Genomic DNA, 144179 nt, shown 5'->3' on the forward strand with positions numbered 1-144179 from the left:
ATGGGAGGAAAGCGAGGGGAAAGGTGGAAGAGCGGCGGTGGGGTGAGGCGATGAGAAAAAGGCGGAAAACGAAGAAGAAAATGAAGGGGAACCCTTTTTAGGGTTTCCCTTATTTTCTTGAAAATGGGTCGGACCCATTCCATAAATGGACTGGGTCAATTTTTAGACCGGGTATTAAAGAATGAGCTAGCAAATTAAAATACGGACTGGTCTAAAAATTAAGGTAAAAATATAGGCTGGTTAAGAACTATTTATGAATCGATTGGACTTTGATTTGGGATCTGATACGTCACAAATACGGACTGAGTGCAAAAAATAGTTTGGCTTCTGAATTTGAATAAGAGACCTATTCAAATAACTTGTGTTAAAATATTGCTCGACATGAAATATGCAAACATTAATGCTCAGATAAAAAATGGCGTTGTAATAGCCGTGCAATAATATTTCAAAAATCCACAGTAAAATAAATACTATTATTTAATTATGCAAAGATAAATGCGATGCGTGTGCGTAAGCTGGTAAAATACTGAAATGATAAAAATTGTGAACTATAATAATAATAATAATAATAATAATAATAATAATAATAATAATAATAATAATAATAATAATAATAATAATAATAATAATAATAATAAAAATACGGTAAATAATAATAATTGATAGAATGATACAATGGCGGTATTGATAAGAGGCTAATAATTATAGTAAACATAATATATTTTTTTTTTATTTTTTCCAAAAATATTAGAAACTTAAAAATAGGTATTTTGGCAGAGAGACGGGACAAAATTGGGTGTCAACAACATTGTCCCATTATCAAACAACAGCCCACATAATCCCAACAGGTAATTCAATGGAATATGACAATATCACAATTTTCGGTTTAAACAAGTAGTACATAGAGAGATATACTCAACTGATCCCTATAATACTCTTAAGTGATATTAGTGGATAAAGATAGGATTATACATAACAGAAGAGGATCATTTCAACATACAATTATTATTTTCAGCAAGTCTCAAAATCTTCAAAGGGTTCAATCAGGATACCATACATATTATAGCCTCCCAGAATGAGAAAATTGGATACTGCCCAGTCATGGGGATTTAAAATAAAAAAAACAGTGATGCCAATACCCTTACTGAATAACTAAGGGCATCTGGTAATATACTATATATGATGACACAGAATGCTAGAACAACAGCAAAATTCAACTGGTTGACATTTTAAGACATCATTCCAAGGTATACAAAAGGCACAAAAAAAAGGATATGACATTCAGCGAATATCCGCCTGGTATACATACTAAATTCATATTCAATTTGGCACACGACAGATATCTGGGAACTGCAGAATATACTAAGAAAAAGGGGGTCGCGGTATAATACAAGTGAGGCAAACAGAATCAGCAGATTTCGAATAAGGTTGATATAGTGCAAGTAGACATGTATAAGACCAGTTCTTAACTTTTAAGCTTAATCCTAAGGGAAAGAGAGAAGGTATGAAAATGTCTTAGCCATATTTGCTTAAGGAGGAAATAAATTTCAGAATTCACACATTAACAGGGAAATCATCATACTTCAATCGCCTAACAGAACTTCAAACATTCGCTAACTAATCTCGACAAAGCGCAGAATAGTTTTGAAAGGGGCAGAATGAACTTTGAATACCTTTACCCATTTAAAAGAATGTATTCTGAGATATTTAGGCACTAAGGCCAATAGCAAATTAACAACACAGGTCACAGAGTCATTAAAAAGAGCATTCAAAAGCCTTGATCAGTTTAATAACTCAAGTCACATGTCTTTGACCTTCATGGGCACAGCCAGACAGACTTACACCAGCTGGTATGCAATTCATCATGGGTTTAACAAAACTTAATTTTCTAAATACCATTTTGGGATAATAACTCCATTAAATAGCAATCGGACATACACGCGACTTTGTACTACCAAATACCAAACAGCTACATACAAATCACATACGGAACAGGTAAACCAATCAAACAAGATACATAAACATTTTAGTAATTCTGACTAAACAAGATACCCAGACCAGCACAAACTAACACTTACATAAGTAAACAAATTCCTAATGGACAGATTCAGACTTATGTATGCATATTACCAAAGGGCCAAGGTATTTTCTTATTCCTAAATGAAAATATGTTCAAGCCATTATCAAATTCTTCGTTCATTTAAGACTTCCGACAAAATATTCAATCTCACAGCTACGTTATTTATCAAAGGGAAGGATAAGAGAACTGAAAACAGGAATGTATATTTCATTTATACAAAGGCTTGAACATTCAATGTACTCACATGAACTACATATGAACACAAACATGCTAATAAGACTAAAATTATCTGAATTGAGTTAAAGCATGAATAAACAGATTCTGCTAGCTAACAGCCCGGAAACTAAACCACATTAAACATGACTATTTAAGCATGTTAACTACTAAAACAAAACTAAACTAATTAAAATGGGAATATGCATAATGCTACTAAGTTAAGCTAAACAGAACATAAGCCAATTGAGACAACAATCTTGAATGAATACATAAACACCTACTGAGCTATCAGACCGAAATTAATTGACTAAATAAAAGTTGCTTACATACTTAAGCAAACTAAACCAAATTATCATACTTAATCATACAAACAGATCGACACAGAAAACCTGCAAACCGACTTGTATGTAAACAAAATTAGCTTATTTAAACTAAAATATTCTAATCCTAGAATAACAACCAAAATAACACAGGGCAACAGCGAGTGCGAAAAATAAATTAAAAAATAGAGAATTACCTTCTTCGAGTGCAGCGAAGTGGGTGTGAATCTTCGATCTACACTCAAACACTTCAAAACTCAATTCCCAGAAATAAAGAGATTGATAAAAATTGAAATTTTGCTTAGGGGATTTTTTAGCGACAAAACGAAGGCTTTCAGTTTCTATGGAGTTTTTCAGGCTAAAAGACTCAAATTCTCAAGGAGTTTTTGTGTGACTGAGAACTTAGTTCTTGGGGGTTTTCCCATCCAAAAAAATCCTTCCTAAACCATTCAAAACGCTCTTCTTTTATAGGGCTTTGTTTTTTTGCGTTGTGTTGAATGAAAAGAGAGACGCGTGGGGAACAAGGGTAGTGGAAACGTGGGAGTTGGCAGTGCGTGGGGTGGGCGACACGGTGAAGTGGGGCGGCAGTGACAGAGGAGTGGCAGAGGGGTGCGGGATAAGATGGGCGAAAAGGGGAACGATGAGGGAGTGGGGGTAACGTGGTGAAGTGGAGTGACAGAAGGTAACGTGGGGTGGGCGACAAGGTGAAGTGGGGCGGCAGAGGTGTAGTGGAGGCGGCAGAAGGGAATGGGGGTGTCAGAGAGCAGGTGGAGGAGAGAAGAGATGAAGGAAGAGAGCAAGGGGGGGGGGGGGGGGGGTGTGCGGCGGAGGAGAAGAGTGAAATGAAGGGAAACCGTTTTAGGGTTTCCCTTATTTTGAACGAAAATGGGCTGGACCCGGTCCATTTGTGGACTGGGTCGATTTTTGGACCGGGTATTAAAAGAATGGCTCGTGAATTAGAGCACGGACTGGTCTAAAAAATTGGGATCAAAATATGGGCTAGTCCAAAAAATATTTATGAGTTGATTGGACTTTGATTTGGGATCCGATAAATCAAAAATACGGACTGAGTGCAAGAAATAGTTTGACTTCTAAATTTGAATAGAAGACCCATTTTAATTAACGATATACTGAGTGTGACATAATATTACCTAATACAAAAAATGCGTAATTATTAGGACTCGGGTAATAAAATTATATGACGCTATAATCGCCGTGCAATAATATTTTGACAAGAAATAAACGCTGTCATTTAAATGTGCGAAATAAATGCGATGTGTATGCAGAAGTTGGTAAAAATGCCAAAATGGTGAAAATTGTGAATTATAATAATAATAATAATAATAATAATAATAATAATAATAATAATAATAATAATAATAATAGTAATAACAATAATAATAGTAATAATAATAATAATGATAATAATAATAATAATAATAATAATAATAATTGATAAATGATGATGAGGATAGCTAGTAACTGTAATGGAATAATGAAATGCCAGTATTGATAAGAGGCTAATAATTATAGTAAAATATAATATATATTTTTATTTTCCCAAAAATATTAGAAACGCAAATAGGTATTTCGTAGGAGAGGCGGGACAAAATTGGGTGTTAACAGGAGTTTGCTTACAGCAGTTGGGGAAATAGACCCAACTGCTGTAAGCAAACTCCAACAACTAGGAGAGTTGTTGCAACAAGACCAATACTTGTTGCAACAAGTGTTCCACTCGTTGCAATAAATATATAAATTGTTGCAACTAATACAACCAAAATAAGACTTGTTTCAACAAAAATAATTGTTATTTTCAAACTTACACTAGCCAGCCACCAATCTTCCATGCTTGTCATTATCCTGAAGTCATCGGCCTTAAATTCATGCAATGAATACATCGTACCCTTACTCTTCTTGGCACTGACGAATTTTTCAAGCTTTTTCGTTTTTTGAGCATCTGTATGCTTATACACATTTACCTTTTTAAGATCAGCTGTAGACACGTAATTTTGACCCTCCTCGTGTGTTTAAATATTTCTTTTAATTTAAATTTTTGACGTGTCGATTGTATTCTATTTTTATTTAGTAGGCTTATTTGCGGAAAAAAAAATATTTGCTATTTTTAGAATATAAGTTATGTTTTAATTTGCAACAAAAGAAAGAAAATTTCCCAAAAAATATGTTTTCTTAGTTTCTAAAGTTCTCACAACTTTTGAGTTCTATAAAATAGTTTTAAGCAACTGTAATAGTGTTATTTAGTTGGGAGAATTATTTTTTTGTCATTTTGATTTCGTTTCAATATTTTGGGTGATATTTTATTTCATTACATTAGTTAGTATATTTTATTTTAGTTTAAGTTTTCTTTTAGATAATTCAAGAAATATCTCATTACTTTGTCTTTTTCCCTAACCAACTCACACATGATACCACTCTCATTTTGACATCTCACCTAGAATAATTGTCCACTCTTTCACAAAAATATACCACCTCACCACAAAATGATAAATTTATAACAAACTTTATCACAAAAATGGGGAGGAACACGTGATAGGAGATATTATTGTTGCAGGTGGGGCCACGCAATTAAAAGAAAAAAGGAAAAAAGAGAAAGAAAGAGGAGAATAGAAACACGTGAACTGAAGGGGGTCATTTGGTTTCTTGGGGTGGGCACAGATATAAAAAGGTAAAAGGAAATAGGTAGGGGACACAAAACAAAGATATAGAATGGTAGATGGAGTAGAGAGAAAGAGAGAAAAAAAAACGGACAGAGAGCAAAATATATATATATATCATCTTCTTCATTTTTGAGCCAACATATAACCACACCACCACCGCATCACCTCCCCCCGTAAGCCACCACCCCACTTGACATTCCACCCGCCCACTTCTTTACCACCATTAAACCAGTCCACCATCAGTAAAGACCATATCACCGTCGATGTAACTTTGAGTTGGTAAGGTCCAGCGAGGTTTCGGTACTCCGTTCGAACTTCGGTCAGCAGTTTTAGTTTAAGTTTGCTGTTGGGTTTCATTGTTGGAACAGAAGTCGTATTTATTCGTTGTTAAACGAGACTTTGAAATTGCAATAGTGAAGGTCCATTCTTAACTTTCCTTTAATTTGAGTTTTCTTGGATATTTGTTTGATGCTTAAAATGTTGAATTTCCTGTACGTAAGGTCCATTTCTTACGTATGAATTTAATTTCTGCTTTGTTCGTGTTTGTGATATTAATGTTTGCTTAGTCCATATCGTGCTTTGGTGACATTGTAAATATATTTATGCCTCTCTCATTGTGAGAGAGTTCATACCTTTAATTTGATACAATCTAATTGCGTATTTAATGAATGCATGTGCTTTTCTTTTGGTTTTCATTTTTATTTGGATATTAACTGAAAGGAAATTCAATGGTATGCATGACTGTCCAAACGAACTGGTTATGGAGAATTCAATGTTATTATTAAAAGAAAAGTGGTGTTAACAGTGCTCTTTTCCTCTTCATTTTGTTTAATGGGATGGCTAAATATGCTTAGACCCGATCATTTAATTAGTTAAACTAGATCAGATGCGAATTATTTCAAATATCGTTATCACGTATAAAAGAAAAGAGCGGAAAAATCAATTGTAAGGGGAGCAAGATAGGTTGCGAAGTTACTCAAAACCCGTCGTCAAAAAGTGAAAAATGACTAAAAATGATAATAATAAGTCTCGGATTTTAGAGACAAATAATTACCTTTAACGCTAGATGAGCTTTAGGCACGTTTCAAGACGTTTGCCTCGATTAAGAATGCGGTTTCGCATCTTATTTCGAGACGTTTTTTTTTATAACTCAAGGATGTGGTTACGCACCTTGGCCGAACTCGTTTTTAATAATTAATTTTGTTTCAAATAAGAATGCAGTTATGCATCTTACTTTGAGACGCTTAAAAGATTCGGAATGCGGTTACGCATCCGGTTTAAGACCAATAAATGTTCAACAATAAAAGTACGAGCAAATCAAGGCTCAGATACATAACATATCCAAAATTAATTTAAGCTAAGTATAAGTCAATAAAGCGACCGTGCTAGAACCACGGGACTCGGGGAATGCCTAACACCTTCTCCCCGGTCAATAGAATTCCTTACCCGGTCTTCTGTTTTCGCGGACCATAATAAAAGAGTCATTTCCTTTTGATTAGGGATTCATTAGGTGACTTGGAACACCAAAACTCAATTCCAAGTGGCGACTCTGAGTAAATAAATAATCCCTTTTCAAAATCGTCACTTCAAATGGAAAAACCCTTTAAAAATAAAAACCTACGTGTTTATAGCGTTGGAGGCGCAAAAAGGGGTGTGACAAATAACATCAGCTGCCTTGTGGGGTGTAGAAGATTTCCTTGACCTAACATCGGCAATTGCCTTGGAAATTGTTTTTCCTTTCTTGCGAATGCGAATAGGAGTATAGGGTGAGGTCAGCTTCTTGGATGGATTGACACCCCTCTGGGATAACAAACTCTGTAAAGCAGAATTTGTGTCTTTTTGTACCTTCACCAACTCCTCAACATTATTTATCAAATCATCCATTTGCTGCTTGCAATAGGTGCATTCACAAGCACATTTCAATGTGTCGGCACCAACAAAGGAAAATCTACCACCAAATCTGCCACAACTAACATCTCCATCAATTGGAGTCTGTCCACCGACATCACCACCAATTGGAGTTTGTCCACCAACAACACCACCAATTAGAGTTTGTCTACCAAAATCAACATCATCATCTATTATTTTTTCACTGGCAATTTCTGCCGCAACGTCATCAATAGCAGGTTGACCACCAGTGTTACACCTCGGAAAAATCTTCCGTTGGTACGCAAGTGAATGAACTAGTGATGAGTACGAGCGTACGATGTTTCCGCGAATAAGAAATAACATTTGACGACCCTAAGTAAGATTCTGAAGGCAATCGCAATAAGAGAGAGGTTATGCTCCATAATGAACAATTACAGGTTTTGGAAATGTGAAAAGTTGCAAGTTTGCATTCTGGCCAGTTGGTCGTAAAGTGAAATACGGACCGTAAAGTGGTATACAGTCTGGATGGCTTCACGGGGAGCCAATGGACCTCCCCCGGTATAGCAAGAGTTTGTTGATGCTTTTCTCCGACATTACATGCCTCCAGAAGTTCGGCGAGCTAGAACCGATAAGTTCTTAAATTTGAGGCAAGGTAGCATGAGTGCTCTAGAGTACAGTCTCCGCTTCAATCCCTTGGCTAGGTATGCTTCGGCCATGGTAGCGGATATGGGCGACCGAGTGCACCGATTTGTAAAAGGCCTAGGGCCACACTTGATGGATAGATGTTTGACTGCGTCCCTTCAGGACGGTATGGATATTGCACGCATTCAGGCCTATGCTCAGAACTTAGAAGAAAGCCTGCAACAACAAATAAGGGAACGTGAGCAAGATAGAGGCCATAGCAAGAGGGCCAGATCTTCGGGTCCGATGAGTGAGATTAGAGCTGGGCACAGGCAGCAGTCTTCCGGGCATTCAGGCTACTCTATGACCAGTGCACCTCCACGGTTTTCAGGCCAGAGATTTGATAGATCTGCTCGTGCGGGGCCGAGTCTGAGTTCTTCAGGGTCCCAATTTAGAGGTGATTAGGGTCAGGCAAGACCGCCCGTGCCACGATGTTCCCAGTGTGGGAAGTTGCATTGGGGTCAATGCCGATCGGGTTCAGATGGTTGCTATTCATGTGGTCGGCCAGGCCATATCATGCGTGATTGCCCCTCGGTTCATGGTAGGGGTAGGACCCAGCCCTCAGGGTCAGTAGCCGGATCTTCATCTTCTATGCGCCCTATGGGGCCAGGTTCATATGCGCCAGTTGGCCATGGTAGAGGCAGAGGGAGATCTCCCACTTCTAGCGGTCCTCAACACCGTATTTATGCTTTGGCTGGACGCCAAGATCTTGAGTCTTCTCCTGACGTGGTCACAGGTATATTATCGGTATTCTCTCATGATGTATATGCTTTGATTGATCCGGGCTCCACATTGTCCTATGTTACTCCATATATTGCGGGTCGATTTAAAGTCGATCTGGAGTCGATCAAACCTTTTGAGGTGTCTACACCCGTGGGTGAATCGGTAATAGCTAGCCGAGTATATAGAGATTGTGTAGTTGTGATATGTGACCGCCGTACTATAGTTGACTTGCATGAACTAAAGATGGTGGATTTTGATGTCATTATGGGCATGGATTGGTTAGCTTCTTGTTATGCCAATGTTGATTGTAGAATGAAGATGGGTCGTTTCCAATTCCCGAGAGAACCAGTTTTAGAATGGAAAGGGAATACGGCTTCACCAAAAGGTAGGTTTATTTCCTATCTAAAGGCAAGGAAGATGGTCACAAAGGGATGTATTTATCACCTAGTGCGAGTTCAAGATATAGAAGCTGAATCGCCAACCCTTCAGTCAGTTCCCGTAGTAAATGAATTTATGGATGTGTTCCCGGAAGAGCTCTCAGGCCTTCCTCCCGAGCGGGAGATTGACTTTGCTATTGATGTGTTGCCAGACACTAAGCCTATATCTATTCCTCCTTATAGAATGACACCTGCAGAATTGAAAGAGTTGAAGGAGCAATTGAAAGATTTGCTTGATAAAGGATTTATTAGGCCTAGTTCATCCCTGTGGGGAACGCCCGTATTGTTCGTTCGAAAGAAAGACGGCTCCTTAAGAATGTGCATTGATTATCGGCAATTGAATAAGGGGACGATTAAGAATAAATATCCTCTTCCGAGGATTGATGATTTATTTGATCAATTGCAAGGCGCCAAATGGTTTTCAAAGATTGATTTGAGGTCCGGGTATCATCAAGTGAGAGTTAGGGATAAAGATATCCCTAAGACAGCCTTCGGAACCAGATATGGTCATTTCGAGTTCCGGGTGATGTCATTTGGGATAACTAATGCACCGGCAGTAGTTATGGACTTGATGAACAATGTGTTTAGGCCCTTCCTGGATTTATTCGTGATCGTATTTATTGATGATATCTTGGTGTATTCTAGATCCGAGGCAGAACATGCGGATCATTTGCGTACTGTCCTTGGAGTTCTTCGAACTCGAGAGCTGTTTGCAAAGTTTTCCAAATGCGAGTTTTGGTTGAACTCAGTTGCATTTCTGGGGCATATTGTTGCAGCCGATGGTATTCGAGTGGATAGTCAAAAGATTGAGGCCGTGAAGACTTAGCCAAGGCCCACAACTCCTACAGAGGTTCGTAGCTTTCTGGGCTTAGCAGGTTATTACAGGAGGTTTGTTGAAGGATTTTCTTCTATTTCTGCACCGCTCACAAAGTTGACCCAGAAATCAGCTAAGTTTCAATGAACAGATGCTTGCGAACGTAGTTTCCAAGAGTTGAAGGATAGATTGGCTTCTGCCCCAGTCTTGACACTCCTAGAGGGATTGGAAGGATATGTTGTTTATTGTGATGCTTCAGGTGTTGGGCTAGGTTGTGTATTGATGCAACATGGTAAAGTGGTTGCGTATGCTTTAAGGCAATTGCGGAAACATGAGAAGAGTTATCCGACCCATGATCTAGAATTGGCCGCAGTGGTTCATGCGTTAAAGATATGGAGACATTATTTATATGGTGTCCATGTGGATATCTACACAGATCATAAGAGTCTCCAGTACATCTTCAAGCAGAAAGAGTTGAATTTGCGGCAACGACGATGGTTGGAACTGCTAAAGGATTATGATGTCGATATTTTGTATCACCCTGAAAAGGCAAATGTTGTAGCTGATGCTCTTAGCCGCAGATCGATGGGAAGTTTATGTGATGTACGACCAGAGAAGAGGGGAATGGCCCGTGAGCTCCAGCAGTTAGCTAGCCTAGGAGTTCGAGTGGTGGACTCAGGTAGCAGGGGAGCTACTATTCAGAATTCAGCAGTCTCGTCATTAGTAGCAGAAGTGAAAGAGCGGCAATACGAAGATTCCATGCTAATGTTGTACAGAGATACACTCCCCCAGAAAGAGGAGTCATCATTTGATATTTCAGGAGACGGAGTTCTCCGCTATCGAGGCAGGTTATGTGTTCCCGATGTGGCAGGCTTACGCCACCAAATAATGAGGGAAGCCCATTGTTCCCGCTACTCTATCCACCCCGAAGCGACGAAAATGTATCATGACCTTAAGTCTATATATTGGTGGAATGGAATGAAGAAAGATATAGCGGAATTCGTAGCTCAATGTCCAAATTGCCAGCAAGTGAAAATCGAGCACCAAAAGCCGGGTGGATTGTTGCAAGCTATAGAAATCCCAACTTGGAAATGGAAAGTGATTAACATGGACTTCATTTCAGGCTTACCCCGTTCTCGACGTAAGTATGATTCCATATGGGTGATTGTGGATAGAATCACAAAGTCAGCTCATTTCTTACCCGTCAGAACGACGTATGTGGCAGAAGATTATGCAAAGTTATATGTTAAGGAGATAGTGAGACTCCATGGTGTTCCAGTATCTATTATCTCCGATAGAGGGACTTAGTTTACAGCTAATTTCTGGACGTCGTTCCAAGAGGGTTTAGGGACCCAAGTGAGCCTTAGCACGGCATTTCATCCACAGACCGATGGACAAGCTGAATGTACTATTCAGACTCTTGAAGATATGTTACGAGCATGTATGATAGATTTTGGAGGTAGTTGGGATGATCATTTGCCACTCATTGAATTTGCTTACAATAACAGTTATCATTCTAGTGTTCAAATGGCACCGTATGAAGCTTTATATGGGCGAAAGTGTAGATCCCCAATCGGGTGGTTCGAAACAGGAGAGGCTAAATTGATAGGACCAGACTTGGTCCAGCACGCCATAGAGAAAGTCAAGCTCATACAAGATCGGTTATTGGCAGCTCAAAGTCGCCAAAAGTCCTATGCGGATAATCGTCGAAGAGACTTAGAGTTCCAAGTGAAATATTGGGTGTTCTTGAAAGTGTCGCCAATGAAGGGCGTTATGAGATTTGGCAAGAAGGGGAAGCTTAAGCCCCGATACATTGGGCCATATGAGATTGTGCGACAAATAGGCAAAGTGGCCTATGAGCTAGATTTACCTCAGGAGTTAGAGTTCGTTCATCCAGTGTTCCATGTCTCGATGCTTCGAAAATGCGTTGGAGATCCTACGAGGATCGTCCCAGTAAATGATGTTCAAGTGACAAAAAAGTTGACTTATGAAGAAATACCCATTTCCATATTAGATAGGCAAGTACGGAGGCTTAGAAATAAAGAAGTGGCCTCAGTTAAAGTTTTATGGAGAAGCAGTAAACGAGAAGAAATGACATGGGAAGCAGAAGAAAGTATGCAATCCAAATACCCTCATTTATTTCAGCCCTTGGAAGAAGTCCAGGATGAGACGTCAAGATTTTAAGGTATGTACGTTTTCCTTTTTATGCTTTTTGGGTCGTGCGTGGCCAAACTTGTATGCTATTGTGTTGTGGCCCTGTGAGGCATCAATATTATGGGTAGTGCCATATTATAGAGGAAACTCTGGCGAAATTTTCATAGAATCCCCGGAGACTTTAACATTCGAGGACGAATGTTCTTAAGGGGGGAAGAATGTTACACCTCGGAAAAATCTTCCGTTGGTACGCAAGTGAATGAACTAGTGATGAGTACGAGCGTACGATGTTTCTGCGAGTAAGAAATAACATTTGACGACCCTAAGTAAGATTCCGAAGGCAATCGCAATAAGAGAGAGGTTATGCTCCGTAATGAACAATTATAGGTTTTGGAAATGTGAAAAGTTACAAGTTTGCATTCTGGCCAGTTGGTCGTAAAGTGAAATACGGACCGTAAAGTGGTATACGGTCCGTAAACTGCCATGTCGTATTGTGGCTTCCAAAACTTCAAACTTTCTGCCAAATGATCAAATGGTTAAATACGACCTGGAATACAGACCGTAAAGTGGTTTACGGCCCGTAAACCATGATCGTAAATCACCATGTCCCAGCCTGAGTTTCTGGTTCTGTTATGATTAAATACGACCACGAAGGACGGTCCGTAAACTGGAATACGGACCGTAAACGTAAACCAAGTTTACGACCACTGTGCACTTCAAATCAGATTTTTAGGTCATTAAATAAAGGGACCAAGGCTTATTTCATTTCACTTCTACATCACACCCCTTCTCTCTAGAACATCTCTCTACATATATTCCATAAGAATTCAAGGATATTTGGTGATCAACAACATAAATCAAGGGAATCAAGTGCAAGAAAACCATCAAGATCATCCAAGGTCAAGAAATCCAAATGGAGATAAACTAGGGTTTTGCTCAAAGTGGAGTATTATCAACTAAAGCTTGTTCCTACAACATTTAAGGTAAGATTCATGATATTTCTATGTTGTTCAAGGTAGTTAAGAGTTGAAATACTTGGATTGTAGAAGAGTATAGAAAAATGAGTCATGAATATGGAATAGTGTCATTTTGAGAAATAGTATGAATTGAGCTATGGGTCTTGATGTATTGTGATGTAGATACGATATAAATGATGTTGAGAACATGAGATGAACAATGTATGTAAATGGACGTCATGTGTGTTATGGACATGGTTATGGATGAATTGAATGTAAGTCTAGAAATATGGATAATGTGAATGAGTAATGGCTATTGTTATGGCATCGTGAATTTATTATTGATGTTTGGGAGTTGAGATACGTTATGGAGGAAAGGCTATCCGATTTTCTCTAGTTTTAGTCATAGATGCTAGCTATCGATTCTAATGATAGTATGACTTTAATGAAGGTAGAAACGCGATCGTTGAAGGGGAACGTACAAGCGATAAATAGTCGAACGGAAAGGTATGTAAGGCTAACCCTTCTTTCATAAGGCATGGTTCTTTGGCCAAACATCTAAATCCTCTATACGAGTATGTTGTCTTTCAAATGATTTGATCTTCCGAGCTTGTAAGCTCATGATTTTTGATACGCTACGATTGTACTAAGTCCCTCGCATGACGAGTAGGCCTATTAAGGTAGATGAAATGAATGATGATGATAGTGATAACGGTATTGATGATGGCTATAATGATAATAACGATGACGATTATGATAATGGGGTTAAAAGTAAAGATGCTTATGAGCTATTGTGTATACGTATGACTAGTATGGAACACCGAGCTTATATGGCCGGGTAGTATACGTATAGATATATGTATGTGTATTTACGTAATGCGCGCACACCACTGCAGTTGGGTATGGACAACACTGAGCCTTGGTAGGGCCAGGTACGTGTAACACTGAGCCTTGGTTAGCCAGGTATGTATGATCACCGAGCCTATATATGATCGGGTATGTGAAACACCGATCCTACGTGGTCGGGTATGTTATATAAGGATATGTATGAAACACCGATCCTACGTGGTCGGGTATGCTATGTAAATGCTATGTGTATGACATGATTATGTATATGATATGATTACGAATATGATATGACCATGTATATGAATGTGAATAAGGTCATGTATACGAATACGAGCACAAATATGGTATGGGTATTATGGTGGAGTATGGATAGTGATGTATGTACACAAATACGTATTAGCAAGGGAAAGTTCCTATGAAAGGCAGGTAAGTGCATATGACGATGATATTGCCATTTCCCATCCTATGTTATTTCTTATGTTGCTATCTATGCTTCTATATTGATATTGACTATGTTTTACATACTCAGTACATTCTTCGTACTAACGTCCTTTTGTTTGTGGACGCTGCGTCATGCCCGCAGGTGCACAGGGAGACAGGCTCGATCCATAGCTACATTCTCAGAGACTACACAGCAAAGCTCCATTTCCTTGGGTACTTATTCTTTTGTGTACATAATTATGGGCATAGCGCGGTCCTGTCCTGCTTATGTGATATGTTATACTCTTCTTAGAGGCTCGTAGACATGTGTATGTGGTTAGATGTGCTCGGCCTTGTCGGCCTATATTTTGTACACCATTTTGTTGGCCTCGTCGGCCCATGTACATTGATGTGGCATACATGCCTATGATGATATAAAGGGGTTGTTGTCCGAAAGGTCTAGTATGATCGATGGATAGAAATGTATGTTTTACTATGTGGCTCACCTAAGTGTTATGTGAAGATATGTCAAGGGGTGCCCGGGTGGGATAGCACCGGGTGCTCGTCGCGGCCCCCTAATCGGGTCGTGACAACCAGCAATAACACCACCACCACCAACATCTACCACAACTGATTCCCTTTTGATGGCTGTCACTCCAGCCAATTCTAATTTCATCCCCTCAATCATTTTATCAGGAACAGATTGTAATGGCACAAAGGATGCAAGGAATGGCATCTCCAACTCCCGTACTGTCGGGACAAGCCACGGGTGCACAACCTCCAACAAAAAAGTAGATATATTAAAATGGTCCTAACTCATGAAATGCAACAGATAACTAGGTTGTTGCAATAGGTGTCATACTTGTTGGACGTTGTCCAACAGATTAGTAACTTGTTGCAACAGGTGTCATACTTGTTGGACATTGTCCAACATATCAGTAACTTGTTGCAACAGGTGTCATACTTGTTGGACATTGTCCAACAGATTAGTAACTTGTTGCAACAGGTGTCATACTTGTTGGACATTATCCAATAGATGACCAAGTTTATTCTATATATATGTCTTAAGGCTTACCTCTTCCAAAGGAGGGTTAAAAAGATCAACACTCAATCTTGTGTTGCTCTTTGCAGTCAGCCATCTAAGCATTCTTGGAAAAAACACTTCTGAAGGGTAGTCCTTAACTTGTTGTCAGAGGTGAGGAATGGTTTCAAATGCCCAAGCCTAGAAAACAAGATACCATCAAAATCAGAATGATGATATAAATACAAAAAGTACAAGAAATTGACATTGAAAATGCTTTACCATGAAAGCCCAAGGGAAGCCATATAAATTGACTGTCTTCACTGTTGGCTTAAGCTCTTTCGATAAATAGTCAACAGTCAATTTGAAGCTTTCCCGGCCCCATCCATGGTTGTTGAATGCCTCATTGTCCTCCGCAAGTTTAAGCAAACCAAGTGGTATGTTCAGACTTGTATCTTTTGCCATAAGAACAAAGTGCACAAACCAAACTAAACACAAGGACTGCTTATGCTTTTTTGACATGGTTTTAGACTGCAAATCTACAAGCAGCTTATCTCTTTTGTAGCTTTTTCCACCTAACTCCACCAAACCAATTTCACTCTTATCTTTTCCACCCTTTCCTACTTTCTTGGCTTCTTTGGCTGTCTTGCTAGTCCGGGCTGGCTTATTCAATACAACAGTAGGAAGCTCACAAGGATGACATCTAAGGCCAGTAACTATGGCAAACTCTTTCAAGCCAAAGCGCACTGGCATGCCACAGTAATTAATCAAAAGCTCATCCTTTGCATCCGAAAGAATTCTACGCTTCATAAGCCCATATACCATTTTCATTTGAAACCATGCACCCGTCTCTTCAGGCAGATCCAAATACACCCCAAAACAGCTTTTCCTAAAGAAATCCTCCAACCCCTGCTTTTTAAGAATTAGCCTAAACATATCAAAGTTCTTGCCCATGCCTGATTTGACCATAAGATCAACGGTCAAATCATTATTTTCATTCAATGGCATCCTCACGGTATACTTGTCAATACTGAAAACCTTGACGACCTCAGCAATGGAAGGTCTGTTATGATCTATGTCCAATCTACTAGAAGATTCTACAATTAAATTGGCATTCACACTATTTCTCTTCTTTGTTCTTAATTCAGCTATGAACGTCGACAATTGAACTGTATTTTTGGAAGCACTTCCCTTTTCATCATCTTCATCCAATCCATCTACTCCATCAGCAGTTTCTTCAGCTTCTAATTCTTCTTCACTTTGTTCATTTGTATCTACTGCTTCTTGGCTCCGTACTTCCTCTCTTTCTGAGGATTGATTGTCAGTTTGGCTGTCTCTGTCCTCTATATTTGCTGATTCAACAATAGATTTTGCTAAATCAGCAAGATTCTCTAATGATAATTGCACTCTAGCTTTTTTATTATCTCTATGACCCTCAGTTGATTTCTCAATTTTTCTTTTGGCTGGAGACATTTTATCTACACACAGGAGAAAAAAAAAACTTCAACTGATTAGTGCATCATTCAAAGTAAACAGATAATAAGAAGTGCAGCATTTGATCAAACAAAATACAACAAGTAACAGAATTCCCCAACAACTGAAGAATTTGCTGCAACAAATGATGTAACTGTTACAACAAGTGAATAGGTTGTTGCAACAGATTCTTCAGTTGTTGAATAAGTGATTAAGGTGTTGTATATCTTCTACAAACACAACCAATTAACTGAAGCAATGTCCAACAGATTTATAGTTGTTGCAACAACTATAAATCTATTGGACATCTTCTACAAACAGAACCAAAAGATTGAAGCTAAGTCCAACAGATTTGTAGTTGTTGCAACATATGGTATACTTGTTGCAACAACTATAAATTTGTTGGACATCTTCTACAAACAGAACCAAAAGACTGAAGCTAAGTCTAACAGATTTGTAGTTGTTGCAACATATGGTATACTTGTTGCGACAAGTGTATAACTTGTTGCAATAACTATAAATCTGTTGGACATCTTCTACAAACAGAACCAAAAGACTGAAGTTAAGTCCAACAGATTTGTAGTTGTTGCAACATATTGTATACTTGTTGAAACAAGTGTATAACTTGTTGCAACAAATAAAAATCCGTTGGATATCTTCTACAAAACAGAACCAAAAAACTGAAGCTATGTCCAACACATTTGTAGTTGTTGCCACATATTGTATACATGTTGGCACAAATGTATAACTTGTTGCAACAATTAAAAATTTGTTGGACATAGCTTCTATAAACAGAACCAGATAAATACTAGGACAAGAACAAAAAAACCATCTATTGGATATCCACTCCTAAACCCTGAACCATACCAGGACAACAACAGAAAAAAACCATTTATTTCACTACAAACACACAACAACAACAACAACAACAACAACAACAACAACAACAACAACAAAAACAGTAATAACAACAATAACAACAACAAGATGGATTTTATCCAAGCTTTTCCTAAACACTTAACCAAACCAAAACAACAAGCATCTACTTCCAAGACAACAGCCAAATCGTCTACTACAGACACACAATCATACAAGTTAAACAAAATACACCAAATGTATGTGCAATAATTGTTTATCCTTTCTTTTCCTAAACCATACCATAACAGGACAACACCAACACCAACATCAACATCAACACCAACACCAACAACAGTATTTCACTACAAATACACTAAATAGAGGTTTTTAAAGCAAGCAACCTCAGCAACTGTCTGCAACTGTCAAACAAGTGTTGAAGTTGCTGCAGCAACTTACTCATCTGTTCGAAAAAGTCAACAAGATTGCAAGCCATTTTTTCGAAATCTTAAGGAGAACAAGAACAAAAACATCACAAAAAACCATAATTTGAGAACAATGTACGCTATTTACAAACGCAAAAACCCCCAACAAGTCAAACAAATACCCTAAATAAGGGTTTCTCGAACAAGGAACAACAAAATAAACAACATTTAAGACAAACCCATGTTCTTCTTCTTCTTCTTCTTTTTCTACAACCAAAATCATCAATTTCTACCAAATAACTTTTGGAACAAGTGAAACAAAAACTTTACCTTGATATTGAAGAAGCAGCAGCAGCGGCACCTATAGGCGAGGGTGAAGAAGAAGATGACGAGAAAAGATGAGAGATGAGAGACGTCCAAGTGAAGGAGATTAACTGTTTGCTTGGGAGTTTTGATTTTGAAATATGGAAGAAGTGCGAGGGAGTTGTGGGGAGGAACGGTTTGGGAAGTTTTGAATTTTGGATGGGTGTTTTAGTATAATGGGTGGGTGTTTTGGATTTTTTTGTAGTTTGTAAAAGATTAAAAAATTTTAAAAATTACATTTTAGACCCTAATTTTTTTAATCCCAAATTTAATTAAATTTTGATGTGGGTGGACCTACACGTCACCTTTAGTAATTTGAATGACTTTTTAGACGCCTAGAGTTAATTGTTCATACAGAGTGCGCGTATTAGGTTATCCCCCAGTAGAAATTGTTCCCACTTCCCCCCCACACACACTGGTCACTTCACTTTCCCCCCCACTCAACTTGTTTCATTTCAGATTTTCTTCATTATCCCTGTCACACTCTCTTCGGCGGCGCGTCGAACTCACGCATTCTCCCTCGTAGTTTTCCGGTAAGTCACAACAGATACTCACACCAAACATGATTTTTATTTTTATTTTCTCATTTCTAGGGTTTTGCGCATATGTTCTGTTTGTGTCTACTTTTTTTTTGTCATCTGTTCATTGCTAAAGTTCATTTTTTTTTTTTGTCATAGATCTGTGCTGGATTGTAGTAATTTTTTGTTTGCTTAATGTGCTTTTCGTTTGTGGTTTTATTCATGTTATTATTTGGGGTTTAGAGATGGATCGATGATTTTAAGTTAGTGGGTGCCAACATAATACCATTGTGACAATATGTGCAGACTTAGTAAAAGTATTTATAAAGTTTTTGTTTTTCTGGTGAGGTTGTTTGTTGGGGAAAAAGAAGGATTTTGTTTAGTAGTACAAGTTTCTAATGTTTTTTTGAGCAAGCTTTGTAAATTGTATATTTATTGCTCTGCTCGTGTAAGCATTTTTGTATCCAAGAAAGTTTTAATGTGTTATAGTGTGGTGAAATGGAATACACCTGGTGGTGAATATGACGTTTTTGGTTTTGAATGTTTTTACATTGTTGGATATGAATATGGTCCATTGCAGGGTGGTTTATCAAAAGATTAGAGAACTGAAATCTTTTTTTTTTTTTTTTTTTATTGTAGTGTCTGGAGTTTAACCTTTTCTCTGTAAAGCTAATTGCATCTTCTTGATGCTTTTCTATATAACAACTTACTTCATCAAAAAAAAAAAAAAACACTTAATGTTGTTTTCGTTGATGGATGACTGTGGAATACTCAGATTCAATCATATAAACAACTTCGTCATTCGTTTGACACTGGCTTGGTGTTCTGCAATAAAACTATTGACTTACCAAAAAATTATATGTCATTTCTCTATTAGAAAGAATTTGAACTCTTGAAGTTTGTGTTTCCGTATGATTTGCATTAGTCTGTTTTATGTGGAGTAGGTCTGCAAAAATTCGTTCTTGCCCTGCTACTTTTTTTTGGTTGTTTTGTCCGTAACTACCAGAGATGAGTCTTTTTAGTAGTTACCATTTATTGAAAGAGAATAACTACTTTATTTTTCTATAGAAATCGAAGCATGCTTCACTATATTAACTTATACAGTTCTTGATTTTAGGTTTTCTTGCAATGGATGCCACAACACCGAATTCTCAGCGCAGACCGTTTTCAATTAAACTGTGGCCTCCAAGTGAGAACACAAGAAAAATGCTGGTGGAAAGAATGACGAATAATCTTTCTAGTCCAACCATTTTCACCCGCAAGTACCGCAGTCTATCCAAGGAAGATGCTGCCAAAAATGCTGAACAAATTGAAGATGCAGCTTTTACCATTGCTAATCAACATTATGAGAAGACGCCAGATGGTGATGGGAGTTCGGCTGTGCAACTTTATGCCAAGGAATGCAGCAAGCTTATCCTGGAAATTCTAAAAACGATCCCCAGATCAGAGGACAAGGAGATTTCAATTTCTGAGGTGGTTCCTCCTACTGTTCAGGTGACCTTTTTCGATATCTCCAAAGGTAAAAGGGATTTTATTGGAGCGGAAGAGGCTGAAGAACTTTTAAAGCCGTTAAAAGAGCCTGGAAACTCTTACAGCAAAATTTGTTTAGGCAATAGAAGCTTTGGTGTAGATGCAGCACGTATTGCTGGTCCTATCTTGGCATCCTTGAAGGATCAATTGAAGGAAGTTGATTTGTCAGATTTTATTGCTGGAAGAATTGAGGCAGAAGCACTTGATGTCATGAATATATTCTCAGAAGCTCTGGAAGGTTCTAACTTGAAGTCTCTGAATCTCTCTGAGAATGCTCTGGGTGAGAAGGGAGTTAGAGCATTTGGAAAGCTCCTTCAATCTCAAACCAACTTGGAAGAACTTCTTTTGATGAATGATGGGATCTCACTGGAAGCTGCAAGGGCTGTTAGCGAGCTAGTTTCTTCCACCGAGAAGCTTAAGGTTCTTCATTTTCATAATAATATGACAGGTGATGAAGGGGCTGTTGCGATTGCGGAAATTGTGAAGCGCTCCCCTTTATTGGAAGATTTCAGGTGCTCTTCTACCAGAGTAGGCTGTCAAGGAGGGAGTGCCTTGTGTGAAGCACTTGGGATGTGCTCCCATTTGAAGAAGCTTGATTTGCGGGACAATATGTTTGGTCCAGAAGCTGGTCTTGTGTTGAGTAAGGCACTCAACAAACATGAAAATCTTGCAGAAGTTTACCTGAGCTACCTTAATTTAGAGGATGAAGGAGCAATTGCAATAGCTAATGCTCTTAAAGATTCGGCCCCTTCACTTGGTGTCTTGGAGATGGCAGGTAATGATATAACTGCTGAAGCTGCTCCAGCAATAGCTTCTTGTATAGCTGCAAAGCAGCTTCTTTCCAAGCTAAGCTTGGCTGAGAATGAACTGAAGGATGAAGGTGCAATTCAGATTGCTAAGGCTCTGCAAGGTCGCAACCATCTAATTCAAGTTGATATGAGCATCAATGCACTAAGGAGGGCTGGGGCTAAAGTACTGGCTCAAGCTGTGCTGCAAAAAGATGGGTTTAAATTACTAAATGTCGATGGAAATTTCATTTCAGAAGAAGGCATTGATGAGTTGAAAGACATGTTTAAGAAATCTCCTGAAATGCTTGCATCCTTGGAAGATAATGACCCGGAAGGAGAAGACAACGATGAGGAGGAAGAGAAGGAATCTGGAGATAAGGGCAAAGACGATGAGGATGAACTAGAATCAAAACTCAAAAACCTTGTTGTCAAGCAAGACGAGAGTCCTGACGCTTCAGATAGCAATAATTAGAATCCAGTACTTGTTGACTTCTGCATGCTGCAGTTTTGGTTTTGTCGTTTTCTTTATGCCAAGCTGGCCGTATTGTGTTCCTCCAGCAGGTGCTCTAACATATAGTTCCATCAGTCATTTAAATTTGGTGGAATGAACTGTTGTCCTTATTGGTCAAGTTAGGTCTAGCTAAATTATGTAGGCTTCCGGAGAGAACAATTATTTATGTTGAACTCTTTTGTGTTGTTTAGACTTGATAATCTTGCCCTTCTTATCCCTGTGATGCATTTGACTTGTTTTATTTTGTTGGGGAACGAAGTACGTGTGCCAGTTTTCGTCCCTTATTTATGAGTATGGTTTATTTAAATGACTGGCAAATCACCGGAAAAATAAGATAAGCAAGCTCGCTATTGCTGAACTCACTTTTGCCTGTGACATTTTTCAAATGCTACTTTTATTTGAAAATTGTTAGTACTATTTGAGAATGCTTATTTTCATTATTCATTTCTTATTGTGATTCTTACCTTTTGTGGATTAGGAATTAATTGAGTTGGAAGCACTTTTGTGGATTTCCGCTATGTACCTCGTCTCGCCGTGAATTATCTTGGTAGAAAGTTAGGTGAATCCACTCTCTCACTCAAGTTCTGCAAGCGTGATTCAAGGCCCCGAATTTTGCCCTAGGACCAATCAAAAGCTCATATTACGAACTTATTATGATTATGCTCCTTTTATTCAGTTGGTAGCAGTGCAATGCCACCATTCTGTGTCGGTTAAACACTCAACAGCAAGTACAGGGATTCGTTGCCCTTCGAAATAGTAAACGAGCTCATAACATCAAATTGAAAATATACTTTACATGGCTGCCAAGTTGCTGAAACTTGATCCAGCATTAACTCCAAATAAGAATAATTGGGAATTGTAGCAAAAAGGTTATGGTACACCAGTTGACATCTCCAATTTTCCCACTACTGCACAATCAACTAGTAGCAAATAAAAACCTAAAAACTATGAGATGCTAATATACATGTAAGACACTGAGCCGAACAGACGACTAAACCCATAGTTATTAGCTCTGAAATGCCTGTAGCCAAAGCTGTTTTCTTTCAAAGTGGTTCCCTACGTCCACTACCACTAATGGTTTAACTGGCCAAAATAATTCCTAGGTTCTAAAGGGGCAACCTTAGGATACTAAGCTTGATCTCTTTCTCTTATGGGCCTTCCACGATAATCCGTCCAAACAACTGCCAGTCAAGTCATGATAATCGTTTCTCATGGAACTTGCACTCTCGGATTTGAACCTTTGGGGAGTTATTCCAAAGGTATCTTCACTTGTTGCCTCGCTCACCACAGACACAGTTTCAGGCTTCAAGTCCTGTCCATTCCTCTCCGCTTCAGCAATGCCACTACGCAATTCACCATTTGAGACTGACTGATGGTCCCTGTTCCTACCTTTACCTGATTGCTTAAAGAAATCATCTCCATTCTCCACAGCCTTCATCCACTGTACGTCACTTAAAGTATCGGCATAAACCACTTCTTTTCTACGTCGCTTTCCAGTGAGATTAGCGCTCTCGTATAAAAACCCTTTTCCCTTTTCCTTAGAGTCAGGTGTAGCATAAGCCCAGTCTGGTACCTCGTGATCTTCCATGAGACGAGATCGGTAACACTCTTTTTGCCTTCTCTCGTGATCCATTTTCTCAAACAGCCAAAATTCCTCATCTGAGCGGGCTGCAAGACGATTAATCTCTCTTTCGCTTGGCACATCCGTTCCAAGGGTGCTTGTACCTTTACGCATGATTTCTTCCAACATCTCCCTTCTTTCTTGAGCTGCATAAAGAACAATGAAAGTCAAGTTGGAATTGATTATGAAGAGGGTCAAGAAGCAAGACCATGGATAGAAACGTCAGTCAGCATTCAAAATACTAACACGTTGAAACGTTCAACCTTTAAGGCAAATAAAGAACTGGTGCATAACTATTTGTTTCTTTCCCGTAAGAAAAGTACAGAAGGCTTGGGCCTGGAGGTGTGGAGGATTCTCTAAAACTAAATTAGTGTACACGACAAACCTGTAGAAGTTGTATTGAACAAGCCAGCCTGGATGACCTTAGCATCAATGCCCATCTTCTGTTTTGCACGCTCCAATATGACCTCTTCAATTGAGCCAACACTAACCAACACAAAAACCCTAACTTCTTTTTTTTGCCCAATCCGATGTGCCCGGTCTTCTGCTTGCTGGTCCATTTGAGGATTCCAGTCACTGTCAAAAATTATCACAGTATCTGCTGTTTGCAAATTCAGACCGAGTCCTCCCGCACGAGTACTCAAAAGAAACATAAAGTAAGGAGAGTCAGGAGCATTAAATTGCTTTAGCAAAGTCCCTCGTTCCTCTGTTTTGGTCGAGCCATCAAGTCTAAGATACTTGAAGTCATGAACCTGCAGATAGACTTCAAGAATGTCCATGAGGCGGGTCATTTGTGAGAAGAGAAGGACCCTGTGCCCAGCTCTGCGAAGTTTGGGTAGTAAACGATCAAGAAGCTCAAATTTTCCAGATGCTCTGACTATCTCCTCCTTTCGATATATATTGTACTCGCTCACAAATAGGTATGGATGATTACAACATTTCCTTAGCTGCATGGTGAGATTTTGCAGACTCTTAGACCTCCCAGTTCCTGCGAAGTCACATTGTCAGCAATTTTATTCTATTTGGCTAATATCAGTCCCTGATTGCTGATTTTGCAAAAAACCTTATCGGGGGGACCCAAAATAAAAGGCACAAGAGTTATATAAGGCATCGGTGAGGATGTAGATTTCAGAGCAGTGCATCTATAGAGGCCCAAAAGAGAGATAGAAGAGGGGGAGGGGGAGAGTACTATACAGTTTTAAAGCACAGTTGTTTATCCCCTCCCCTCTCCCCATGTATAAAGAGGAACAAATTAAAGGCAATAATTTCTGGAGGGCAGCTACTACTCACCAGAATCCAATCCAACCCTCCCAACATCCGTGACCTGCTGGTAGTATACTTTCTGCCATGCAGACATATCACATTTTAGAACAACTTGTGTTTTCCCAGGAAGAAATTTCTCCACTTCATCTTTCTTCCTCCTCAATATAAACGGCCTTATCACCTAATAGTCAAAAGCATTAGATGAGGCAAGTAGAAAAGTGCATTTGTAAAGGTGCAACAAACACTAAATAGGCATGACAGAAGTGTATAATAGCGAGTAATTAACCAAGACCTACATGGTGCAACCGGCGAATAACCAATAATTCCTCTTCATCAGTTAGAGAGACATCACACTTATCCGCAAAGGGGGCATTAAACCACTCCTCAAAATTCTCCACTGAATTAAAGATGGTTGGAAGAAGAAAATTGAGAAGAGACCACAACTCCTGTAAGCTGTTTTGGATTGGGGTACCTGTCAATAGGAGTCTCCGTCGAATCCGATAGCTGCAAATATTATTTATATTAGAGAATGCTTCCAGCATCCAATTTTTTATCCTTGAAAAATTGAACTGCCAAGAATAATGATTTCCAGATTTTGGCATATTCCAAACAAATTACTCATTTAATTATGTGTCAGTGTGTCAGATTATGCATTCATCAGCTAAGATGAGTGCTAAAAATAAGCTGAGAGGAGTAAATCTAAAACTCACAAAGAAAAAGATTATCATTAGCTATTATCCCTGCCCTTTTTGGTTAACAATCTTATACAGTAGCAACTTGACAAACAAAAAACTACATCTCACATACCCTGACACGAGAGTCCGTGCAAGAGCACATTCATGATTTTTCAATCGGTGCCCTTCGTCAATTATCAGATAGTTCCAATGAATTTTCTTCAGAAATGCTTTGTCTCTCATAATAAGATCATAATGTGTGATCAGCACACTGAACCTCCCCTCTCCTGTCAACTCCTCCCGCAGTGCCTTTCTTTCCTCCAGACGACCATCATAAAGAATAGCAACAATGCTGCAACAAGGAAAAAAGGTCCCATGAAATGTGATGCACAGTGCACCTATTAACAGACAAAATCCATGTGTGTGTTTCTGTGTTCCCTGCATGAGAGAGACAGAGACAGAGACTGGAACATACCTGGGAGCCCATGTTGAGAATTCAGTAATCCAATTAGGTAGTACAGCTTTTGGTGCCACAATCAAGTGGGGACCACTTACACCTTTGTTTTCCAAGAGGTAAGCAACTAAAGCAATTGTCTGGATGGTTTTCCCGAGTCCCATTTCATCCGCTAAAATTCCATTTAAATTATTATTAAACAACGACAACATCCATTGAAGCCCCTCCAGCTGGTATGATCTCAATTCTCCACCCTGAAGCATAGCCGGTTGCTCCGTGACCTACAAATACGAATACTACATTAGATTTGCTGCATCAATAACACAAAACAAGGGATGGAACTACTAATAAGATTTCAGTAGTAGGAAAGGGAAAACAGCTAGTATATTGCAATTGCCACGGGGTTAGTTGGTGGAGATCATATAAGATATAGATCCTTGTACATCAGCATTAAGCCATTCAGCTGAGACTAGAAACAAATAATCGACATGCGAACATTTTATTTTGGGACTGGAAAATAGAAATCAAAATTTAATGAACAGTGGTATGAAATTAGTACAGATTCTTAGCTTCTTAAAATTAAAGAAAAATATATTATAAAACCTGAATTGTGGTGCAGGGATGGAGGAAAAATAGGATGATGCCACTAACAAAAAGAGGTAAGGCATTCTTCGCTTTTGTTGGCTCAGTTCCACAACGTAAAGTGGCAGTGCGGGGATGGAGGAAAAACAGGATGATGCCACTAACAAAAAGATCTATGCTTTTGTTGGCTCAGCTCCACAACATGGAAGTGGTGAAACGTAAAAATAATCTCACAACAACATATCAGAATAGTCATTCAGATAATTTTGGCATCCTGCTAAGGTCTAATCTTTCCATCAATCAAAGGAAGTGAGATCAGAAACTTAAGGGGTGAATCAGTTTAACGATGTATTCTCATCACACGATAGAGCTGCAGAATCTAATTACATCCACTTAAATAACATTTGTAATTACATTAAAAATGGATTATCTTTTGTAATAACCAAACACAAATCTTGAGTAACAAAACACTGATGAGATCATCTGACATAATCAACACCAAGTCCCAAAATATGGAAAATCTGCTGTGAAATGAGAAGATACTCGGTCGCAATCAATAGGAAACTCAAGCACATTGACCAAAGACCTAGAAGAAAGGATGAGAATCTAAATCTAGAAAACCTCTGGAAGGTGCAACTTTTGCTACTAAACATCCATTTTATATCTGAAACTTAGGCACAACTCTTCAATAATACTCCCTGGAAAATTAAAAGAAAAAGATAACACAGAAGAGGCATGCCTCTTTACCTTCTCCTGGATTGAATGTACAGCTGAATTGTACTTCCTCTGACCTTCAAGTAAGTCACTAGTCTTCACATCATGAGTGGATCCATCATCAAATACATCCTCTTCTTCCTCAGGAAGCGATTGCCCAGGAGTACCAGTCTTAGAAGCGGTCATTTCAGCATCCGAGCCTTCCAAAGATTCAATGCTATAATGATCAGCATCTTTTTGCTGTTGAACAGCAGCTCCCAGACGACCCAGGAGCTCATTTGTTTTCTCTAGAAGCATTTTTAACCTTCCGTTCTTGCTTTCTTCCACCATCTTCATGTAAGCTTCTTGATCATCAGCTTTCAGTGCTTGTAACCTCAGTTTCTCAGTACGAGTAGCCCGTTGCCTTTTCCTTCCATGCCAAGCCTATGAAATAGAGATTGACTTCATTTCAGCCAAGTAAGATGAAATCCAGCGCATGTCTAAGAGTATAACAGGTGAAGACTGCATCAACTCTCTAGGTCACACTCATGGTATTTGTCAATTATGCACGGGGAGTTGAAACATGAACGGACAGTAGAATAAAAAAGAGAAACTAAATAATGCATGCCTGAATGAAATCATTTCTCTGTTTCCGCCGCTTCTGAACAGCCTGTACTTGTAATTGGAGTTCACGTGCTGCATTGAGTACATCCGCAAAGAACCTTCTTTTCGTAGTTTCCACGCGGTTTCTTTCCTCTTCTTCTAATCTTGACAACCTCTGCAAAATTTTGTTGTTATTACCAACAGTCTTCTGACATCAAATTCTGTAAATATGCATTTGAAAGCTTCCTATCAAGGAGTCACAAGAATGAAAGGCAGTGGACTGATTCTTAAAATCCTAAACTGCCAGCATAGCTCTCTTCTCAGCTTTACCAATAGATAGCAGACAATGACTAAAGACTGTTTGTACTTAACCATATCAAGATCAAACCTCCATCTCTGAAATTTGGAGGAAAAAGAAAGCATCTAGCCGGTTGTGCGTAAAAACATTAACTTGACGACTGTAGATATCATATATATGGCACAATTGACAAAGGCTCCGAGGCGGAGCCATCTATCACTTTACCTGGGCATCACGCTTCTTCCTTAACGGATCATCAGATTCGACAGCAAAGGCATCTCCTATACCATATAAAGGGCGTCGCAATCGTGTCATCCCCCAGTCAAACAATTGCTTGTCAGGATGAGCACAACGCAGGCGAAGCCAGTATTCAGAACTTACTTCAGACCGAACTTTGTGTTGTAAATCTGCTAACTGCAAAGGAGAAATAACGATGAGAAAACAATCCGTTGCTAAACACCTACACCACTTCTACAGCCAAATGTTAGAAGCTCAAATAGGTGGTGGTTAGACTGTCCACACACGCAGATGATGCAGAAAACAGAGAAATGCTCCCAGGGTATTTGATCCTCTCGGACCAGCTACTGATTATTTGATCCTCTTGGACCAGCATCATCGCCTTGGTAAGCTATTGCCTCACCAACTTGCTAATCAGACACGAGCCCTTCTTTCAAGCACTACCCGAAAGGCTTGCTTTCTTTGAAAAAAGCTTTTTTTTAATCAAGATTCCTTTCTTACCCCATGTTGTTGGATGGATCTAAGAAAGATATGAAAGATCTCATCGGTAGACATCAAAGCTTTCAGGAAATTCATTAAATCCCCCCCCCCCCCCCCCCCCCAACCCACAAATTTGTGTATAATATCCCCATAATTATCAAAATTTCTGTATTTTCATATTGTGCTCACAAGTCATATAGAGTATAACAGTTGGATCTGTACCATGCTACATAAGATAAGGGTTTCATATACTGCAGCAAATCTTAATGCTATTTTTCACCGCGGACATATTTCCAGTAAATCATAGTTAGAAACACACATTTATGCTTTTAAAATTCAACAAAGAAAAGTCAGAAATAGTCCTGTTTATTTCACTGGCAAGTATTCCCTTGAAGCGGCAAGGATATCCTGAAATTGATTTGCAAGATGACAAGGTGTGGTTGAATACAATTAGACGAAAATGTAAATCACAAAAGCAAAACCCTTATACATCTTTGCAATTGACAGATCATGAATAGCAGTCATATGTCTTATTAGACAACACCACTTCACATGTACATTTACCTTTAATTCATAAAGTTCAAGCAAGCACTTTGATTGCAAGTCCTCGCCTCTGCTGGTTGGCAAATCTGATAATAGATGAAAGAGTAAGTTATTTCCACATGTAAGAAGTGCTGGCATAAAGGGCATACAACATTACTGAATATAAATATATCATAACATGTTGAGTGATTACCCTTCATATTAGTAGTCGCATTATCGCGATATAAGTTCTTGTGCTTTGATTTCTGCTACTATCTGTTATTTCCTGTACTTTGATTATCTTATTTTATCTGTGATAGCTACTACTCTTTGCAAACTGCTTCATCATGGCTTAGTCGCTTTCGTTATTTTCATTTCCATATCGCTTTGAATTTCTTGGCTTTATCTGATCTCTTTTTATGCTTTCTATTAAGCCGAGGGTCTTTCGGAAACAGCCGTCCTACCTTGGTAGGAGTAAGGTCTGCGTACACTCTACCCTCCCTAGACCCCACGTTGTGGGATTTCACTGGGTTGTTGTTATTGATGTTGAGTGATTACCCTCTATAGTAAGCAAGAAATCCTAAATTCAATTTTTGTGCTACTAACACTTGGGGGGTTACTTATAACTAGAAATAAACAGTAGAGAAGTGCAATTGGGTAAATTTCAGCAAACACCTATACTCACAACAACCAAAACCTACATTAAGTCTAGTAAATGCATAACCTGCGTCAAAAGACTATGCTCAAACTCACGTTGCTATTGATGTTGAGTGATTACCCTCTATAGTAAGCAAGAAATCCTAAATTCAATTTTTGTGCTACTAACACTTGGGGGGTTACTTATAACTAGAAATAAACAGTAGAGAAGTGCAATTGGGTAAATTTCAGCAAACACCTATACTCACAACAACCAAAACCTACATTAAGTCTAGTAAATGCATACATAACCTGCGTCAAAAGACTATGCTCAAACTCATATACTCCATAGTTTTATATAAAAATTAACAACGAAGATAATGAGGGTTTTAGTATCAAGAGCTGTATGGTTGGCATGTTCAAACAGAGTATCGGTAAAAGCTAATGACGTGGTCATATATATATAGAATTTAGCTAACCTGCTACATGAAGGTAGTAGGTTAGAATTGTGCCCACTTTTGATTTTCCTTATATACCATTAATAGTAATTTAAGAATATATTAGTGTGAGGGGCTTGTGGTTTTTCCATCAGAAAAATAAACCCCTTTCCTATTCCTCCTTTCTCAATCTATCGTTTGTAATTTCTTTGATCTCTTCTATCCAAGAAGCTTTCAATTTAGCAATGCAGCTTAAAGATAGAAAATAAGCCTCGATCTTCCATATGAATTAGCAAGTAATCTCTATGTTTAGATAATTTCATGAAAGAGCGAATATAAATAATGAAATGGAGTATCTTTAACAAGAAATGATTAACTGAAGTCGCAGTATTTTCGACTAGATCGAAGTAATGTGTTCTGTACATATTTTTTTGAATCAAAAACTGTTCACCCTAACTTTTTGATTTATGATTAAACCTAATCTTTCCATTTCTGCAATTGATTTGGAGTCCTTGGAGATTATTTTAAAAAAACAAAAAGGTTAAGGGGCTTAATCCTCACAGAAAACGTGATGTGGAGTTAGGCACCTTTTTCCAATTTATTCTTCACAAATAACTTTTTGATTATGATAAACGGGTCTCCTTATCTTTCCATAATTAACTTCCAAATTTCAAAAGCTATCTTCATTCATGGTGTTTGAGAGTTAAGATGAAAAATCAAAAGATTTGAAATGTGTTGAAGTCATGAACGTGATTCTTGGAGCAGTAGTATGGGACTTGCTATGAACGAAAGAAATGGGGAGAGATTTCTGATGGTGGGTTTAAGTGAAAAAAAGGTCCAACAAAATAAAAAGGTAGCAAATATTGATAAGGGTAATTTGGGAAAATCAAAAGTGGGTACAATGCTAACCTACTACCTTCATGTAGTAGGTTAACAAATCCCCCCCCCCCCCCCCCCCCCCAAAACTCTCTCTCTCTATATATATATATATATGTTAAGGTCCTATTCTGGATCGAGTCACTGGACGACTAACTGGAAAGTCAGGCCCAACACGCAGGTCTAAGCCCTTGTTCTTGTTCCTTGACTTGCCTATGATTGCTGAATTTTGCAATTCATTCAGGGAATTGCAGACCTGGGAACTTGTTTGAGAAAGTTCCAACTCCTTGTAACTTGATAAAATCCAATCTATTTTATTAATAACGTCAACTCTCTTAAATAGAGGGTTACAGTAGCAAGAGTCCTAACCAACTTAGAATAGCAAAAGTCCTATAAAACTGAAATAACAAGAATCCTAATCCACGCAGGGAAGTTTTATTTGACTAACAAAATAATTCAGAAAACATTAATCATTATCTGTCCTATTAATTCTCTCGTCTGGAATATTGTTTCCCCACAAACGCATCAATAACAATATCCTTTTTCTCATAATCTAAGTATCTAACTAGATTGCCTCTGATGAATACTATGACAAAATCAAATCTATAGAATAATATATCTACTTTTTTTTTATAAGGATAGAATAATATATCTAATAAATGGAGTATACGTACTAAGCATTTGAATAAAGCTAATATTATATTACTACCAAGAGGATTCAGCACCTCAAGTTCTATAATCTCAAAACAGAAGGCAAAAACATTTCTAAAAGATATGAACGCAACACAAAAAACTAATGACGCTATGTAAAAATATCCGCATCTTTCTCAAAACAGCCTTGAGTATACACAGAACCATATCAAAGGAATCTAGGGGAGCCATCAGTCTAAGCTACAATTACCTTCAAGTTCAGTTAGGCGACGCTGGATATGGCTTCGGAAACGATCTTCCTTTAATTTTGTCAAACGAGAACCTGATGCACAACTTGACCGTTGCCTCAACAACGATTCCTCAAAATCTGCCATCAGGTCTCCATAACTTGCCATTGCTGCACCATTCTGCACAAAAAGAAAAAAATATTGGTAGCATTAAAAGCTAATTTAAAAAAGTGAAAACAATCTCTTTCTTGATGCAACTCAATCATGCTCCAGATCCCAAATCAAATAAATGAACAATATATAGCTTGAATACTGAGATATGCTTCATCAAAAGCTTCAATTGTGCAAAATTTAAAAACTCATCCTCCAGGAAAAAAAGGTTCCTCTTAAACAGCATACCTGGTTCATCATGCTTACACATATAAAAATCACATATCAATCAACACAACTGCATAATTTAGTACTTCACAACTCAATTTGTTAACTTTTACCCAAATGACCTGTATTGAGACCTTTACCAAAACAACAACAAAAGCAAAAATCTTGGAGAAAAAAAATTTAACTTTAATAAGAAAAGAAAAAAGGTAATTGAAAAGCAAATAATATATCAAGCCCTAGTATTGTTTTAACTTCTCTAAAACCTTGAGAATGCCTATATGCATCTGCATCTAAACGTATAGAGCACTGTGCAACTACATGTATATAGTCTAAAAGTATAGTTCACATGTACAAATGTGTGTATGTTGCGTGTATAATATATGTATGTATGGACAGGGGAAGATTATGTAGAAGGGTGAGGGTGCCACGGCACCCGGACACCTCGATTGAAACTCTGTGTAAAAGTATACATGTATAAGATATTGTGTAAATACTAACAGTGGCACCCGGAGTAACAAGAGGGGCACGGTGCCAATCGTAAGAGTCAAGTTTTACTAATTTGGGACGCGAGTTCGATTCGCTTCTGGTGTGCTTTTGAACTTTTAAAGTGTATGCACTTAGGAAAAAAAATTACTCTTTGTGGCCATTATACCTTCGACACCTGGATTTATGTGGACCCCTGTCTCACAGTCCTCCCTTCTCCTTACTCTCTCTAGCTTATTTATTTTGGGAAAGTAACTTCTTTTGGGACCCACCACGTTAGAACACTCTCACCTCCTCTAATCTTTTTCCTTTCTTTCAAATTTTCCCATTCTCCTATTTTCTATTGTGGATCCTATTATCTGTAAATTATTTTTCCAGAAAAAAACATCTCTCTCTAGTCTCTATCTATCCATGTACACAGAAATTTTACTTCCTTTTTTTTTTTTTTTTTTGGATTCTCCATAACACCTAAGAATATATAAATTTCTCTTGGTAGAAATAAATTGACAACAACTGAATATATAAAGCATTAGCCTAGTACTAAAGTTGATATAAATTGAAAAGTTAAGATTCAAGAGCTGGAAATTAATTATGTTAAGATAGAGTTGCGTAGAAGCTGATTTAAATCCTTTATTAGCAGTTACGATAGTATTAAAAACGTACAAGTCCTATTCGAATACATAGCACTTTATAAAAGGAAAATAAGAGAATTATAATACTAGAGGGTCTTTTGGGCATCACGTTGTGGAGCAAATGGTGACGACGAATGTTCAAATCAATCTATAATTTTGCAGATATCAAAAGCTAGTATTAGAAGGGAAACAAAAAAGCATTAAGGTTGTTTTGCTTAGTAAGAAGACTTTGGAAGGAAAAAGTGAAAAAGTGAGAAGAAAAAAGTGGAAATACCTCACGATCAGACTACAATTCTTTTTCTTTTATATATCTCTACCTAATTGTATGTGCATTGTATCTCTTTTGTATATTAATAATTAATAATGTTGAAAAAAGAACAATAAGAAAAAAAAAATGAGGTCTATGCCACTATATACACGGATAATATATTTTCATTTTGACATCAAGCGTTATTCATTGGAAGTTACTTCTTAACGCGATGTTTAAGTCCTATTTTTAACCAATTAAATATTACTAGATATTAACCCTTCATGTGAACCATCTGACCTTGTGGTGTTACACTTGAAAACTTCTATAAGCAAACAAATCAGGTGCCTCCTGAACTAATAAATAATTGTTTAGTTTGTTACATAGAATGTGAACTATTTATGAGTATAAGTAATTAAGCCATCATTGAGTGTTTCACAAAAAAAGGAAAACTCGTGATTGCGGTTATAAATGAATGATATGTATATTTGTGACATTAGTAATATTGTCAGAAGTACTTTGTTTTGCGCCATGTTGTCCATATAAATGGAAAAGACAAAGACTCCGAACAGAAGCTCAAAGTTGATCAAACCGACCAAACATTTACCATATTTGGACCGCGTAAATAACAACTTGTCTATGTTCAAAGCAGTGTGGCACTCGGAACCTTAAAATCTTGGATCCGCCTCAATGTATGGATATGAAAAGTAAATAATGTATCAAGCCCTAGTATTGCTTTTCTTCTCTGAAACTGAGAAGAACATACTCTATGCCCATGTATCTACATCTAGCATCTAAAAGCATGGGCTGATCTAGGGTACTGGGAGGGGGTCATCCGAACCACCTTCGTCGAAACATTACACTACATATACAAGGTCAAAATTACTTTTTAGGTTTATATAGTAGATGTGAATCCCCTTAACTCCTTTGTATATTTACTTCTTCATATTTTTTTGATCGCCTTAGTGAAAATCTTGGCTCAAAATTACTTTTTAGGTATATAAAATAGACGTGAATTCCCTTGACTTGTTGGTACATTTACTTCTTTATATTTTTTGAATCCCTTAGTAAAAACCATGGCTCCGCCACTGTGTACAAAGTATAGTGAACTTACACTATTCTTCCACAAGTAGAGCGTAGATGTACAAATGTGTGTCTGTATATAATAAATATATTACTATATGTATATAGATATGGATATGGAAAGTAAATAATGTATCAACCCCTAGTATTTTTATTTTTTGATAACCATGGCGTCCAAACCAGCTTGCGCGCAGCTCGACTAATCCCAAGGTATACCTACGACCTCCCATTCCCACCAGCAACAGGTACCAGGCTAAGGCTAAGAACAGATGCTGGAAATTGCCCTAGTATTGCTTTTCTTCTCTAAAACTGAGAAGACCATACTCTGTTACTCATGTATCTACATCTAGCATCTAAAAGTATAGACAACATTCTTCATCAATCACCATAATTCGAACGATTAATACAAAAAAAATAAAAAGGGAAAGAAACTCACGGTCATAGACAGGTTGTCCACGTCAGCATCAACATCGTGGCTGGTATGGTAGATTGAAGAGACGGCATCGAAGACATCAGGAGGTAACGGAAGGTTACGTGAGAGGAAATTGAGAGCGCAGATCAACGTTTTCGTCTTCTCTAACTGACATTCATCAACAGCGGCGGCGGGCGGAGAACTACCAACTCCTCCACCGCCGTCTACGGTAGCGTTCTCTATCTGAGCCACCATAAGTCCCTCACCGGTGCTGTGAGCGCGCGAAAGAGGACTCTTTTTGTATTTCTTTTTCCAGGATTTTGAAATTCTTTTTTGTTAATTAAAACTACTATTAAAACGATAAACTGCTTTATGTTTTCTCGCCTTGTTATCTCTCTCTCTCTCTTTTTCCTCTCAAACCCTTTCTATTCCACTCGCTTTCGGCTTCTCATTTTGTAAAATCTATATCAGATATGTGAATTTACCTTAAACTCCCTGCCTATTTCTCTAATGGCGCTGACCTCCTTTTATTACGTAATGACTACATTAACCCCCCACCCTACTTTACAATTTATACTCTACTCATATCTTTTTTTCTTGTTAATACTTCTTTTATTGATGGTTTATTTAACCTAAAAATTCTTGTAATCATCAATCACATATATTTGATTTAAATAATATGTACTTACAAGACATTTAATAAAATTGAACCTAAAACATACATGAGATAATGTTAATGTTAGCGCGGAAATGATAAAAACACAGTAATTAACGTGGTTCGGATCAATGTGATCAGCCCATCGAGAACAGCCGGCATTTTTATTAATATCAAGGGAGAAAGTAAGTTACAAAATTGAATCCTCTTAGGTTCTATGTTTTATCCTATGTTCTTTTCTACTTAATAAATCTTAACTAGCATGTATTTATACTACTGTGTCTAATCTTTTCCTAGAAAGGATCGAAATCTTAATAACACTCAAAAATCAACAAAGAAAAAAAATTCCTTTTATTTTTTTCCGCTTTTGAGTAGAAATTGGCTTGAATATCTTCTCGACTTCACATTTAACTTTTTGGGTGGATTTGACCTTCACATTTAACTTACAATTATCCTCCATAATGTAGATCTCTATTTTCACATTTTTCGTAACCTTGTTTACTTTTAAAACGGCATAGTATCATGTTCTAATTTCTATATTTTTAAAATTCAAATACTAATTCTTGTAATCATCAATTGCCAAAATCCGACTTAGATAATATATCCTAACGAGGCATTCGATAAAATTAAAACGGTACCTAGAACATATATGAAATAATGTTAACTTTTTGGGGGGGATTTGACCTTCACATTTAATTTACAATTGCCCATCATAAATGCAGATCTCTGCTTTTTCTATACTTTTAGAATCTATACTTCTAAATTCTAATCATCAATTGCCTACATCCGACTTAAATAATATACTCTTGCAAAGAATTCCATAAAATTGAAACGGTACCTAGAACATGCGTGAAATAATGTTAACTTTTAAAAAAAAAAAAAAAAAAAAATTGACATCACATTAATTTACAATTGCAGCACTCCATAATGCAAATTTCTGCTTTGCATTTTTTCATAACCCTATTATTTTTAAAATGACATATAATCTAGTACCATGTTCTTATTTCTATACTTTTAGAATCCAAATATTATAACATAAAACATTTATCAATTTTAACTGGTCAGAAAATAATGCTCGTGAAAAAGCTCTTTCATAATGAGTGAGTGACTTTGTCTAGTACGCAATTCTTTTGTTTTAAAAAAATATTTTATTCAAATTTTTACTTACAATAAATTCTTGTTTCTATTGCAATGACATTAAAAAATAAGAACAAATAATGGATATTTCTTTATAATGGTCCTAAGTTAAAAGTTGATGCAAATGAGAAAAAACTCTCTATTTTAATCTTCTTCTTTTTTTTTGGAATGATAATGTATCTTCTTCTCTCCCCTCCTTTTGTTGTCAACCACTACAGCGGAATGTTACAATTAATTTATATAATCGACTTCAATTAGTTTAAAATTAAAGTATAACATTGTTGATCTATTAAGTATTAATTCATAGGTTTTTTGGACTCTAAATGAGGAAATAGATAAGTAAAACAACATTAAATCTTAAAGTTCATGCCTACTAGCCTACTATTTTCCCATTTTTATTAAGATGATGCAGTAAATGTCTTATATAAAATCTACTAGTCTCTACGAACGCGCTTTGCACGTTATTTCCTGAAAATCATTACCAAGCAAAATTAAATTATAAGAATATCTTTCAATTTTAAGAATATTTAGTTATTTATTTTAAATAAATTTAAGTTGATTACAAAAGTAAATAATAATATATATGTTTTTTTATAAAAAAAAAAAAAAAATCAAGCTGGAGAAGCCCTCCGTCGTCGTAAATTTTCCTGACTTCATGGTAGTTTTCACGATGAAATATTTATACAAAGATACAGTTTCAACTATTTTGATTTTCTTTCAAACATAAAAATTATATCTTCTAACTTACAAGATAATCAATTAATTTTATGATAGTTATTCTTGTTTTTTCCCATATTCCTCATATTTGATTTAAGTATGTGTGTCTTGATTCTCATAAAGACACCCTAATCGATGGTGATTCAACTTTGAATTTGTCACTTTTGTATTTTTTTCTTACATAAAAGTCATACAACTTAAGTTTATCATACAAAAACACTTTTCTATTTTTTGTTACGTAAAAGTCTTCCAACTTAAAGTGTCATGTCATATTTTAAGCACACACTATAAAAGTTCAAGTGAGATTACTCTTTTGTTAGCTTGGCCCAAGTTGGATGATTTTTATGTAACAAAAAATAGAAAAATCATTTTGGGGTGATAATCTTTATGTTAGATAAATTCTATATAAGAAATAATAGAAAAATGACTTTTATGTGCTTCAAAAATTATAATTTTTTTATTATACTCATTATCTTAAAATAAACACGTTACTTAACTTTAATGAACTCTTATTCTACCTTTTAAGACCAAACATATGAGGTAATTAAAGATACCTAAACCTATTAAAATATGAACTAATAATAACCTAATCACTGTCTATAAAAATCACTTTCGTGTGATATAGAAAAATGACTTTTATGTGCTTCATTTTTTTTTTAATTATAGTCATTATCTTAAAATAAACATGTTACTTAACTTTAATGAACTCTTATTCTACCTTTTTTAAAGATACCTAAACCTATTAAAAATATGAACTAATAATAACCTAATCACTGTCTATGTTAAATTTTTTAGTTTTAAACGGATAAAGCAACATTTAACGAAATTACTCATAGGCAAAACTACCACTGGTTGGATATTTCCAAAATATTTGAACTTCGTAGGTAAAGACTCTTTAATTAATTAGATTCAGAATCGGAATACAGAAGCAGTATTTGTTTTAAATTCTATTTTTAATTATTAATTTTTTTATATTTACCAAAATAACCAATAGAAATATGGTAGAATTAACTGAGATGAGTAAAAAAGCCGTTCAATATTTGAAACATATTTTGGTCAACCAACATTGTTTACTCATGTTTGGATGGCATAAATCAACACTTCGAAGATGTTTTTGTCCATAGCAAAATGACTATCAATACAATTAATCTAATTCATAATGAAATAAAAAATACTTATAATCACACAATTGAATGACAAATCAAAGATGCACACCCACAATGGGTGCGTTAGCATTTCTACATAAGAAAAAAAAAAAAGGAGAAAAAAAAAAAAGACAAATCAAAGGAGTACATTAGTGGACGATACTTAAAGGGAAAGAAAAATGGAGATTTACAATTAGCTTGATAGACAAACAACTCCCAGGTAGAATTAACTTTGTTTGGTCGGTATCCAAGCAACGTGAATAAGAGGAATACATGAATCCTCATGGGAATCAATTTGACTTGCTAACTAAAAGCAATAAAAAATTGAATTTTAAAAATTACCAAAATTCTCAATGAACGAAATTCTAGTTGAATCCAACTCTACTATTAGACAAAGTCTAAGACATTATAATTTTATCCATCGTTCAATTATTTTTTAAGACATAATTTAGCTTTGAAAGGGTATAAAAATCGTTTAATATTTAAAGAATATTTTGGTCAACCAACATTTATATTTATGCTTTTATAATATATATATATATATATATATATATATATATATATATATATATATATATATATATATATATACACACACAAAATAAACAAACCTATTACTTTATTGCTATAAATATTTTGTCTGTGAATCTTCAATCTAGTTAGAAATCTACAAGTAGAAAATTTAGAGAGAAATTAATACTAGATTTCGAAAACTTAAATAGAGCAAAATGGACAAAATGGTCGTTCAGTTAGAATGCGAAGGGATTACAATACTGAAATAAAATGTGGGTTAAAAATCTCATGCTTGGTAGATATTTAAATTTTGGAATTTACTATATTGAGATTATTTATACCACAATTATGTCATGATTTTTATACCACATTGTATGTTGTTGTTGTATTGTATGTGATTAATAGTCCAAGGGTACTAATCTCGGAATTAAACAACAAATTGACCCATTTGCCATTCTCCAAAACTTTTCTCCCTAAGTCTTCTAAAAAAGCCAAGGTTAAAATTAAAAATTAATATTTATTCAAGTTTATCTAATTTAAACCAAATACATGTTTTATATTAAACACTATTAACCCGATAGACTATATATCCATATATCCTTGTGCCGAGAGTATCCCGAAAACAAACTCTTCCTCCCAAGATAGAAATAAGGTTTGCGTACACTCTACCCTCCCTAGACCCCACTATGTGAAATTCCACTAGATATGTTATTATAATCCAGTAAACCAAACATCTACCAATAAAAGTATATCCCTTATTTAATCCTCATATCATTATCCTCACCTTATGCTCACAATATAACTTGTTCACAAATTAAACGATACCACAAGAGTTCTTATAACCGACCCCGCCCCGGATTTTTTTTGGTTTGGAGGGGGAAGGGGGGGGGGGGTGTTAAGACGATAATGTGTTATTATACCACCAAAATATTATTTATGACACTTGCTAATTTCCATTTTTATAAATTACAAGAATTATAGAATGGAAGCTCCCAGCTACTCGTGACGTTTACAAAAAGAGGTTGTCAATCAGTTCAACTGAACCTGAATATCAACTGACACAAGGCCTACCGAACCCCAGAGCTCAAACTTCTAATCATGTTAAAGCCTACTGAACCCCAGAGCTCAAACTTCTAATCATGTTCCACCTACCATTTGTTAGTTTTATGTCAAAAAGAGGGTACAGAACTATGGTCCGAACAAGTAACAGAACTTGAGGACCGGACAACTTGATGTTCGCAAACAGGCTTTGAGGTTGGAAGTTTGGGTGGGCTGCCATTGTCAGAAACTAATAGCAGCATCGGCAGAATAGTACAGTCAGGTGAATTCTCCTTGACGCATTCAAAACCAACTCAGAGTGAATTCACCTTGAATTCCCCAAACCAGGAGGAGCCACCACCAACTGCAATAACCCATGATTTCCTCGCTTTGAATATCTTCAATATCTCAGCTCAGAAGAGGTCATACAGAAGACTCATCCTGTATCCTGGCTTCTTGAGATGGTTGGTAACCTCCAAGATACTAAATCTTCTGCAAAACACTGTTGACTGGCTCTTGTAAGTATTGCAGAGAAATGAAGATGGCTTCCTGTTTTGAGGGAAAGGTTGGAAGTACAATTAGTCAACACCTCACTGGTGGCAAAAGAGTTGCTCTGACGTAGAAACTTGAGACACGCACGCACACACATACTAAAAAGCCTGAAGAAGTACCTCTGTTCGAATTGTCCTGCTTCCTTGATGTGGACATGTATTCAAATATATATCAAATATCTCCTTCGCTTTTTTCCCCTAAACAGTAGAAGAGCAAGTTAGTAGCAGCTCATCTGCTTCTACCCCCCCCCCCCCCCCCCCCTCTACACGCTTATAGTTCTATTAGCACTCTAGCAGTTAAATGTCCTGGAATATCAGATTGATTAAATATGACCTCTTTTAACTCTATATACGTGCTCCAAGTTGATCCGAGAGTAAGTGTGACCTAGGAGATGGTCACAGAAACTACTACTTGCCACAGGAAAAAATACTTCTATGTTGATGAAGTTATTAGGATATCATTTGAAAAAATCTAAAACAAAGCGACACCTATATGCTTTGTTTCATGATAAAGATTCAAGCACTTGGAGACTTAGCATATCCACATTAAAGAAGTTTGCATAAATAGTACCTTTAAGTTATTGTCTTCTTCTATACACTCTTCCAACCCCGCAAGTCCACCAAAAGCAATTAGCAGGTGCCTATGGAATAAGGTAAAACGAGTCAAAATCCAACTACATTAACAGATGAAACACAAATATAATCCCAATGTTCACATCAAGTGATAAGCCAGTTACATGAAAAGCATTAAGGGAAGGAAGCAAGAAAGCATGGAGCACTTCCGCATTTCTATTTAATGTGTTTGATATGAAATAGAGCAATATGAACTAATAAGGAAATCAACATTTGACATAAAGATAGAGCAATATGAACTGTTAAATAAATGAATATTGCACATAACTCAATCTTAAAAGCTAGCCCATGAGGTGAGGATTGCCCAATGCACATAAACAGACAACAACCACCCTCAAGCAATACTGGATGCTCTTACGGCTGTACATCTGGAGTGTGTACCACGTAACATAAGATCCCAACATACATTGGGTAAACCGAGAATAGGAATGAATCTGGGTAAACTGAGAATAGGAATGAATCTGACTACGATACCATGTTAAAAATATAGACCTTGAACCTATCTCAACCCAAAAGCTAGCTCATGAGGTGAGGGGAGACAACAGCCTGTGACCTTCCCAGAGTGTTAAGACCTCTAACATGAACAACTAGCCAGGATTGAAGAAAAGAGTCCTGGTTGCAGAGCTCACTAGGTTTTAAGTTATGAATTGGTAGCCCAAAAAAAAAAAAAAAGGAAACATTACATAGAGAAATAGGATAATTGTTAATAGAAAAGATTTTGGTTATGACTTGATTTAAGAAACTCAAAGGGCGGACCTATTTCTATTTGAGTGACAAAAGAACCCAAAACCTACTGTAGTAGATGTCCTATAGTGAAAATTCAGCATAACACAAATGGCATTTAAGAAGGTCTCTGCTATCACGTCCCAAAAGTGGAGAAGTTATCTGTTCTCGCTTTTTTTCTCCTGTAAGTCGTTGCGGTAAAATGGTTTTCCATTCCACGTGGTTAAAATGCATTTAAAATAGCATTATTCGATAAAAGATGAGATGGAACTGCTTTCCAAGGAACATATTCTGATTATCCATTGCAGAACAACTACAGGTGACTACTTACACACAAAAGTTTCACCACCAACTATTGAAGCATACCTGAATGATGGGAGAGTCAGATCCGAGGACTTCATTACAACACCGTGCTCTGAGGTACCAATCAAGTGATCATACCCTTCCTAATCAAACAAGAGACGTTACACAGTTATTATTTATGCATTGCTTCTCAAAAAGTGGTTTAACACAAAACCACAAATACCTTGTATGGGCAATTCTTGAATACAGAACTGATATTTGGAGCATATCGTACTTTATAACCCCAATACATCCCTGCATCTTCCCTAGGTGTGGAAGAAGAGACGACCTGATGCTGTATGTCTGAGAATTGAAATGCAGAATTGTGAACTTAAACAGCTAACAGCCATGTTAAGTAAATAAAACAGTTCTGGTGGCAATATTCTAGGTTTGAGACAGTTTTCGGGAAATATTACTATTTGCATTCTTGGTTGGTTTACTAAAGCATCATGTAAGCGAGTTCAATAAATATGAGAAATCGAGATTTTTGTAACATTACAGCACATTATGTTGGGGTTAGCTACAGACTATATTGAAGTCCACAAACATCGAGAAGGCGCCCTTTCAAACACCACATATCCGTGTTGGGAAAAAAGATAAAGACAATGTCCAAATTAGAGAGTGAGGAGCAAATGTGTGTAGAAAAAATACCAACAATGCAAAAACAGATTTCATTCAATCAAATGACTTCATCAATACCTCCTAGGTAGTCACAACGGGGTTAGGAGTTGAAATTAAGGTGACAATTAAATAAAGCATAATTACTGTTGAAAGGAAAGCAAGATATACAGCTATAAAACTCGTATGATTCAGATACGAACCTGCATTGAAGTTTCTCTCTGTTCCCATGGATACTGTCACCCTTATTCCTGGCTCAATGACTTGATCAATTGCAACAGGCTGCACAGTACTAGCAATAAAAACTGATGGCCAACAAAAACTAAACTTATAATTTTGATAAGGATAAACAAACTTAGGCCCCGTTTGTCCATAGATACCAAAAAAAATTCACTTTTTTTTGGAATTTTGGAGTTGGAGTTGGAGCTGTGTTCGGCCATAGTTTTTGAAATTGTAGTTTTTGGTGAAATGTAGTTGTAAAAAAGTGAAATTTTTTTGAAAAACAAGTTTTTTGAGTTTTTGGTATTCCGGAATACAACTTCAAGTTGTATTCGGAATTTTCATGGCCAAACGCTGATTCCGGAAAAAAGTGAATAATTTTTATGGCCAAACGGCACCTTAGACTTATAATAAAACATACCAACAATATTTCAATTTCTTGTTCATCTTTTTTTTTTTTTTTAACAAGATCAAGTCTTGTTTATCAAGGCTACCGACATCAGCAAAATGCTTTTAATTGGCACACAGTATTTTACTTGAGGAGGAAACAAAATTTCAACATGTTATTAATGACAAATAGAACATTTTCTTTTCAAGTGACCACACCATCTTGTCAGTGAGTATGCAAATAGGAGAGGCAGCGACACCCATTGAAAAACAAAGGGCAAAGGAAACAGCAATGAAGCACTGCATGCCCCAATAATTCAGTCATACAGTGTTGCAACCTCATGATTGAACATCTAGTCAAGTATTCCTCAAAGGGTGATAAAGAATCTATACTAAGCTTCACATTCCTTAAAGAACGAGAGAGAATCTAGATGCGCAAACCATATAGGCGGTCCATGATCCTACTCTTTCTAGCAAACTTTATATTTTGAAAAGCAAAGAGCTTGGAGATGGTAGCGTTCTACCTTTTGAAAGCAAATATTGATCAATAAATGGAAAAAGAATAACAACACCTAATTTCATCACAGCTTCTATCTGGTTCTTTCTCATAACCTATATCTTAATACCGTGTTACCAAAATCTTCAAACTTCATTCCAGCTCAAGTTGTTCTCCTTCATATCTAAGCCTATCTTACCAATATTTCATTAGGGAGCATTCTAAAGTCCCCGAGAAACCAATCGCATTCCGCGAAAAAATCTACATACTACGTGGTACAAGGGATTCACAGCATCTCGTAGAAAGAGTATGTAATGCAGAATTTGAAGAGGAGTATTTGACTTTCATTATTTTTATTTTATATTTTTAATTGGAGTCATTACCAGTTACAGATCATATCTATCACAGCCAATCTCGAGAAATGAACAGAAAAATATGAGAGTGGCTCCATTTATATTACTGTTACAAAGTCTGCAAAAGAGAAGATTCTTCTTTCATTTGCATACATATGCTTCTTAATATGCAATGTGAATCAGGATAACTACAGAAGTAACTATATGAGTCATGATAACAACAGCTACGCTACAAGGAAAAAAGTAGCAACCACATGAGTGTTATACAAAATAAGACAGTATGTTGAAATTGGAAAATAAAATACCTTGCTAAGCCCAACGTCAACAAGTGTTCTCCCAGACGTTAAATTTCGATGCTTTAGTGTGACACCTACAAACAGAAAAAGATGTCTCAAGGCGTCACCTATCCATCAAGAATGTCAAGCTGATATTTAGATCACCACACAACATGATCAACAAAAGGGACATAACAAGATAACAAAAGTATTGAGCAATTTTGTCAAAAGAGGCTACAAGAACAAGAAGGATAATTTAATACACAGATATGAAAATCAAACATTTAAACATCTAATGTGAGATTGTAATGTCAAACAGGCCCTTAGTTTTTAATTTAGCCATCTGGAAAACTTTTGTGTAAATTTAACAGATAGGTGCAATTTTTTTAAAAAAAAAATCAGGTAAATAGGTGCAAAGTTATAGCATCAGTAAAATGAATTTTTCAACAGAACTTACCTGAAATTCAGCGATCAAGTGTAAGCCATCATATGCAGCAAACTTTGCACCATATTCCATTTATCATATATATTTGAAAACAAACCAGAAACATGTTTGGTTTGTTAGATTTTGATTTGTTCTTTTTGTATTTCAAATCTTATACTTAGGTAACTATATAAAACAACTAGTACAACTTTAATCCCAAACCAGATAAATATTTTCACATTAACTAAAGACAATATATAGGTGCAAAGTTATAGCATCAGAGAAGTATATTTTTCAACAGGACCTACCTGAAGTTCAGAGATCAAGTGTAAGCCATCATATGCAACAAACTTTGCGCCATCACACTATTATATAATGATATTGTATATTTGAAAACAAACCAAAAACATGCTTGGTTTTGTTAGATTGTGATAATAGTCTTCTAGAATTTTTGTATTTCAAATCTTATATTAAGGTAACTATACAAAACAGCTACTACAACCTCAATCCCAAACCAGATAACTATTTTTTGGCCAAAATACGTTAACTAAAGACAATCTATAGGTGCAAAGTTGTAGCATCAGTGAAGTAAGTTTCAACAGGACCTACCTGAAGTTCAGAGATCAAGTGTAAGCCATCATATGCAACAAACTTTGCACCATCACACCATTTATCATATATAACAAATATAGATATTTTCGAAATATAAACCAAAGCCATAGAGGATGCTAAAGTGGCAAGAATCCAAATCCCCCAATAATTCCATCAAATGTCATTGCAATAGACAGAGACAAGTACATGCACACAGCCATGCAAGCATCATTATTTGCGTATAGGCCAAAGAAAAGGCCATCACCTTCATGTATAATCATTTGAATATTCACCTTCCTGTATGATCACGCTCTAGCAAAGAGCAACTAAATCAAAAAAAAAAAACGAAAAAAGATTAAACTACTTATTATATCAGTACCATCTGAATCGGACCGTTGCTGATCCAATGGTCAAAATTATGTGTGCCAGACCTCCCCCAATGGAGGATGCTCGGAAATGGAAATCAAGATACTGATATTCTGGGCTTCTATAAGGAGAGCAACATGAACATAAAAGATTTATTTGCTCAGAAATCAAGATTCCGAATTTGTAGCAGGTCAAAGAAAGTTGAGGATGAGCTTAAGCTTTATATTGAAACACATTCATTGTAGGAGTGTTTAGTAAGAAATGAAAGCAAATAACAAGCGATTGAGAGCAAAGTCCTTTTAGTTCTTTTTCTGAGTGAGTTAAAGTGTGCTTGACATGCAAATGATAGAGGTATTCTGTAGTATGCTACCTTCTCGATAGGGTGCCCATTCATGCTTCCGCAAATGATGCGGGGCATCAAGTGGTGGCAACGAACCCTGAAGACAATAGTATATTTGAGATCAGAAATCACAACATTGATCCAATTTAAGCATGTTTGGTTTGGACAACTTCACTGAACTGAATTAGTAAACCTCATCAAAACAGTATAGTCTTTTTATCAGTAAAATAGTATCGTTAATCACAACTGCTGTTGGTTTACTGTACTAAAATAAATCAACTAACCAAGCACAAGGATAATTCTGAAATAAATAAATTCGACTACACAATAGCAACCTTTTTTTAAGAAAGGTAAATATGTTATATATGCAGCACTAAGAAAGTGCAGAATTTGTACAGGTGAGCAACACACCAGAAAAAATGGAACTAGTTTTCATATCCAAGCTAATCAAAGTGTTAACAATTAACATTTCATCATAATTTCGAGTGGTGATCCTCACCACATATCTTAAATTGTTGTGCATGGGGAAAAGACTCTTCCGAAGATATTGAGGTGTCTCCATATACTTCAAAATCCTTAGAAGAAATGCTGCGCCACTTTCATCGTCATGTGACCCGTCCTCCATCGTCGGATCTGAACTGTCCACTGAACTACTTAAGTTGTCAAATACAACAACCTGTTCAACAAAAAACCTTCCAACTCATTTCAGCACTCAAAATCACAATTCATTTCTCTCTTTTGAAAACACTTAATCCTGTTAGAGAGTTTGTATTGTATGCATGTGGTCAAACATATAAGTAATGATGGAAACATGAGCACCTCATCTATCCGAAAAATGGTGGAAGCACGAGCAATCTGGCCAGCCAACTGTCCAAATAAGATAAAGATAATAAGTAACAATAAGATGAGTAAAACAATAAAAAAGACCTGGATGATAAACACTCGTAACTTGCAAACAAAATTCGCACTCTATGCGTTAATCAGTTCCAACTTTTTGTTTCATCTCAAAGACATCGTTTCTTCTAACTCCATATGTGTGAGCATGGTATTACCAGTCCCAAACCCAGAGAAAGGAGGTGGGGTGCAGCACTAAAACTATGAAATTAGCTGATAAGCAATGTGTAGGGACGCGATCATCTAGGCACACACAATAACCTAGAAATAAAACAGGTCAATGGAGCGGAATAGCTACAAATTAAGGACCCGTTTGGCCATAAAAAAATATTCACTTTTCCCGGAATAACTTTTCACTTTATTCCTACTCACTTTTCACTTGTGAAGTTGTATTTAAGTACATTCAAACATGCACATAATTCCAAGTAAAAAGTATAACCAAATACAAGTCCATCTTCAAATCTATAAATTACAAATAAAGTGAAAAATATTAGGAATCTATGGGGAAAAGCCTAGTAAGATAAATAGGCATAAATGAAACAGGTCCAAATGAAGTGGAATGGATAAGGATGATTCATCTAAGGGACGACAACTCATAGTTATTAAAGATTGTGTAATGTGAAAGAGAGTGTAATGAAGTTACCCTAGTAGCGAGTTCGAGTGACTGAGTGTTGTCAATGATAGAGCCAGGTAGTGCTATCGAAACTGTGGGTTTTTCCTCCTCTTTCCATTTCTTCTTCTTCTTCTTCTGCGAATCCCCGTTCAGATCATTTTGCTCTTCTTTGATGTTGTCTATATTGAGGGGTTCCTGTTCGGCTCTCTTCTTCTTCTTTCCCATTTCTGCACTCAAGATTTGGGGAGGGTTTAGGGTTTTAGCCCAATGACTGCTATTTATGTCGCACTATATGCTTTCACTATCTTATTTTCCGACCCTTATTAATTAATTAATCAGGGGCGGAGTTAGCCTTCACGTGAGTTCGGCCGAACCACTATTAAATTTTTTGGTCAAATATGTATAAATTATTAATTTAGAATTCAGTAATTTTAAGGAATTAAAAATTCAAACTCACAAACTTCAAATCCTGGCTTCGCCTCTATTTATTATAGCATGTTTGGTCTGTAATACAAGACAAGAGCATATCTAGTAGAGTCTCGTGGATTGATACGATGAACTCTCTACTTATCTGCGAGAGGCTATAGGACATTTAGGAAACTTCGCATTCTTTCATTCTTTTGTGCTACCTTATTCGAATTGGTATCTGGAACAATCGAATTGGTATCTGATTCTTATCTCTTCTCTCACAGATGGTGAGGACTCGAGCCATGATAGCTAGAGATCAGGTGTTGGAGCCTTCAGCTGCGGCTGGCACCAGGGGACGAGCGACAGTTAGAGCCCTCAGCCTTTCACTACCCAATTGCAGGTCGTACAACATCCAGAGGTTGACCCTTATGAAGAGATGGAAAGGAAAGCCAGGGCGAGAGCAGACGAGAATGTAGCAAAAGAGCTTCGTAGTCTGAGAGAAGCAGTTAGAAACATCCAAACCAACAAAGGATGTGAAGGATTGGAGTACGAGGATCTGTGTATTCATCCTGACATCGAGTTGCCCGCTGGATATAAAGTACCAAAATTTGATATGTTCGATGGAAAAGGAAATCCTCGGGCTCACTTGAGGTCATATTGCGATAAGCTTGTTGGAGTGGGGAAAGATCAAGCTATCAGGATGAAGCTATTTATAAGAAGTTTGACGGGAGAAGCGCTAGACTGGTACACATGCTAAGACCCGCAGAAATAGCATAGTTGGGGAGAAATGGCACAAGAATTCATGGACAGGTTTAGGTTTAACACTGAAACTGTCCCAGATAGATTCTACTTGATGAAGCTGGAAAGGAAGTCGACAGAAACTTTCCGGGAGTACGCTATGCGCTGGAGAGCGGAAGTCGCAAAAGTCCAGCCCCCAATGGCGGAGAGTGAGATGACGACGCTCTTTGTACAGTCTTTAAAAGATGCAACATACTATGAAAGACTGTTAAGCGTCATCGGACAGAAGTTTTCTGAAGTCATTAGAATGGGAGATTTGAAGGGGAGCGGCGTAACTGGTAAAGTTGCTGCCGTGTGACCAGGAGGTCACGGGTTCGAGCCGTGGAAACAGCCTCTTGCAGAAATACAAGGTAAGGCTGCGTACAATAGACCCTTGTGGTCCGGCCCTTCCCCGGACCCCGCGCATAGCGGGAGCTTAATGCACCGGGCTGCCCTTTTTATTAGAATGGGAGATTTCATAGAAGAAGGAATAAAGACAGGAAGAGTCACGAATCTTGCAGCCTTGCAAGCAACAAGTAAGGCAATTCAATCAGATGCAGCCAAGAAGAAGAGGGACGGAGTGTCCGCAGTCATGACCATCCAGGAGCGAAGATCGAACCAAATGTTAACCTACCAATACCCTTCATCCCAGCCTTCATGCTACAGCCAATACACCCAAGCCCCTCAGCCTTATCACCAACCTCCACCCACTCTCCTTCCTGTTTACCATACTCAACCAGCATATCACTCACCTCGAGCGCCCGCCCATCAAAGCCCATCACAATACCAGCCAACTTACTCACCTCAACCCCAATACCAATCACCAAACCGTCCACAAAATGCACCCAAACCTCGCCTAAACTTTGAAAGAAAGCCAACCAAAACCTACACACCGTTAGCCGAACCCTTAGCCCAACTGTATGAAAGGTTGAGAACCACAGGGATACTCCAACCAATTCAGGGAAGAGTTCCTAATCCCCTTCCCGGGTGGTATGACGGGACTAAACATTGTGCGTATCACTTCGGAGTTGCCGGACATGATACGAAAAATTGCCTTACTCTCAAAGACAAAATCGAGGCGCTATTCAAAGAAGGGGTCATCCAGCTCAAAGGAGCTCCTCCAAACATAAACAGCAATCCGCTGCCCAATCATGGTGATGCCAATGTGAACATGATTACCGTTGATGAAGATTGTAATTTGGAAGGGACTATGGTGCCGGCCAAAAAAGAGAAAAAGGTTGATTCATCAGCCTGTTCCGGAGTGAATCTGGATGGCATCGTGGAACCGATTCAGTTACCCGGGCAGAAGGATACTTTCGGTCTCGGATACGAGCCCACTCCTGAAGAAATTTCGCTGGCTAATCTCAAAAGGAGAAGTGATATTCCCTTGCCAAAGCCTGTTCCTCTACTGAATCAGTCATTTCTCAAGGCATCCGCCATCCAAGCATTAGAGGAAGCAGCTGAAGACAACTTCGTGGAAGGACTCAAGAATTTATTCATCGCCGATGAGGGAGCTGAATGCAACGTGGTTCTGGATGAATGCTCTGAAACCCCAACTATCTGAGATGCTGAGCCTGGAGATATTTTGAACAACTGGACTTGTACCCTGCCCCCGGTTCTCCGGGAGTCTTGGTAGACAATTTGTATTTGATGAAACCACACGATTCAAAATTGAGGCCTGAATCGTGTTTATGCTTTTGTTGTTTTTGCCTCCAACTTTTGAAAGCTTAAATGCTAAAACCAAACTATGCTTATGTAATGAAAACTACGTTCCCTCGGCGGGACACGTAAGAAACCTATATCGGGTTTGGTCTTTTAAATTTCCAAGAATTTCCATTCTTACTTGTAACATGAACTACGCCTGACCTGATTCCCGCGGTGGGATACGTAGGCGGCCTACACGGACCTCGGTCACATTATTAGAAAACCTTAAATTTTATTTTTGTTTTGAACTACGCTTGACCTGATTCCCTTAATGGGATACGTAGGCAGCCTATAAGGCTCGGTCTCGTCATTTGTAAAAGCTCAGCATCCTCCTGTGCCAGAAACTGGGACAATTTTTAAGGGCATCATCGCAAGCAACATCGAGAGACATGAAGGAGTATATGGTCAACAAAGTCATCAGGCAAAGGAAGACCTTGGAGAAAGGACGTTCGCTTTGTTTCACAATGTGTCACAGTCCCAAATTTCAGTAGAAATTATTTATCACTATATACATATTTTTATGCATATTTCCTTTTTAAAATAATTTTTCGAATCAAATGGTTTTGCTAAATAGCCAAGGCTTAGAAATAGGCTGAGGTTACAAGTACAGACAAAGTTGGAAGCATGAAGTGTCAAGAGCCGGATCTTCAAAGTCAACGCGAATCAACCCCCCCCCCCCCCCCAAACTTACAAATTTTCTTTGGATGCAGATTTTCCAAATTGCGGAAGCTGAAATATGTAATGTCTACAGCCTTGCAAGGATTGCGCGTCGAACGGTTTGAACTTTCTTATGACAATTATGCCTCTCGAGAATCAATAATTTTCGAGATTTGCAATAAATTAACGCTTGAGTCTTGCAAACGATTTTTTCAAACGTATCGATGCATAAATATTTCCTATTGCTTTCAAATGCCTCATTATTGCTCGCAAACGCACCGCACATGCATTGCATTATTGCTTTCAAATGCCCTGCGAACGCTCACAAATGCACCGCACATACATTGCATTATTACTTTCAAATGCCCTGTAAATGCTCGCAAACGCACCGCACATGCATTACTTTCTAATGCCCTGCAAACGCACTGCGAATGCTCACAAACGCACCGCACATGCATTGCATTATTACTTTCAAATGCCTTGCGAACGCTCGCAAACGCACCGCACATGCATTGCATTATTACTTTCAAATGCCCTGCGAATGCTCGCAAACGCACCGCACATGCATTGCATTATTACTTTCAAGTTCCTTGCGAATGCTCGCAAACGCACCGCACATGCATTGCATTATTACTTTCAAGTGCCTTGCGAATGCTCGCAAACGCACCGCACATGCATTGTATTATTACTTTCAAGTTCCTTGCGAATGCTCGCAAACGCACCGCACATGCATTGCATTATTACTTTCAAGTGCCTTGCGAATGCTCGCAAACGCACCGCACATGCATTGCATTATTACTTTCAAGTGCCTTGCGAATGCTCGCAAACGCACCACACATGCATTGCATTATTACTTTCAAGTGCCTTGCGAATGCTCGCAAACGCACCGCACATGAATTGCATTATTACTTTCAAGTTCCTTGCGAATGCTCGCAAACGCACCGCACATGCATTGGAATGCACCGCACATACATTGCATTCAAATGCCCTGCAAAGGCACTGCATCAATGCTCGCAAACGCACCGCACCTGCATTGCATTATTACTTTCAGATGCCCTGCAAGGGCACTACATCAATGCTCGCAAACGCACTGCACATCCATTGCATTATTACTTTCAAATGCCCTGCAAGCGCACCGCATTATGCCGGCTTAGAAAGCCTCATTTCTCATAAATCATTCGGCTTAAATAGTCCATATTCATATCCGGTTTAAGGCCTCATTAATCATCGCCAAAGGCACCATCCTCATGAATCATCGACCTAGAACCTCATTTGCATTAGCCTCAGCAAAGGCTATCATTTATTTAAATCATTGCAGCTTTTTATGGGCTTATTTTACATCGCTTTACTCCCGATATTTATTTTTACTGATTAATTTATCTATTTTAAGTTTCGCAGGAGCTTTAGCGCAACGTGGAACTATTTCTTCGGCAACGAACTGGGGCAATTTGTTGGGAAGGATGATCAGACTTCCCGACAAAGGTTAAGGATCTACCTCGAACACTCGTCTCCAACCCCAGATATTCCGCTTGCATTCCGCATCTTCATATTTCAGAACTTTCAAGTTCGATCAGAACACCCAGTGTCATCATAATTCGACACTGGGACAATATTTTGCAAAGATTCGTGCCAATCGGGATTTGTTATTCATAGGTGTCGTAGTTATCCCAGAACTACACATGACCTGATTCTCGTGCGGCCCGAGATATGTAGGCAACTCGGAGACCGGAGTTCGGCCATAATCCTCTCAAATTCTCTTTACCCTTAGTCCTCCAAAATCCTTTAGCCGGGACAAAATAGGTTACTGAGTCAACGTCTTTGCCCGAAAATTCTTTCATCATTACCGGTCAAAGAGGGACAAGTTGTTGACACCCAATTTTGTCCCACCTTTCCTCCAAAATATCTATATACGCTTCTAATATTTTGGCAACTTAAGAAATAATTATTTATACTTTACTACAATTATTAGCTTTTATTAATACCAGCGTTCCATTATCCTGTTGTAGTCACTACTATTATTTTCTTTTATTACCGTTACTACTACCACTATTATCATTATCATTATTATTATTATTATTATTATTATTATTATTGTTATTATTACCAGTTTTATTATAATTCGCATTATAATTATTTCAGCATTTTTCACCATCCTATGCACACGCATCGCATTTATTTTCGCACAATTAAATAATAGCGTTTATTTACTGTTGACTTTCAAAATATTATTGCACGGCTATTACGACGTCATATAATTTTATTTTATTTTTAGCACTGATAATTACATATTTTTATATTAGATAATATTTTAGCACACGTTAGTATATAGTTATTTAAAATAGATCTTTTGTGCAAATTTAGAAGCCCATATTTTTAATTCATTAACTCGCTACCCGACTACCTAGCCCAAAAACCACCAGCCCATTACCTGCCTAAATCGACCCAGCCCTTGTTTTTTTTAATCCGCCCAGCCCAATACCCGTCATCTGACCCGACCCGAATCCTTAAACACAAAATGAACTGCTAGGTTTTCTTTTCTTCAGCACCGCACCCCCCCCCCCCCCCCCCTTTTCTCCTCTGCTCCCTTCCCTCTCTCTTCCTTGCCATTTTTAGCAAACCTTTCCCTTACCTTTAGCCATTGAACAGTCTGTCTAGCCTATTTTCGCACAAAACTCGTCCTTCCTTCTGCTCACCTGCGTTGTCCTGCCGCTGAAAGGGAAAGGGCTTTTCCCATTCTTGCTTCGAGACACATGTTAATCTTTAAAGACCAGAGTGGTCGAGCCATTTTCTTAAAGTTTAAGCACCATATTTAGCCTTAATTAATTAACCTAAGTTTGACCGGATAACTGTAGTAACGGATTCTAAAGGATGCCTAACCCCTTCCCTTTAGGATAATCTAGAACCCTTGCCTAGAATCACGCTGATTAAGGAGACCATTAATAGAGGTTTAGTTTGACTTTGCCTTAGTTAATGTTTAGGTGTCCTAATTCACCAATAAACTAATTAGGTGGCGACTCCTTAAAATAAATAAAAAATAGGAATCACCAATATGTTGTACCTACTTTAACCCGTTTAAATGGGGTATAACAATAACTACAATACACACCTAATTCACTTCCATATAATACTTCCTCAACATCATTAGTATCATTCACAGGAAGATTATACTCCTAGCATACTAAGAATCATGACTGAAGTTAACTTACTACTCAAAGTATCATTATTTCCATATTTGAGCTTCATATTCTACTTTCTTCCCTTATCCAAGTTATTCAACCACTCAAATACTCTTAATAACATGAAATGAATGTAGAACTCACCTTTGATCATGTAAAGATGATCCTTGGATGTATGTAATTCACTTGAAAGAAACCCCAACTTCAATACTAATGGAATTCTTGACTTCTATCAACCCTAGTGAGCCTCTTTTGCACTTGATTCTCTTGATTCTTTGTAATGAATCCTTGATTTCCCTTATGTTTGTGTTAATATGGTGGAGATAATATTCTGGAGCTTTCAAGACTTGTGGAGAAAGTGGGAAATGAAAATTATGAACAAGGGTCATCCATTTACAATTGGAACTAGAAAGTTCCGGCGAAGCAGTTCGACGAGCGGGTCGACGACTCGTCGATGTGTTGACGGTCCGTCGACCTGCGCCTGCAGATCTGAGGTTGCAGAAATATGTTGACGGTGCGTAATGATGGTCCGTCGACGGCCCGTCGACGTTGACTGATTTCTGCAGATCTCCCAGAATCAGTTCAGATTGCGTCGATTCGATTCGTTCAACTTCTAATCCTGTAAGTTACCAGGAATACCTGCTGGTACATTTGTACACGGGGTAAGATACTTTCTACCTTCAAAACTCGGGCACGAGTCTCCATTCTTAAGGCATACCCAACTAGGAACTATAAGTTCTACTATGACGAAAATAAGAGGCGTAACACTTGGCTAGAGTTAGTCAAGTAGAGGTGCTTGCAATCGGAGTATTACAAGTGTGGAGGGACTACATGAGTTACTTCTTAGGTTGCATAAGCGTTATTGTAAGAGTGAGGGATTATGGGAGTTAGTTCCTAACTTACGATAGAGTTGTAACCTGAAGTTGGTAGTGTAGTGGAGTTGAAATCCTACATGGGGTAAGTCGTGATTTTTAATCCCTTGAGCAAGGAGTTTTCCACCTAAAAATCTTGTGTTGATTCTCGTACTGCACTGCATAAGGGAACTGGTACACAACCAGGTCCCTCCATACTGTTTGGTGAACGCACAACCTCTATCAAATACCATTCCGACTTAGAGCTTTTTGGGAGTATTCAAGGCTGTTCTTCATAGAAAATCATTGTGGTAAGTTCTTTCACCTTCCTTTCCATTCCATGTTACATTAATCACCATTGGAATCCATTAAACATGCTAGTTTCCTAAAGAAATGGTGGATTGAAAGAGGGTTTTGTTGGCTCTTCATTCTAGGCTATTAAATCTCGAATTAATGGTTGGGTTAGCTCCTTTAAGCATGGGACTAATGATTAGAGTCTACTATTTCACGATCTTTTCATTATTAGTGTGTAATTTATGAAATTGGAATCCGAATTTAAGTGATTTGTTATTTCTTCTAGATTATAATTGATGGGAATTGATCACCTAGAACATTAATTTCATGTTGAGACCTATAGATTCCTAATTTCATCTGTTTAGTTCATAAACCTCATTCCATAGGTTAGGATTTGGGTCTTGGATAGAAGTAAGGGTTGAATGATGTTTCTTCTTGATTCTAATTTCATAATTCGGATATGATTAGACTTCCATTATCACGAGGCACAAAGGAAGGGCAAGACTAAGGTTTGACTGGTGGAGATTTGTTGTTCGGCTTTCCAGTTAGGTTACGGTTTACCTTATGGTGAGACTTCGATTAGCGAAGCGTATGTTTAGATGATATTATCGGAAAATGCATGTAAACCTTCGAGCATAAAGTTGGGTTGAATATTGCCTTAGGTTGGGCCTTGTTGAATAATTTGGGGGCTAGCCACCCCGTTGCGTTATCGACTTATCTTGTTAGCCTGTTTGGTCGAGCTTATTGTTTTCGCAAAAGTGTTTTTTTTTTTAATAAGCTTTTATTTTAAAAGAGTAAGGCGTTTGATCAAGTTTTGGGGAAAAAGAGAAGTGTTTTTTGGGAGTAACCAAAGCTAAAAAGGTTAGCTTCCGTCCAAAAAACACTTTTTTGGAACACTATTGAGAAAATTACAATTACAATTACTTTTTGAAAACTTGACCAAATACTAATTTCTCTTCAAAAATATTTTTTAATTAATTGATCAAACACAAACTTTTTTTGCCAAAATATTTTTTTTTTGAAAAACACTTTTAGAAAAAGCAATTTTCAAAATAAGTTGATATTAGAAGCTTGACAAAACTGGCTATAAGTGGATTGTTTTTTTCCTTTTCTGAAAGGACTTAACACTTTTTTTTGGAAATGGTTCCTTTACGATTTGTTTTTTAAGAAAAAAAGATCGTGTAACATTATGCATTATTTGAAAAAAAATTATGTGAAAAAAAAAGACATAAGATTAAAAATAGATTTGTAAAGGGCATTGAAAAACTTTTCTATGGTACTAATTACACCATATAAAGTTGGGGGAAAGTCCAAATTTATAAATGTACTATTTAAAATTCTCAAGTTTATCTTACGTTACACTTTTTATTTATTTATACTCTTATTTTTAGTAAATTATCTCATATTTGCCCTTGCTATAAATGGAGTTGAAACGAAAAAAATAATGAACTACAATGCACTTTCACCTAACAAATTTTTTGGAAAAAAAGGATCAAAATTTGCCTGTCAATTTCTTACTGTAATTTAAATTATTCTTACATTGAAACTCCATTAAGTGTCAAGTACAAATTTAAGATTCTTTTTCTTAAAGGTGGGTCATATTAAATCAAAATTTTAACATGAAGCATTGCTCAATTTCAAATAGAACATAGCAAATTTGATATATTTCCTAGTAATATTTTATTAGAATACTGAACACCACTTGATATAAAAGTGAAATATTTTAGTGAGAGAGAGAAACATAAAGGACATGTGCAAGTGTGCTCAAGAAAAATCAAAAACAGACTTATACTAGGTTTAAATTGACATGATTTGGCATTGAATAGGAAAAAATCGAACCAAATCTATATATTATCACGATCCATTTTTGCTTGTTACAATTGGCACATAACGAACCACTCTCCCCCTTTTGGCAAGCTATTTTTCATTATTAAACCAATATGAATGCCAAATCAAAGCATTAACATTGCAAATAATAATATCTCAATAATTCATAAACAGCGGAAACTAAAGCAATAATAGTAACAACGGAAACTAAAGCAATAATAGTACAAGTCTGAAAGTCAATTCAAATATCTCACATATGTAGTTAAGGAGTTCTTATAGACTATGAATACATGGACAATGGATGCATCCCAAAAACATGAATAAACGAAAGAGAGCAGAGACATAATCACAATCCAAGCGGTCGGCTCACATCGGTTGATATTGCCCAAACAAAATCAATGGTGCCCCACAGTACCCACTAGTAGAAGGATCTGAACTGAGCAGTAAATAGATTTGGTGAGCATAAAGTCCAATAAAATCATAAATTTGTACCTCCGTCTTACCCCGTGGAACTAATCTTCAAAATAATGCATGAAAGAAAAATACAGCATAATAATAATAATAATTATAAACAATCATAACAAGTATAATAGTACCTCGAGCATAGTTCGTAATAACAAACCGCATAAACATGTATATCACATTATAGTCGCGAGAGAGTATAACATAGAGTAATAGCTCAAAATAGCATATATGTTCTAGTATGCACTCGCCCTACAATATACTAGGTAATTACAAAGCGATTATGCAAGTTTTAATTCATGCTTTTGGAAAAACAAGCAATCCCAAGGTAAAAGTGTCACTCACCTTGAAACTGACAACCTTTCTTAATTCGGAATGTGAAGATCTCCCCCAGAACAACCTCCAACACTCTCAATCTATGCATAATATCGATTGACGGTGTCAATTACATTAATCGGAGCAATCATTTTCATATATCTAGGTCAAGCCTAGGTCAAAATCAGCGGAAAGTTAACAAAAAGTCTATCCATAGCCAAACTAGTCGAATCCCAAAATAAGTTCTAGAACCAGATTACCCATACGCTTACGATCTCAATTTTATAATCAAGTATCGACTTTGACTTGATTATCAAATTCCTAAATTTCCTATTTAAGAAACTAAGTCAAAATCCTTAAATTGATCTCTTGAGTCTCATTGAACTTATAAAGGTTTGAACCCCATGAATCCTTCCTTGGTTTTGAACTCCATAAAGCTTTCCTTGGATCCCAGTTGTTAATCCTTTAAATTTCAGTGGCATTTGCTTATGTCCAAAGCTTTTTTCGGGTCAACAGAGTGGCTAAATGCAACTTTTAAATAGTAAGCTAATATTTGATATTAAGTCTTAAAAGTAGATATTGACCTATTTCGTCCAAAAGGTTTTAGAAGAATACCAGGTATTCCTATGCATATTTTCACGTATCATAACTTCATATGGCAAATTCAAAATTTAGACGTGGTGAATTCTGCTTCTGCATTAAAAAGTAGGTTCTAAAACGCATATCCAACTTAATGGTACGTGTTAAAAAAAAAAAAAAAAGCACATCCAACTCTATATGTTTGTTTTTCAGACACATAGAATTTGTTTCTGAAACTACTCAAAAGTTGTTAGAATGTGAAAACCGGCATTTGGATCCGCCACTGTGAATCATATTCATCTCATTCTGTCGAACGAAACAAAATAAGCATCATCCAGTTGATTGTTGTTGAAGTTTGAGAATTTACAGAGCTGAGCATTTGTCAATGACAGGAGGGTGGGGGGGTGGGGGGGGGGGGGGCACGTATATTAACAGAGGGTTAGAGATAAAATTCAGGGAACTGATCTTCAAATTTTTTAAAAAGAAAGAGAGATAATCATATATCATTGTAATTATAATATACTAAAGATATGAAAGTCAATCCTATGAGTCAAGTTTACAAGAAAGAATTCTATTGGTGGTGTCAAAATCTAAGAAAATTATGGAAGTATTATCTTTTGTACGCAATGATCTGGCCTCGCTCAACAAAGAGTTTGCTATTTTCTCTGCAGAAATCTCTTCATCTGTTGAGATTCTCTCTTTTGCCTGCACATCATACAATATTGAAAATGGGTAAAGAAGCTATAGCTTGGAAAGAATCCACAGGAACCACCAATATGCTTATACCTGTTGGACTAGTTGGACTGCCTTCTTAACATTAATAACATCCCAGAAGCCATCACTGGAATAACAAATCCACAAAGTTAAAGCATCTTTTAATCAACGGCAAATCACAAGAAAGTAACAGATACTCCACTATGTTTTTTAACACCCAATATTGGGCCGAACTGGATAAATCGGAAAGCAAATATAATTACAGCATATAAGGTAAGTGCAAGATTACTACTTGGATTCCGCTATAGGCCAACCCTCAGGGGTTGGCCTGGTGGTAATTGGCTTGAGCCTTGGGGTTTGCTCCCTTTCAAGGTCTCAAGTTCGAAACCCATTGGGTGCAAACAATTTCTGAGGGCCATCGGACTGGGGTAAAACCCTGAATTACCCGTGGTGCACTTGCGGGAAACTCCTTGCCGAGGGCCTGTGCACCCCCGGGATTAGTCGGGGCTCAAAGAGACCCGGACACCCGGTGCTTAATCAAAAAAATATAGGTACCCAATAAGGGTGCGAGTATCTGATATAGAGTAGGCTATTACTAATCTTTAACATGTCTTGAAGAATCTGGAAGAAATGTACTTATCGATGTCCTATCCGTTAGACGCAAGCATGTAAACTTTTTTTCTTTACGTACGGTAGAGGGTGGATTGGGGATATGAGAAGGAAAATCAGGATTAAGGAGAGAATGAAACAGCTCTGCAGCAATACATGAAATGACTTCAAATAAAGTAGAATTACCTAGCTATCAGTGCAAATCCTTTGCTAGCTTGATGTATGTACACAACTTGACTAATATAAGGTTCCGAACTGAAGCGAACATCTTGCTGTTTAAGAAATTTGTCTCCGAGCATACGAGCAAGGTTTAAACCTATTTAAGAGCAAGCAAATAAGTTGCTGGTTGATCTTTGAAATATACAGCGGGATACAAGCACAATAGAAACAAGAGATTCTACTCACCACATAGTCGTGTTTCCCCTTCTTTTAAAGGCTCCCCTGTTGCTTGGATACGCAGCCTTTCGGAGTGACTAGTTATTCTGTGATCTTCACTCATTTTTGTCTGCTTCCCATCAATACTGCCTCAAACAAAGACAGAACAGATGAGTTTAAGCTAAGTAGTTTACAATACCTATATATCTCTAAGTAATTTCCCCCCACCTTCCGTGGAATGAGTTGACAAGGCATGGCATCATAACAACTTGTAGCTACATATAAAATAGCACTACAGCCTAGTCCCTACAACTATGTACTGTCAATCAATCAACTATTAATCCTAAACTAAATGGATCAGCCATATAAATTCTAGTCATCCATGCGGTCTATTCGAACCCATTTTCTAATACTAAATAATGTGTTTTATAAGGTACATTCACGATGCTCTAAAAGTAAAGGTTCTCTAAATTGCACACTACCTCAAAACTAACAATTTCTTCGATAACAGTGGTGTTCACGCCAATTTATGCACACCTCAACTACTTATACTAATACAGTTTTCAGGTTACCATACCCACCGAAACATAGGCAGATGGGGGAAAAAAATCACCTAGTTTTATATAATTTCCTTGTTGGGATTCAAACTCTGATCTCCCGTGTTCTCCTAAAATTTAACATAAGTATCATAGCACTAAAAATTCTCATGAAAAACAGTGGACTCCATGCCAGATACAGCGATTTAGCTGGTACCAACTGTATAGATTATTTGTTTCAATTGTGTGGTGTTCTTAGAGTAAGTCCACATCAAGGATTAGTGTTGCACCTACTAAACCAATGCGTTCTAACATCCATATAGGGCATGGTGAAACCATTTCCGCGAACTATTCCTATTTAATCCTCTATGCATGTCGTATGCACCTTTTGTCGGATTAGATCATCTAACCTTGTATGATACACCCATCTTCACATCCGCATTTTTACGACAATCATTTAATGAATATTTTGAGCTTTAGACGCTCAATATCTACACTTATATAACATTTTTGGTCTCACAACATGTAGATGAAATTTGCAGAACAAGTGTCGGGTAAATCTGCACACTAAAGATGGAGGCATGGAGCATATGAGCTCACACTCACATTGAATGTTGTATCCAGGATTCAAATATGCGATCTCCAGGTTTTTATTCCTGCGTCTCAACCAGTCAGTCATCCCCCCCAGACTACCCAACCGATATATTTTAGTGTTGGATTAGATATTAATAAAAATTTATACTAACCAATCAAAGAAAATTAGACTATAGATCGATAAATCTGAAGGAATTTTCCAACAGAAGGGATATTTAAACAAAAAGGTTGGTAACAGACCATGCAAAGCAAATAAAGTCATTATTAAATATAAGACAAGAATGAAGAACGTCAAAAGCAATCAAATGCCATATTTAACTGCAGCCATGTATTTAATAGTTAGCAAATGAAATTACTGATGGAAGTGTGAGGACGCACTTTAAAACACAAGCTGAATCTCCCACATTTGCACATTGCGCATAAAAATTTTCATGACCATCAGCCCAAACTAGAAGCACTGTTGCAGTACATCCCTGACACATTAGTTGTAGCAATAAGGAAGATATTAGTAAATTCAACAAACTAATACCTATAACAGCTTTCACTCTTCCAAAGTAAGAGCATGTAACTCTAACAGTGATGTGCAGCATGAACTTAATAATCAAACAATAAAGGCAAGAAACATGAGAACAAGGGAAATCTGCAAACCACAAAATTCTGTTCTCAACTCACAACATTCATACAATTAAACTTGACACACACACACAGAGACACAGGCTTACATACTTGCTACACACTTAGAGATAAAGCTTTAGTCAGCTGAATAAGGCTTATAAGATTTACAAAATAAGTCTAGGTAAAAACCTCATAGTGGTGATCTATACTTGCTTCAGTTTGAGAAAACGCCTCTCTAAGAACATCTGAAGCATCAGACTGTGATAATACCCTCTCCCTTCTATATGAATCTGATAGGATGCTAGCAACCATCTGAGGCATTATTCTGTATAAGGCAAGAAACCACGAAGATAAAATTAGCACACAGCTGCGACGAAGAATTTGCTAACTAGCAAAGACCAAATAACAATGAATTCAGGAAATTTAATTAAAGATTTAATTTTTAAAGTTGATTCCAAAATTTCAATGACTAAAGAAGATGTGCTATCATCCAGAATCTAGAATGCTTCTCAGGAGATTTTCTCCATAAACCAAGAAAATACAGCCTATATCATTGGCGGAAAAAACAACCAATTGCTTTGTGACTGGTAAAATTGAAGAAAACATCATCTATGATCTCTTTGGGTCAAGATTAAGTTTTATTTTTAGTGGTGGAGTTACATGACATAGTGGTTTTTTTTTTTTTTTTTATTTTTTATTTTTTATATAAAGATTACATAACATAGTGATTATTACTTACTTGCTGACAGACGCTGCAGCATCTGCTCCTCCGTGTCCGTCGCATATCCCAAACAATCCAAACTACAATGTCAGATACACAAATCTTTTGGTCATTATATTTTGGCCAGTAAAATAGTATAAAGCTTTCAATTGTAAAACCTTATCCGTCCCCGGAAGAGGCCAATGGTAATAGCAAACATCTTCCATAGGCAGCTTCTTTCCTCCTCGACGTACGGCCATGGCATCTGATGCGACACCAATCCCAAATGGGACCTGATCAGTTTGGGATCTAATTTGTACCTGGAAGAGGGGAAAAAATCAGATGACAATGAGCATCTATATACACGCCTGCAATCACACATTTATTACCATTTATTACCAATTTTCTGTTTTGGTTTGTCCGGGAGACATGTAAACTTTTCTGATATAGCATCCATTTGAACAGTTCAATGACTTAAACCAAGCATTTCGTGATTAATTGACTCCAATACACTAGGTTTTCCTTCCTGAATATTAGCAACTTTTTAAACAGCTCAAACTTTTCTTTCAATTCCTAATCAAACCAGACCATGTTAAATAGCACAGAGGTAACAGGTTTTACAGAGATTTTCTTCTTTATTGTCAATGAAAAAATTGATTGACTCAAATAACACTAGGTTTTCCACCCAAATATTAGCAGCTTTTTGATCATACAGCTCAAACTTTTCGTTCATGATGTCTATCCCTAATCAAACCAAAGCATGCTACATAGTACAGTAGGTAACACATTTTACAGAGATTTTCTTCTATGTTGTCAATGACAAAATTGGAAATTATGATTGCCAGCCCTTTTTTTATAACCGTGGTGTCCGGGCCAGCTCTCGCGCACCTCGACTAATTCCATGGTGCACCTACCACCTCCCACCAACAACAAATACCAGGTAACTCTGTCCACCAAGGCTATGACAGATGGGAAGAAATCATCTAGTGTTTTTGTCTCAGCTGGGATTTGACTCTCAACCCACTTCATTGACCACTAGGCCACACCCTTGGGTACTATGATTGCCAACCTTTTAGCTCAAGGAATGGAAAAAAGGCTCACTTCAAATAGAAACAGCCGGGATAACACTCGCCAAAATAAACGCCATTACAGGATCGCAACAGCTTAAACATGAATAGATATACAAAGAGTGAAGGTTGACATAACTAAGCAACATTTGTATAAAAAAATTGACAAAGGAAAATGGTAGGTGGCTTGAAGGGTCATGGTTGTTCACTAACACTCTAAGTCTATAGAATAGCAATGACATACTAAGCCAAAATATTGTTCATCTTCCTACTACTGCCTCCTCACAAAAGAGCTAAATTGGATTGCAAGGGCAAAAGTCACCAACTTGGGTCCAGATTTAGGTATTGAGCAATTTACTTTTTTGATAATAAAACATGTAAATTTTGAGCTGTGTATAAAGACGTAACAAAACCCTGGCCTGGATATCACTGTTTGTGCGCACCTCGAATAACTTACTGGATATCTGCTACCTCTCACTCTCTCAGCAATACCAGTAAAGGATAACTATGCCAACCAAGAGTTAAGCAAATGCAAAGAATTCAACTAGTGTCGCCTCTGCTGGGATTCAATCCTTGGTTCCAAGGCTGTGACTGACTGACTGCACGCACCTCTTTGACCACTAGGATAAGTAGGAGTAGGACAGACACAGGCAATACAAGTTTAGGCAGCGAGATAGGAGTGAAGCTGAGGTGAGACAGATATTAAGGTAGCTAAATGTAGATTTTAGATATCTGGGCTCAATGTTCCTGAAGAATGGAATGATAGATTAACACACACAGTATTAAAGTAGGATGTTTGAAATGGAGGAGTGTCACAAAAGTATTATGTGATAGAAAGCTACGTACCAAAGAGAAAGGCAAATTCTATAGAATGACTGTACTACCAACAAAGTGGTAAGGGAGTGAATGTTGAGGCTCTAAAGCTCAACATGTCCAAAATGAGTGTTGCAGAGATGCGAATATTTAGATGGATATGCGGTCATACAAGATTAGGTAAGATCGTAAAAGATCACATCCATCATAAGGTGCAAGCAACACATATAAATGAGAAAATGAGAAAATTCTTGAGATGGTTTGGCCACATGTTACGTAGGCGTCTAGATACACATGGGTTCTTACATGTGAAACATGATGATTGAAGGTGTCAACAGAGGAAAAGTTAGACCTAAATTCACATGGAAAGAGATTATTTCAACATATTTAGGGTATTTCTGAATACAGGCAGATCTAGCAAAAGATAGAGAACAATGAAAGTTGAAATCCGTATATGTGGTACCAACTAGAAGACTAGTGCTTACGAGAAGACTCAGTATATTAGAAATATAAGCACCAGAATATATATGTTGGACCAAGCATAATCTTTAAGTACGAAGTATTGATACATTTTGGACCCAAACAGAGCATTTATGATATCATTCATACTGCCGATCCCAGCTAGCTTGGGATTGAGGCATAGCTCTTGTATTAGATCAATTTTTTTAGTAAACCCATGCTAGGTCTCTACCTTGCATTTGTATCATACTAAAAGGCTACTTTAATCCCTTTCGAAATCCAACTTTCTTATTCACCTTGTCGTGACTGGTTTCAACTCATTTAATCAGAAGAGATCAAATTATCCGTGTTCAGTAGAATAAAGAGCAAACTGCAATTTCTGTGATCAATCTGTAGCTCAGTCCTTATTTTAATACATATAGCACTTAGAGCATTCAAGATTCTGTCCACATGAAATGAGCCATTGGTTTCTTCACGTGAAATATGAGTTTTGGAAAAGAACTTAAAGGCTTCATCAACTTCTATCGCACTCCATACCTTTTTTAGTTGCTATTTGGGAACCCCGTACCCTACATCATACAACTTATACCATCATCCCCAGAAAATGAGTTCAACCCAATAAAAAAGCTGCTCGGATTTCCACTAATTTGCAAGGGGTAGATTTGGAGCAAGGAGACAGAGGGATAGAGCACGATAACAGTGGATGGATAGCATCAACGAGGGAAGCCATGGAGAGAGCACAAAAATGAAGTTTCAAGGAGGTTATATATCTGGCATTTTCTTCTCCTTTTTTTTTTTTTTTGATAAGTAATTACCTCGAGCATACAATTCAAATATTGTCATCAGGACACCTTTTTCTTTATGGGGGTGATGGGAAGGATGCTAGAGCACAGTGTATCCATTAGTGCCAATGAGTTTCCCTTCTTGCTGGTGCTCCTTGACTGTAGGTATCCTTTGTTTTCATAGAAACTCCTTGGTCGTCAGTTTTGCAACAAATAAATTTTATTAACTTTTAAAATAGCCAGCCTTGAATACAGTTACACATGGAAGTATTAGAAAGCGAAGATACTCTGTCTCTATTAAAATTGGTGCCTTTATTTAGGGGGAAGGATCAGCAAGGAATTCATTGTCTGTTTATTCATTTATTTTGTGGGAGGGGATGGGTCCATCTCAAACGAAGAACCTTAACATAGTGCCAGCAGTACAAAGTCCATTGACTTACAAATATTCTCGAAGTTGTGCCAAGTGTTATTATGTCTCCATTGGCAAGCTCAACTGGATCACCCCACTGTCTGCTCCCAGAATGAGGATTATGCACAGCATGGGAATTTACTAGTGTGCCATTCAAGCTACCCATGTCAACCAGCTCCCACCTCAATTTCTGAAACAATAAAGGTGAAATGTGTCTTCTATTTAATTTTCTTTTGCAAATTAATAACTGAGAAACAATATAACATGTTAATAATAATATCAGCCAAGATCCATAAGAATCCATAATTTCAAAGGACATACATTTATATTCCAGTTTATCATTGCATGCTTGCCAGAAACCTCTGAATCCTTCACCACGATATCACTAGGTGTCACTCTTCCAAGAGTAAGTGGAAGCCTAGATGTATCTGTTGACTGCATGGAATGCTGAAGACCTTCACAGGGTCCTGAGATAACCTCCAGCATGAGGATGCTTCCTGCACTTCTAAAAGAAAAATATGATGACACTGTTTACACATGCTTCCAATCAAAAGAGTGTGAAAAAACATCAAGCACTTGTCATAGTGGTAGAAGAAATTACTTTGATCTTTAGTATCTTTTGAAACAAAATCTCCGAACTTCTCATTCTGTATTGCCGAATTCGATCTGTACTTTACATCTTCTGGTCTGATGTGTTTCTGTTCTTCTGCTAGCTGATTAAACACAAGTGGACGCTTAAGCGTCTGGCCAATAGAAATATCTTCTGAAGTATCACAAACATCCAGAACAAAACTGTCGCCTGGAAAAAGCAACTGAAGTTATGAACCACAACGAATAAAAAGCCAATCAACAAGGAAGGAAGCGTTATATACTATGTGATAATTGAGGATTTATGGGGGCCAGCCTTTGTTTATGAACAAGTCCCTGTGTCCAGGGAGATCCATAAGCCCCTTGATTCTGGTGACCGCCTGCATCATGAGCATAACCTCTAGAATAGTCATGACTCTGGCTTTCAACTACATGCAAATCATCTGAAATAAGAGGCCTCTCTATATCTTCAGCCTACATAAAAGATAATTACAGCAATTTCAAAAGAATGAACCAAAAGGGGCGCAGGGAAGATAGAGCCAAACTTATTATAAACATGAAGAATGAACAACTAGGAAGACATTTAAGGTAACCCTAGAACACATAGTAGCTCCAGTAGCATCCTTTGAAAGTCATTCATATCAGACAGTGAGTCAAAAGTAACATACACCTGCATAGGAACAAGATAGTCCACAACCTTTCTTCTTACCCAAATCTTTTGTAAGGACTTCACTTAGATACGGAATGCCCAAAAAGATCAAAGCATGAGAAGGTTAGAAAGTTTATCTATATATGTTTATATGTTAACAGCTGTCAGATTCTAGCAAGTCATGACACGGGGACAAGGCTAGTCTAGAATTATAACAAATTCATAGACAGAATAATGGATATTAAAAACAAGAAAAGAACTTGGAAGACATGGGCAAATAAAGTAAGAAAAGTATAACGCGGAAAATGAACGAGTATCATAGACGTGATCAAATACCCTCACTCAAACTTCAAAGTCAATACACAAATTGTTGCAATCTATAGAAGCTCTATTTCATCTTAAGAAGTTCTAATAAATTACATACAGGAGTGGGAGAGTGCAAAAGAATTAATCCCTTATGTTGAGTAATCTACAGTCTCTAGGTGCTATATGATCTACCAAATCATCTAGAATCTAACATTTCCTTTTTTTATTGAAAAAAAGAAGATGAAATCCCTCCATTTAAAATTGAATGGTGTCTGACTTTCTTAGCATCAGATAGAAATCTCCGAATTAATACTACAGCCATTATGCACTATTAGTCCAATATAGCTTTACAACTTTGCAGTTACATATAGATTAAATTCCCTGTGTTGTAGTGCAAAGCACAACAAATAATAATTAATATTACCATAAAAGTAATCTATAATGACCTTTAGCATTCAACCGTGAGATCCAGTTAGAAACAAATAAAGTATCAAGTGTTTTTTCAGTAACGATAATAGAAATATAGTCAAGGACAAAAAAAAAAAAAAAAAATCCCTTCCTTAACACTTAACCTTTTGAATGAAGTGATCACACAATTCAACATAATAGCAGAACAAGCAAGATCCTAGATTCAAGTCTCGCCGTCACCCATCAAAAAGTTTTCCACGTGCCAATAAAATAATCCAACCGCACATAAAGAGACATCTTGAAGATATAATTAAATAAGTCCACCCCCTTCACCAACTTAACCTTCAAATGAGATGTGTAAAGCCTTGTAAGATTCTATGCTTTGAATTTCGGTAATAACGGGTTTAATGACGTAATTAGGGTGCCCCGAGGCGGGATCCACACAGCCTAATAAAGTGTTTGAGGTATACCAATGTGTGCATGTTATGAATTAGAAGTGGTAAAGTGGCCATATGAAGCTAAAATCAAAGTTGAAAATGTTAACGGGAAAAACGCCCAAAGTAACTCATGGCTTTAACTTCAAAATAGCATTATTCCCAATGTATACGAAACTTGGCTATAGTTAATATGAAAATCGTATCCAAAAAGCGAATTACTCTCAATGTATAAGGAAATTGGCTATGTATGTATGTATGTATATATATATATATATATATATATATAAATTGTAGTCCTTCAGTCTAGTTTCCAACCTTCATAGCATTCATCAATCTGAGCTTTGTAAAAAAAGTTATGGCCTTTTTATCAACGAGTGACATGAAGCCTCTAGCGCTCCAGATAGGTCCACGATGCGAGCTTCACGGCAAGGACCCCTGGTGTATAAAATGGCAGTTATGGGCAGTAAAACCATTTTACTTGAAAGGGGTTATGGTTGGGAGCTTCAAAGTAGGGACCTTGAGTTAGCAAGGTTGTTAAGAATGATAATTTGAGTTTAAGTATAGTCAATATACATGGATTCTAACATCACCTTTACATACAAAACATTAGATTTCTTCATCAAATCTTCAAGAACTCAAAAATCACTCAAGTTGTGATTTTCAAGATTTGGGCTGCAAGATGTAATCTCACTTCAAGTTTTGATTATGATGCGTAAATAAGCTTATTGAGTATGTTTATGAGCTAGATTCATGGATTAAATATGGTATTGAATAACTCCAGAAAAGGGTGTTCTTGACATTGAAGAACTTAGGGAGGAAGGAGATGAATAATAACTTGGGGTTAAGAAATTGAGTTAATTATGGACACTAATAACTCAATTGAGTTAATATATGCTTTGCAATGGAATTTTGTACTTGAATCATGGGAGTAATATGGGAAAAGAGATTTGGATAGCTTATAGCCCATGTTGGACCCTAAATGGGTATTGTTGGATTCAAATGAGTAAAGATTGTTGGAAATAGAACATCCTTGTGTAGATGGATTGTTGTTGCACGTCATTAGGTGTGTTGGTGCATTGATTGAATTGATAAAGCTAAACGTTGGAGGTAAGTTAAAGGGACAAGGCATAGAAACACACCTAAACTATGATGAAATTGCCAATTACACACCTAAACTATGTTGGGGTTCTATGAGGCTATGACACCCCTGAACTTATTTTTTTCGTATTATTTACCATCTTCACCAATTAGCTGGTAAAAGAAAATGTTAAAACGCGGCATGTGCAAATACATACTTAACCCTGATGAAGTGCAACAACAATCCATCAATTCAAACATGTTCATAGGTTAGGTGTGTTCCAATGATGGAAGAAGTAGGAAATAGCTAAAAAAAAAATTATTAATTTTAGTAATTCATATGTTTCCTCCAAAAGCATCAACTGTACCTCAAGGTCCTGGACAGATACAACCATGTCAAATATCATAATAGGGCCCACAAAACAGAATATCATGGGAGGTAAGATAAATCGCCTCTTAGAACTTCCTAAGTAACCACTGAAAATGACATAACGATGTAGTTAGCTCTTCAAGAAAACCAAATAAGTTCGACACCCCTGGAACTTTAATTGCTCAGTCATTTTGGGATCACATTGGCATTCAGTTCCTAATAGAGCAAAAGAAACTTTTCCAAGACTCAGAGTTTCTCCTCTGTCCAAGCTTGCTCTCCTAAACCATGTGAAAAACATAGTATCCCTAAATATACAAACCAGGCTGAGCTGTCCAACATTCAATTCAGAAAATGCACTAAACTAGGCAACAATACCAGCTCCGTAAACCAAGAAAGTTTCAAACTTTGCCATCCCCAAATACAACCAAACATCATGATCTACCATTGACATCTCCCATCTCATCATCTCATTAAAACTATAATCAATCAATCAACTACACCTCAATTCAAAACAAAGATGGGTCAGCAACATCAATTCCTCTCTATCAGCCCACAAGAACTATAAACCCTAACAAATTTAATCCAAACCAAGAAAAGTTTCAACCTTTTTTACATTTCACCATATTAGGAGCGAAAAAGTTTTTTTCTTTGGGGTCAGACATAAACAAGAATCAAAACCCTATAACCAAAATTACAGAAAGACCATATATTTGCATCATCCAGCAATTTTGAGGCAAATTAAAAACAATAAGCAAAACCCCAACAACCCAATTGCATAAAAGATCATTTCTTGACTTAATTTACATCAAAAAAAGAGAGTGGGGGGGTCTGACCTTGATGTTGTTCTTGTTGTTGCGAAAGACAGAGTTGGAGGAGATGGGAGATGAGTAAAAGAAACGCCATGGCTTATACTTGCAGGCGATGAGGATAAAAAAGAGGATGAAAAGGAGCATAACAAGAGCTATAATAAGAAGACCCTGTTGTTTCGATAAGAGAATGTTGTTGGTGGTCATGGTGATGGTATGATCAGCAGCACCTGGCATAGCCTTTACCATCGGTGAACCGTGTGATGGTGATTGATGAGAGAGAATTCTAACTCACTCTTCCCTAACTATTTCTTTACAACCAACCCCTTTCTCTCTGTTGGCCTTTCCGACAACCTCGCTTTGAAATGGTCGCATTTATATTTTCTTTGTTTTCTCCACCCCCTTTTGATATAATAATCTTTTCTCTTCTTTTTTGGTACAATACGATGATCATCTCTGACTTACCAGCAATACTAGGATTATATTTAACCACTACTGCTCCATCCGTTCCGGTTTAAATGTCATAGTTTGACCGAACATAAAAATGCATAGAGATTTTTTAATTTTGTGGTACTAGATTAAAGATGTATGTAGTCGTTTCAATCTTGTGATCTTAAACTTGTCATCTAAAATGTTGGAATTAAAAAGCTTACTAAATATAGAAAGATATGTTATTTTTGGGACATACCAAAAAGAAAAGTAAGACACTTAAATTGAGACCGAGGGAATACCTTTTTTTTTGCAAGTTTTGCTCCCAACTTTCAGCTATTTCATTTTTCTACTTAGACTATCAACTAGATATTTTTTAATATGTAGATGGTGATATTTCAGAAAGAAAAAAAAAATGAATAATTGGTCTAATCAGCTTCAACGTATATTTTAATATATAAATGGTAATAATTCCAATAAAAAAAAAATAACTGATAGTTAAGATTTAAAACTCAGCAAAAAGAAGTGATGGTTCAAGTGACCACTAATTTCTATATTTATGAGTTTGTGTTCTAACTATGGAAAAGTATATGCATACACGTATATTATAGCTTGTAGCAGAAGAGAGCGTGGTTTCGGGTTTTGCATTTATATACACACATGGACCTGTCAATTGTCAACGATCTAAATCTGATAATGGACCTTACTTAGCAGATGGGATTTGCCGCAACTATATCTGTTATCTTGCTTTTTATCTTGATCATTATTGAGTGTTTTTGCTAATGACCAATTGATCCTTGTTTACGCAATAAATTTATTTTTACCTAGTTCCAATTTCATTAAATATTCTTTTGACATAATAATGATCTAATAAATAGTAAGTGTACATCTGTTACTAGGCATATACAAGTTGAACGATCCAAAAAAATATTTAGTATTCGGTGTTCGAGAGTCCCAAATAAAAAAAAGGTACCAATCTCGCGATCTAAATAGGCTTCTTCAAATGATGTTTTTATTAATTACAATATGCAACATGTGTTTCAATTTTCAAGTTTAAATCTTCAATGTTTCAATCACACGAGAAAAAACAGCTACGCGTGAATTGCATGAAAGTTATCCGTATAATAGTCGTGACTCCTGACACGTAACTCGCACACTTAATCCACACACATCTCACTGCTCCTCAAACGCTTTTGTTGTTATTGTTGCCTTACCCCTCTCTCTCGTGTAAATTAGTTGTTCATATCTTAGGTTGTTTCCTAAAAGTGTCTTTTTTCCTTATTATATTTACATTTAAGGGTGTGGCAAGTTTTTTTCGAGTTGACGATTATCGACTTAGTTCATTAAAATTGACAATATGACAAGTATTCTCTATTAGTTAAGGAATATTCTAAATAAAAACATATACATGCTTTAAAATTTAAAAGGATCAATCGAACTTCCCACATAAATGCATTCTCTCAAAAAGGAAATGAAAGTTGTACGAATTGTCCTTTTCCAAATGTTTTCTTCACTTGGAATTTACATTGTCTAGCAGAGATATTTTTATCATACATGATAATATCACTCTATATCAATGTTGTGCAAACCGAAAGAAAAAAGATAGTTTACGTGGTGGCTAAAATTAGAAGAGAAATGTGAATTGGTTGCAAATCCCATGAATTATGTCAACTTTCTATATTTTATTTTATTATATATAAGTGCCAAAGGAGGACCAACATAGCATTAATAAATTGTACATAGAACATTTCATGTTGTACCCATCTATTTCTATTATATTATATTCTATTTTATATTATATTATTATATATAAGTGTCAAAGGAGGGCCAACACAACATTAACAGATTGTACATAAAGCATTCCATGTTGTATCCTATTTCACTGATGAAGGACATGTTAGATTGTACTATAAATTTTGCCAATTTCATTAATGATGAATGTACACGTGTTTGTATAAAAAGATTCAATTATGATTCTCGGACACATTTATTTCCTCCGTGCACTTTTATTTATTCACTTTTGACTTTCACGTTCTTTAAGAATTAATAAATGAAGTACTCCCTCCGTCCCATATTACTTGGCTTTAAGAATTAATAAAAGGGGTACTCCCTTCATCCCATATTACTTGGCCACATTACTAAAAATATATGTCTACTTTTCTATTATGTGTTTTTCTTATGTATAATAAACGTCTAAGGTGGATAAACACAACAACAATAAGTTGTACAAAAAGTAACTGAATTCAGAAGTTAAACATTAATTTTATCTCTTGTGTATTTATTTTTTTAAGTCCCCACGGGTCCGCAGTGTCTAAATTGTCCTTTCATTTCCTTCATTTGGCATATACTCCCTCTGGCTCAATTTAAGTGCCTACATTTGACTAGACACAGAGTTTAAAAAATAAAGATAGACTTTCAAATCTTGTGGTTCTAAATTAAAAATGTGAATAATATAATAAAATATCCTTTTAAATCTTGTGATTATAAACTTGACATGTAAGATATTTGAATTGTCAACTTACTAAATATAAAAAGAGGCAGGCATAACCAAAATAAGATAATTTTTTTTTATTTCTTATATATATTATCTATATTATTATTTTAAAAGCATAAATATAAATGTCGGTTGACCAAAATAGTCTTCAAATATTGAACAACTTATATACCCTTGTAGTCTAATTCTACCATATTTCTAATGGCTAATTTAGTAAACAAAAAAAGTATCACAGTTGAAAATAGAGTTTAAAAAAAATACAACTTCTAAATTTTGATTCCTAATCAAATTGATTAATTAGTCTTTAGTATAACATCTTCAAATAAGATCATATCAAACGAGTGGCCTTATTGGCCTGCGAGTATATTTGTGATTGAGGTTGCTTTTGTGTGTTATAATTTTGATTCCAACATAAAAAAATGATTAGTTAATTATCACACCATATTTTAATAATTGTAGGTGTTATCAGATTACCTTATATGTTTGGGCTTAAACGATAAAATAAGAGTAAAGAGTCATTAAATTAATGTAGGGTATTTAATTTAGCCAACGAGTAAAGTATATATATAATAATATTGAAGATTTTATCATTCCTACCATTGGTATATTATATATTTGTGTGCTATAGCTATTACTTACTATATATTGAAAATTCGAGTGTTATTATAAAATTGAGAATGTTAAATTTCTAATAACATATTTTACCACACTATTAAAATTAGAGTCTGATAACATTTTTGCACCTCATAAAACAACTATAATGTAAGTACAAGTAATATTAGCTAACATTTTTTTGTGACAAATTGATGGGGTAGAGACTAGTATTATATATAAACGCCTAAAGTGGACGAACACGGCAACAATAAGTTGTACAAAAAACAACTGAAATTGTACTCTAAGCAGGGACTAATATGTGTATATATTTTACTATCTTACACCTATCTCTCTCCAATAAATACATTCTAATCAAAATTGACTATTTTCAAGAACATTTATTACTAAGGGTAAGATGACAAAGATTTAATTAATTTTATCTTGGTTTTGTAAATGAACAAGTAACTCCGTCCCATATTACTTGGCCACATTATTAAACTGCTTTTTTATCCCGCGTGGACATATGTCATAGTACTGAATATTTATTCTCTCCTCATGTATACACATATGCATTTTAATTTTAATTCTCCGACACATATTTATTTCCTCCGTGCACTTTTACTTATTCACTTTTGACTTTTCACGTTCTTTAAGAATTAATAAATGAAGTACTTCCTTCGTCCTATATTACCTGGCCACATTACTAAAAATATATGTCCAAATTACTTGTTCATTTACAAAACCAAGATAAAATTAATTAAATCTTAATTTTAATTTCTCTGAACAATTATTTTTATCTATAATTGTTAATATAAAAAATTATAATGTAACTAATTTACCCCTTATTAACATATTTTTTAATTAATTTTATAAAAATATTTTATAAGTTTTGCTTTTTAAAAATCCAATATAGAAAACAATGATTCTTATGTTTGGATCTGAACACTTAGTTAATTGAGATGGATATCAACCTGTCGGTATACATATAAAATATTAAAGAATTTAAAATAAAAAATCTATAATCAAAATATTAATTTTCCCTCATATTCGTACTAATTTTCTTTTTCGCATCGATGAACAACTTTCATTGTGTCCGACTCTTTCCATCTCAAAAACTTAATTCCACCATTTTTGAATTATAACTAAAGTGATGGTACATAAAATACATTTTATATATGTTGTTATATATAATAACAAGTATAATGTTTTTAAAAGTTATCTACAAAATACAAACCTTAAAGACTGGCTAATTAAAGTGACGGAGTTTAAGAAATAAAGATAGACTTTTGAATCTTGTGATTCTAAATTAAAAATGCGTATAATATAATAAAATATCTTTGAATCTTATGATTATAAACTTGACATGTAGGATATTTGAATTGTCAACTTACTAAATATAAAAAGATGCGGACATAACCAAAATAAGACAAATTTTAACAACAATTGAGAAATTAAAGGGAAAAATAACAGGAAAAGAAACAAAACATGGAGACTCACTACGGAGAATCACGGTATCTTTGCAAAATATACAAACCATAAAGACTAACTAAAAAATAATGACCAAATTAATCATGTTGGGCCCGTGCATCACACGGGCATAGTTTGCTAGTAATTAAATATATCATGATAACAATTCTCTTGTTTAAATTAAACATTGTTTGTCCACTTTCTTCACAATGTTTATCGGTATTTTAAAAGGCAGGGACATGAGGCGAGACGTTTTACTTAACACGGGGCGAAGCGTAAGTCCCTAGGCATGGGCGTAAGCCATATGGATCTTTAAAATTTTAAATAATAATGCAGTAAAAAAATGTAAAACAGTATAATAACGCAAAAATTATATTAAAAAATACATTAATAGTTTAAAAAATTAAAAACATTATTAAAAAAAACTCATGGAAAACAAAACTTCTAACATGATTTTACAAGTATAAATAATGCAATGGTATAAAAGCTATTATGAGATGCAAATCAACTTTTACATCTTAACTTTCAAACGATAAAATAATCATAATTTTTTAAAATATATATATTTATCATACTATACAACTTACCTCCCGAAAAGAAATCAATAAATTTTATCAATGTTATGATTTAAGCATCACTCCTTCATGAATAAAAACAAAATTACTTTCAAATAGCGAAATAATAAAGTATGACAATTTTGAGACATAGGAAAAAACATGAAGACCCATGACAAGTGAAAATGTAAATTCAACTATGTATTTTTAGAAAAATATTAAGTGATATTCACGCTCACGGTGCTCTCAAATAGTAAATATGCAATACTGCGGCTAATTTGAGTTACTCTCAATTTCTTATTTCTATAGATGAAAAAAAGTCATTAAGCATCATTTATTTAGGAAAGAATTATGAGGGTCAACAATGTTAACTAAAGAATTTGAAACATAATTGCGTAAAAACTATTAGGCAAATCCCAAGACTGCCCTTTAGAACATTGATGCTTATTATAGACGTAACTTCTTAACTTTTAAAGAATTTAATAGGTAGAATGATAGGAATAATTTCAAGAATGATTTCTCGATTTTACTTTATTATATCAAAGTCATCAAGTTACCTTTATGATAAGAGTTTACTTAATTTGTATAAGTATCACGTAAAGTCATCAAATAATTTTTTATTAATAAAAAAAAATGTCTCAGTTGTTCCTCCTATGGGACTTTATGTGCACGTAAGTAAAATTAATAATTTTTAGCTCGACAAACTTAGTGAATTTTGAGATACTCTAATAAAATTAAGTATTCTTTTATTATGAAAAATAATTTAGTAACTTGGTGCAATATAGTGTAAATTGGGTGACCAACCATGAAATTGTTGAAGAAAGATAGATATATTAGTCTCATAAAATTCATTTACACTATTGTTATGTTTTTCAACATTATTTTTCCAAATCCACCCTCGAAATGGAGGGGGGGGGGGTTAGAGAATAGACGAAAAAATAAAACTATCCTAAAAGTGAAAAATACTCTCATTAAGAGCTCGTTTGGATTGGCTTATAAGTTGCTGAAAACAGCTTATAAGCTGTTTTCAGCTTTTTTGAGTGTTTGGTTGGCTAGCTTAAAGCCATTTTGTGCTTAAAATAAGCCCAAAAAAATAATTGAGCCCATTTGGCTTAGCTTATCTAAAGTAAAACTTACACAAATAACTACCTTTTAACAGCTTCTAACAAGTTATAGCTATAAGTTGAAGATTTACAATTCGTAGCTGCTTTTAGCTGTATTTCAGTTGTATCTCGCATTTTTAAAATACAGCGAAATACAGTGTGGCTGTTGAATTAAAAAAAGGCTATATTTATGGCAATAAAAATCTTTTTCAAATTATATGGTAATTTGGATTAATGGTTTCATGATTCACGCAAACCTCATGAGGTTCCATTACAGCCAACATCTCTCTATCAAAATCAGTCCATTCAAAAGTTTTTTGCTGGTTTTGTTGTATTCGGTTGTATTTCGCATTTTTGAAATACACGAAAATACAAAATTTGGCAGAGTAAAAATAGGTTGTGTTTATGGAACATATTCTCTTATTTCATTTTAAATGGTAAATCAAATTAAATCAACCATGTATCACGCAAACGGCTCAAGTTCCATAACAACCCACGTTTCTCTCTCCAAATTACTTCATTCCAAACTTTTAGAAATACTTCCAAATACAGAAAAATATACACTGGAATACAATGAAATATGGTTGATTGTTTAAGAAATATTAAATTGTAGTATGCGTATATACAATGGAATACAATGAAATGTATCAGAAATTGTTTCGTAAATTAGAAATACATTGAAATATAGCGAAATATACTGAAACAGTACACTGAAATATACAGAAATATACTGAAACAGTACATTGAAATATAACGAAATGTATTGAAATATACAGAAATATACTGAAACACCACAACCACAAACCCTACCAAACTACCACAACAACTGGAAAAACCCTCCTCCTTCCTCCGCCGCCTTTCTTCCGATCCACCATCCTGCTCCGCTCCAAAAACCCTACCGAACCACCATAACAAATTGAAAAAAAAACCTCCTCATTGAGGAATCAAGTCTTTGAGGTAAAGTTTGCAAGACTTTTCTACCAGTCATACCAAAGAAAAGGTTGATTTGAAGCAGTAAGATACTTTTCATAACAACTTTTTAAACGTATAACATTGTCTGTTTTTTCCAACAAATTCAACAAACCATTTTGCATTTTTTGAAGCACCGTTACGATCCTGTGTTACTGATTCTTCATCTCCATCAGCTGTTAAATACTTGTCATGATGACTTTGTAAACGTACTGCTTTTGCTTTGTGGAATAACTCAATTGCTGGTCTTTTTGTTAATGGACTCTGTTCAAACAAAGAAAAAATAAAAAGATGATGAAATGATAACTGCTCCCTCTTTTTCAGATCTGAGTGTATTCTCAGATTTGGCGTCGTTCCACCACCATCGTTGCCACCTCATCATCATCAACAACAGGAGCAACGGCAACGACAGCGCATCGACGGCTTTAGCAGCGGCCGGAGTAAAGTCATGGTTGTTATTCGACTAGGAAGCAACAACGATGTTGCTATAGTTTCTACGAGCTTTAACGCTCAGTTGCCTCACGAAGTTTGGTTGAAGGAGAAGAGAGGCCGGAGATAGAGAAAGGGAGGGAGAGAGGCGGCAGTGAGGGGAAGGGGAGAGAGGAGAGAGATTTTTTTTTTTTTAGGGTTTGGAGAAGATGATAAATCTTAAATGTGTAGTGAGAGAGAATAAAGAGGTACATGTATTTCAAAAATTACTGGACCAGTTATGAAATGTAATTTTGGAAAAATAAAGCTACAAAAATTAAATAAAAAATAAGGTAGTTATTATTCATAAATAAGTCTTAAAGATAGCTATGACAAGTAAATTTTCCTTATCTAAAGCAGCTTATAAGCTGTCTGGAAGCCCATCCAAATAGGCTCTAAGTTAAAAATTGATTTATAAATTTATTCATCGAAAGCTGAATAACTAATTTTCCCTTCAATCAAAGTTTGCTTCAAAAGTATTTTTGTACAAAAATATAAATACATATTCTAATAAAAGTAACAAAAAAATATTGAATAAACTAACTAATAGTTCTTCCTTCGAGCACAAGATGTGTGTGGTTTTTTTTTTTCGGTTGGGGGGCGGGGGTGGCGGAGGAACTAGAGGTGGGGAAGAGATGAAGAGAAAAGGCCAAAATTATTTAGATCAACTTTTGAATCACTAAGTGGATTATCGTCGGAGAATAACATATTTCCACACTTTTTTGTTTTATGTTTGATGTCTAACGCTACTATTTTCTTGGGTAATTAGACACTTTGTCTCTTTCTTTATTTTTTAATTATTACTTTAGGAGTCTTCCTTTGTTCATAATTCGGAATGTGAGTATTTTTAGAAGACATTTTCATAATCTCATACCGAGAACATGACCTTAGATAGGAGATTGTGTAGGACTCAGATTAGGTTAGAAGGCTAGATTATTTATCCTTTCATCCTAGCAGTTATAGTTTTGCTTATTCATTTATTGCCATTTGATTTCTGCTTATATTTGTTGGGCCTTGTACTTTGATTATCTTCTTTATCTATGGTAGCTACTGTTCCTTTTTTTCCAGACTGTTCTATCATGATTTTCTCGCTTTTGTTATTTCTCGTTTTCATATTGTTTTTGATATGCTTGTCCTTATCTGACTTTTTGTCTTGTTTTCTTTCTTGAGCCGACGGTCTTTCGGAAACAGCCGCCCTACCTTTCAAGGTGGGGGTAAGGATTCTACTGGGCATGTTATTGTTGTTATTTTCATAATCTCATAAAATAATTTGGACGTGGATACTAAAAAGAGATGAAGGGGAAAGAGTAGATACATACAAACACAAAAATAAATATGTAGAACTGCCTAGACGAGAAGAAACACAAAAATAAATATGTAGCACTGCCTAGACGAGAAGAAATCTTCATATAAGATATGATATTCTAAGAATAAGAGTGATGATGATCGATTATGAAAGACATAGTGGAAATATGAGAACTTTTATTTAAGAAAGGAATATATTTTGTTGGAAATATCTCTGATAGAAACGTGACTTTGGACTTCTAGCCAACAACCGCAGCATTGAGCTTAAGCATCATATGTCGAGACTAAGCAAGAAGAAAAAGATGTAAAATGTATTATCATTAGTCCAATATATTCTCTCGCTTCCTTATACTGTTATTGAGGTTTTTTTAGAATTTCTTGCAAATACACACACACGCTCTTTGCTTCTCTGTAGCATGAATGATTCTGTCAAAGTTGAGGATCTTCTAAATCTTTGATAAGCTACCCTTTCCTCTTGTCGGAGGGTCTTATTAAAAGGGTTGCCATGATGTTTGGTTTGAGCAAATATCAGGTTATTCATGTCTACCTCAGCCTTAATCGGAAAATTCTTGTAATTCCTAGAATGCAATATATTTAGATATTTTTTCAATAGATTTAGCTTTTTCACAACCCTCGACATTAAACAACCTGATATCTGGACCTCCCAATCCTTCTTGCACCACTTTTTGAAAATCTGGGTGACTGCTCCAGAAGTTACAATACTTGAAAACTGATATCTTCCTTGCCTGGTTCTGTAGGAAGGACAGTCAAGCTGGATAGTGATTTCTCACTCCCTCTGGCAAGACGACGTTCTCACATAGGGACATATTGTCAATCCAATCTCCATTCAACCACACCTAATCTATTATCGAGAATATCCTATTGTGCTTTCTTGTTTATCATTTCATATGTAATGACTATCAGAACTAGACAAATAAATATAAAATTTGCTATCATAATCTGTGAAAAATATTTTGTGTAATGACTCCACCCTTAATTGTTATATAGATCAAGCAACTTAATTTTTATATTTATTACTTTAAATCTATCATTGTGCAGTTTTGCAACTAAGTAAATGAGCTTTTTAATGCCATTATATATAATAAATAACAAATGATAATAACATAAAAAATAATTTTACAAGTGCAACTTATACATTAAATGTTGTAAAAAGTAAAATGTTGTCACGTCCCGAACCATGGCCTGGTGGTAACACGACACTCAGTGCCTGCCTGCTTGTGACCGAGCGAACCAACTGGCTGGCTAGATCAACATGTGGTATAACTGTAAGCTGAATATAAACACAGAACATGTTGATCTACTAAAGAGTCTGACTGAAATATCATAAATGCAGAAAGTACTGAAAAATCTGCAAATATAAACGAGTAGTCGACAAGGCTAACACATTAAAGCCTTCTAACATCTGACTGACTGGGCTATAGTCTACGAAGCCTCTAAAGAATACTGAACTGCTAACTGTTAACCGGTTGCTAGGACTGACTGAATGGGCATTATCCCTCTTTTTCAGTTTTTATAGTATTTCAGTTGCTAGGACAAGCAGTTCGTGAATAGGGGTTGTTACGGTTCACTTTTACACGGGTGCATAAAAGCTACTAAGAGGTTGTTGGTGCTCTAAATTGAATTTTAGTATTTTTAGAGTCACCACCTAATTTATCAAGGGAAATTAGGAAAACCGGGTAAAAGAGGTTTTTCAAGCAAGAGAAAAATCCTTTTAGTATTCTGGTGATCCCCCAGTGAAGGTTTTAAGCACCCTAGTATTAAAGATCCGTAGAATACGGATGACCTACGAGCTCTAATGTGTGATATATTGTGATTATTTGCTAAAGGTGTTTACTTATTGCTAAACTTGCCATGCTAATCATAAAATTCAAAACTTCGGCAAAAGGTCCCCTCAAAAGAGGGGTTTTGGTTCCAAAAATCCATATAAGTGTTCAACTCACTTTATTACCGGACTAAGATACACTCAAGATTTCTCCCAAGTAGAGTCACTACTATTTTAGTTCTAATAAAATGAGTTTAGTACTTAAAGGTTTGATAATACATATATAGGAGCATATGGAGTATATCCCCTATTTTTATACATATATATAAATGAAGAATTTTATTTAAGTCCAGTTTTTACACAATTTTGAAGCTCATATGTCAAAATGGCCTAAGTAGATTTCTTCTTGTTTTTTGTCCCTTGAATTTTGAGCTTTAGGCCCGTTAAGATAGAAAACCTTCATTTTTTTGCACGGATTGCCCTTCTTTTGGGGTGGTCTTTAAATTTTACCCCTCATATTTGTGTTCTTTAAGTTTTGCCCTTCGCTTGGATACCTGAGGTTCTGGGTTCGAACCCCCGCTCAGGCATAAAATAAAAAAATAATTTCACAAGGCAGGGCTGGAGGGAGTGTATGCCGGATCCAGCATACAATCCTTAAGGAAAAACTAAAGTTATGCCGGAGGGGGCAGACTTTGCTTTGAGACATATATTTTTATTTTTTTATTTTTCAAGGCAAACTTTTAATTATGCCTTAAGGAAAATTTCCGCCTTATAGGGCATACTTTTAGTTATGCCTTAACTAAAAGTGTGCCCCATAAAATATAACTAAAAGTATGCCCCATAAGGCGGAACTTTTCATTAAGGCAACACTAAAAGTTTGCCATAAGGAAAAATTCTGCCTTATGAGGCATACTTTTGGTTATGCCTTAATTAAAAGTCTGCCCCATAAGGCATAGTTCCTTATGGAAAAGTTTTGCCCCCATAAGGCATAACTAAAACTATGCCTTGAGGAAAAGCTATGCCCCCTCCGACATAACTTTAGTTTTTCCTTAAGGACTTTATGCCGGAGGGGGCATAATTTTAGTTTTTCCTTAAGGACTTTATGCCGGATTCGACATACAATCCTTAAGGAAAAACTAAAGTTATGCCGGAAGGGGCAGACTTTGCTTTGAGACATATATTTTATTTTTTTTACTTTTCAAGGCAAACTTTTATTTATGCCTTAAGGAAAAGTTCCGCCTTATGGGGCATACTTTTAGTTATGCCTTAACTAAACGTGTGCCCCATAAAATATAACTAAAAGTATGACCCATAAGGCGGAACTTTTCATTAAGGCAACACTAAAAGTTTGCCTTAAGGAAAAATTCTGCCTTATGAGGCATACTTTTGGTTATGCCTTAATTAAAAGTCTGCCCCATAAGGCATAGTTCCTTGTGGAAAAGTTTTGCCTCATAAGGCATAACTAAAACTATGTCTTGAAGAAAAGTTATGCCCCCTCCGGCATAACTTTAGTTTTTCCTTAAGGACTTTATGCCGGATCCGGCATACACTCCCTCCAGTCCTGCCTTGCGAAATTATTTTTTTATTTTATGCCTGAGCGGGGGTTCGAACCCAGAACCTCAGATATCCAAGCTAAGGGTAAAACTTAAAGACCACAAATATGAGGGACAAAATTTAAAGACCGCAAATATGAGGGGCAAAATTTAAAGACCACCCCAAAAGAAGGGCAATTCTGCGAATTGCCCGAAAACCTTTGAGTGTTTGTACGGACTTAAAGTCAAAACCAGTTTTATAAAGGGGAAGTCCATTTGAGTATTTTTGAAGAAATACAATTTTTATCTTAAGTTACACAATAACAGTCCCCGTTATGAAAATTATACAAATTCGTTTGAGCCCAATTCATTTAACAGTTTTTAGTGAAGTCAATCCGTTTCAATTTTTTTTTTAAAAAGTCCCAAGTGGGCATAAGGCCCAAAATCTAATTCATCTGGGGCAATTCGCACTTTTGGGTGGTCTTTAAATTTTGCCCCTCATATTTGAAATCTTTAAGTTTTGTCCTTCGGCTAAACTTCATGGGTTCCAGGTTCGAACTCCCACACAGTCAAAATTTTAAAAATAAATCGCAAGGTAGAGTTTAAATTCGCTATGCCCCCACCGGCATACACTTGTGAAGGAATTACCAAAGTTATGCTGGACCCGGCATACTTATGCCTTATGGGCAGACTTGGCATAAGTATGTCGGGTCCAACATAACTTTGGTAATTCCTTCACAAGTTTATGCCGGATCCGGCATAAAAGTTTGCCCATTAAAAGTATGCCCCCAACGGCATAAACTTGTTAAGAAATTACCAAACTTATGCCAGTCCCGGCATACTTATGCCTTATGGGCAGACTTGGCATAAGTATGTCGGGTCCGACATAACTTTGGTAATTCCTTCACAAGTTTATGTCGGGTTCAGCATCAAAGTTTGCCCGTTAAAAGTATGCCCCCACCGGATGAGGGTACCTAGGAAGAATTTCATTGTCCTCCTTCCAATATTATTACAGAACTAAAAGGCTTCATGGTAAAAACTTTGTGCGTGGCCTCTTCCACTCATCGTCATGCAAATGCTGTCAACAATTATCATAGTGTTAATACTCATGAAAAACTAGGTTTAGATATAATGGAACAAAATCACGACAACTACTCTTTTCTAACACTACCCCATAATATATTAACAAGAGCAATTATAATATATCCAATACAGGAAATGTAGCAAAGAAAGTCTTTAGGCCACATTGACACAAAAACCACTTGAATTTTAATAGAGCATTTTGATGTCACAAAATCTGTAAAAAGTTGACATGAGATCTCAAAGTTATGCCAGACCCGGCATAAACTTATGAAGGAATTACTAAATTTATGCCGGACCCGGCATACTTATGCCAAGTCTGCCCATAAGGCATGAGTATGCCGGGTCCGGCATAACTTTGATAATTCCTTCATAAGTTTATGCCGGGTCCGGCATACACGTGACCCAAACCTTGCCTTGCAGTTTTCTTTTTTAATTTATGCTTGAGCGGGGGTTCGAACTCAGAACCTCATGATTTCTACGTGAACGCTCAGTGTTGCAATGCGAAGGGCAAAAATTAAAGACCAGCAAAATGAGGGGCATAATTTAAAGACCACAAATATGAGGGGCAAAATTTAAAGACCACCCCAAAAGAAGGGCAATCCGCGAAAAAAAATGATTCATCTGTTCCCTATATCAATTTTTTCTCAAAAAAGTGCTGGCGGGCCAAAACATAATTCTACTCCCATTTTCCAAAAATTCTTTCAATTTTTTATCATATCGCCAAACCATTTTATCCTTGAGAAGAATTATTAGATACCGATTTATGCACACGTTAGGGATTAAGTGGGTTTAAAAATCATTTGGGCGACTTCCTAGAAATACCAATTACTCTTCTAGGTTCTAACCTCTATGGGGTTCCAATATTTCATACGGTTGTTTACATATACAATACATATACACATGCAAATATATGAATATAAATGAAGGAGAAAGGCAGGAGATATAAGCTGGTGGGCCTATCCTAGTCCACCAGTGTCCATTTTTACATATGGATGGGCCTTCAATAATATATTATTAGCTGGGCAATTTGCAGAATTGCCCTTTTTTTGAGGTGGTATTTAAATTTTACCCCTCATATTTGTTGTCTTTAAATTTTGCCCTTCGGCTAAAACTCATAGGTTCCGGGTTTGAACCTTCGCTCAGTCAAAAATTTTAAAAAAATTTGCAAGCAAAGTTTAAATTTCGCTATGCCCCCTCCGGCAAACTTTTAATCATGTTTTACTAAAAGTCTGCCGGAGGGGGCAGACTTTGCCTTGAAGCATATATATGTATTTTTTTTTTTAACTTTTCAAGGTAAACTTTTAGTAATGCCTTAACTAAAAGTGTGCCTCATAAAACATAACTAAAAGTATGCCCCATAAGACGTAAATTTTCCTTAAGGCATAACTAAAAGTTTGCCTTATAAGGCAAAATTTAAATTTTGCTATGCCCCCTCCGGCAGACTTTTAGTTGTGTTTAACTAGAAGTCTGCCGGAGGGGGCAGACTTTTAGTTGTGTTTAACTAAAAGTCTGCCCCCTCCGGCAGACTTTGCCTTGAAGCATATATATATATATATTTTACTTTTGAAGGTAAACTTTTAGTTATGCCTTAACTAAAAAGTGTGCCCCAAAGACATAACTAAAAGTATGCCCATAAGGCGGAACTTTTCCTTAAGGCATAACTTAAACTTTGCCTTATAAGGCAAAGTCTATGCCTTAAGAAAAGTTCTTGTCTTATGGGGCATAATTTTGTTATGCCTTAACTAAAATTTTGCCCCATAAGGCATAACTAAACTATGTCTTAGGAAAAATTCTGCCTCATGGGGCAGACTTTTAGTTATGTCGGATCCGACATAACTTTAGCTTTTCCTTAAAGATTGTATGCTGGATCCGACATACACTCCCCCAGTCCTGCCTTGCGAAATTATTTTTTTATTTTATGCCTGAGCGGGGGTTTGAACCCAGAACTTCATGTATTCGCGCACCTTTCCAAGCAAAGGGCAAAACTTAAAGACCACAAATATGAGGGGCAAAATTTAAAGACCACAAATTTAAAGGGCAAAATTTAAAGACCACCCCAAAAGAAGGGCAATCCGCGCAAAAAAATGATATTAGCTTCCCTTATTTCCATCAGACTCCATCAATGAGGCCCAACAGATTTGATAGAAAGGATGGCCCAACTGGCCCGAGATGAGATCCCATGCAAACAAAGAAGGAAAAAGGAAAAATGGTTAGAGGTATCTATCCTTAACGATTAAATTAGCAAGAGCTTAAGTAGATACAACACCACATATAAATTGTATGTATGTATACACACACACACATACCAAGTATATGTATTTATACTTCAACCCAGAATGCAAAAGAAAGCAAAAACCCAGAAGAATTTATAAGTTAAAAGCAGCATGCCCAAGGCATAAGTCGATAAGCAAAACAGGTTTGTCCGCAAACCAAAGGAATAGGCCCAACAAGTAAAGCAGACAAAGGACCAGGCCCAAATTTACACTACAGAAATGCACAAACACAAATCTGAATTCCAACGGATAGTATACCACACGTATACCCGATATACAAGTCCATATATACCATAGGTATGCAGCGCTAGTAAATACTTGGTATATTCTGGTATACCCTTTGTATACCCAGGCTATATTTAAGTTGAACAGGCCTTTAAATGCATGGAAGCCCATCCTTTACCCACTTAGTATCTTGTTAGTATTTAGAGGGATATATAGAGATATTTTCTAAAGGGATAAAGGGCTTGATACAAGACTCATGGATATTCAAACAGTAAGCCTAGATTTTGATCAATCCACACACTCAAACATTAACAGAGAGAAGGTGCACTTTCATAATACCTATTTATGAGACTTAGTCCATTTGACAAACAGTTGATTTCTTGTTTTTTCATAATGCAGACATATGCTTACCTCATTTTTTTGGACTGCCATAGTTGGTAGAATGGACTTAATTCTACACTAGTTATAATATCAAGGCCATTTAAAGTTGGTTTGAAACTTACTTTATCCTGTTGGATACTAAATGATCCAGATAACTATATCTGTATATCAGATAGCAAACTTACCATTTTTAAATCACAAATTGTGTGGGGGCACTAGTGACGTTCTGTGAGGTTAAAACAGACAGATCTTGTTACCTTAGTTGATCTTATGCCATTTTTATCAACTAGTATTATGTTAGGGTGGACTTCTATTCAGGGATTCAAACAGACAAACACAATTTGACATGATGATGTACACAGACCAGTTCTTATACATATTTAGTTAAGGGTAAACCTAGACTGAGCTGGTAATAGACTTATACAACAGATTTGTTACACCTCGGACATTTCGTGTTGTTGTGCTGTGAATAAACTAACGCAAGCTCAAGGTGAACATGAAGTCCATATGGCCTTAAGGAGGGTATTTGGTAGCTTAAAGGTGTATACTACAAGATTTTTGAAGTATTACGAATCGGAGAAATTAAGTTCGTTGAAGGAAGTGAAGCATAAGTTGTGTTTGTGAAGGTTTAACGATTATCGAGGTAACAATTGTTTAGTAATGTCTTGAGGAGAAGCTATAGGGCTCCTTAAATGGTTAATGAAGTGTTACACAAGTGCTAAGAAGGTTCCATAAGGATTTGAGATCGAACGAATCAACGAGAATAATTTCGGAAAAGTTGAGTTATACGACCACTTATACAGTTCGTATAACTTTATACGGTCCGTATAAGGATCCGTATAACCTTTCCAGAGAAGGCATGACTTCTATATTATGATTTCCTCTCTATGTTTCCATGACCTTCTTACATCCCGAAAGTTGAAAGTTAAAGGTTCTTAAGGGCTTCTTATGAGAAAGAGAAGAGATGTGTTCTATGATAAGGATAATGATGGTGATTTTACTTGTAGAGATTCCAGAGCTTATGAATTGATGCTATTACGAGTTTAATGATCTTATTTCATAAATTCCTTGATGTTAATTCATTGTTGGCCATCTCACCTCATGATACTAGTTCCTTCAAGGTGAGACCTAGTGACGATGTTTGATCCATAATATAATCGGAAGTTACCGACCTTACGTTACTCCGATAGAGTTATAGCTTTTACTTGAGCTCTCATGCATGCTTTATGTAATGTATATGTATGATTACACCGTGCCTAGTTGGCCGGGCAGACACCACTACGATGGGCGGCTATAATGATAATTACACCGTGCCTAGTTGGCCAAGCAGACACCACTAGTGGGTGGCATGAGATAGTTACCCCGGACGCGAGAGGCCCGGACGCGGGCTAATAATGATCACACCGTACCTATATGGTCGAACAGTTTATGTATGTATATATATATATATGATATGATGTTGTTTAATATAAAAGTTAGCATGCATGACTCCGCCTTAAGAGGCAACCAGTTACAGTTTACTCATCTATCTTATGCTCTCTTATTTCTTTATTATGTTGTTATACATGCCTTACATACTTAGTACATTGTTCGTACTGACGTCCTTTCTTTTATGGACGCTGCGTTCATGCCCGCAGGTAGACAGGAAGACGACACAGACGCTTAGGAGCTTTATCAGCAGATATACACTACTCCGGAGTTGCCGCTTATTGGTATATTCTTTTGTGTACATATTTGGAGTATGGCGGGGTCCTGTCCCGTCCTTATGATTTCAGTACTCCGGCTAGAGGCTCGTAGATACATACGTGTGGATAGTAGATGTTATGTGATCTCTTGGTGTATATGTTCTGTTTGTCATTTTGTAGTCTTGTGGGCTTATGTACATATATGTTTTGAGAGATATTCGAAGATCATTTCATGATAAGCTTGTGTTGAGAATGGTGTATGTTCAGGTTGAGTTTGATGATAAGTCTGAAAGGTGGTGCTTGGTGGGCTAGCTCCGGGTACCCGTCATGGCCCTCTGGTTGGGTCGTGACAAGATTGACATCCATAAAAAGCATATTAACAAGAAAAGCAAATGGGTAAACATGAAGGAGCGAGCAGATCTTCCCAGCCCAGTGTGTAAAAACCAAACCTCAAACATTCACATCTTACTAGCAACATGATTTGATCAAATAAAGGCATCACTAATTTCACTTGGTATTAAACCAGTTTCAGTAGTGAATAGAAAGTATAGATTACACTAAGCCACTGCCCATAAGGCATTTACTAAGTGTCATTAATCAACTAGAAACCACAGTGTCATCTTAACTATACTCATAAGTGTTAACAACAAAGAACTAACTAATCACAGACTAAGTATCTATTGATCATAAAACTCTTTCAATTAGGAGACTGCCTCTTTCAATGGGCACACAAGAAGGATTTAACTAAAACAAACATGAATACCAGAATATTTAACCAATAACCATAAACGATGCCTACTAAACCTATTCATTATTAACAACAACTAACACTCATGGCCATTGCCTATTAACAAGCTCAAACTAACATTATCAGGAAAAACTAAACTAAGCAGCACACAGGGCATATAATAAACTTAAACACAACAACTAACATAGCAGAAAAACAAACTACACACAACTAAAAACTCCAATACCCGCCTGTCACTATGCCAAAAATCTTAAATTGCAATTGTGGACTGGGCCTGGCCAATTAAAAAGAACGGGGGAGGGGGATTTAGATTCTTGTATACATGATATACACATGAATACGTGCATATGCATGTATATATGTGTATACGTGTGTATACCCAGGGGCAGAAATCACAAATTCTTAATAAAATGACCACACACTTCAATTATGACCCAAAAACGTGACTACTTAACCGGGTTAATTAAATTAGGGGCATGATTATTTACACAAAAGTCTTAAATTGCAATTGTGGCCTTAATTGACTTAAACCATGAAATTAGTCATTTCAATTATGACCACATTTAATCTAATCAACCAATTTAAAAGTAATTTTGCACAAATAGCCTTAATTTATTTAAACCATGAAATTGGCTATTTCAATCATGGCCATAATTAACTAACAATTGATTATTTCACTTACAACCACAATTAATCACATAGCAAATTATTTTCAGATAAATTAATTCAAAAATTGCAAAATGCAAATTGGTTATGAAAAGTTAAGAATTGAGGGGTAAAATGATTAATTCACTTAATTAATCAGACTTCTTGAATTAAACGGAGTAAAATGTTTACTAATTGATTTTCTGGAAATTTTAAATAAATAATTGTTTTATATTATCTTCTTGATTAAATTTAGCAAATATTCTATATTAACTATAAAAATATGTAAATTAATTTATAAATGATTCATAATATTACTGAAGTTATTTTGCCAAATGAAATGGCAAAATATTATCTGAACAATTTTATAAAAATCATTTTGACTTGTAAAAAAAAATACACATTTTGCTCCTTTTGACATTCAGGGACTTTGAGCAATTAAAATAAATTATGGGAGGTCAAAAATTAGGTGTCAACAGAGGTGTGTTAGGGAATGAACCCCAAGCTTAAATATATGTTAAAACGCGAAAATCTGAGGTTTTGACCCGAAAACAAGACCCATCTTCATTGGGCCAGCACCGCACGTCCTACGCGGGACCCTCTGTAGAATTTTGGTTAGATAGCATGATTTCCCCACCGGCTGGTGATGCGGGGCCAACGCACACGCCCCCTACGGGCGACGCGTGTCCAACGCGGGTGGCCCATGTCGGCTTATGCGCATTGTTTGGTGAAATGGGCATAACTTCTTGTACAGAGCTCCGTTCGGGCTCCACAATATACCGTTGGAAAGGTATTTCAAAGGGATACAACTTCATGTTTTAAGTTTTCTCAACTTCTCAACGGATTTTCACGAAATGGGATGGAAGGCAGACCTGCTATGAACTTAGCTCATTCTATCGAATCTTAAGCACCTCACTATTCATCTTGATTTCAAGACAACTATTTTCACCCAAACTCATCCCGATAGTACTTCAAATTCCACATTAATACTCATTTAAGACATCCACCCTATTCCAAATTTACGGAGCATTACATTGACGCATGGCCAACGCGCATGGCCTGCTGCTCTGAGTGTTTTTGTGACGGTCACAACCTCTTGCTCTGATCTTTGTTTGTCTTGATCTTTATATGGATGTAAAGGTAGCACTTTTTCAAATTCCCAACTAATCAAGGGGTTATTATTGCTCGAAGTAGGCCCCTCGGCCACTTTTGCAAAAACGTGAAACCTTTTAAGGCTCGTTTGACTCTCTAAATATGAGTCGTACCTTAGTCTGAGGACCCGAGATGTTACAAATGTATAACATTAACTACTTATTTAATTATAAGTTGAGCTAATAGAACTGTCTTGATTTATATAGTTTTCAATTTGCATAACGTTGTTTGATAACTTTCTTTGCTTGAGCTCTCGTTTGTTTTCAATTATTTTCTATTTTTCTCCTATTTATATAAGGCTCGCTTGGTTATTTTCAGAAATAAATAGTAAGAAGGAATCGACTACAATGAATCTTTTGCTCCGGTTGCTAAGGTGGTACTTGTTCGAGCATTTTTAGCAGTTGCATCTGCTCGAAATTGGGAATTGCATCAGATGAATTTTCATAATGGCTTCTTGCACGGAGATCTCCAGGAGGAAGTCTATATGAAATTACCACCGAGATTCTGTGTCACCAGTCTGGGTAAGGTGTATCGTCTCCGAAAATCTCTATATGGATTAAAACAAACTCCACGGTGTTGGTTTGCTAAGGTGTCAAGCATTTTGCTAAAGTATGGGTTCCAAAAGTCATACTCTGATCACTCTCTCTTTACGATGCACCATGATGGTGTACATCTCAACGTTTTAGTTTATGTTGATGACTTGATGATTTTTGGAAACGAGCATAGTGTCATTGAACGGTTCAAAGAGTACATCCGCAAGTATTTCCACATGAAGGATTTGGGCTCCTTGAAGTATTTTTTGGAAGTTGAGGTTGCCGGGGGTCCTACCGGGATTTTCCTGTGTCAACAGAAGTATGTCTTAGACATTATCTATGTGACCGGATTGTTGGGAGCTAAACTCATCAGCACTCCAATGAAACAAAATCATAATTTGGCACTGGCTGGTGGAGCCAATTTGGGAGATCCGAAACCATACCGTCAATTAATCGGAAGACTGATATATCTATATTTTACCCTACCAGAGTTGTTATTGCGTGCATGTTTTGTTTCAATTCATGCAACAATCGAAGAAAGCACACTGAGATGTGACTCTCTGGGTGGTGCATAATTTGAAAAAAACCCGGGACAAGGAATAGTGATGAGGAAGGATTGTGATCTCCGTTTGTACGTTGGTGTGATTCAGACTGGACAGGATGACTGTTGACCTGAAAATCCCTTACGGGGTGGTTTATCTCACTCGTGTCTTTGAAGACCAACAAGCAATATCTCCCGCTCTTCAATGGAGGCAGAATAACGATCGATGGCATTGATGGATTGTGAATTGAAATGGTTGAAAGAAATTTTGCGTAGTTTGGAGTCGAACATAAGAATCTAGTTAACATGTATTGTGACAGTCAAGCAACACTGTATATTGTCCGAAATTCGGTGTTTCACAAAGGGACCAAACATATTAAAGTAAACTGTCACTATGTCTGAGATGAGCTCAAGTCCAGTACTATATCCCCCAACTATGTGCCAACCGTGGGCAGTTGGCTAATGTGTTTACGAAGGCATTAGGAAAGTTGCATTATGAATATTTACTCGAAAAGTTGGGAATTCGGGACCCTCATGCTCCAACTTGAGGAGGGTATTATGATCGGAATTAGACCAGACCGGTGTGTCCGGTCACGTCGGTGCGACAAAACCCTAAACTCTATTCTAAGTGTAATTTTCTAATTAAAGTACAATTGTAAAAGTGGTAATATAGGATTTGTAGTCTTGTTAGAATAGATTTATCTCATTAAAATAGGGTTTAAAGAGGTGACTAACTTGTATATAAGAAGGTCATTATCAGAATACAGAGGCAGAGAAAATTCTCCCAAAACATTCTTGTTTCTTTACTGCTTTCATGCCACATTGATTTTAGCAATCCTGGATGAAACTATACATATACCATGTGATTTAATTTAGAAGCCTGAACTCTAGGCATAAACATTTTAAGTTGAGACATTTATGCATAACTCAGAAGTAGGTCTATGACATTGTTTTCATTGTTGTAACGACCCCTTTGGTCGTTATTGAAATTTTGAACCATTTACCCACGTTTACCTTTCCTTGAGCTTTGTTAGTATGATTTACACCCATAGGGATGGGTGGCACGGTTCACGAGGTAATCGGGCGAGTTCTATGATGACTTATGAGAAATAAAACCTTTAAGTGAAAAATAGTTGACCGATAATTGACTGTTGGGTAAACGAACCTTTTACGGAATTTCGTCGATTCCATGGGGTCTGGAGGGTAGATTATGACTTGGTGGGATGTTCAGTACGGTTCCCAAGGCACTCGGGGGCGTTTTGGGTTATTGGTAGGAAAGTTGGTTTTTGGCCATTAGGTGTTGACCCGGTCAAATAGACATCCGTTGGAAATTTAGAGACCACGAGTGAGCCGGTAGCGTGTTTTTATGTATGTTTACATGTCTGGTTTGCATCTGGAAGGTCTCGGCTGATGTTAGGTTTGGGAAGAAATTGGTGAAAAACCAGCAAGTTGATGGTGCCTGATGTCTCGCCCCAGCGAGACATCGTGCGCTATAGCGGACCCTCTCGGCGAGGCTTGGTCCGCTATCTCGGGATAGAGGGATTCTTTGGGAATCCGCTCCCGCGAACTGTATTCCGCTGGAGCGGATGCGCAATGGCGGAAGTATTTAATGCTAAGTTAAACCCTTCATTTCCCATGCCCAAAATTATTCTCCTAAGTGTCTTTTAGGCGATTTGAACTGCTTCTTAGAGCCTGTTCGGATGGGCTTATGCCTATCAGCTGCAAACAGCTTATAAGCTAAAAAAAATAAGTTTGGGTAGTCTAACTTATTTTTTTTTAGCTTATAAGTTGCTTTAGATAAGCTAAGTCAAATGGGCCCAATTATTTTTTTGAGCTTATTCTAGGCATAAAATGACTTTAAGCTGACCAGCCAAACACTCAAAAAAGCTGAAAACAGCTTATAAGCAACTTATAAGCCAATCCAAACGGGCTCTTAGTGGCTTCTTCTTGGGGTAAGTCTCTCTAACCTTGCTTCCCTTTATTTACCTTCCTTAAGCTTGAATCAATGGTAGAAAATCTATAGAATTAAAAGAAGAAGATGAGTTTTGACCTATACCTTGTTATTTGAATTATAGTCTTCCAATATGAGATTAATTGTTGGATTTGACTAATCTAAGCATGGCATTTCATGAATTAGTAATAGGCTTGAATCTTCCATTCTAGTGAGAAATTGAAATATCGAAAGTTAGGGTTTATAACCAAATTGTGGGTTTTTCCTTGAATGATGAAATTGACTAATGCTTGAGCTAATTTAGCAATTGGAGAGTAGAATTGAGCTTCTAGAACGTTGGATTACCAATTTCATCGTAGAAATACCTGTTTTACCCTTGATTTTGAATCAAACCAATGTATAGCAATATGGGTACCGTTTTTTCTCGTTTCTAACTTATAATTCGATAATGGCTAGACTTTGAGTATTTTGAGGGTCTTCGGAAAGGCAAGGCTTAGATCTGATTGTTCGTGGCTCCAGCTCGGCAGCTCGGTAGATTATGGCTTACCTTTATGTTAGACTCCAGTTAGCAAAACATATGTAGAAGTTAGTTATTAACAGAGAAAGGATGTTGAGCCTTCGGGTATGAAGTTGGGATGGATATTCTTAGGTTGGTATTGTTGATCACTTGTAGGCTTGTCGCCTCGTTTATTGTGATTTGGCTTGTTGCCATGTGTGTTTGTTGGGCTTGTTGCTTAATTGCTATGTTGTGGTTGTGATATGTCCATCTCTCACTTACCTGGTCATTTATTATTGATAAAGGAAGAACTGGATTAGGTACTGAAATTGTGATATGTGCTCATGTAGAGGCACAAATGAGATTGGATTATGATTTACACTTGAGATTCATATCATGCATATCATTATACACATTCTACATGATTCATTGATATGAACTGTGATATGATATTATAATGATAAGAGGGAAAGTGAAACATCCGAGGCTTCATATTATGGTGTTTGCTACATACATATTTCATGTGGCATCTCCTGCATGTATATTAATTGGTGTTACCTATGTGGTCCGAAAGGAAATTGTTCCGGACGTGGAATTGAACAGATTTGGGAATAACCTGGTATTGGTAGTTGATACGGATGTTGTTATGTTTATTCACTCTCATAATTATTGTTGAATTTGACATTCATGCATGCGCTTCATCCTGTATTTCTCATGATACTGTGATGTGGTTCCTATGAAGCAAGTGAAGGAAGAAAGTCATCTCGTGGCTGTGTGCTGAGTGAATTTAGGCAGATTGATATAGTAGCCATCTCTGGGCTGTGTGAGGAATGGCTGGTGTTGTGGAAGTCATCTTTGAGCTGTGTGTAAAGTGACTGGTACATGGGCTTTCTGGGTCCCTCATGGGTCATGACTATCGAGACGTGAAGGTTTTTGTCCATAGCATGTGTGTACGGTATGAGACAGTTGGACAGTGCATTGCATTGCATCACATGCATTCATATTACATCCACTCATATCTCTGATTCTGGTTGTTCCATTTATTGTATTGCATGGTGCGTTTCAGTATTGATTCCTTGGTTGATGATTCATTTAAGATGCTACTTGCTTGTTAATCACTTACCTAGACCCTTGATGGATTCGAGGGCTAGAGGTTTCCGCCTAGGCTATGACTGTAGACTACTGAGATCTAGTGTGGTTCACATTATTGCAAGTGTTACGTGGATGTGCTTAGTGACTTTATTTGACTGCTTATCTTTCCGTTTCTCTCTTTTGTATATGTTATCTAATTGTTGTCGGCCTATGATGCCAACCTGTACTTCTTGCTTGTACTGATGCTACCTTACTGTAGTCTTTTCTGAGTTTAGAGTTTGTACAGATTCCACTGCAGGCCTTCGTGGGTGAGTTCCCGAGGCAGTCAATTAGAGTGTCCAGGATTATTATCTGACCAGTCTATTGCCCGGAGACTCCTCTATCTTCCATCTTTACTTATTTCCATTTAGACAGATATTTGCACTCTTTGGACTTGTATTTCTAGACATTTTACGCGGGTGCTCTTGTATGATTCGAATCAGATTTGGGGGTTGTATTTAGATTCTGCACTTATATCTATCTATGATTTAGACTTCTATTGCTTTTATTTATTATTTTGATAAATAATTAAGGGATGAGTTTGCCTATCAAGTGAGAAAGGATAAGTGCTCGCACGACTAGTGATTTGGGTCGTGACAATTATGCATCCCCTTAGACAGAGTTGTTGCTTCATGTTCTCCGATATGCACAACGCATATGATTTTTTTTACATGTCTATTACTTTTTAATTTTGCATTTCTTTACTGTTGTTCTTTATTTTAGAAGGAGATATTGGATAAACCAAGGCCTAACACATAGACAGCCCCTTAAACTTGTCATTATTTTCTATTTCGACACCTCAACTGAGGCTTGTTCCTATTAGACACTCTAACTTTAGTTAATATGTACCTATTAAACCCCTCATGAGTAACCAATACAAACAATATATTGGTGAACTTCACACACCTTGACATGGCAAAAGTAACGAATGGAAAAAATGCCACTTAACCTTTGAGAGAAATAAATAAATAAACAAAATTGTTCTCACCCCTGCCATAGCCCCAATTTCCAAAGAATTCTCAATGTTCTTGATCTGTCACAATAAATCTTCTTTGTACAGAAAATACATCAAGTAAGCAACCAAAAACAGATAAAATTTGTGGAAGATCCCCTAGATATATATGTTGAGATTAAAGGATAAAAACAAAATGAGTAGCATCTCTATTGATCTTTAGCTTTTACAGAGATGTGCCACAATCTCCCCATGTAAACCAAAAAGCTATAGCAGTAAAACTATGTAAATTCCATTGTAATTCCCTTAGCTTTTAAAGGCATGATTTTATCATTATATACATTCTTAAATAAAAAAAGGACTTTGTTATTATGTAAGAAAATGATTTTAGAAAATTTGTGCTTCAAATCTATGAAAAATGGTTGAAAATGAGTGGACGGTGAGAGAAACGGTGGTGTTAGCGAGACAGTGATGGAGACAAGCGAGTTCGGTGGCAAAGGGCAATGTTGAAATTGAAGTGAAACTGGTGGTAGTCAATTTTCGCTAGAGGGTTTGCCATTATCAGTGTCATTTTCTGGTGAGACCCTGTTTGGTATTTGAAGAAAAATGGAGGTCGGATATTATTTTAGGGCGGAAGGAAGGATGGTCTAGACAGTGGTTGGAGAATGGTGTAACGGTTCACTTCTTACGCTGTGTTAAGGCATAAAAGGCTACTACAAACTTGTTGGTGCTCTTTCAGAATTTGTTTTGTAAAAGAGTTGCCATCTAAGTTTTAGGAAATTAGGAAAACCAGTTGTGAAGGGTTTTGTCACGCCCCAAACCATTGTCTGGGCGTAACACAGCACTCGGCCTTGCTTGCATGTGTCCGAGCGAACCTCATGACTTGCTTGTCAACATGGGCATCAAAACAATACAATCTATATGATGCAATTTAAATGAATCATGAAAATGTAATTTGTGGAATAAAGTCTTGGAATTATCTCATAGCATGAAATATCGTGAAAATATGATTGTCTGCAACATGAAAGCATAACTGACTCTCTGAACTAATATATGTCTATGAAACCTCTAAAACATGTCTGAATACTAACTACCAGGACATGGCCCTGGACTACCATAAACTGAATGCTAATGCAGATTCCATGTTGAACCCTGAGAGGAGTGAGGCTCACCAATAAGCTGATAACTGAAGTGATCCTACTGCGCAGTTGTATGCTCCTGAAAATCGGTATCTGCACCGTGAAGTGCAGGCCCCGGGCAAAAGGGACGTTAGTACATGGTGAATAGTACTTGTATGTAAAACCTGCTGAAATGAAGAACATGGCACAATATAGGTATAGGACATGAACTGAAACTGAATGTAACTTGAACATGAGCATGAAATGTGAGTAAAGTCTGAAAACAGTAAATCAATGGAAATACATGTATGTAAAACTGCTTGTAACGTGGGGAACGCTATAGTTTAACCGACAACATGATCTGGTACTTGCGTCCTACCAGAAGAACACTCACACCTTGCCAGGGATATAAGATTTAAGTAATAATAAGCATGTAAGGATCCAAACTGCATAATGAAGGTGATGTCTCCTTGCTGACAACCCTTATCCTACAGTGGCAACGTAGTTTCAGGCTATCTGAGCCTTCTCGATTAACTAAGCAATTCCCAAAAACATGAACATGATATAGTTGGCTAAGAAGCCCATAATTTTCCTGAAGTAACTTGTAAATAACTTGTAATCATAATTTCACGAAATAACTTGTAACATGATTTCATGAAATATCTTGTACTATGGTTTCTTGAGATAAGTTGTCAAGTCTTGCAAACATTTTCTTGATTCATGAGTAATAACAATAGTTCATAATTATATATATAATTGACTTGAAAACATGCTTGTAACTTGCTAGATAAAATCATAACGTTTCATATAAACATAATGAGAACACATGAGGAAGAATTCATGATTCATGGATTAAGCTAGGGTTCCTAATAACCGTAATGGAAGATTAGGAATACAATAACGAATATAGATACAAAATTCATGTACATAAATACATAAATACGGGCTACCAATATGTTGGGTTTAATGCCCTAGGATTTGAACTTCATGAAGATCAAGAAACGGAGCATGGGGAAGAACGTAGAGATTCCCACATGTGGATGGAAGTTCTACATACCTTAATTGCTCCAAAACTCGAATTAAAGACTTGAGTTTTGGAGAAGATTTCCTAAATCTTGATTCTTGAACCTTGAACCTTGAGATGGTTTTTCTTGATAACCCTAGATTAAGAACGATGATTTCTTGCTTAGATTATTAGAACATATGTTAGAATTGAGTTGGAAAGGTTTACTCAAGTTAGAAAGGGATTAGGGAATTAAATTCAACCTAGAATCATGATAAAACTTACCTTGGAGGGTTCTTGAGGCTTGGGACTTGTTCTCTCTGACTTTAGGGTGATTTTTCGTGACTAAAGGTGCTAGGGAAATAAACCCCAAGCTTAAATATAACATAAAACGTGAAATCCCGACTTTTGACCCGAAACCCGACCTGTTATGCGATGGTTCTGCGATGCACGTGTATCGCGCGACATTATGCAGGTTGATACTCAGATTTGCATTATCGGCCCACCATGCGGGGCCATCGCACGCGCCCCCACGAGCCCAGAAAAGCGACGTGTGTCGGTTCTACGCAGTGTTTGGTAAAATGGTCATAACTTTTGTTATACCCCGTATTTTTATACGCCGAGATTTTTCGCAAAAGAATCGACGCGAGTAAAGACGGAACCCTTCCCGGACACGAAATGGAAACTTGTAATTTTTAATTTTCAATTAGAACATAAATTGTTTATAAATTGTATTTAGTGTAAAAATATTATTATTGGAGGTTGGGAATTAATTAATTGTGATTAGATTATTAGACAATATTTAGTGAGTAATTAAAAATTAATTAGCTTAATTAGGTTTGGTGGGCCCCACCCGATCATTCTTCAAAAAAAAAAATTATGATAAATAAATATAATAATGAAATAAAGCTAAATTAGTGGGTCAACATGGGGAAAAACACGTGTAGGGAAATTGGGAACAATATATGTATAGTTAAATGAAAAGTGGATGAACCTTTCATCTCACACTTTGCAAAGCAAGTTTCAGAGAAAACAATAGTGAAGTCATCAAATGCATGCCACCTTAGAAGGGCACGTGTAGGGCCTAAAAAATGCATATATATATTGGCAACATGACTCATAGTCAACATATTCAACATTTCAAAAAAAAAAAAAAAAAAAAAGAGAGGAGGAAGTGAAGGGAGGTTCGGCCATGGTTGAGGTTTTTGCAAGCTTGGAATCTTGATCCTAATTAATTTTCCAAAGTGTTCTAGCTGAATTAGAAGGACAATTGTGATGTGGAAGTATTCATTAAGGCAACAAGAACAAGTGCTATCTTAAATTGTAGGTGCTAGCCGATTGAAGGATTAAGTGTCAAGGTAAGAATTGATCACTTTTCATATGTTTTATGGTGAGTTGGATGCATTGTGAATATGTATAAATGTGAATTTAATGTATAAGGATTATGCATGTTGGTATTAGAATGTTGTTGTTGAAGTTTAATGTGAGCCGTGTGATAAGCTTATATGAAGCAATGTTTAATCTTATATTACAAGTATTGTGGATGGTTTGAACGTGTGGTAAAATGTGGAAATGAATAAAAATCTTGGAATTTTGTATGTTGGTATTGAAGCCGTGTAGGGGCTGGTTTAGGAGAAATTGGTAAATTGATTTATTTGATGGTTGGTTGATTGTTGTTATGGACGTGTAGTGAGGATGAAGTTTAATGATTCAAGTTGAAATTGAAATGGTTTGTGGGCTGTTGTAGGAGATAATATGATGCTAATATAGTTCTTATAATTGTATAAATGATGTCGTTAGACGTGTGGATTATTGGTGTATTTCGTGAAATTGAAAGAAAGAATGTGTTGTTGTGATTCTTGTAAAACTTGATAGATGTGTGTTGAACACAAGGAATTGTAAATGGTAATGTTATGTTGCTGTTTTGGCCGTGAGTAGGGGGATGTTTTGATCAAGCATGATAGTTAATTTTAAGTCGCATTATAGTTGTGGTTTTCCCGAACTATATGGCGAAAAGATTAGAAAGTTAAAGTTGAAATTGTGTTGATAGGAACATATTGTTGTTCTTGTTGAATTGAAGGAATTGGAAGTATAAGTATGCCCATATATTGTTATTGGTATTTCTGTTTCTACAGGAGCACAATTGGAAATTTGGGATAGGTGAACCTATAGGGGAAGTGCTGCCGAATTTTCGCCAAAATGTTAGATAATAGAAAACTTAAGTGAGAATATATATAGACTGGAATGTAGGTCCTATAAAAGAATGAACTATAGAGTTGCGAACTAGAAAATGTAGTTACTAACGATAACGTCACTTTTATATAAATAGGCGAAAAGAGCGACGAGGCAAAAAGGATTCACGGATAGTCGTCGACAGGTATGTAAAGCCTATCCCTTCTTTCTTTTGGCATGTCCTAGATGTAAGTAAGATATAATATGAGCCTTGGGGAAATTCTACTCTCTAGTTCCAAGCATGATTCATGATTTTTATTCGTTCTTGATGTTAGAACTTTCAGGATAGTCGAGCTATTGCCTCGAGTCTATTACATGATTGACTAAAATATGATGTATAGAAGTTCATATTCTTAAAGAATTCCATAATTAGAGGTGTACTTGGCATTTGTAAGCTATCTTATGTTAATTTGATACATGTATATGATCCCTGAAACGTTCCTTGTTATAGTTCGTAATAACATTTAGAAAAGAACTTAATATGATTGTTATCCCGATACTTGAAAGTTGAGTAGTTTACTTATCTATTGAGTCTCAAAAGATGATTGGTATGTATATGGTTGCTTATTACTCTGCTCGTGCTTACCGTTACATTCTTCACTGAATCCCGGGCCAGGACATGTTTTCGTGCGCAGATCCACTGCATTATTCACCGAGTCCCTCACTAGAGGGCCGGGACACATTATATATATATATGTATGTGATGACATGATGATATGGGGATGGCGGCCAGGATGGCATATGATCATTTTATTCACCGAGTCCCTCACTAGAGGGCCGGGACACGTTATATATGCTTATGTACAGTATGATTATCTAGTTATGTTGTTAAGTCCTATAATGGTATGGGTATGATGTTGACACATATGATTTATGTTCAAAGGTAAGTCTTATGGTTTTCTGGTTGTTGCACTGGGTCCTACACTCTTGTCTCAGTATGATCCTATTTATTATATTTCATGCTTTACATGCTCAGTACATATTCCATACTGACCCCCTTTCTTCGGGGGGCTGCGTTTCATGCTCGCAGGTACAGACGCTCGTTTCGGAGATCCACCAGCCTAGGATATCTATTCAGCTATTTTGGAGTGCTCATTTGTTCCGGAGCCTAGCTTTGTGGTATAGATCCTTTTTGTTGTATATATATGTGTTTGTTCAGGGTACGGCGGGGCCCTGTCCCGTCATATGATACTGTCGGTACTCTTAGAGGTCTGTAGACATATGTCTGTATATAGTTGCTGTTTCGTTGTGCGGACATGACTTATGTTTGGGGCGTACCCATTTGTGGTGGCAGCCTTGTCGGCTTGCGTATATATATGTTGGGGATGTTGTGTGTAGTGGCAGCCTTGTCGGCTTGCGTAGATATATATATTTGTTATGGAAGCTGTGTATAATGGTAGCCTTGTTGGCTTATGTATTACTGGGACGTTCCCCTATATATGACAGCCTTGCCGGCTTATGTGCGATATAAACTGTTGAAAGTTGTAACTCCTCAGGAGACAGGTGGCTTTGATATGCATATATGCGACAGCTTTAAAATAACGTCTTGCCTTTATATGTATATGAGTTCTCGTTATGCTAGCTGTAGACGATTATAGTTAACAGGTGTGTACGAGTGTCCAGCTCGGGCACTAGTCACGGCCTACGGGGTTGGGTCGTGACAACTTTTTGTACAGAGCTCTGTTTGGGATCCACAATATACTGTTGGAAAGCTATTTCAAAGGGCTACAACTTTCATGTTTTAAGTTTTCTCAAATTCCCAACGGAGTTTCACGAAAGTTGACTGGAAGACAGACGTATCGAAAACTTAGCCGATTCTATAGAACTTTAAGTGCCTTACTATTAGCCATATTGAGATGATTATATCTCCTTGCTCTGATCTCTGATTGGCCTGGTCCTTATATCGTTAGAAAGGTATTTCTACGTACTACAACTTTCATTAAGGGTACTTGCCCAAATTCCCAACTAATAAAGGGGTTATGGTCACTGGAAGTCAGACCTTCTACAAACTCACTTGAAAACATCCCCCGTAGAAAGGCTTCTGACTTTGCTTGGTCCAAAGACTATTCTTATGAGTTGATTAGTTCTCAAAACACTTCATACAACCCTCATATTGGTTCCATTATATTATCATCTTATGAGTCAAAGCTTCGCCCGAAGCTACGAGGTGTTACAGGTTTATTCAAATACCGTGAAAAACCTTCGTAATCCAGAGTTCCAGGTAAGGGTTCTGATGATTCCCTGGGGAAGGTGTTAGGCACCCCAGTATTAAGGATCTGTACTATACGGTTGACCTTCGAATTTCAGTGTATGAGTATTATCTTAAACTGCTTATTGTTTGTGTTTCTTTTCCCGTAAAAACTGTCATCATATCATATGTTTTGAGAAAAAATTTGAATATATTACCCTTTATATATAGGGTATCGTCGTTCCGGATTTATAACATATGCGTATAAATAGCTTCCTTTTACGTATAAGGAGTATATATGTTTATAAAATAAACCGTAAAGGAAAGTTTTGGTTTATAAATTAAGTCCATATTATACTCATACACTTGGCTCGGGTTAGTCCGTATTGGTATGTTCAGTCTTATCAAGAACTTTATATTATGAATTGGTTTTTTATACGTTATAAAGGGCATTTTCATGTGTCGAAACGAGTATATCTCACCTGTAAATACTCTTATTTTTGGGTCTGTCCTTAGGCCAAACAGATGCAGCAATTGAAAATCCCTTGTTGTTTTTAATTTTCAGGTGTAGAAACTGATCCTTATTCTGCCTACTTTTATTGACAAAAATCGTGTAAGTTTAAAAGGCTGTTTGTATTTAAGCCGAGTTGGAAAGATACAGTTTTGTAGCGAGAATTGTTTTGAATTTGATAACTTAGTTTTTGGAGTATTATTGTTTCAAAAAATGTAATTACCGTTTGAGCTTAGCAAAAATCAGTGTTGGTTCATTACTTAAAAAAAAGTTTGAAAAGTCTCATTTTATATAAAATGTTTGCATTCAAGTCTAGGATTTTTGAAAATCGCGTACGGGGGACCTAAAGTCGAATAAACGACATATGAACCGTTGTCCTAAGACGTCTAATTCCAATCATAAGGATTTCCCACTATAATATAAGTTTGAATACACATTTTTTTTACAAGTACATCAAGTTAGGAATAAGACAACAAATAAACGTAAGGAAACAAAGCTAAAATAGGGGCGTACCAAGCCCCTAGTTGCCCATTTTCATCCATGGTTGGGCCTTCTGCGCGCCTCGCTATTACCTTCATCTTCTCAGACTCGATTTGAAATAATATCCTCATTTGGGCCTTAGGCCCAATGGGTGGACTTGATTTGGACCCGAATGGCCACGTACGAGGAGGAGGAGGAGGAAAGAAAAAAAATCGGTTAGTTTATAATCGCTGAACTTATCACTAAGGTAAATGACTAAAATTATAAACACACACATATATGTATAAGATAAAGCATACACACATACACACATATATATAAGGTAATCACACTTGATTAATACTTACCTCTTTGCCTATTCAAATGATGCTCAAATTATCCTAAGACTTAGAATGGTATGGGGACTAGGTCTTAATCCCGTATTCCCGATGTCGCACAAGTTCCATTGGGCCTCAAAGGACCCTAGGCATGGCTAACACCGGGGGAGATTAAGACAACCCCGAATTACCACACTTGGCCTTAGATTCATTTGGATCTTATTGAGAGAGGACAGATAGAGCACATAACCAGAAATTCAATTGACATACGAGTAACATGCTAAGAGTTGGTGCAATTTTCAATAAGCAGCCACAGGGAACAATATGCAAGTATATACACTGAGGCAGATATTATAGAGGACCTTAATGTCGCAAAATGGCACTTGACAAATCAAACACAACTTCTTTAAAGGGGCAAAGTCAAGCAGCACAAACAGTTGCAAACCAAGGCAAAAGGAAAGAAAACAGGCAGTTGCCAAGGACAAACAAAACAAACCAAACAACAGTCATCCCATAAGTAGAGTCAGAGTTACAGTAGGAGCAAATAACAATAATTAGTGAGAAGAAAATGTAGGCAGTAGGTACATGTGATCAAAATATAAACATGAGGGGTAAAGATGCACCCTGAGACTCAATGACAAGTTTAATTCAAAAGAAGATAAAATCCTATATCTAGTAAATGATAAGTCAGTCCTAATCAATTAAGCTAAGCACAACTAAACTTTAAGTAGGTGTGTCAAATGTGCATACTAAGATGAGAGAGGCATACTTAAAAAAAAAAACTTATTTCAGAAGAGTGTGAATATCAAACATGATCACAAAATCAAATAAGTTGGACTAGGCAAATGAGCACAATATGATAGTATTTTATAGTATGGCATCTCAGGGATGGCCAAAGGCAAATCAGGTTAGCAACCAACTCAAAGCATGATGCAAGCCAAGTGGAATATGGTTTCACACAATAAGGATGCAGAGGTGAATACACTCAAGTATGAGGAGGCACAGTAGCAGAATTATCATGGATTTAAAGTTAACAATGGCACTACAGCTTGGTTAGGAGCTCAGCAAACTCATGCAGGCAATACAGGGATTAAGTTCTAGTCATAGGATGCATGATCAAATGCAGGTAACAATACTAAGCAAGATGAAATGCCTTTTGGAGGCCATGTGATTACATAGAACAAGCATACAGAGTTTTTCAGCTAGGATAAGAATCAGGAGAGGAGAAAGCACACAAGAAAACAAGTAAAAAAGGAGCAGGAGTATCATGCAAAAGTCAAAAGGAAACAGTAGCGTAGAGTAGCATGGGTATGCAACAACCAGGGTAAAAGAAAATAGGCAAGTTACAACATATGTGAAGGGAAAGGGTTATGCAAAATTCATTCAATGGTACATGATGACATATCTAGAACAGGGGGAGTGGCAAATCATAGTCAGTAGTGCAGAGTTCAGGGAGTAAAACAGGACAAGGATAAGATTTGATGTTCATGATCACTAAAGATGTCCAAAGTGAGATGCAATGCCATAGGATTCCCAAGGAGGAAACTAACTATGCAAGACTAATGAGAATGAACTATCAATACGGAACTCAGGTAGTTAAAAATAACTTCTCAAGATACTGAGGGGTATACAAAACAAGGTTCAGTGCTATGATTATATAATGGTCACATATGAGTTAAGTTGAGCAGCACAGAATTATGTCATGTCACCAAGGCAGTAATTCAAATAGATACAGTTGAATATAAAGTTACTAGATGGGACAACTACAGACAATCATGTGGTGAGTCATGGAGCATGGATATATTATTAACAAGTGGTAAGGCATAATGATGGGCACATAGGGCATGGACAGGCTTTCATAATGCAAACAAATAGGCATTTGAGGTATGGAAGTCACTTCAGACAGTGTGATAGCTCAGAAGGGGGCAAGCCTAAGTGTAGTCAAGTCAGGCATGGGATATAAAACAAGAAAGGGAAGCACTCAAAATCACATACCACCATATGCAGCTAAGGAGGAGGGGCATGTATGCTGACTAGTCTGTACCTAGGTTGAAACATGAGAGAGGCCTGACAAAGTACTATGTAATGACTAAATGCATGTGAAGAGTTATTTCAGATGAGGTATTGCACAAATAAGCAAATAGGCATGAGTAGGCAAGCTAAAATAAAGGAGACAGGATCATACATGGGAGGACGCAACTATGTGAATATTCAGGATCAGGCCATTGTCAACAAAGAGTAGAGATCAAACATGATAAGAAAAAGATTCAGAGGCCATTTAGAGATGATTCCAACCCTATTCTAACATGTAGGAAACAAGTCACGTGTAATTGAGATTACAGAATTAGCAAAGGGACTGTCATGATTCAAAGACATACATTTTGGACACATCAGACAACATTTGGAGCTCACACCAACTACAAACGCACACTTATAAGTCACTCTACACCTTAGGCATGGCATAACAGGAGGGACCAACAATCACAAACAATGATGTGTACATGGTAGAATCAACATGTTCAGTCTTCTCAGATTTCACACATAAGCACAGTCAAGTTCAAAAGGAAATAAAAAGAAATAACTCCAGATCATTTTTTTTTGCACATAGAGCATATACTCAAGTCTAACTCCTTACAATATGCAGACAGCACAGGGATAATTGTTACGCCCCAGAAAATTTCATGTTACTAAGGCTGCAGACGGCTTAATGTGAGCTCAAGGAGGAGCAAATATTACAAGTATAAAGGATGAAATTCTACTGTATTAGCATTAGGATAGCATGAGTATGATATTTGAAATTCGCACAATACGATTGGAATGATACGTTAAAAGATATATAGCCCTCGTAATCGTAAGCTGAGGTGGGGTCCACATGTCGAGATTTTATAAAGGACATATGAAAATTTATATGAACGGTATATATGTATTTAAACACAATTCAAGAAGGACCCTTGAGCCAAATCCAAGTGTAAGCTCTCCAAAAAGACGTTTTTAAGGTACGTTTTCGGGTAATCTGACTTCGGGAGGCCAGAACCCCATCATTATTTGGGAATTTGGGAAAACACCTAAAATAAAAGTTATAGATAATTGAAATACCTTTCCAACCATAGGTCATGGGCCTTCACACGACATAGGGATAAAAAGTTATGGACATTTTAAGGAAAAAAGGTCAAGCTGGGCAGTGGGCTCGGTCCAACCCGACTCAAGGTCGGTGGGAACCGACCCAAGACCCCTATATAAGGGTGAAATTCGTGCAATTTGTTGACATTTAACCCCAAAAAGAGCTGAACCTTTTAGAGAGATAGAAAGGAGAGTTAGAGAGAGAAAGTGGAGAATCGATCAAGTTCGAGGCCCCGAATCCCGAGGCTCGTGAAGGATAAAGTGTAGTACGAGTTATCGTCGTCGTTTTAAGCTAAATATTGATCTTGGGGGATGATATTTTCGTGGTTGATCTGCTGCTAAGGTATGTATAAGATTCCTTTTATGCTATTAAAGTGTTTATTTAGAGTTTTAATGGATTAGAACGGAGGAAATAATGTTAAAAGCTCGTTTCGTATTTTTGGGGAGTTTATGAAGGTGGGGCTGTTTCAGTGGAGTTAAATGGATGGAAATATATGAGTTATGATGTATCTTGATTGTCGATATTATTGTTTGATGTTGTTGCTGATAATTTAGCTGAATTGGAGTTTCGGGTTTGTCCAGTTTATAAAGGAAATGCTGTCGAAATTCCTCTAGAAATAGAGATAAGTTTAAGGGGTTGATTATAAGGATATATATTGGATTGATTGTTGGTAAATTGGTATTGTTGATAGATTAGCATGACCTGAATATGGGATGTGGTTAGCTGGAAAACGGCAAAGGTATGTAAGGCAAACTTTTCTTCCTTTGGCATGATTCTTGCTGTTATTCATTCTATATGTACTCCATATGATTCCATTCTTAGACGAGTAAGGTCTAAATCTTTCTTGTGATGGCTTATTGATATTGTACTCCTATTCTGTTCCAAAGGAAACACCCATAAGGTGCTAAGTTGAGTTATGTATATGGTTTTACTAATGATTTCGAGGAAATGAGTTTTATACTAAAGGAAACATAAAGTTTGATTTTCAAAACCATTCCAAAGGGGGTGCGAGATTTTACTACTTCATTTCGTTTACGATTTATGTCACATTCCGTAGTATCAACCCTTTGTACTGATATGATCAGTTATCCTTTGGGTAGGGCAATAAGATGAAATTGAGTAGAATATAAGTAGTAAGAATTTCATAACAATTCTACCTTTAAACCTGGAAGTATGTCCTCCTAAGTCTAGTGAGATACAAATTTGATAACTTCTTATGAAAGACTAAGGCTAATATCTGGATTGTGATGACTTGATTAGTGACTTATGATATGAATTGAAATTGATATTTGTGTATTGAGTTTGAGTTTATATTAAGCAGAAGCGGCTGCCCGAAGGGGCCATCGTTATTAAGCCGGAAGCGGCTGCTCGAAGGGGCCATCATTATTAAGCCGGAAGCGGCTGCCCGAAGGGGCCATCATTATTATGCCGGAAGCGGCTGTCCGAAGGGACTATTCTGTTAAGATGTCGGAAGCGGCATATGTGTTGGATTGCATTATTTACTTAAAGATTATTTTGAGACTTCGTGTGCACATTTATGTTTCTTCCAGCGAAGGCTGCAGGTATTGAGTTAGGTTGCGATTTCTTCTCTCCTAAGTAAAATTATGATTATGACTTGTTACAACCTTACATACTCAGTACATTGTCCGTACTGACGTACTTTTGCTTGGGGACGCTGCGTTCATGCCCGCAGCCCCAGATTGTTTGGCAGGTTAAGTGTATAGCTAGGATGCTTGGATGTCAGCTGGGATTGGCAAGTTCCACCTCATTCTGGAGCTGTGCTGAGTCATGTATCGATATGTATGATTATGGGTATGTCAGGGCCCTGTCCTGACTCATAATGTTCAGTTTACTTCTTAGAGACTTCTGCAGACAGTGTCCTGTGGTATATTTGTCGAGATGTCGACAAAGTGATGTCAGTTGAGTCATTTGTGGATTTTAAAAGAGTGTATTTTAGATGATTTAGATTAGTTTAAAGTACTTATTTGATTGAAAGTTCTCATAATCGTTATAGAGATAATGATTTCTATTTGGAAAAATTTTATGTTTTTAAAAGTTTTTGAAATGACAGGTTTTAATAGAGAGAATGTCTAAGGGTTCGCTCGACTCTGATGAGAGTCGGGTGCCCGTCATGCCCTACCATTGCTAGGGTGTGACAATAATTATAGACTAACCTAAAATGATCTAAGCATGGTTTTGGAACCCTCCTATACACAACCAATGAAAGATTTTGAATCAAGGTCAAAAGACTACTATAAGATCACTTTTCTTACATCACAAATGGGGTAAAACAAGGAACAAGCATCGTACTTCACAGCTGCAAGGCAGCAGACCCTTAATGCTGACACATAATTCAAGTGAGACCTACTTAGATGTTAAGTAAAGAGGTGATGCTACACTAACAAGCCCTAAGTCAAGGTAAATATACATGGAGGCATGATCAGAGAGAAGCAGGCCAACAATTAAGAGGTTTAAGCAATATGGGATATGACAGAACCAATTATCCACTACTCTTTCATATGAGTGCAAGGAAACTAAATCAATCCAGTCATATCAACACCTTAACCATAAGATGACAACAGAGTAGTTTACAAGCAATATTACAACAAAACTAACTCAGCAAGACCATACCAAGGCCAACTATACATATATATATGACTAGACAACATGTTTTGAAGAAAGGTTTTCCCTTCAAAAATACGCAAATAAACAAAACCAAACACTCAAGCAATTGCATTTCTAATAGCCTAGCAGTCCCAACTCCACATGTACAAGATTAACCTATAAAACTATATAAACATTACTAATAACAACAGAATAAGACTGAACTAATAACTAAACTGCCACTAAAACATAAATTAAAGACAAGAAGCTATAAATAATAAAAGAATTACCTTTTTGGATGCAGCCTATCACCAAGAATGAAATTGAGAGTTCTTCCACCTCCGAAACTTGGCCAACAGCCCAAACAATAAAGAAAACTTTAAACTTAGTGCCAAATAAAGACCCTTAACACTAAAATTTTAACTGAAAATGCTTTTTAAACTCAGAGATTTAAGTATGGAATTCTCAAATCTGAGTTTTAAGCTTATAAACTTTTTTTTTTCAAGCCAAACTCTTCATTTCCTTTTTTTTTTTTTTTTGAAACGAAAATATGGGGTTCTATTTATAACCCCAGGAATAACACTCAATGCCCTCACCACCGATGTGGTACATCAAATTTTTACAAGTTTTAACTTAGTTTTTTACAAACCAAAGGCTCAGATTCGAAGAAACAACAATCAATGGCTAGATTTCGATCTCTATAACTGTAAAAGTAAAGAAATTAAAAGAAATACTTGGATAGTACCTTTAAGGGTCTGTTTGGATGAAGAAGTTGACCGGTTTTGAAGAAAAGGACGAGCCATTTAATGGACTCTTCCTCTCTTCCTATTCATCACCACCACAATGTCACTACGATGACGCCACAAACTGTAATGGGACTGCGCAGAGGGGTAGGGGGGGGGGGGGGTAGGGGAGAAGGACAGGCGTGGAAGAAGAGTAGGGCTGCTAGGGTATTCACCCTAGCCTCCTCTCCATTTTTGAAATATAACCCCTCCCTCCGTTCTTTTGTTATTGTGAGGGAGAATTATGTATTGTTGGGCCGCGTTTAGCTCCTTTGTGGGCTGGACCTGGCCCACTTGTTTTTTTAAAAAATTTAAAATGTTTTGTATATCATGGGCGTATATGAGCGTATATCTAATGAATATATACTCGCGAGGATAGAATAGGAATTTTAGCAAAATGGATCGTTGTTTAAGGCATGCAGTCGTACAAAGAAACAATTAAAACGAGGTCGAATGAGGACGTAATAAAATTAACAAAGCGTTTTAAACTCATTTTGCAGAAACAACCCTCAATTGACCCTTAATTGAAGAGGGTTGCAATTATGGCCAATCTTTGTAATCAATTGCAGAAATACCTTTGCAATTAACCATTTGCAAATATAGCCTTATTTTGATAATTAATTTAACCAATTAAATCTATTTTGAGTTAATGTCCTTAATTAATTTGCCCATGGCTTGGACATTTCAATTAAAGCCATTTACAATTCAACATTTGCAAAATTGACCCCAGCTACATTGAACCATGAATTGGTTAATTATGAGGCGGTCATTTATGCAAGAATAACAATAACTACAAATCATAATTTTAAAACAATTTTTTGCCAAAATGGCACAAACATGCACATATATCATAACTCAAAACTTGAGGGGTAAAATTGTAAATTCTTTTTAATTACTCAAATTCCTCGGATATAAAATAAAAATAAATTTCCTTTTATCTATTTCTTCTAATTTTACCGAATTAAATGAACAATTGTTTAAAATTGTTTTGCTGCTGATAAATTATAAAAATATTGTAAAATGCTGTAAAACTACTGATAAATTTCTAAATAATTAATAGAGCCTTGAAGGTTCCCCTATTAATTTATGAAAGTAAAATAGTGTCATGAATAATTGTTTAAAATTATTCTGAATTTCTGTGAGTGTGCGAAATTATCTTATTTAATGATCCAAGGATCCTGAGTAATCAAAATAAATTACGGGAGGTCAAAAATTAGGTGTCAACAAATGGCCGCCAATATCTCGGTAATCGTTATTGATTTTCATCTCTTTTTACTATGGTGAAAGTTGTGTTATTGACCAGAAAGTGAAGAGAGAAGGAGAGAGAGGCCAGAAGGAGAGAGAAATGTAAAAATATGTATTTTCTTTGACTTTTAACGCTCCAAGAAAAGTTGTGGCACACGCGCTTTGCCACGTAAGTTGTATGTGCTTAATATACACAATTAAATATAGTTCAGGGGTCTAATTGGAACAAGCCTTAGTTGAAGTGTCAAAGTGGAAAATAACGTAAATTTAAGAGTCTGTGTATGTATTTGGCCTAAAACCAATGAATACGTCAACATTCATAACATGTATATTCTGTCTGCCAGTGCCAATTTAATAATCCACCTTGACTGGTCAAACTTGTCACCATTTCTAATTAGTAGACTTATTTGTCATCATAAGTTAAATCTTCCAAGTTTCTTTCTCCTTTTTTTCCAGGTTTCCTTCCACTTGGTTGTAGGTCGCCAAGTTTTGGACTAAAAATATCATTGGGGTTTGATCTTGTTAATAATAAAGGCTTAAGTCATTGATAGACCGTTGAATTTGTCCGTATAATCCATTTAGACCCCCAAATTGAGGCTAGTTTCAGTTGAACACTCTAACATAATTTTATTGTGCCATTTAAACACAAAATTAATATGCAATCAAACACAAAAAGTGCATGCAATTCACGCACCCGAATGACAAAAAAATCGACGACACGTGGATTTTAACTTTTAAAAAAAAAAAGATTTTGCAATTTTTTTTTTTATCTCTCTTCCATCTTCTCAGCTACGGCCGCCGCTATCTCGCCAATACCACCTTCATGCCTAGGGGTGGGCATGGTACGGTATTTGAAACTTCGGTTCGGTAACTTCGGTATTCGGTTTTTTAAAAATACGATACCATTACCATACCAAATTAATTCGGTACGGTTCGGTATTTTTAAGTTTGGTTTCGGTATTTCACGGTACGGTAATTCGGTAACCATAGTTTATTTGACTTCGACTTATGTATATACTCATGTAATAAAGGATTATGACTTCGAGATTTCTCAATTATATTAAACTAACACCATACACAAATACACATATTTAAAAGAAAGTACAAGCAATTTTCTTCGTTAATCAATTGCACAACGGACATTTGAATCACGATAGAGTAGTCAAAGTTTCAAAGTCTAAACAACATTAGCCAAAATTAAGCATAATCTTCGGTCCTAAACAATTTTACACCAAAAATTTCATTCAGCAGCAGAGAGAATAGGCCATTTCCACCATTTCAAGTCTTAATGTATTGGAAAAATAGCAGAGACAAATTAAAGGCTGCTTCTAGGCCTCAGCATATGTGAAAGACTAAAAACATGAAAATATTGGATAAAAAGTTAGCTTTGATGGTACAATTTTCTATTAGATACAAATTGGCATTAAATGAGATGTGATGTAATTTTTTATACGAAAACTAGTCTATATATTTAGCAGTAGTAAATATAATATATATGGATTGTATATATGTAGTATAAACTTCGGTATGATATACGGTATTTCGGTATCTATTTTATAAATACCAAATACCATACCGAATACCAAAGAAAATTTAAATTCATACCAAATACCATAATACTAAAACCGCGGTATTAAAAACTTCGATATCGATATGGTATTCGGTATATACCATACCGTACCCACCCCTATTCATGCCACCAACACCAACACCATTGTAGCTTTCCACCAAATTTTAACCCTAAACAAGTAACAAAACCTTATATGTACCAATATTTATCCAATTTTCGTCACTAAACCATTACATATCTTCACCGGAAAAATCATCAATTAGCAAGGATTTTCGCCAGAAAATATGAAGTTCCACAGCAAAATGATTTCCCCGGCACCTTCCTCTTTTCTTGTTTTCTTCTTCACTCAAATTCATTGTTCAGCCAGTCAAGAATCAAATCAGTTAAAATTAAAAGTTAAGATCTGTGAAATAAATAAGATAGAGGCAGAGAAGTGGTTGATCGAAAAAAAAAAAGTCCGGGCAGAGCACAATCTTTTTCCGGCAACAAACTCTTGTTTGCAGAACACTGTTAACAATCTGAGAAGGAGAAGAAGAAGCTACATTTTTCTCTGCCAAAGAAAGAGAGAAAGTTAACAAGAAAAAGTTATTGCGGCCATCTCAATTTTTCCAGCAACCATTCAAATTGACGACGTCACTCCCGACCTTCAGACCTCCATGAAAGTTACCACCATTGCAACCCCACCTCTACTTTACTCCCCACCTTCTAGGGTTTGTGCTTGGGGAAGACAAGATAAGAGAGAGGAAAATATTGAGTTTTACAAAAATAAAAATAAAAATAAATTGATCTTAGATACATTCACGCGCTTAAGGGCCATGAAACACAATTTTTAAACTCCAAAACAATGTACTGAAGTTTCAGTTTATACAAGTTGAAATTTCATTGAAATATTTGGTGTTTGGACTTTGTCTTTTGAAGTTCTAAATCCAAGAACAATTTCTGGAGTGCATATGTTCCGCGTTACGTGGGACATATATGATTTAATTTTTTTTTATTTTAGTGTTATTGTATAATAGTAAATTTCTCGCATTAAAAATGGCTAAAATTTAATCTAATTAATTCTAACACGTTAGTATAACTTGATCATTTTTTTTGCATGGATTGCCCTTCTTTTGGGGTGGTCTTTAAATTTTTCCCCTCATATTTGTGTTCTTTAAGTTTTGCCCTTCGCTTAGATACCTGAGGTTCTGGGTTCGAACTCCCGCTCAGTCATAAAATAAAAAAATAATTTCGCAAGGCAGGGCTGGGGGGAGTGTATGCCGGATCCGGCATACAATCCTTAAGGAAAAACTAAAGTTATGCCGGAGGAGGCAGACTTTGCTTTGAGACATATATTTTATTTTTTTTACTTTTCAAGGCAAACTTTTAATTATGCCTTAAGGAAAGGTTCCGCCTTATGGGGCATACTTTTAGTTATGGCATAACTAAAAGTATGCCCCATAAGGCGGAACTTTCATTAAGGCAATACTAAAAGTTTGCCTTAAGGAAAAATTCTGCCTTATGAGGCATACTTTTGGTTATGCCTTAATTAAAAGTCTGCCCCATAAGACATAGTTTCTTATGGAAAAGTTTTGCCCCATAAGGCATGACTAAAACTATGCCTTGAGGAAAAGTTATGCCCCCTCCGGCATAACTTTAGTTTTTCCTTAAGGACTTTATGCCGGATCCGGCATACACTCCCTCTAGCCCTGCCTTGCGAAATTATTTTTTTATTTTATGCCTGAGCGAGGGTTCGAACCCAGAACCTCAGGTATCCAAGCTAAGGGCAAAACTTAAAGACCACAAATATGAGGAACAAAATTTAAAGACCGCAAATATGAGAGGCAAAATTTAAAGACCACCCCATAAGAAGTCTCCGAATTGCCCATGAGAAATAGTCATCATTGACATGCCCATAGCCATTTGATTTGGGTTCACCTTAGCTTGAACATACATAAGTCTCTTTGGGCTTCAAAATGAAAAATTTCAACTAAGGAGGAAAATCAATCTAATTTATGGGAAAAATCTTGCTATTCTACTTCGTTTTTTCTCCAAATTGTTTGTGTCTTTTGCTTGCCCTATTTTGTTTTTTGGCAAGAGTCGAATTGTTATTTCTCTTTTATTTTAAGCTTATTCGTTTGTAACTGTGCAGAACAAATTATGTTCTTCTATAGACGTTTTTGCACTATGTAAAACCATACAGATGAAGAGTATGTACTTTTATGTAATTTGAATACAAGCATAGATAAACTTTTTTTTTTTTGGCTGGAAAAGAGGAGATTGCATTAAAATAAAGAGCGGAAACCAAATCGAATTGATGTTGTTCCTAAGAGGTCTTTGCTAGTAAAGAAGGAAACAAAGGTTGGAGATTTGTTCCAAAAAACATCTTCTTCCCCAGCGATTACATTTGAGTGCCATTTTCTCCCATGGTTAGCTAGGTGGTGTGCAACCGAGTTCGCTTCACAGTAAATGTGGTTTACTGGTGGTTGCCCAATTAATAATGGAGTAAATTACACCCTACGTTAATTAGGGTAGCAATGTTATCAAAATTGACCGATTTTTTTAAATCATTCAAAAAATGACCTACTCCCTCCTCCTTACTCTTTCTTTCTCTCTCTCTCTCTCTCTCCATCCACTCCATCCTCCTCCCACCTCTCTCTCTTCTTCGCTTTGCCGCCATCCCAACGGCGCCGGCGCTCGGCACCATCGAAAAAGACAGAGAGAGAGGTCGCCGCCCTTCTCTCTCGCTCTCTCTCCTGCCCTCCCCCTCCTCTCTCTCTACTGTGCTTCCTCTCTCTTTCTCCGACGACGACGATTTTCCGGTGGCTCAGATCTGGCCGCCTTCTCCCTGCGATGGCACAGGTCTGATTAGAAATTACCTTAGATCTAGATCTAGCATCTATAAAAAAACTCATCGAGGTGGTGGTGGAGCGCAGGTGACGACGGTGGGGTTCGCAGAACGTGGTTGAGGTTGGCGATGGAGAAATCGGGAGGGGCAGGGATAGTGAAGGTATAATAGTGTATAATATGTATATGTATATGGGTATATGCATGTAGATGGGTGTATATGGGTATGTGAGTGCATATGGGTGTATCTGGGTAAATGGGTGTTTATGGTGTTGATGGGTGTATCTGGGTATATGGGTGTATATGGGTTATAAAAATGTATATGAGTGTATATGTGTGTTTATGTATATAGGCGTATAAATATGTATACACCTTCAAACAACTATATTCATAATGTACTTGTCTTTTGTATATGAGTGTATAATACCGTATAAAAGTGTTTTTGGGTTAAAGCTTTGCAATGTAAGTTTTGGGTTATTTTTTTGCAAAATATAAGTGAGCAAATTTTATATTTATAAAATTTCCCCAATAATGGAATCTCTGTATTACTGAGATCTCAATATTTTTCAAACTACACAAAACAGATGATGTATTACTGAAGACTTAGAATAAATAAATTAAAATGCCATGCTACGCGTTAGGAATTTGTAAACCAAGCCTGATGAAGGAACCGGACATTATTCATCGATCTCCCAAATTAGAAACAATAGATTATAAAAAACTAAAATAATAATTGAAGCATATTACATAATTCAACAGTCCAAACCAACTACAAATCTTTGTAAGGAAAGAATGGCATTATATACATAGAGTACACTAAAATATGAGTCTCAAAATAGGACATCCCACATTCCTAAATAAAAGAGGAGTTGACAGACTAGTGTGCTAAAATAAAACATCTTTGACAACTCAAAATTAGCAAGCTACCATATATAGGACATTTTTAAAAATATAAGAATGGAAGAATCAGTACTCATTTTAAATTATAACATGGTTGACAGCCCAAATAAGCAAAGCCCTATATTTGTTCATTGGAACTTGATCTGCAAATTGATATGTATCCAAATATGTCTATTTCGTCGTACAAATTCACAAGTCACAAACATAATATTATATTATTCTCACTGTCTGTTACTTCACTAGATATAGTACCATTATTCCTTCATTGATTAAACTATACATAAATTTAAAATATAAAATATTGTCTAGTTGTATTTAGCAAAACAGGAATTTTAAAAGCTCTAGACGCTCTTTTTTAATACAGATTTGCACAACATATTATTCATAATGGGGAACCGCTCATTACGACATTCCTCTTATGAATTTTGTGGAACTTAAGTACTCTCTACGACATTCCTCTCATGAATTACGAAGGAAACTTTTATAGTAAGTGAAACATATAGAATTGTGATCAACTAAATATTGAGACGCCTCCTATTAGTTGTCGATTAGAATTGGACCATAAATGAGAAATTTAAATGCTTTAGGATAGAAATGAGGAAATATATGAGAGTTAATGAGACACAATTTGAAGGATCTTGAAAGTTCGTTTGATCAAGGTTTGAAGTTCTAACAGAACACCCGTTGCTTTTATCTATTGTTAACATAATATTATTCTCGTTGTCTGTTACTTTCACTAGATAGTACCGTTATTCCTTCGTTGATTAATTATACAAAGTTTAAAATATTGTCTACTTGTGTTTAGCAAAACAAAGAACTGAAAAAAGCTCACTTTTTTTTAATCATTCGATATTTGAAATTCTCGATTAACTTAAATTTGTGCTGCATAGATTTTTTTTATTTTTAAGGGGGAGAGCTCCCAACAAACTTCTATAGTAAATGGATTATATAGAATTGTGATCACTTAAATACTAAAAAGTCCCAATATTTATTTTTGATCAGGATTGAACTGTAAAAGAGAAATTTAAAATGCTCTGGGTCGATAAAAATGAGGGAATATCTAAGGAAATTTAAAATGCTCTAGGTCGATGAAAATGAGGGAATATCTAAAATACTAGATTTAATCATATATACAATTTGAAAGATTATGTAGGTTTATTGCTCAAGGTTTGACGTTTAATAGGACTCCTTATAAGCGTTGTTTCTATCTATGTTATTTAAAAATAATCAAGTCATTAATGACGAGAAGAAATAAAGAATTAACTCTTCACGTACGTAATTACAAAAGATTCTCACAGGACTTTCTCCATTCCAAGGACTCAAACACAAAAACTTTAGTTATGAGTGAAATATTGATTAATCCATCCATCCCCCTTCACTATATAATTAGTACATTTAGATTGAAAATGACAAGACTTAGAATAGCTCAATATAGCAATAATCATAATGTGGTGAAGATTCGATCCAAGTGCCATGTATATATTTGTCTGTAAAGTGAAACCTAGGACCTATGATGTCAACTTGCTAAGTATATTCTAAATTACATATTTTTGCTCCCTTCGTTCATGGGCTCGATGCCATCAAACTTTAAATTATTTCCAATCACAGCTTTTTTAAGATAGCCCTAACTCTATAAACAAAAAAAGGGAAAATTACTAATAGTAGAAAGTGAGGGTTAGGCACTAACATGGTGGTCAAAAAGGGTTGCAAGATGCGCATTATTGATTATTTTTAGTTGCTTGTGTAAGTCCATGAACTGAATTCTCTTTTTACAAAAATAAGAAAATAAGTTAATGGGACTTGGCAAAAATATCAACATGGCAAAACATTTAATATTACAAACAAGGACAAGGGCAAATGACGCATACTCAGCAAAATATTCTGCAATTGGATGGCTTTTCAGCAAAATGAAATGAAAGATGGAATGGATTCTGATGCACAAGTTTGTTTGATTTGATTTAATTAATACACTGTCAATCACTCCCCAAAACCTTTTTTTTTTCTTATACTATACATCAATTCAACGAAGCGCATAACAAAAAGTCGAAAAATAATCCTAGCATGTTTGTCGTATGAAAATAGTTTCAAATTTTTTTTATTTTTTTCATATTTGATTGGTCAAGATATTTTGCAACATATTTTCTCTTGGAATATAAATTACTTAAAATATTAGGAAAAAGATATTTCGAGTGGAAGTAGGAAAAACAAGTTCTATAATTGACATTTCACTTTAGATTGTTTCCTCCCAAACCTCCAAATCCACCCCAAACCCCTCCCCTCTCCATGTCTCATTTCATTAGTGTTTGCCTAATTATATATAAATGCTCTTGGCTTACTTAGCAAACACAAGAAATTAAAATAAGTAAGAAAATTGCTTATTCTCTACGAAAGTATTTTCAAGAAAATATTTTTCGTGGAAATTTTTTTCTTCATATATATCAAACACGCTACCTTTTATTTTTCCTTCAAATTTTAAGCCAGTATAATCAGTGAATACATGAGAGAATGTTTATGCAATTAGTATACATTTGTCATATACTAAGTATACACCGGCGATAACTACATGTACGGTTACGGTTATTTCAACAGCCACAGAAAAAAGGGCAAAAAGGTGGAAAACCCAATAAAATGAAAGAAAGAAACAGCAGAATGTGGTGATATGCTTTGCATTATAATTATTCAATATTAAATAAGTTAGTTTTATGCCTTGCTTTATTAGCTCTTAAGTGGGCTGACCTAATATCTTTATGCCTTGTCAGTGAAGAAAACTTTTTGTTGTACTTGCAAGAAAAGGATTGAAAAGTATGCTCGTTTAGAGTCACCAAGGGTTATTAAGTTTATTTATTTATTTATTTTGCTTTCATGGTGTGTAACTTTTGGACCACCATGGCCGTTTAAGCTCTTTCATCCTCATCCAAATAGGAGAGAGACGGGAAAAGCTACTAAAATTAGGTCCTCTAATTAGATATATAACGTAAGTACAAATAAAACTTTACTCACATGCATATAGTGTTTATAAGTAATATCAACTTATTATGGTTAAATAATTTAATTAATGATCGTTGAATATATAATAATTGATCATAGTTAAGTGAGAAGTCTATGTGCAAACATATCTCATACATTTATTTGCTTGGTGTAAATAATGATATAGGTGCAAATACTGCTAGCCAATGGTACGCCTACGTCAATAGTATTTGTATGTTTAAATATAAAAGTGTAGAGTTATGGCATTATAACATTATACAAGTATAATCGTATTAATTAGTGGCAGAATATATGAAGGTTATCGAGCTGTACCGAAGTTTAACAATAGTAAATGGAATTGAAGAACTCATTCTAAGCTTTGAAAATGCAGATAACAATTAAGCTACATAATGGGGAGATATTGTATTCTGTATAAATTTATAATCATGCGAGTATAAATTAGATAATAAAAGAAAGCCTTAAACAAGTATTTACAGTAAAAAAAACTAATCTAGATTAAAACGCTAAACCACACAACTGATCCTAAACAACAGGAGAAGACTTGTAAGGATCTGATTATCTAGACAACAATAAATTATCTGAATGAAGAAGTATCGGTCGATCACTATGTTCTTCATATTCGTCGGGTGTCATTAATTTCTTGATTGATATATAATCCAGTGAAAACTAATTAAATTATGAGACGTGGAGATGATAATTGTATAGCACATACCTAAAAGGTCAGTATTATGTTACTAACATTTTATGACGAATGAATTAAACATTTCCATTTTTAAATGCCACCTAAAGAACAATGGTAGTAATGCTTGTCATAATCATGCAAGCAAACTAAGCCCATTATTTGGTTTCCACTTCATATTATAATTAAGCCTTTTCAGGTAAAACCTTGATGCTACTTTTTTAATTCCAAAATTAAAGACAAAACCGTGACATACGACTTCCAATTCCTTTGAAATATCATCTTCATCTCTTCTATTAAATATTCTAAGTAACTTTGTAATATGGATATATAACATTAATAGTCTTATGTGACATAAGTTATGTCTAATCCTTCACCTTTAAGGTTTCGTAGGAACACCAAATATACGCCTTTTTTGAAAAAAAGAAAGAAAAAAACTTAGAAGGTTAATTCCTAATAAAAATGTAATGAGCTGAAAGGCTCAACCTCGAAATGAGAGGTGAGTCCATGATTTAAACTTAATGAGTTAGACCCATGAGGTTCTTAGTACTGAATTTTATTATACTTTTAACGGTATGGATTCAGATATAATATTTGTTTATGTTTTGAAATATTAATATATATAAATATATTATGTATTGAAAATAATAGGTTCAAATGAATTTGATGCCAAAGTGCTGCATCTGCCCATCTTAAAACTATGAATATCTGGTGTTTCTTACTATTTTGATGAGATTTATCTTAATACAGTTTTCTAGTTTTTGGCAAAACAATTATCAGGATGTACAAAAAGCAATTTCTAGTACGCAAGTTAAATCAATTATAATATTGCTCGATTCTTCTGTTATTTGACCCCGAAAATCTATTTGGTTGCATCATTATGTATTATCTCAAAATTTCCTCCACTCGTTGACCATGACGAAATATTATTTTAATTTGATATTTAGTGAGGCTTATTTAACTAATAATAGTAGCAATAATAATAAGACGAGTCCATCCAATCATTTCTGGCATATAAGCCATGTTTATGAATACATGATGTCATGGACGTACTTGTGGACAACATAAGACGGATAATACATGGAATTACGTAGCAATTTATCCAAACAACATAATAATCTCGATTACATGAAAGTGACGTTGAGAGTGTCTAACGGCATAAAATACACTTTATTATCTTTTGTATAGATTGGAATCCCAATGAAATTCTGTTGCCTCACGCATTACAATATTAATTGCAAGAGGACAAGCACATCAATTTGTAGTTATTCCAACAAATTTCTTCAAATATAAACAAATCAATGATTTAATTATAGTCGCAAAGACGAGACGCTTGTATATCATATTATCATGTGCGGGGCGTTAGGCCAAACGACACGCGTTGTAGGTTCCCTGAATCCGCGACTTAAATAGTACAAAAAAGAAAAATTGAACCAAACTAGTACCAAAAAAAAAAAAAACACATTAATAGGTTTCACGCACGAATTTTGCGCGTGAAAGGACCAAACTGCAAAAATGCAGTTTGGGCATTTCACGCACGAAATTCGTGTGTGAAAGGAGTAACTTGCAAATATATAGTTGCCAACTTTAAAAAATATACCTGGCACCTTTCACGCACGAATTTCGTGCGTGAAGTAGCATACCTTTTTTTTTCTCTTAAATCTTACCTTTCAACTCACATTTTTTTCCCATACTTTGGGCAAAGATTAGTCATGTTTCAAAACCCCAAAATATCAATATTTTATATAAAACTTAATATCTTTTTTGCGTACAATAATGTCGGCTCATTACATCAAGTCCACCTAAACGTTTGGATCGCCGTTTTAGGGGTTCTAAAGTGCCCCGAAGTAAGTTTTGAAACTTGTCTATTTATAGGGTTTTGATTTAAGTGTTTTATTATATTTGAATGTACAAATATAAATATTTGATTTAATAATAATTCATCCAATACGAGAGGTTTATACTAATTAAAAAATAATTCATTCCATCTAATTACAATACTAATTCAAAGTAATACAATAATAAATTACAATAATAATACAATTTTCAAGTTCTAGAGACATTATTACTTTGAGACGTGCTTGTACTACCACGGCCTTGTTGCCCACACGAACGTTTGTCATGGCCATATTGCTTACAGGTAGAGCACTTGCGAGAATAAGTTCTTTCACTAACATCCATTTGATTGGGTCTACGACTCCGTGAGTTAATGCCCAATTTCCTGATGTAATCCTTGTTGGCAACCATCGAAAACGGCTCGTTTGGCCAATAAGCTTCATTACCAAGTGGGTGGAATTGGCCGGAATATGCTCTAAGGTAACTGTGGACCTTGTATTCCCCCGCCACATAACTTGTTACCGTTTTTCTCATTCTCTCGAAGCACTTGATAGCATGAGAACACGGCATGTGATACGTTTGCCACTTACCGCAAGTGCATGTTCTTGTTGCCTCATAAACGGTATGCACGTTTCCACCCTTACCGTTGCGATAACCCGTCCTAACTTCATACACATGTTGAATTGGGTCATACTCGGTCATTTGGTGATGCTCACATTTTTTTCTATAATGCTCCATAATTTTGAAGGGCTTTGGCATCCATGTCCCGTCGTCGGCTAATATCGCTCTAGCCTGCCTTGTCCTAACAACAAATCGCTCCACAACCTGCTTGAAAGTCATTCTCACCATTGCGGTGACAAGTAGTCCTCGAGCAGATTTCAGCAAGCCATTGAAAGATTCGGAGCTGTTTGTTGTGAGCATGCCCCATCTTTTGCCTCCATCAACATGAAGCGTCCATTTTTAAACTTCGAGCTTCATCAACCAAACATATGCGGGTTCACTCACTGCCTTGATCAGATCCATTTTTGCAGCCCATTTTCGTTGTTGATGCTCCATCGCAGCCCCCCACATCAATTTGTTTAGAGTGCCAGTGTGAAACGTTGATTGCAAATTTGCCTTCAAGTGCCTTAAACAATAACGATGGTAAACAAAGGGAGGCTGCCACCCCGGTAAATTAGCCATATTGTGCAATATGCCTTTATGACGATCAGACAACACGCATATTCCGGTACGATCCTTAATAACATGAGTTTTCAAATGGGTCAAAAAGATCCCCCATGTGTCGTTGCTCTCGTTAGCGGCAATTGCGAAAGTAAGAGGAAATATTGACCCATTGGCATCCATTCCTATTGCAATTAGGAGCTTGATGTCGTAGGCACCATATACATGCGTACCATTTATGGATATCACTGGTCGGCAGTGAGCAAAACCATCAATGCATGGTTTGAATGTCCAAAATACGAAGTTGAAGATTTTACCCTCTATAAGCCGCCACTCTACAACAGTACCATTATTAAAATGTTGTAGAGCTGCCATATACCTTGGCAGCGATTGAAAAGAAGTATGCCAATTTCCAAAGACCATCTCAAAAGCGCGTCTACGCCCGAGAAATCCCTTTCTGTTGCTTATAGTTTTACTATATACGGTTTGAACGTTTCGAATACAATCTTTGATGGGGATCCTGCACAAGTTTAAACAAACAACATTTAGTAATCGATCTTTTAATCGATATAAGATATATAATGTACTAGGTAGGATAAGTAATACTTGAGAAATCATGTTTGTATCTAAATTATAATCAACCTGTAGCCCATAAATGACCTCTACATCCTGAAGGGTAATGGTAGCCTCACCGGTGCGGAGATGAAAAGTGTGCGTCTCCGGTCGCCACCTCTCAATCAATGCCGTCACTAGCGACCTATCGTGCTGTACCCGACCAACTTCGACGCACCGATAGATACCGCCCCAACGTAGTATATCTAGGACACGAGGATGTGGGGGGTGAGCAGCTAAGATCTCCCATGCTGAGTCCCCTAACCGGGTACGAACCTGAGACTCAGGCTGCAGGTCGGATGTCCATATATGTTGCGACCTATGCTCGGGCTGAAGATACAGTAACTCTCGGTCGAAAGGCCCCGGATCAAGAGGGTGGTGGTCCATCTGTTTTACGTATTTTAAATAAATCACTAACAAGTAATAATAGTTATGTAATCTTTTATCGAAAATTATATTTAGGGTTTTCAATCCTAAGATACGGGTTATGAATCCTAAACTAAGAGTTTTCAATCCTAAAATATAAAGATTAAAAATTAATAAGTCAAATAATTACCAATTAGTTAGCGTACAATTAGTGTAAATAATAAATAAATAAACAATTAACTAACTAATCAAATAATTGACAAGTTATTATCATATATTTAATAAATAAACAATTAAGAAACTAATCAAAAAATTAATAAATTATTATCATATATTTAACAAATAAACAATTAATTAACTAATGAAACAATTAAGAATTTATTAGCAAATAAACAATTGGCTTAACAAAAACTCAATAAATAATTAGCTAGTCTAACAATTAAAATAGCTAGTATAACAATTAATAAATACTTAAGTCGCTAATCAAACAATTAATAAATACTAAATAAACAATTACTAAATAATTAACTAATTAACAATATTTAGGGTTTTCAATCCTAAGCTATGGGTTATGAATCCTAAACTAAGGGTTTGCAATCCTAAAATATAAAGATTAAAAATTAATAAGTCAAATAATTAACAATTAGTTAGCGAACAATTAGTGTAAATAATAAATAAATAAACAATTAACTAACTAATCAAATAATTGACAAGTTATTATCATATATTTAATAAATAAATAATTAAGAAACTAATCAAAAAATTAATAAATTATTATCATATATTTAACAAATAAACAATTAATTAACTAATGAAACAATTAAGAATTTATTAGCAAATAAAAAATTGGCTTAACAAAAACTCAATAAATAATTAGCTAGTCTAACAATTAAAATAGTTAGTATAACAATTAATAAATACTAAATAAATAATTACTAAATAATTAACTAATTAACAATACATAAACAAATAAAAAAAAATAAAGGGCAGTCCCAAGAGTGCCTGGGCACTGCCCAAAAACGCACAAAAAAATTGCGTAAAACGCCAGATCCACTTAGGGTAATAATATATTTAGCAATGTAATAAAAAGTTTGTAGTGAAATACCTAGATTGAAGGTTTTTTTGAGTTTTCAAAATGACCTCTGCGCCGCTCTATTCCACAATCTAACCTTAGAAACTTGGTCCTATACTTCAATATACCAAGAATATTGAGTTTTGGATTGAAAAACAACAAGAAAATAGCGTTTTTTGGGTAGGGGACCACCGAAATTCGTCTTTAATGGCGGGGTGGGGCGACTGTCGGGTTTTGTGGTGGGGAAGGAGGAGACGGGTTTATGTTGTTCCCATTCACGCACTAAATTCGTGCGTGAAAGGCAAAAATGGTATTTGGTCTTTCACGCACGAATTTTGTGCGAGAAAGGTGCCACGTATATTTTTGAAAGCTGGCAAAATATATTTGCAAGTTACTCCTTTCACGCACGAATTTCGTGCGTGAAAAGCCCAAAGTGCATTTTTGCAGTTTGGTCCTTTCATGCACGAAATTCGTGTGTGAATCCTATTAATGTGCTTTTTTTTTTTGGTACTAGTTTAGTTCAACTTTTCTTTTTTTGTACTACTTAAGTCGCGGATTCTAGGTTCCCTAACGTTTGACCTAAAATCCCAACTACACATCTAACCTTTGCGTTGGTCCTATTACCCCCTGGACAAATTTTTTCAGTATCAAAATGCCCCTTTTTTGCTGATATGGCAGTCCAATATGCCAACCCCCAAATATTAAATGGCGCTTGTCCACACGCGCCTGGCCCACGTGCCACATCTTTAATTTCGCCCCATTTTTGACCCGTAACCCGACCCGTACCCACTTCTTTATTTTCGCCCTATTCAGCCTCAATTCTCATATTCACAAAAACCTAGCACTTATCCCAAATTCGACGATAAACACCATTTTCAGCCCCAATCTTTGTCAACATATTATCACGACTATATTTTCGTTGCTAATCATTGTTCATCTAGTAACGGTTAGTTTCGTTACATTTTTTTGCTTTGAAAAAATGATACTACGATTTTGTGCATATTGTTTGAAATCCGGACTATAAAGAACAAATTTTCAGAGTTCCCCAACTGTAATCAGCATATTTATTATCATATTGTGCATATTGTTTGCTTTTTTTTTTTCAAAAAATGATGTAGTCTAGGGTTTTCAGTTACTGTGTATGTGCTTATCATTTTTTTTTATTCCATTTGACATTAGTTGAATTAGTTGTTATTCTTTGTTTTTTTGTTTTGTATTTAGGTAGTACATGGTTGATTTTGTGTATTTAACCTTAAGATGGTACCATGGAGGTGTGTTACACTTAACTAATGGGGAGCCAATATATGAAGGTGGGGAAGTTACTGATATATTCAATATCGATGTTGATATGTTATCTTTTTTTGAGTTGAGAGACTTTATTAAAGAATTAGGATACACAACTACTTGCACATTCAGTATTAAGCCACCTCATAGTGGCATTTTGGTAGATGTTGATAATGATGAGGTTATTTTAAATATGACTGTGAGTTTGAATGATGGTGATACAGTGGAGGTTTTTGTCAAGCACATGGTTGATGAAGCAGTTGTTGACCCACCTTTATTAGAATATGTTAGTCATGGGGATAGGGAGGAATCTTGTTCCCTTTTTAATAAAGGGGCTGATGACATAGGGGCTGATGAAAGATGTAGTAATGAAAGGGTTGTTGAGGAGCCCTTAGATTGTCCTAATGCACCTTTGTCCTTTACTACTCAAACTTGTGAAAAAACACCACCTCCTACCTCCTATACACCTGCTGCTACTGCTGAAAACACACCACCCCATTCTTCTTTTCCTTCAAATTTTTCTGTTCCAGAAAAAACACCTCCTACCTATCCTACACCTGTTGTTGCTCCTGAAGAAACAACACCTCATTCCTCTTTTCCTTGTGCTGATACTACTGCTGAAAATACAGCAGGCCTCTCCTCTTCTTCACCTGTAGCTTCAGTTGAAAATAATCCACCCCATTGTTCTTTTACTTGTGCTGCTAGTGCTGCTGAAAATACAGCAGGTCCTTCATCTTCTACACCTGCTGTTCATGAAGATCTTGAAGATGTAGGTCCAGTTGGATCTGATTCCTTAGATGAGGGTTCTGATTTCTCAACTGATGATAGTGAACAATCTGTAGATGACATTCAAGGGAAAGGTGAGGATGAATATGCAAGTGATGAGCCTGATGAGGTAAGAGAGTTAAGGGCTGAAAGGAGGATTGAGTTTCAGAGGAGAAAAAGAAGTGAGAGGGCAAAACCTGATAGTGAAGAGGTTCCAGCAGGTGAAGCTGGTGTGGATCTAGGATTTGATGAAACTACAACAGGTAAGGTTAGGCTTGAGGGTAGGTTAGGAGGTGATGAACCTTACATTCATAGTTCTGCTGATGATAGCTTTGAAATATATGAGGATGAGGATTGGGATGATGAAGAGGACATTGAATCTGTTGGGGTAAATCTGCCAAGAAGACAAAGGTTTACAAGAAGGAAGAATGATAAGAACAAAATCATTCATGACCCCACTGCCAAGAAAGTTGTATGGCAGTTGGGTATGGTCTTTAAAGATGTTGATGAGTTTAGGAGAGCAGTAACAAAATATGTTGTTAGGAAAAGGGTTAAGGTAGAAAAGTTGGTGAATGAGCCTACAAGGGTTAGGGTGAGGTGCAAGGATGGTTGTCCATGGATATTGTATGCTGGGCTTGATGGCTTGATTAAACCACAGATGATTTCCAAATTAAAACTTACATTCCAAAGCATACTTGCCTCCAAACTACCAGAAACTACTTGTGTAATGCCAAGTTTATTGTTGAGACCTATAGAAAGAGAATAACTGAGCAGCCAAACATTAAAGTTGTTCAGTTGCAAAAGCTAATTAGGACAAAGTTTAATCTTCATGTTGGTAAGACCACAGTTAGAAGAGGAAGAGCAAAAGTACTGAAAGAAATCATGGGAGATCACATTCAGGACCAATCCTGGTTCCACTTGTGTAGTTAAACTTGCTAAACCAAATGCTGATAGTAGGCCTGTTTTTCAGAGATTTTATATCTGTTTTGATGCTTTGAAAAAAGCATTTCAGCACTGTAGAAAATGTATTTGTTTAGATGGTTGTTTTCTGAAAGGGGTTTGTAGAGGACAATTGTTGGTAGCTGTGTGTAAAGATGGTAATAACCAAATGTTGCCTCTGGCATGGGCTGTGGTGGAGTATGAAAACAAGAGCACTTGGACTTGGTTTATCAGAATTTTGAAGGAAGATTTGGCACTTGGAGATGGGACAGATTTAACATTGATAACAGATATGCAGAAGGTATGTTTCCTTGATTTTTGTTGCAATTTTTTTTCATGATAACTCATGTGTATTCATCTAAACTAACTGTTACTGTTTCAGGGACTATTTGTTGCTATTCAAGATCTTTTACCTGCTGTTGAACACAGAAAGTGTGCTAGGCACATCTTGGCTAACTTCAGCAAAGAATGGAGAGGGCTACAAAGAAGACAACAGTTTTGGAGAATTGCCAAAAGCACCTTTGAGTCTCAACTAAGGAGAAATATTGAGCTGATGAAGTTGCTTGGTCCAACGAAAATGATGGACAAACTGATGTATTACAACATAGATTATTGGTGTAAGGTCTACTTCAACACTAATGTAAAAGTAGATTCTGTAGATAACAATATGGCTGAGTGTTTTAATGCTTGGATCATGGCTGCCAGGTATGAGTAATGCATATTTACCTTGCTGTGTGTTTGTTTTTACAAACTGTCTGTAGATAACAATATGACTGTTTGTTTATTGGCTAACTGGTAGGCACAAAACTATAATAACAATGCTTGAGGAGATTAGGGTGAAAATGATGGCAAGGATTGGAACATTGAGGGAGTTTGTAAACACTTGGAGATGTAACTACTCTCCAATGTGTACGAAGGTGTTATAGGAAAATGCTAAACTTTCAATGCAATGTAACATTGAGTTTAATGGAGTTGATGGTTTTGAAATTAGGGAAGGACTATATCAACACATTGTGGATATTTCTAGAAGGCAGTGCAGCTGTAGGGTGTGGCAGCTAAAAGGCATTCCATGTGAACATGCTTTAGCTGCAATTCAGTTCAAAAGGTATGATCCACTTGGCTACATTGACCATTGCTACAGCAAAGAGACTTACATGAGAACATATGAGCATGTTCTTCAACCAGTCACAAACATGGAAATGTGGCCTGTCTTTAACCACCCTAGTGTGGCTCCACCAGACATAAAAATCATGCCTGGTAAGCCTCAAAAGGCCAGAAAGGAGGAGGCAGGTGAAATTCCAAAGTCTGGGAAGATGCCAAGAACTGGAATGGCCATGACTTGTAGCAACTGCCATAATAGAGGCCACGACAAGAGAGGGTGTCCAAAAAAAGACTCAGCAGCATGGACAGAACCAGCAAAGTTCTAGCAGGGGAAGGGCCAACACATCACAACCACCATCTTCAAGTAAGGTCATGGGGAGACCAAAGAAACCTGTTGAAAAGAGGCCAAGAGGAAGACCTAGGAAAACTGCCCAGGCAGTAGGAAATAGTCCTGCACCAGCTGAAGTTCATGTTTCATGTTCTGCCCCTGCAGCAACTAGTGCACAACCCACTGCTAAAAGAGGAAGGGGAAGTGGCACTAGTGCACCATATAAAAGGCCTAGAGTAATGGGAATGGGTGTTTTCCAGGCAGAAAATGGGTTCAAAGCTGTTAATGTTAGTGCCTTAATAAGCACAAGTGTTGTTTTATGTGTTTTTTCCATTACTAAGTGTTATTTTATGTGTTGTTTCCATTACTAAGTGTTATTTTATGTGTTGTTTCCATTACTAACTCCTTGTTATTATTTGTATGAACAGCCTGGCATGTCAAGCAGCAGGATTGTGTCAACTAGTAAAGCAAAGGTCACCAGATCAGCAGAGGTAACTGGTGACATTGGCTACAAGCCAAGTGGAAATAGTAAGCTGAAATGGAGAGGCAATGAAGCAATCACAACTAGGAAACTACAAGAGATACAAGAGAAAATGACAAAAGGTAGAGGTAAATCAGCAAACCCAAGCCAAGAAAGCACCTGTTCACAGTCCAAGCAGCCATAGAAAATCTAATTATGATGAAAACTGTCCCTCCAGTTCTTAAATGTACACATTTATGGATTGACATTTTAGTATTTTTTCTTGTTAGTTTAATCAAAACAACATTACAGTACATAGCTGTTTAACGTGTTCCAATTCCATTACAGTACATAGCTGTTTAACGTGTTCCAATTCCATTTTGTCTTGTTCGTTTAACGTTTAAACAAAGGTTATTCAAGGCACTAAATCCGACATGGTCAATGACCATTAAATGGCACTAAATTCGACATGGTCAAGGACCATTAAATCGCACTAAATCCGACATGGTCAAGGACCATTAAAAGGCCTATTAATTCGGTTGTAACCCATCTATATAACACAACATACACACACCATATCACACATTCACTACACTAAACTACAACAACAACATCAACGTGCAACCAGCAGCAACCATAACAAACACAACAACATACCAGCAACAAGCACAACAAACACAACAACATATAACATCTACATCATACCAAAAGAAGATGCTAGCTTTCTTTCTGAAAAAATTAACCCGTTCTTACGTGCAAACCGATGATTTTGTAAGTTTTTTTATATTTGTTATTATTATTTGATTTACGTGAAAACCGATGATGTAAACTATCTTTTTTGTTTATTGAAGATACTTCCACATGAACATCATGACATTTTTCCAACGAGAACAACGCATGCCGTGTTAAATTATCAGGATGACACCGTTCACAAGATGACGTTCAAAATTGAAAAAAATGCTCGTTTATGACAAGGGTGGAAGGCATTTATAGATTCAAAAGGTTTGAAAGAGGGAGACACACTAGAGATTTGGGTATGTAAATGTGAGTGTGGAGATGGCATAGGGTTTCATGTATTAAAAAAAGAGATAGAGATCATAAATATTGACTAGTAGATCTTTATTATTCAATTGTCTATGTTTAACATCTCCATGTATGCTACTATTTTGATTAAGACAATGATTAATGTTATGTGGATGTGATTTTGATTTTAATTTCGGATAAACACTTCAAAACACCTTAACATCAAACTTCTTCATTCATACATGATAAAATAGATGTATATGTTACAAAATTTGCCATAACAAAAGGCAAACAAAACATAACATAGCCGAGACACTACCACCACTACCACTATCTATGGCAATTTGGTTTTTCCATTGTTTGAATTGCCACTACGGAATACAAAACTTATGAACACAACAATAATATAAACAACAAAACAAAAAACGAAATTCCTATGGAACCTACCCCCTTTAGTCTTCCTTGTGTCTTCTTGTTTTGGTCCATCAACCTCGACCAAACCCATGTCAACACTAACCGAATTATTATCGTTAGTAGTGATCTCATCCAATTCCAATTATTATCGTTAGTAGTGATCTCATCCAATTCCATCTTCAAACTCCGATATTGCACCAATTCCTTCTCTAAATCTCTAATTTTGTTAACTAATTTTGGGAGGATAAATTTTGATCTTGGATCAACTTCATTTCTGTCCCTCCAACGAAAAAACTTGCATTTTTGAGCCTGAAAAATAGCAAAACAGAGCATAATTTTACAAATTGAATTTTTCAATAAATCAAAAAATAGGAGCAAGACCATACACCATAATAGGGACAAGACCAGTATCTTCTTCCAGGGTTGTTTTTAGACCAAGAAGTTTGCATTTGCAACAAATTCCCGTGTTGACATTGGACCACGGTTCTAAGCATAGGATCACTCTCATCCATACACAATCGACCAAGGTCAATTTTTTCCATAACAAACCCTAAGAAATGAAAAATGACTAAATATGAGCAAGAATAACTCAAGAAATTTAAAACAATAAATTTCACATGAACGAATTTAAAGAGAAATAAATGAGAAATTAACCCTAACTAACGAACCTCTTTCCAACGATTGGAGCGATTAAGGTGTTGATTTTTGGAGTATAGCGATTGGAGTGGTTGAAGTTATGGAGTTGTTTGCTTTTTGGACAAAAAAAATGGAGATGGGTATTAAATGGGGTGAAAAAGAAGATGAAGTAGCCGTTTGGGTGTAAAAATGGAGGGAGTTCAAAATTAATATATGTGGCAGCTTAGTTGGCGCTCCAAAACACGTCAGATGCTATTTTTTAAAGGCTATAACGCGCCACTGAGCGGTGCATTCACGCTCTTGTCCACATCAGCAATAAAGGGGCATTTTGATACTGAAAAAATTTGTCCGGGTGGGTAATATTACCAACGCAAAGGTTAGGTGTGTAGTTGGGATTTTGGTCAAACGTTGGGGGTATTTTGAGTATTTTCTCAATATTTTCTTATATTTATTTTAAACTACGATTAAAGAAATTTGTTAAATTAGTTTAATCTAAATCTCTAAAAAAAATTCTATCTAAAAAAGTATAACTGATCCAAATCTGCACGGTAGGGGCCTCCTAATATGGTCCATATATCCTCATGTAAATTTAATTTCTATGCGAATCAGTTCAAGCTTAAATACTCCATATATTTCTTCTTATGAGCAATAAATGAATGATTAAAATCAGAAACGGTCAAATCCTCACCATATCGTTAGGTGGTTACTTTAAAGAAAAGGAATAAAAATAGACTCGTAAAACTTGGAGAGAGTACGTTCGTACACATAAAAGAATAATCATAACAGTTAGCAGAATTTGTGATCATAAGAGATTGTTGAAATTAACAGTACAAGGAATGACTGTGTTGATGCAATGATGCTAATGAGTTATGCCAGCTGCAATATGCCTTTATTTTTTTCTATTTTCTTAGACATCTATTTTTTTTAAATTAAATTAACACCACCTTAGATTTCCATACATGGAACATTATACTAAAACAACAAAAGGGTATTTGTGGTATGTGAATCTTCATGACTTGTGCAAGTCCTTTTTTTTTTTTTTTTTTTTTTATCTTTCTAGTGAAATGAGCCTCCAAATGGGAGGATCGCTTTTTCTAAAATAATTATTTTAGGGTAGGTTATCGCTGTTGTGATGTCTACTCATTTCACATGGCGAGGAGCTTATTATTAAAAGTTAATAAAATATTAACAGCAACAAAGTTTCTCTTACAGAGAGAAAAAAAGAAAGGGGGGGGGGGGGGGGGGGGGGAAGGAATATTTTCCCCTCATTTTCTTTGGGTACATTTTTTCCCCTCTCAATGGTGGTTACGTAGGTAAACATCTAGCCGACAAACCAAAAAGGTATGGCTTAGTGGAAGATGATTTCATTTAACTTTCTTTCGATGTGTCTTTATGAACTATTAGGTTCAAAACGAGAAAAGAAATGACGAATTCAGAATTTTAAATTAGTAATTACAGAGTATATACATACTTATATATGTTTTAAATTCGTAATTACACACAGTCATATATTTTGCTTCTATCGTTTCATCTTATTTGATACTATTTTCTTATTAGTTTGTTTAACAAGTATGACATATATCTCTATATATATTTCTTGAATGAGAAGTTTTTATTATCACAAATGTTGTGACATGTTTAAACTTATAAAAATTTAAAAGTTTTACACCTATACAAATATTATGCCATGTTTAAGCTACAAATTTTAAAAATCTTCCTTTATTTTTTAAATTTATCAATCAAAATTACATTAAAAAAAAGTGCAATGAATGGAGTACTTTTATAACAGCAAGAGCAAATGCACTTCAAACATAAGTAGTACCAGCCTATCAAGGTGGTGGTGGGTTAGATATGAATATGATTCCTCCTGCCTTAATCAAATATTTCAGGTTCGAGTTGTTAGATTTTTTTTTTTATAGGGAGCGCTTTTCTTTAATGAATCTTATTTAACGTGAATTTAAATTAGTTGGATTCCAAATCGAATATCGAGCACGAGTTAAATTTTTTTTTAACAATATATATGGTGATAATATCTTTTTAGCTATGCATCGTTCTATTCTAAGACTGTTAATGCCAGTGGAACCTTTTATAACATAATAAATCTGTCATGGCAGGAAAACGTTTTTATTTATTTACTTATTTTAATTTTTCCCCAATCGTCCGTACAGTTAGGTAACGAGGTCACTAATTACTTATATTAAACTAAACGTTGCCTGATTACCGACAGCAACAAGGGTAAACACCATTGAGTATGTGTCAACTCAATGTCGATTGAATTGTTCAATTATGATTTACGAGCAAAGAAAGGATCTCTTTATTAGGTAGTTTCGGGGTAAAATTTTATTCAGCCATGCAAAGTGAGTTAAGAAATGCTAAACCTTGTCCTCTAATTAATGTGCAGAATAATTAATTAATTAATAAATAAATATAAAGAAAAATGCCCTAGGACTAGTATTTTCCGACTAATATTTTGCTCTCACATGCCACAAAGAGAATGAAGCCACTCTCTATGCCAGTTCGCTCTCCAAGGAATTTTTAAATATAAAAAATATAGTTGAGGAGGGTACTGTGAACAACCACAGTTTAAGTACGAAAAAAACAAAATATGAATAATTTAATTAAGGATTTATAATATATTTTTTCCTTTCTAATTTCTAATACTATGGAATATTATCGAGATATTCTTATCTTTTAGTCTGTTCCTATATGCTAAGGAAATAAACTGTTATTTCTATAAATCATGATCTTGAACTGTCTTCACCTCATTATATATAAAAGACACTTTAATGGTCCTTTTTGCTGCATAGGTAATAGCTAGAAGCACAAATGAACAAGGATACAGCAAGAACAAAGAAATAAGTATTGAACTGCAGAGGAGAATATTTAGGGCCGTGTGGCTCACTATATACCTATTTGCACAAAAACAGTTAAATTGTAGAGTTTAAGTATATACTGTTGATATAAATAGTAACGGTGTAAAAAATTATTTACAGTAACGATATATAAAACTTAAACTCTAAATTAACGCCGGAAACGAAGAAGAACAAGGAGCTCTTCAACTAACCAGCAAAATGTAGGCGTATTTATTACGATGGCGTGCAACTGAATGGTTGTAATTTCTTAATCTTAATAAGAAAATTTTACTTTAGACTTTGTAGGTAAATTAAATATTTTGATAGGATGTGCTTTAACCTTAATGAGTCTACTATGATCAGCGTTAATCCAAATTAATAGGATCAGGTTCTCAAAAGTTTTAAGAAGAATAACGGACTACATATTAGTCCGTCGTCATATTAAGTAGTATTCGATTAATCTCACTAGTAATGAAAAAGATTTAAGCACATCTCCTGAAAGCCTGAAACAGTTCTCTATGAACTTTTTGATTAATGCATAACGAAAATGATACTGAAGCCTCAAGCAATTATTATATGTTTATATATATAATTTTCAGACTAAAGGTGTTTACTACTAAAAAATCTCTATTTTCCCACCGATTTTCCAGTGAAAAATATAATATTCAGTAGCTATTTCCCATTAAATGTCGGTGGGAAAAACTTAAATAATAGTATTTTTATACTGAAAAAGTAGGAAGTTTCCTAGCGTTTCAGTGGAAACCTATTTCCAGGGGCGGATTTAAGTGGAGGTGACCCAAACACCCTCGGCAAAAAATTACAATATATATATAGGATAGTTTTTTTGTATTTACGTACATATATTAACTATTGAACACCCTGAATATATGCAAAAAGTTCGCTCAAGCGGTCTAGGGTGTTCAAAATTGTCTCTAGAATCCTAGGTTCGATTCCCATCAACAACATTATGTTTTATATTTAGCTTTTGTTGTTTTTCGAACCCCCTAAGTGAAAATCCTGAATCCGCCACTGCCTGTTTTCCACCATGCGTTTTTCTAATGAACTGGTTCGGTGGAAATGAGGCGAAAAATCATATTTTATAGCACAAATTTTCCACCAAAAATAGGTGGAAAAACATCTTTTTTCTAGTAGTGGTTTAACTAGTCTACTACCACTATGCGATTTATGTTCGTTCTGTCACTACCTGCACTAGGGGTGTACAAAGTAAACTGACAAACCGCACCAAACCGATAAACCGAGAAAAAAAACCCGACTAGTGGTTTGGTTTGACTTGGTTTGGTGTTGAGAAAAAAAACCCAATCATAATTGGTTTGGTTTGGTTTGGTTTTAACTAAAAAAAGTCAAACCGAACCAAACCAAACCAACCCGATATTACATGTATTCAATTTTTAAAATATTTTATACATAAAAATATTTATTTGTAATGGAATTTATAAATATTTCTTTTATTTTTTCGTAGTTTTTTAATCTATTATCATATTATTCAAGCTTGAACTTAGAATTTTGAATGTCAATAAGTTTATATCCTATGGATATTTGTAACTCAAATAAAGTTCAAACCAAAACCAACTCAACACTAACGCTAACAAAAGAAATTTAATTTACCACTAGGAATGACAATAATGTTGGATATCTATTCTTTAGTTTTGCATATTTAGTTTAGAGAGTGAAAATACATAACTTAAGTTTTTTTTCTTTGTCATGTAATTAATACTTATTAGTCGTGCTTATTTTAGCATGACTTAGTATTTTTAGATTACGGTCATTTTTTTTATGACTTGTTAATTAGCAATATTTATTTTAACCGATTTTATTAGTTTTTGTTGAATATTTTAATATAATGTCATCACTCTTTTCACATTTTGTGTTATTTTCTTAAGAAACACCTTAATTATATAGTTGTATCTTACTAGGACAGAAATATTTGAAGTAAAAGTTATATGTATTGTATCAAGACTATTCCGAAAAGAAAAAAACCTGAAAAACCCGAGAAAACCCGAGGTTGAAAAACCCAAATTTTATTAGTTTGGTTTTGGTGTATAAATTTAAAAACCCAACACGACTGATTTGATTTGATATTTAAAAAATTCGAACCAACCCGATTAATGTACACCCCTAACCTTCACTATATCACTCGCTATATAAAGCAAGGAAAATATTTCAAATCAAGAAAAGTCCTATAACACGTTTTGACTAGTATGACGTAATGACATTTTTATATTTTGCTTGATTTAAATTGTTTCATGGCTTTCTGCTGTCGTCTGCAACTCTGTTTCATAATTTTATCATTTAATTTCTTGGAAAATTTTAATATGTGCCTTAGATAATTGAAGCTATTTTTTATGAGACAAAAAAATGAACCTAAAGTTTGTGAACCTATTAGTGTAAGCTGTGGGTTCATTTTTTTTGTTTAATAAAAAATAGCCTCACACAACTAATGTCAGTTGTGTAAGACACATGGTAAAACTTTTCTAATTTCTTGGCTTCAATCATGCAAAACTGAAGGGAATATTTTGGCCAATAATGCACAAATGCGTGGAGAAATGAATGATATATATAAATTTCACTTCCAAGAAATTTCAAGTTGCGGGGGCTGTGATGTTCGATAATCTACGGACATGAGACATGGATTTTGACTCTCAATAAGTATGAAAAATTCTATATTTATTTATTATTTTAAAAAATATGAAGTCAAAATTGCTGAAGGGGTTGCTGTCCTTTTCAAAAAATATATGGGAGAATCCTTTTATTTTCTGTCTATTTGTATCTTTCTTTAGGACATATTGGAAAATTACAAATTAATTTTGTTTTTATTTTGAAAGCAAATGATAAAATCGACGTGTCCTTGTTTAGAATAACATATTTATATGCGCGCACTTCGAAACATCCTCACGGATTTTCATTTTTCTTCCTTTTTGGTACTACTATATATGTAACATACTGAGTCGTCGTTTGGTTGGTAGTTAAAATTATCTCGGAATTATAATGTCGGGACTAATTTATCCCACTTCTTGGGTTATTTTATTTCATCTGGGGGATGGGATAAAATAATTCTAGGATAAGTGAGATAAGGTGGGATATCTCACCCTTAGGATAAGGCTTCATTTTGTACTGTGTTTAGTAGGAGGTATAAATTTATCCCAGGATAAATTTATACCTCCTACCAAATACGGTACAAAAAATTAGTGCTGGGATATCCTAGCCTATACCATGCACCAAACGATCCCTAACAGGTAACACAGAATGAGATAACTTTATACCTCCTACCAAATACGGTACAAAAAATTAGTGTTGGGATATCCCAGCCTATACCATGCACCAAACGATCCCTAACAGGTAACACAGAATGGGAATACTACATTGGAATAATTACATTCCTTTGAACTTTTCTATTCTATGTTTTTTTTCCTTGTTTTTGACATCAACGTATATTGTAATCACCCAGGATCACGAAGGAATAAGATTCCTTCACCTTAAAAAAATATATTTTAAATTCAAAGTTTTGGAGGTGAATTTCTTTAATAGAAATTCCTCTTTATTGAATTTTACAAGACACAAATTTAAATTAATCAAAGACTTAAAGCAAATACAAACACAGAATGAAAGGAATAATACTATAGTAGTAAATTGTACAATTCAAGTGGTGCAAAAAAGCACATACCTCCACACCCCTAACATCCCACCCCCTCTCCCCTGTCTGTGGAACTTTTTGAGCACTACAAATACACACCGACCCCTTCACTTATCCTTCATTCAATCCTCTATCTTCTCTCCTTCACTTCTTGCCTCTCCCTCACAAAATCAAAGAACAAAAAGTACTCACAACTCTATATAACTATCTCTTATTCAAGATTCTTGATATTTCTCTCAAATCCCTTTTCTTTCATCACCATGTCAACGATAGTATATCAAGGCACTTTGCAATCATGTTTTGAGTCCCAAATCATTGAAACAACTACCCTTAAGCTCAAAGTCCCTTCTACTATTGAATTTGGCAGAGGACCTTGTATAATTGACAACAACATAGACAATCATCTTAAAGAAAAATGCAATTATCAAGTTACTAACAAGCCCTCCACAACAACTAATCCTGATTTGGGTGGTGGTTGGAGTTTTCTTCAAAATCTCTCCAACAACATTTCTAAAGACTCAAACTTGGAGAAAGAAAGTGGCATTTATGTCCACCCTTTATCCAAGCGATCCTCATATGCATCAAGACTCAGTGAAAAAAGCCTTCAATTATGCACTGAAAGTCTTGGAAGTGAAACTGGAACTGATATCATTGACAGCAACATTTTCTCATTCTCTTCTTCTTCTTCATATTCACCAATTGAAAAATCATCATCAACTAATGATGACCATGGGATGACTCACCAAGCTGAGTCATCATCCACGTGGTCAAGAACGATTAGAAGTAATAATAATAAGAAATCTTGCAGCAAATTTCCACCTCCTTTGACAACAATAAGGGGTTTGAATTCTATGCAAATTAGGCCCCACCGTGAAGATGGTAGGTTAATAATCAAAGCTGTTGAGGCCCCACTTACAAATAATTATCTTCATGCTGAAAGAAGCAATGGTCGACTTAGGCTGTCTTTTTTCAAAGATGAAATCTCTGCTTCCAATTTTGAAGAAAATGAAGACTTAGAGGAAACTGAAAGTGAAATTAGAGATGAAGAAGAAGTAAAAGAAGAAGAAATTGAAGAAAAAGAAGATGACATTAAGGTGGAAGAAGAAGAAGAAGAAAGTGACATGCACAATATGAAATGGGATATAGATGGAAATAAATTTGATGTTGAGGGTGAAATGGGAAAGGAGAAATGTCAAAGGCTAAGCAGGTGCAAGGAAAGTGGACAGGGGAACAAAGTTTTTTGTGATTGGAGGAAGGCCTTATGGGTGGCTACTTCCTAATATTTTTTAAGCTTTATTTTGGATCACTTAATTATAGTTTTTGACATTTCCATATACTCTCATATGGTTTTGTTTCCCTTTGTCCGTTTAGACTACCGGCTTTTTGTGCCCCCACTTTTTGTTTTCTAATTAATTTCTTTCTAATTTTTCTGCCAAAGAGGACCACTCATTAATGGGTCTGACTGTATAAAACTTTTTCTTGGGCTGAATTTTCTTGACTTTGTTATATATAGTAAATTTAAAGATTATTATTATAATTTTCAAATTGGCAAAAAACAAGATAATGGTTCAAGCAAATTATAACCGAAAAATAAAATTCAGTGTAATTCTTCACCTATCCTGTCAGAGGCTCAATGAAATACCTGAACATAAATCTCCGGTCATATAAGTAGTCGACAGCAGTTTGTTTATTTTTTTAAGAAAATATTATTATAGTTTGGAGAGTCAAATAAAACTGTAATTATAATTTATGAAATATTATTTTAAGTATTTTAATTATAATAGCTTAACTTTAGCACTTTATACTCCATAATGTTTTTCTCCAAGGGAGGGAATAATAGAGATGCCCTGTAAGCTTGTGGTTGGCGGTTATTATGGTTATTAAAACATGGCCTTTCAAAAGTTTCACGAACTCCTATAAAGTCATCTTGTCTTCCTTAAAGTAAAAAAGAACAAAATATGAGAGTAACAAATGCTAGGCTGTACAATTGTGAAAGGGCACAAGAATGATGACATTAAATTGCTTAATTTAGAAGTGGCCTTAAAGATTTTGATCATTAGATGCATATGGCCCACTTCACTACTCGTTTTGGTACTTCATATATAGACTGTAAGTTATTGTAGTCATAGTTATGAAATTTTTTGGGATACTCTAATCATGCCCAATCAAGAAATTAAAGAATTATATATGAATATATAGTTAATGTCCGCCCAGTTAAAAGTAGCCTGATTAAGGTTGAAACTAAATCAATATATAACAGCAGAGCAAAGTGTCCATAATGATTTTTTATTTTTATTTTATTTTTCGACACACTAGTATCCGTTTTAAACTTGACTAGTCCAAATTTACGTCAAACCATGTTTGAGATGAGCACCGATGGCTTTTTAGGTTCAGGGGTGGGGGTGGGGTGGTGTGGGGTTGATTTTCAATTATTTTTTAAAAATGTTCTTGTGATTCTATTTGGTTTAATGTGTAAAATATACCTAAAAGAAATTAAAGATAATTAGAGAATCGATTTTTCTTAAACCTATATCTGAGTGTTGGTACATATTAGTGTCACACGCATAGGTAAGAAATGTAAAGTAATGGGTTTGAGATCTAACTCAATTCCAAAAGCTAGGTCATGAGGGGAGGATTGCCCAAGTCCATATAAGGAGATCACCCGTCCCTTTTTCATCCGTTGTGGGACTCTTCAACACCCCACCTCGCACTCAGGGCACATCTAGTGCAAGGACAATTTAATATGGGGCCAACATCGGTACACAATAATTGAGATGGGTCCTGCTCTGATACCACGTATATAAATAAATCTTGGGCCGAACTCAAACCAGCCAGGAGCTGCATGCCCAAATTCCAGAAGGTTAGTCAGTGGTTACAATGTGCTCCTGGGAAACAATCCCATAAGCTGGAAGTCAAAAAAGCAAGAGACTCTATCATTGTCCTCAGCTGAAACAGAATACAAGTCTCTTAGGAAGATAGCTGAAAAGATTACTTGGTTATGCAGATTGTTTGAAGAATTGGCTATCTCTTTTTCTACTTGTTTTCATCTTTTGTGATAG

At 36.1% G+C, this 144179-nt stretch overlaps 6 protein-coding genes and 3 non-coding genes across 9 annotated transcripts; 3 read left to right on the forward strand and 6 right to left on the reverse strand.

Annotated features, from left to right (window-relative positions):
- Window positions 1-18675: 18675 nt before the first annotated feature.
- LOC132644963 (RAN GTPase-activating protein 2) lies at window positions 18676-21996 on the forward strand. Its single transcript, XM_060361660.1, has 2 exons — window positions 18676-18864; window positions 19967-21996. The coding sequence occupies exon 2, from the start codon at window positions 19978-19980 to the stop codon at window positions 21637-21639; it is 1662 nt and encodes a 553-aa protein (XP_060217643.1). The 5' UTR covers window positions 18676-18864; window positions 19967-19977; the 3' UTR covers window positions 21640-21996.
- A 436-nt stretch (window positions 21997-22432) lies between these two features.
- Window positions 22433-35595, reverse strand: LOC132644962 (probable ATP-dependent DNA helicase CHR12). Its single transcript, XM_060361659.1, has 12 exons — window positions 35192-35595; window positions 31956-32112; window positions 29148-29212; window positions 28092-28280; window positions 27594-27743; window positions 27020-27409; window positions 25712-25971; window positions 25370-25588; window positions 24859-25066; window positions 24590-24743; window positions 23685-24287; window positions 22433-23445 (listed from the first exon to the last, which is right to left on the reverse strand). The coding sequence occupies exons 1-12, from the start codon at window positions 35420-35422 to the stop codon at window positions 22799-22801; spliced, it is 3273 nt and encodes a 1090-aa protein (XP_060217642.1). The 5' UTR covers window positions 35423-35595; the 3' UTR covers window positions 22433-22798.
- A 4669-nt stretch (window positions 35596-40264) lies between these two features.
- On the reverse strand, window positions 40265-48492 carry LOC132644964 (uncharacterized). Its single transcript, XM_060361661.1, has 11 exons — window positions 48228-48492; window positions 47510-47557; window positions 47190-47366; window positions 46721-46787; window positions 45000-45064; window positions 43443-43521; window positions 42806-42924; window positions 42646-42725; window positions 41495-41564; window positions 41044-41121; window positions 40265-40921 (listed from the first exon to the last, which is right to left on the reverse strand). The coding sequence occupies exons 1-11, from the start codon at window positions 48420-48422 to the stop codon at window positions 40856-40858; spliced, it is 1044 nt and encodes a 347-aa protein (XP_060217644.1). The 5' UTR covers window positions 48423-48492; the 3' UTR covers window positions 40265-40855.
- On the reverse strand, window positions 45392-45453 carry LOC132601028 (small nucleolar RNA snoR101). Its single transcript, XR_009567475.1, has one exon. It is a non-coding gene; the product is annotated as a small nucleolar RNA snoR101 (small nucleolar RNA).
- LOC132601027 (small nucleolar RNA snoR101) lies at window positions 45667-45728 on the reverse strand. Its single transcript, XR_009567474.1, has one exon. It is a non-coding gene; the product is annotated as a small nucleolar RNA snoR101 (small nucleolar RNA).
- On the reverse strand, window positions 45970-46029 carry LOC132601029 (small nucleolar RNA snoR101). Its single transcript, XR_009567476.1, has one exon. It is a non-coding gene; the product is annotated as a small nucleolar RNA snoR101 (small nucleolar RNA).
- An 11206-nt stretch (window positions 48493-59698) lies between the features above and the next one.
- LOC132644965 (protein phosphatase 2C 70) lies at window positions 59699-72025 on the reverse strand. The gene is made up of 13 exons (XM_060361662.1): window positions 71589-72025; window positions 67793-67982; window positions 67522-67719; window positions 67242-67417; window positions 66952-67110; window positions 63570-63710; window positions 63430-63491; window positions 62880-63015; window positions 62454-62548; window positions 60976-61091; window positions 60757-60886; window positions 60034-60088; window positions 59699-59952 (listed from the first exon to the last, which is right to left on the reverse strand). Exons 1-13 carry the CDS (start codon window positions 71808-71810, stop codon window positions 59791-59793), a joined length of 1842 nt encoding a protein of 613 aa, XP_060217645.1. The 5' UTR covers window positions 71811-72025; the 3' UTR covers window positions 59699-59790.
- Window positions 72026-131598: 59573 nt separating this feature from the next.
- On the forward strand, window positions 131599-132081 carry LOC132644243 (uncharacterized). The gene has a single exon (XM_060360823.1). The coding sequence runs from the start codon at window positions 131599-131601 to the stop codon at window positions 132079-132081; it is 483 nt and encodes a 160-aa protein (XP_060216806.1).
- A 9139-nt stretch (window positions 132082-141220) lies between these two features.
- Window positions 141221-142609, forward strand: LOC132644966 (protein FANTASTIC FOUR 3). The gene has a single exon (XM_060361664.1). The coding sequence runs from the start codon at window positions 141381-141383 to the stop codon at window positions 142398-142400; it is 1020 nt and encodes a 339-aa protein (XP_060217647.1). The 5' UTR covers window positions 141221-141380; the 3' UTR covers window positions 142401-142609.
- Window positions 142610-144179: the final 1570 nt, after the last annotated feature.

Source organism: Lycium barbarum, chromosome 6 (assembly GCF_019175385.1).
Source record: "Lycium barbarum isolate Lr01 chromosome 6, ASM1917538v2, whole genome shotgun sequence".
Taxonomy (NCBI): Eukaryota; Viridiplantae; Streptophyta; class Magnoliopsida; order Solanales; family Solanaceae; genus Lycium; species Lycium barbarum.

Excerpts from the sequence above, each read along its gene's own strand:
- LOC132644963 (XM_060361660.1), top strand. The coding sequence starts at position 19,978 with ATGGATGCCACAACACCGAATTCTCAGCGCAGACCGTTTTCAATTAAA.
- LOC132644962 (XM_060361659.1), bottom strand. The coding sequence starts at position 35,422 with ATGGTGGCTCAGATAGAGAACGCTACCGTAGACGGCGGTGGAGGAGTT. Across the intron at positions 27,744-28,091 it reads GGAAGAAGCGTGATGCCCAG|AGGTTGTCAAGATTAGAAGA; the intron begins GTAAAGTGATAG and ends AAAATTTTGCAG. Across the intron at positions 25,972-27,019 it reads TACATTCAATCCAGGAGAAG|GTCACGGAGCAACCGGCTAT; the intron begins GTAAAGAGGCAT and ends TCGTATTTGTAG.
- LOC132644964 (XM_060361661.1), bottom strand. The coding sequence starts at position 48,422 with ATGGGAAAGAAGAAGAAGAGAGCCGAACAGGAACCCCTCAATATAGAC. Across the intron at positions 47,367-47,509 it reads CCATTTTTCGGATAGATGAG|GTTGTTGTATTTGACAACTT; the intron begins GTGCTCATGTTT and ends TTTGTTGAACAG. Across the intron at positions 46,788-47,189 it reads ACAACAATTTAAGATATGTG|GGTTCGTTGCCACCACTTGA; the intron begins GTGAGGATCACC and ends TATTGTCTTCAG.
- LOC132644965 (XM_060361662.1), bottom strand. The coding sequence starts at position 71,810 with ATGGTAAAGGCTATGCCAGGTGCTGCTGATCATACCATCACCATGACC. Across the intron at positions 67,720-67,792 it reads AAATCCTCAATTATCACATA|GCGACAGTTTTGTTCTGGAT; the intron begins GTATATAACGCT and ends TGCTTTTTCCAG. Across the intron at positions 63,016-63,429 it reads GCTGCAGCGTCTGTCAGCAA|AATAATGCCTCAGATGGTTG; the intron begins GTAAGTAATAAT and ends TGCCTTATACAG.
- LOC132644243 (XM_060360823.1), top strand. The coding sequence starts at position 131,599 with ATGCAATGTAACATTGAGTTTAATGGAGTTGATGGTTTTGAAATTAGG.
- LOC132644966 (XM_060361664.1), top strand. The coding sequence starts at position 141,381 with ATGTCAACGATAGTATATCAAGGCACTTTGCAATCATGTTTTGAGTCC.